Raw genomic sequence first — 144179 nt, 5'->3', positions numbered from 1 at the left:
TATTGTGAATGTTTGTCTTTCCTTATGTGAAGGTTTGAAGTTCCTGGGTGGCTGGTAGCCAACCTAGTACAAGTTAGGTGTAGATGGAAGGACTGAATGCCTTTTTATTATCATTATTGCCTATTAATAAAAGTGTGATTCTTTTTGTTTGTATTGTATTTTAATGAGTGACACCCTAGTGGGTGTCAAAAGGGGGAATCCTAAATTTCCCTGACATTTCTTATTTTGGGTTCACACCCAGCGGGTGTGAAAAGGGGGATTGTGGGGATCTATTTTCTTACAACTAGATGTGATGCCTAGCTTAGAAAGAATACATTAATGATTAAACATAATAGGTTTGTGCTGTACTGATATAGATTGTTTAACATAACAAGCTGTGATTAATGTGAGGAACCGTTAGGGGGTAGGCTGAGACAGACTTGTGACTCACACACACACTGCCTCTTTGTTAAACCGCTCAAGGACATGTGTTCTGCTACAATGAAGAAGAACAAACTATGCCTGAGGTTGCTGACTCGAGACAAGTTGTAAAGATAACAACTAATGCCCGGCAACAGTGAAGCGCCAAGGGGCTGGGACCAGCCTGTGCGCCATCGATAGGTTGGGTAAGTTTAAACCACACCCAGCCTCTACTCTGAAAGGCCCAGCAGGGAGCGGAAACTATCTCTGTCAGAGTATTTAAAGAAGAACTTATAACAATGGCTCAGTTCTCTGTCTGCCCTGCATGGTGTTTCTGTGGGCCCGTATATACGAACATCATATTTACCATTCAAGTGTTTGCATTAATTAAAATACTAGTCTATTTTAGAAGACGTGTATTGACCTCTTTTTGTTCCTATACCAGATTTGAATTGACGCAACTTAACACAAACTAACGTGGAATTGTCTTGGAATTAGCTGTTTTTGTAAAAATCCCAAAATATAAGTCTCTGATGTCTTGCCTGATGTATTCATTGTAAATAATAATACATACGAACGTTACAATCAGCCACCTAAAGCTAGGTTTACCAGCAAACGTCAGCTCATGACTGGAGTTGGCTAGCTAGTTAGCCTGGTGCCTGCTAACTTGCTATGCGCCAAGCCTTGCGTTTGTAAATGGTTAGCAAACGTGAAACATCAGCAACTGTAAATCACTTTACTAGCTAGCTACAGTGCCTTCGGAAAGTATTCAGACCCCTTGACTTTTCCCACATTTTATTAGGTTACAGCCTTATTCTAAAATTGATTAAATTGTTTTTTTCCTCATCAATCTACACACAATACCCCATAATGACAAAGCAATTTATAAAAGTTTATTTTGTTGAACTATCACATTTACGTAATTATTCAGACCCTTTACTCAGTACTTTGTTGAAGCACCGTTGGCAGCGATTACAGCCTCGAGTCTTCTTGGGTATGACGCTACAAGCTTGGCACACCTGTATTTGGGGAGTTTCTCCCATTCTTCTCTGCAGATCCGCTCAAGCTCTGTCAGGTTGGATGGGGAGTGTTGCTGCACAGCTATTTTCAGGTCTCTCCAGAGATGTTCGATCGGATTCAAGTCTGGGCTCTGGCTGAGACTTGTCCTGAAGCCACACCTGCGTTGTCTTGGCTGTGTGCTAAGGGTCGTTGTCCTGTTGGAAGGTCAACCTTCGCCCCCAGTCTGAGGTCTTGAGCGCTCTGGAGCAGGTTTTCATAAAGGATCTCTCTGTACTTTGCTCCGTTCATCTTTCCCTGGATCCTGACTAGTCTCCCAGTCCCTGCTGCTGAAAAACATCCCACAGTATGATGCTGCCACCACCATGCTTCACCATAGGGATGGTGCCAGGTTTCCTACAGACGTGAAGCTTGGCATTCAGGTTTCAGCAGACCAGAGAATCTTGTTTCTTATGGTCTGAGAGTCTTTAGGTGCTTTTTGGCAAATTCCAAGCGGGCTGTCATGTGCCTTTTACTGAGGAGTGGTTTCCGTCTGGCCACTCTACCATAAAGGCCTGATTGGTGGAGTGTTGCAGAGATGGTTGTCCTTCTGGAAGGTTCTCCCATCTCCACAGAAGAACTCTAGAGCTCTGTCAGAGTGACCATCGGGTTCTTGGTCACCTCCCTGACAAAGGCCCTTCTCCCCCGATTGCTCAGTTTGGCCGGGCGGCCAGCTCTAGGAAGTCTTGGTGGTTTCAAACTTCTTCCATTTAAGAATGATGGAGGCCACTGTGTTCTTGGGGACATTCAATGCTGCAGAAAGGTTTTGGTAACCTTTCCCAGATCTGTGCCTCGGCACAATCCTGTATCGGGGCTCTACGGACAATTCCTTCAACCTCATGGCTTGGTTTTTGCTCTGACATGCACTGTCAACTGTGGGGCCTTATATAGACAGGTGTGTGCCTTTCCAAATCATGTCCAATCAATTGAATGTAACACAGGTGGATTCCCAATCAAGTTGTAGAAACATCTCAAGGATGATCAATGGAAACAGGATGCGCCTGAGCTCAATTTCAAGTCTAATGGCAAAGGGTCTGAATACTTATGTAAATAAAGTATTTCTGTTTTAATTTTTTATACATTTGCAAAAATTTCTAAGAACCTGTTTTCACTTTGTCATTATGGGGTATAGTGTGTAGATTGCTGAGGATTTTTTAAAATGTTTTATCCATTTAGAATAAGGCTGTAATGTAACAAAATGTGGAAGCAGTCAAGGGGTCTGAAAGCTTTCTGAAGGTACTGTATGTAACATAATTGACGAGGGTTGACTTGGTTATGATTATGACAGTGGATGCATTTCAATCTCAAGAAATGATAGACATGACCAGTGATGTAAAGTACGTAAGTGAAAATGCTTGAAAGTACTACTTAAGTAGTTTTTTTTTCGGTATCTGTACTTTAATTTACTATTTATATTTTTGAGAACTTTATACTTTTACTTCACTACATTCCTAAAGAAGATTATGTACTTTTTACTCAAAAAATTTTCCCTGACACCCAAAAGTACTCAAAGGGTCTAATTCACACACGTATCAAGAGAACATCCCTGGTCAACCCTACTGCCTCTGATCTGGCGAACTCACTAAACACATTCTTCGTTTGTAAATTATGTTGGAGGGTTGGAGCGTGCCCTGGCTATCTGTAAAATAAAATAAAAACAGGAAAATGGTGCCGTCTGGTTTGCTTACTATAAGGAATTTGAAATGACTTATACTTTTACTTTTGATACTTAAGTATATTTGAGCAATTACATTTACTTTTGATAATAAGTATATTTAAAACTAAATACTTTTAGACTTTTACTCAAGTAGGATTTGACTGGGTGACTCACTTTTACTTGAGTAATTTTCTATTAAGGGGTCTTTACTTTTACTCAAGTATGACAATTGGGTACTTTTTCCACCACTGGGCATGACGCAAGATAGGATTCCAAACAGTAAATAGCAATTCTTTGCTATCTGGTGAGCTAGTTAGCTAAGTTTACTAACAGTAAGGAGAAACAATAATACAACAATTTACTGTTGTAAATCTCTAAAACTGATAAGCTGGTTTTACTAGAAAAATATTTGCCTAAGCATGCGTGATAGACATGACTGTACCTAGGTACATTTGTACGGTCTGGTTATGCCATATTTCTTTCTGTTAGGCTAGATATCGTTCTAAATGTAATCTCTGCCTGTGGACATTCAATTAGCGTACCAGTCACGACTTCCTCCAAAGCTCCCTCCTATCCTTGTTCAGGTAGGCTTTGGCGTTTCGTCATCACTGGCCTTTTAGCCTGTCACGCCCTGGCTCTGGGGACTCTTTAATGTTGAGCCAGGGTGTGTAGTGTCTATGTTGTAGTTTCTATGTTTTTGTTCTAGTTCGTGTTTTCTATGTTGGCCAGGGTGGTTCCCAATCAGAGGCAGCTGATTCTCGTTGTCTCTGATTGGGAACCATACTTAGGCAGCCTGTTGGCACTAGTTAATTGTGGGATCTTGTTCTGTATAGGTTTGTGTTGGTGAACCTGTAGACTTCACGTATCGTTTGTTGTTTTGTTATTGTATAAAGTACTCATTAAAAGATGTACGCATATCACGCTGCGCCTTGGTCCGCTTCTTATGACGATCGTGACAGAAGATCCCACCAAAGAAGGACCAAGCAGCGTGTTCAGGAGCAAACGCCGGGTAAGGAACTGGAGAAGTTGGCGATGTCCCAGGTGGGCGAATGGTGGTCTTGGGAAGACATGTTCGCGGGCAGAGGGCCATGGGCAAAAGTTAAGGCCCTGGCGAGAGAGGAGGTTCGGCGCCAACCGTGCCGTCGTCGGACAGGCGAGAGGCAACCCCAATACATTTTTTGGGGGGGGCACACGGCATGGACGACGGGGCTGCTGGAGGCAGCTACAGGGCGAATTTGTGGACTAGGAGAGGAGGCCACCAGGTTACGGGGGCCATTGGTCATGAGGGGGAAGGAGAGTGTAGAGGCACGGCGAGAGGTACTGGGGTGTGTTACCAGTCCGGTCCGGCCCGTTCCTGATCCCCGCACAAGGCCAGTGGTGTGTGTTCCCAGTACGGTCCGGCCTGTTCCTGTCCCTCGCACCAAGCCTGTGGTGCGCGTCGCCAGCCCGGTCCGGCCTGTTCCTGCTCCCCAGACCAAGCCAGTGGTGCGCGTCGTCAGCCCGGTCCGGCCCGTTCCTGCTCCCCGCACCAAGCCAGTGGTGCGCGTCGCCAGCCCGGTCCGGCCTGTTCCTGCTCCCCGCACCAAGCCAGTGGTGCGCGTCGCCAGCCCGGTCCGGCCTGTTCCTGCTCCCCGCACCAAGCCTGTGGTGCGCGTCGCCAGCCCGGTCCGGCCTGTTCCTGCTCCCCGCACCAAGCCAGTGGTGCGCGTCGCCAGCCCGGTCCGGCCTGTTCCTGCTCCCCGCACCAAGCCTGTGGTGCGCGTCGCCAGCCCGGTCCGGCCTGTTCCTGCTCCCCGCACCAAGACAGTGGTGCGCGTCGCCAGTCCAGTCCGGCCTGTTCCTGCTCCCCGCACCAAGCCTGTGGTGTGCGTCGCCAGCCCGGTCCGGCCCGTTCCTGCTCCCCGCACCAAGCCAGTGGTGCGCATCGCCAGCCCGGTCCGGCCTGTTCCTGCTCCCCAGACCAAGCCAGTGGTGCGCGTCGTCAGCCCGGTCCGGCCCGTTCCTGCTCCCCGCACCAAGCCAGTGGTGCGTGTCGTCAGCCCGGTCTGGCCCGTTCCTGCTCCCCGCACCAATCCAGTGGTGCGCGTCGTCAGCCCGGTCCGGCCCGTTCCTGCTCCCCGCACCAAGCCAGTGGTGCGTGTCGTCAGCCCGGTCTGGCCCGTTCCTGCTCCCCGCACCAATCCAGGGGTGCGCGTCGTCAGCCCGGTCCGGCCCGTTCCTGCTCCCCGCACCAAGCCAGTGGTGCGCGTCGTCAGCCCGGTCCAGCCCGTTCCTGCTCCCCGCACCAATCCAGTGGTGCGCGTCGTCAGCCCGGTCCGGCCCGTTCCTGCTCCCCGCACCAAGCCAGTGGTGCGCGTCGTCAGTCCGGCACAGCCCAGCTGCTCCACACCGGAGCCTGAGCAATCCGCTCCACCGGTGTCCAGTCCAGCTCCGGCCAGCGGGACCAGACCAGGGGCGCTACAGGGGGGTAGCGAGAGAGTGGTGGTCACGCCCGGAGCCGGATCCGCCTCCGAGGCGGAATGCCCACCCGTCCCTCCCCTGTTGTGTTTGGTTGGCGCGGTCGCAGTCCGCGCCTTTGGGGGGGGGGGGGGTACTGTCACGCCCTGGCTCTGGGGACTCTTTAATGTTGAGCCAGGGTGTGTAGTGTCTATGTTGTAGTTTCTATGTTTTTGTTCTAGTTCGTGTTTTCTATGTTGGCCAGGGTGGTTCCCAATCAGAGGCAGCTGATTCTCGTTGTCTCTGATTGGGAACCATTCTTAGGCAGCCTGTTGGCACTAGTTAATTGTGGGATCTTGTTCTGTATAGGTTTGTGTTGGTGAACCTGTAGACTTCACGTATCGTTTGTTGTTTTGTTATTGTATAAAGTACTCATTAAAAGATGTACGCATATCACGCTGCGCCTTGGTCCGCTTCTTATGACGATCGTGACATAGCCACTGGCCTTCATCTCATCATTCCATTGGTTTTGTCTTGTTTATTACACACACCTGGTTCACATCCCCTCATCAGTACCTGTATAAGTATTCCCTCTGCCCCCCTTGTCTTTGTGTGTGATTGTTTATTGTGGAGGTTACTATAGCTCGGTGGAGCTATATTGTCTTTTTGTATCGCTGGGATATTCACCCATGTGCCTTGTTTTCTCCAGTGCGCCGTAATACCGCACTAGAGTGTTTTACGCATTGCTGCGTACCGCTGTCTTACCAAATAAACCATTTATTCTGTGATTTACCCTCCTGCGCCTGACTCCGTCCAAATCACCCGCCACAGAATCACACACCCAACAGCATGGAGTCAGCAGGAGACAGGAATATGCCTGGAGTCGTGGAGCGTGTCCGGGAGCATTCCAACATGCTAGCCAGCTTGGGCGAAGTGATGGATCGGGTTCTCCAGGTCGTCCAACACCTGGAGAGGAGAGGACCCGGCCCTTCGAGACCAGCTGAGCGACCAATCCAGCCACCCACACCCCAGCACCCAGAGGGATTCACCTATCCCGACCGAGGGAGTATGACGGGACAGCTGCTCGCTGCCAGGGATTCCTCCTGCAGCTGGACCTCTATTTTTCTACCATCAACCCGGCTCCATCGGAGCGGGAGAAGGTATCCGCCCTCGTCTCATGCCTCTCAGAGAAAGCCCTGGAGTGGGCCAACGCGGTCTGGTGTGAAGGAGGAGACGCGTTGGACAACTACGGGGAGTTCGCTCGCCTCTTCCGGGCAGTCTTCGATCACCCTCCCGAAGGAAGAGAGGCGGGCGAGCGGCTGGTCCATGCAGGAGGACCGTGCAGGACTTTGCCCTGGAGTTTAGAACTCTAGCGGCTGGGTCCGGGTGGAACGAGCGGGCCCTCATCGACCGCTTCCGGTGCAGCCTGCGAGAGGACGTCCGAAGGGAGCTAGCCTGCCGGGATACCACGTTGACTTTCAACCAGCTGGTGGACATGGCCATCCGGTTGGACAACCTGCTGGCTTCAAGAGGACGTCCTGGAAGGGGCCTACCCGTTTCACCCCCCTTCAACCCAGATTACGTTCTGATGGAGCTGGGTGGTGCAGCGATCCGGGAGAACGAAGAACGACAGCTCCAGTGTCACTCTTGTGGCAAGAGAGGACATTCTGCTGCACGCTGTCGTCAGAGTTCTTCTGGGTCTGGAGGCGACAGGCAGGGCACTCTCGCGTCACCCCAGGTAGCGCAAAACCACACTCGTTCAGAGCCCTCTGCTGCGCACTTCACCATACACGTCACCTTCCCTGATTACACGGTAATTCCCCAGTGTAAGGCACTGGTCGATTCAGGCGCAGCTGGGAACTTCCTGGACAGGTCTTTAGCTAATAGTCTATGTATCACATTGGTTCCCCTACCCATTCCATTGCCCATCAAAGCACTTGACAGTCGACCATTAGGGTCAGGTTATGTTAGGGTGGTTACAGCACCAGTCACGATGATTATGCAGGAGACCCATAGGGAGCAAATCACCTTTTTTATTATTGAGTCCCCTGATTTCCCTGTTGTGTTGGGTCTTCCCTGGCTCGCACTACACGACCCCATCTTTTCATGGTCGCAGAGGGTTCTCATGGGGTGGTCGCGAGAGTGTCAGGGTAGGTGTCTAGCGGTTTCCGCTTGTCCAGACACTACCTCCACCGTGCGCATTCCCCCCGAATACCTCGACTTGGCGCACGTGTTTTCCAAAACGCAGGCGACCAAATTACCACCCCATTGGGCGGGGGATTGCGCGATAAACCTCCGGTTAGACGCTGTGCCTCTCAGGAGTCATGTGTATCCCCTCCACTTCGCCCGCCTCCTCAAGTTTATTTTTTGTGAAGAAGAAAGACGGAGGTCTACACCCTTACATTGATTACCGGGCACTTAATCAAACTACCATTCAACTACCAACCCTCTACCCCTCATCTCCTCTGTTATCGAATCAATGCATGGGGCGCGCTTCTTCACAAAATTAGATCTCCGGAGTGCGTACAAGCTGGTGCATGTCCGGGAAGGGGACGAGTGGAAGACAGCATTCAGCACAACCACGGGGCATTTCGAATACCTGGTGATGCCGTACGGGTTGATGAATGCTCCATCAGTCTTCCAGTCCTTTGTGAACGAGGTGTTTCGGGACATGCTTGGTCGCGGTGTGGTGGTCTACATTGATGACATTCTGGTGTATTCCGCTACGCGCGCCGAGCATGTGTCCCTGGTTCGCAGAGTGCTGGGCCGACTGTTGGAGCATGACCTGTATGCCAAGGCAGAAAAGTGTCTGTTCTTCCAACAGTCCGTCTCCTTCCTTGGATACCACATCACCACCTCAGGTGTGGAGATAGAGGGAGACTGCATTTCAGCCGTGCGTATTTGGCCGACTCCAACCACGGTAAAGGAGGTGCAGCGCTTTATTGGATTTGCCAATTACTATCTGAGGTTTATCCGGGGCTTTGGCAAGGTCATAGCTCCCATCACCTCTCTGTTGAAGGGTGGGCCGTCCCGGCTCCGATGGTCTACTGAGAGTGACAGGGCTTTCAGTAACCTGAGGGCTCTGTTCACCTCAGCCCCGGTTCTGGCCCATCCCGATCCATCATTACCGTTCGTAGTGGAGGTGGATGCGTCCGAGGTAGGGATAGGTGCTGTCCTATCCCAACGCTCGGGCACGCCACCCAAGCTCCGCCCCTGTGCCTTCTTCTCTAAGAAGCTCAGCCCGGCGGAGCAGAAGTACGGCGTTGGTGATCGGGAGCTGCTGGCTGTTGTCAGAGCCCTGACCGCGTGGAGGCACTGGCTCGAGGGGGCGAAACACCCTTTCCTCGTCTGTCCTGACCACCGTAACCTGGAGTACATCCGGGCAGCGAGGAGGCTGAACCCTCGCCAGGCCAGGTGGGCCTTGTTCTTCACCCGGTTTGATTTCACGTGTTCATACATACCAGGTACTAAGAACGTGAAGGCAGACGCGCTGTCACGTCTGTACGACACAGAGAAGAGGCCCATAGACTACACCCCCATACTCCCGGCCTCCTGCATTGTGGCGCCGGTAGTGTGGACGCAGACATAGAACGGGCGTTACGCACAGAGCCATCTCCACCTCAGTGCCCAGCTGGGCTGCGGTACATGCCGTCTCTTGTCCGTGACCGTCTTATCTATTGGGCACACACGTCTCCCTCCTCTGGTCACCCAGGTATCGGCCGTACAGCGGGCTGCCTGACCGGGAAGTACTGGTGGCCTACCTTGGCTAAGGACGTGAGGGTGTATGTCTCCTCCTGCTCAGTGTGCGCCCAGATTAAGGCACCTAGGCACCTCCCAGTGGGTAAATTACATCCCTTACCAGTTCCACAACGGCCATGGTCCCACTTGTCAATTGACTTCCTCACTGATCTTTGTCACGAGAATTTTGTTAACCCAATGGTTGAAGTCAAACACTTCTTAAATCTTTGAATAACTCCCAGAGGTGTAAATCTCTAGTTTAAATAAATTAAACAAAGACCCAATTCTGCAATGGTCAGCCTTTATTCATTGAGAGCGCCCTGCAACAAAATGGTCATACAATCTTTTTATACACACATGTCAGAGGAAAAATCCAACCCCGCTTTATTCGGGCTGTATTTTTCCACTGTACACATCTTGTAAACTCACACCTGGGTTTAGCTCATGTTGTTATTCTCTGCTCTCCTGACCATCAGGTCACACACATACACACACACACACACACACACACACACACACACACACACACACACACACACACACACACACACACACACACACACACACACACACACACACACACACACACATACACACATACATACATACATACATACATACATACATACATACATACATACATACATACATACATACACATACACCCACCCACCCACCCACACACACACATATACACACACACATGTTCTTATCATAGCCTACTCCTTGCTCGGGCAGGCTGCATTTTTTCTCTATCGCTGTTCTCACAATATCCTGCAAGCCTTTTTCACTCCCCTTCCCTGTGTGGGAACCGGTCTCCTGTTATTGGTTTCAATCGTTTTGCACTTCTGCTTGCCTAATTACAAGACACAAATACTCTGTTGCTGGGCAAATATGCATCCTATATAAACACATTTGATTAACTCTCTAAGTTCTAGTCTACTAATAGTCATACATTATTAGTTTAACTGAGGGTGTGACATTTTAGTTATATCTTACTCACACATTTCTTTATCAATCCACCCTTTGACTAAATTTCACACACACATTTAAAATACATTCTTATAAAATGAAACACACAACAAGGCATACAACTTGTTTTGCATATAAAATGAATCACTCGTATGAATCACACAATAAGAATACAATTTGTCTTTCATGCTACAAAATTTTACTTCCAACCATAACTCACTCTCCTTGTTAGGATTTTCACTATAACTTTCATTGAAAAGATAGTATACTAAACATAAAGAATTGTCTCATTCAATTCAGGTTAATCAGGATTGAAATCGTCTGCATCCTCCATCAGAGCGGGAGGATATAAGTCATCGTTCCATCGGTCTGAGTAGGGGATGGGCCCATATCTCACCATCTGCTGGGCTACTGCATTCTCCAACGCCTTGCTCACCAACCCTCTGACACAGGGAATAAGACAACATCCACAAAGAACAAGCATACCCATACAAGCTATAGCTGCACCCAGAATAGTTGCAACAATAGTTTTCCATTTACCAAACATTTCATCAACCCATCCAGTCAATTATGTATTCACCCCCCAGTTCTCAGCCCATTCTTCACTCAATGCAGTGAGACCTGCCAGTGCTCTAGTTACTGTACCATCTGGGGCTGTATTGTTGGGGATAAACATACAACAATGACCTCCCACCATCTTGCAAACCTCGCCCTTCTCTGCTTAAAGCATATCGAGAGCCAACCTATTCTGCCAGGTCATGAGTGAGGTGGCGGATAGTTGGTCTGAATTTCCCTTTACTTCATCCCTTGTTGATTGTAATAGATGTATTTAATCCAGTCAACATTTTTATTAATTGTAACCCACCAGAAAAACATTGTTGTAAACCCTTCTCCAATTTGATCTGCGATTCGCATTACTTTGGTGTCTATAACATTGATAATCTCCGGGGGTCATGGTGAATTGGGGTGGCTTAACGTTCTCTTTTTTAAGAGGGATATTTTAATATCAGAACAATTAGGTGAGGTTTGGTTTGATCCCAAATCTATCACACAAGAGAACATGGTCTGAGGCATAGGTGCAGTTAAAAGGGTTGACCTACCTGTTGAACAGGCATAACAATTAGTTTGACCCAACGCCCTAGCTGTGTAGTTCATCCACTTTACCCAGAAGTTCTCATTTGAAATTCCTTCTACTTCTCCTTGGTTCATTTCCTGCATGAGGAAATCTTCTACCCTTGGTGGTTTAGTGCTATTTAGGATTCCTTCTGAGGGCCTTCCAAAGGGTGTTAGACTAGTTTTGATACCTCTGGTGATAACATTGGATCTACCTGCTGTTCTGTCTCAGGGGTGGAAGATTCATTTCTCTCCTGAAAAATGAGCCTCACACATGTATCTGCCCCGACATCATCAACACAGACCCAATAGTTCCTTGCTATGTCATCTTGCATAATTGACTTTACCGTTATCACCAGTTCCGTTTTACATTCATCATGGGTTTGTTTAATTCCCCATCGGTGTGCTGCGTCCATCCCATTCTCATAGTAGTATGAGTATCTCTCATCTTTTTAAGTGGGAGAACTTGCACAATTGGTGGCTGGACCACAGTAATTATTTGCTAGGATAATAATTTCTTGTCAATGATTTAAATGTAATACAATGGCAATCCGGGTTATATGTAAAAATCCTACACATGAACTGCTGACATTATTACGCATATTAATTAATAATGATGGAAAATAGGATATGCATAATTTTTTAAAAATAGTTAGATATATATATATATATATATATATATATATACACAGTGGGGGAAAAAAGTATTTAGTCAGTCACCAATTGTGCATGTTCTCCCACTTAAAGAGATGAGAGAGGCCTGTAATTTTCATCATAGGTACACGTCAACTATGACAGACAAATTGAGAAAAAAAAATCCAGAAAATCACATTGTAGGATTTTTAATGAATTTATTTGCAAATTATGGTGGAAAATAAGTATTTGGTCACCTACAAACAAGCAAGATTTCTGGCTCTCACAGACCTGTAACTTCTTCTTTAAGAGGCTCCTATGTCCTCCACTCGTTACCTGTATTAATGGCACCTGTTTGAACTTGTTATCAGTATAGAAGACACCTGTCCACAACCTCAAACAGTCACACTCCAAACTCCACTATGGCCAAGACCAAAGAGCAGTCAAAGGACACCAGAAACAAAATTGTAGATCTGCACCAGGCTGGGAAGACTGAATCTGCAATAGGTAAGCAGCTTGGTTTGAAGAAATCATCTGTGGGAGCAATTATTAGGAAATGGAAGACATACAAGACCACTGATAATCTCCCTCGATCTGGGGCTCCACGCAAGATCTCACCCCCTGGGGTCAAAATGATCACAAGAACGGTGAGCAAAAATCCCAGAACCACACGGGGGGACCTAGTGAATGACCTGCAGAGAGCTGGGACCAAAGTAACAAAGCTTACCATCAGTAACACACTACGCCGCCAGGGACTCAAATCCTGCAGTGCCAGACGTGTCCCCCTGCTTAAGCCAGTACATGTCCAGGCCCGTCTGAAGTTTGCTAGAGTGCATTTGGATGATCCAGAAGAGGATTGGGAGAATGTCATATGGTCAGATGAAACCAAAATAGAACTTTTTGGTAAAAACTCAACTCGTCGTGTTTGGAGGACAAAGAATGCTGAGTTGCATCCAAAGAACACCATACCTACTGTGAAGCATGGGGGTGGAAACATCATGCTTTGGGGCTGTTTTTCTGCAAAGGGACCAGGACAACTGATCCGTGTAAAGGAAATAATTAATGTATCGTGATATTTTGAGTGAAAACCTCCTTCCATCAGCAAGGGCATTGAAGATGAAACGTGGCTGGGTCTTTCAGCATGACAATGATCCCAAACACACCGCCCGGGCAACGAAGGAGTGGCTTCGTAAGAAGCATTTCAAGGTCCTGGAGTGGCCTAGCTAGTCTCCAGATCTCAACCCCATAGAAAATCTTTGGAGGGAGTTGAAAGTCTGTGTTGCCCAGCGACAGCCCCAAAACATCACTGCTCTAGAGGAGATCTGCATGGAGGAATGGGCCAAAATACCAGCAACAGTGTGTGAAAACCTTGTGAAGACTTACAGAAAACATTTGACCTGTGTCATTGCCAACAAAGGGTATATAACAAAGTATTGAGAAACTTTTGTTATTGACCAAATACTTATTTTCCACCATAATTTGCAAATAAATTCATTAAAAATCCTACAATGTGATTTTCTGGATATTTTTTCTCATTTTGTCTGTCATAGTTGACGTGTACCTATGATGAAAATTACAGGCCTCTCTCATCTTAAGTGGGAGAACTTGCACAATTGGTGGCTGACTAAATACTTTTTTCCCCCACTGTATATATATTTCCGCATATCAAAACGGTGACTTTAATAAAATTTATAATTTATCCTTATGGCAGACATTATCTCGTAGGATTGCCCCTTTCTTTTTCCACATGTTCAATTCTTTATCCTGTCTTCTTTACGGTATGAAAATGTATGCACTCACTAACTGTAAGTCGCTCCGGATAAGAGCGTCTGCTAAATGCAATCAAGAATATAGGAAATGTCTGTTTCCCCATATATTGTTCCTGTCACCCTTCTTAATGTCATATTTCACTAATTTGCCAATATAATCCCTTACTTCGTGTAAGTAAGCAGTGATATTTTGTTCCCAGGCATCTCAAAAAAAAAAAAAATGTGATACGTTGTCTCCTACTGTCCCTGAACATATACTGTAGGGGATTTCCCTCAATCCTGGAAAAATTTAAAAAAACTCCCCCTCAGAACACATCGGATAACTCCACGTTTCATTAAATTCACTAAACCTATAAATAACAAATGTCATGATTTAACTGGATTTGAACCCAAATGCAGACAACTACACCAAGCCAGAGAAGGTTTAACAGGTTTATTTACAATGTTCAATTAGTCCAGGTTTCCAATAATAGGGGAAGAGCAAGTCCAGGTTACAGGGAGGGTAACAGATCCAGGTCAGGGCAGGTGTGGTACCGTAATGTCCTAGTGTCCGTGGTGAGTCCAAAAGGGAGGTCCGGTAGTGGAAAGCAGGATGGTGGTGGCAGGAGTGAAGCGGAGGCAGGAGTCAGGTTCCAATAATCTGTGGCACAGGAGAAAAGTAAATAGAACAGGCCAAAAACACATAGAGCGAAAACAAACAGGTTGAGTCGACAGCGAGACTAACATGGTCGTCTTGACTATGATCTGACGATGAGTGGCAAGTTTGACCGGGTCTTAAAGGCTGAGGTGATTATGGTGAATGAGCAGCAGCTGGAACCCTGACTCCCGCACACCAGACTTCACTCCTGCAATCAAGGACAGACAGAGGGGAGGGGGAGAGCAGAGAGAGCTACCTAGCAGCAGTAGGCCTAACAGTACCCCCTCCGTCTACGGACGCCACCTGGCGGCCGACAGGGTTTATCAGGATGTAACCTATGAAACTCACGGACCAGAGCAGGGTCCACAATGAAGCTCCTGGGCACCCAGGAACGTTCCTCAGGACCATAACCCTCCCAATCCACCAGGTACTGGAAACCACGACCCCGGCGGCGAACATCCAGAAGTCGCCGGACAGTGTAGACCGGACCCCCACCCACGATCCTGGGCGGAGGAGGGGGACGAGAGGGCGGGCACAGAGGGCTAACCGACACAGGCTTAATCTGGGAAACATGAAAGGTGGAATGAACCCGTAGGGAGGCAGGAAGCTGTAGCTTAACCGCGCAGGGGTTAACAATAGACAGTATCTTGAACGGTCCTATAAAACGAGGCGCCATCTTCTTAGACTCCACTTTCAATGGAAGGTCACGTGACTTAAGCCATACCTCTTGACCAGGAGAGTAACCGGGAGCCTGGGACCGGTGACGGTTGGCTTGCCTCTGCATGTACGCCGAAGCTCGGGACAGAGCTACCCTGGCCTTCCTCCAGACCTTGAAGCAGCGGCGCATGTGGGACTGCACCGAGGGTACCGCCAGTTCCCTCTCTTGAGAAGGGAACAGGGGAGGTTGATAACCCAGAGCACACAGAAAGGGAGACAAACCAGAGGAAGCGTTAGTCAAGGTGTTATGAGCATATTCCACCCAGGGGAGCATGGAGCTCCATGACCCAGGGTTAGACCCTGTGACACAGCGGAGAGCGGTCTCCATCTCCTGGTTCGCTCTCTCGGCTTGCCCGTTGGTCTGGGGGTGATATCCAGAGGACAGGCTGGATGTGATGCCCAAAGCTTTACAGAAAGCTTTCCATACCTGGGAGACAAACTGGGGACCCCTGTCAGAGACAATATCCGTGGGTAGACCATGAGAGCGGAACACATGTTCAACCAAAATATCAGCCGTCTCTCTGGCAGTGGGCAGTTTAGGTAGGGCCAAAAAATTAGCGAACTTAGAAAAACGATCAATCACAGTAAGAATGACAGTCTTTCCAGACGAGGGGGGAAGTCCAGTGACAAAATCCATAGCAATGTGCGACCAGGGCCGGCTGGGTATAGGTAGAGGTCGTAGATGACCAGCGCTGGCCTGGGTGGAGTTCTTACTTCGTGCACATACCGTACAAGCAGCAATGAAGGCTCGAGTGTCCGCCTCCATCGTGGGCCACCAGAACTTCCGTCGCACAAAGTCAAGGGTCCGCGAAACTCCAGGGTGTCAGGTAAGGGGAGACGAGTGAGCCCACTGAAGTACCTGGGAGCGAGCAGACTCAGGGACAAACAACCGGTTAGGAGGACCCCTCCCAGGGTCAGCTTGATGATGTTGAGCCTGTCTAACAATCCCTTCGATGTCACATGTGATGGCCGCAATACTGCAGGTAGGAGGCAAGATGGGTTCAGGGTTACTACCAGTATCAACAGCCGAATGAACACGAGACAGGGCGTCAGGCTTGACGTTGCGTGACCCAGGACGGTAAGACAGAGACAAATTGAATCTCCCAAAAAATAGTGCCCACCTGGCTTGACGGGGGTTGAGCTGCTTCGCTGACTGGATGTAAGCCAGATTCTTATGATCTGTCCAAACGATGAAGGGTTGTTCCGCCCCCTCCAACCAATGTCGTCACTCCTCGAGAGCCAGCTTAACGGCAAGCAGTTCACGATTGCCAACATCATAATTCCTCTCTGCCTGAGAAAGTTTCCTTGAAAGAAAAGCACAGGGATGCAGTTTGTTATCTTCAGGAGAACGTTGTGACAACACCGCACCTACCCCAGTGTCGGATGCATCCACCTCCACGACAAACTGGCGGTCGGGGTCCGGCTGCATCAGAATGGGAGCCGAGGCGAAGCGATGTTTCAGTTCTTCGAACGCTGATTCGGCCCCTTCATTCCAAGCGAACGGTCGTGAGATGGAGGTGAGAGCGGTGAGTGGCGCCGCAATGCGGCTGTAGTCCTTGATGAACCTCCTGTAGAAGTTCGCAAACCCCAGGAATCGTTGAAGTTGTTTGCGGGTGGAGGGGGCTGGCCAGTCCGTGACAGCAGAGATCTTAGCTGGGTCCATCCGCAACTCCCCCTGAGCTATGATGTAACCCAAAAAAGAGGTCTCAGACACATGAAATTCACATTTCTCCATCTTCACAAACAGTTTGTTCTCCAACAACCTTTGCAACACCTGGCGCACATGCAGTTCATGTTCCTGGGAGGACTCTGAGAAAATCAAGATATCATCCAGATAGACAAAAACAAACCGATTCAACATGTCCCGAAGGACATCATTGACTAGTGCCTGAAAAACAGCAGGGGCATTGGACAACCCAAAAGGCATAACTAGATACTCAAAATGTCCCAAGGGTGTGTTGAAGGCAGTCTTCCATTCATCACCTTTACGAATGCGCACCAGGTGATACGCATTTCGTAGATCCAGTTTGGTAAAGATAGTTGCACCATGAAGGAGGGGAAAAGCAGAATTAATTAATGGCAGAGAATATTTGTTCTTAATGGTGATGTTAAGTCCACGGAAATCAATACAGGGTCTGAGGGTCTTATCCTTCTTAGCAACAAAAAAGAATCCCACTCCTACAGGTGACGAGGAAGGACGAATAATACCTGCCGCAAAGGAGTCCCGAATGTAGTTCTCCATAGCCTCCGTCTCCGGGCGGGAGAGATTGTACAGGCGACTGCTGGGGAGCGGGGCTCCTGGCTGGAGGTCAATGGCGCAGTCGTAAGGCCGGTGAGGAGGAAGAGAAGTAGCTCTGTGTTTGCAGAAAACGGATGCCAGGTCATGATACACATCAGGGACAGCAGAAAGATCCATGGACTCCAGTGGAGGTTGAGGCACAGTGCTGGCAGGGGTCTGAGCAGAACACAAACAATTCACATGACAAAATGTGCTCCATGAAACAATTCTACCTGTCACCCAATCAATGTGTGGATTGTGTCTTATGAGCCAGGGGAGACCAAGGACCAGGGGGGTCTGTGGGCAGTCGATTATATGGAATTGAATGTTCTCCTGATGATTACCAGACACTCTGAGACAAACAGGAACAGTCTGATGAGTAATACGGGTCAACAATTGTCCATTTAGACCCTTAGCCTGCAGCGGACAGTCCATAGGAACAGTCTCCAAATCCATTTGTTGAGCCCACTCTCTATCCAAAAAGCTTTCATCGGCACCAGAGTCAACCAGCGCACTAACAGAGAAATTCTGGGACTGCCACTGGAGGGATGCCTGGAGCAGAATGCGGGGAGAAGAGGAAGAATCCGCTGCTCGGCTCACCAAAACTTCTCCCAATAATGATGAGCCGGCCCTTTTCCCGGACAAACTGGGCAGGAAGGAACGAAATGACCAGCTTCTCCACAATACAGGCAGACCCGAGCCTGAATACGATGTGCACGCTCCTCTGAGGACAACCGTACACGACCCACCTCCATGGCGTCGGGTTCAGTGCTCCTCGTATCGACTCGGGAAGACACGGCTTTCTCCGTAGGGAAGATGCGGGGAGGAGTTTGTTGACGACAGACAGGTTGCTTGGAACTAACACTCCTCTCCCGGCGGCGCTCCCGAATCCGATTATCCAACCTGATGGTGAGTGAAATAAGATTATCCAGCGTAGGCGATTCATCATATGACACCAATTCATATTTTAAAGTCTCAGACAAAGCATTGATGAACACTCCTTGTAATGCCTCGTCATTCCAACCACTCACTGCCGCTAAAGTCCGAAACTCCACTGCCATCTCCGCCACACTGCGAGCCCCCTGCCGAAGAGAAAACAACCGTTTCGCAGCCTCCTTGCCCCGTACGGGGTGGTCAAAAACCTTCCTCATCTCAGTGGTGAAGGCAACGTAAGCGTTGCAAATGTCCGACTGACTCTCCCAGACCGCGGATCCCCAGGCACGAGCGGAACCGCTAGTAGAGTTGATAAGGTAGGCAATACGGGCTCTTTCTGAGGCGTAGGTGAGGGGCTGTTGTTCAAACACTAACGAGCATTGAGTCAAAAAATCCCCACAGGTTCCCATGTTCCCGTCATAGCGCTCTGGAGCAGGAACAAAAGGCTCTCTGATCTGGGCTGAAGGGGTAGGAAAAACAGGTGGAGCAGGAAAAGGAGCAGTTTGTATGCCATGCCCGAGGGGTGCATTATTAACTTGGGTAGTAAGGGCAGACACTTGATTGGTGAGTAATTGAACCTGATTAAGCAGCACCTGACTGTTCTCAGCAATAGTCTTAAACAGGGTATCATGTTGGCCAAGTAAAATGCCCTGATTGGCTATGGCAGTCCGAATTTGAGTGCACTCTGGGGTGGTATCCGAGCTACTGTCTGCTGGGTTCATGTTGGTCAGATCATACTGTCATGATTTAACTGGATTTGAACCCAAATGCAGACAACTACACCAAGCCAGAGAAGGTTTAACAGGTTTATTTACAATGTTCAATTAGTCCAGGTTTCCAATAATAGGGGAAGAGCAAGTCCAGGTTACAGGGAGGGTAACAGATCCAGGTCAGGGCAGGTGTGGTACCGTAATGTCCTAGTGTCCGTGGTGAGTCCAAAAGGGAGGTCCGGTAGTGGAAAGCAGGATGGTGGTGGCAGGAGTGAAGCGGAGGCAGGAGTCAGGTTCCAATAATCTGTGGCACAGGAGAAAAGTAAATAGAACAGGCCAAAAACACATAGAGCGAAAACAGCGCGACTAACATGGTCGTCTTGACTATGATCTGACGATGAGTGGCAAGTTTGACCGGGTCTTAAAGGCTGAGGTGATTATGGTGAATGAGCTGCAGCTGGAACCCTGACTCCCGCACACCAGACTTCACTCCTGCAATCAAGGACAGACAGAGGGGAGGGGGAGAGCAGAGAGAGAGCTACCTAGCAGCAGTAGGCCTAACAACAAACCCATAACCACTTTCCGGTAATCTACTGATTTAAACCTGTTGCATTAATTTATTAAAATATAAACCTTCGAAAAATATTTACTACGCCATCAGCCTAATAGTAAAAACGATCTCCCATTATTCAACGTGAACTGTCTGCATAACTCACTGTTGTATAAACAAACTATTCAGACATCCGCTTCACATTACCCTCTGCTTCGTTTACTAAATCCTGGCATTAGTAAATTCTATCCACACACCACCAAAAACGAATACAACTTGCATACACATAACTAGAAAGCATGAATTTAATACCATTCTTGCTTAAACAATGCAATTCAACATTTCTCATCACCCAATTTCTATTACTTTTTTTAACACAGGAAATCCTCTACGATCTCTACCCTCATCTAAATGTACCACGGGAATTGAATTGGCTCTCCAATTCAATTTCCGACGATACCTATCCGTGGATGTGCTGTGCTGATCTCCATTCTCAATGTTGACCCAATCAGTGATCCTCTTACCCTTGGATACCCACTGGCCCATGTCTTTCCAGTCCTCTGCTGGCTCCTTTGCTAGGGACACATGTGGGTTCCATTTCTCTCTTAACAGTCTCTGACTTTGGGGCCCTAGTTCCACTTCCACTGCTGCGTGGGTGTTGTCATAGTGAAACCATTTTAGTGCTACAGTTCTTTCTGTGGTTTTAGATAGTGCTTCCTCATAGATTGAATCTGGACCTGGGTGTTGGTTATACCAGAGAGTACAGTGTAGGTCTTTGGGGGACATTTTAGTGGGGCCTGGTACCACATCATCAGCAAGTTCCATTAAGGTTTGGGGAATATCAGTTATTCCCCCCCTTAACAAGTCTTGACTATACCAATAACATGGTTCCCCTTCCCCACAGACCACCATATTGTCTCTGACTATGTGTGCTTTCATTCCCCTCTCAGTGGGAGTGACGGCCACATTCAATTTAGTCATTACATCACGTCCTAATAAATTTACCGGACACAGCTTAGATATCAGGACGGGTACGGTTGCCTCTCCTCCTGATTGGTCATGTTTTAGGTTTATTGGGGCTGATAACCTTTCAACAAATTGATGACCAGAGGCGGATCGCACTATGATTTTCTCCCCATCAATCCTCACTCCCTCTGGTTGGTCTGTTGCACAGATTGCTGTCCTGCAAGCCCCTGTATCGCATAGGAATTTTATTTTCTTACCCATTACTGTCAATGTCAAATAAGGTTTCTGTTCCTGTTGAAGTGCTAGGTCAATAGTAGCCAATTCAAACACCTCACAACTTGGATCAATGGGCTCCTCAGTCTCCTCCTCACTAGAATCTACTCCCCCTCCCTCTAGGGCTAGTCACGCCTCATCTTCCTCTTCTTCATTGTCAAAGCCGGGGGGTGGGCATCTGTAAGGCTTCTCTCCCTTTCCTCCCCGGTTATCCTTCTTGCCCTTTCCTTTATGTCTGCAGTGGAGAGGGTTATGGCCTGTCTTGCCACAGTGTTTACACGGGGCCTCACATTCTCTGGCGAAGTGCCCTCCCTTGTTATAGTTATAGCACTTATTCCCCCCCCCCCTTTCTAAGCAGGCTACAAGTAACACCGAACACTTGCTGTATTTTACCATCATATATTGAATTCATGTCCATATTATCAATATCCAATTTATTTATAGACATTACTCTAGCAAACCCTTAGGCAACGTAATAAATAAATGACTACCACGCAAACGTTTCAAACCATCGCTTATACATTCCCAAACCAGATACTCTGTAGTATCCGTTCCAGCAACACATACCAGCAGATAATTTACACTCATAAAGACAGATTTATTCACTCTATGTGATTAAAATGACAAATAAATCCCACTACTATCACAATGGTCTGTCGTCTTACCATCTGATACAAAATGACGTTCCTTAATGGAAACCCTACATTGGCTTTGTACAATATTATAACTTATGTCTTTAACCACATTACTTCTGGTCAGTTTATTCAGAAAACCCATATTAATTATGTCTCACCCATGACGTATGTCTACGTTTGGGTGAGCAAGTTAATATATAGTTATTATTCCAATTATTATTTTATGAAATCTCTAGCCTCTCATTCAACACAAATCCACATTCATTAAATATACTCATTTACATTTACATCATTTAGCAAACGCTGTTATCCAGAGCGACTTACAAATTGGTGCATTCAACTTATGATAGCAAGTGGGACAACCACTTTTTCTTCTTCTTTTTTTTTATGGGGAGGGGGGGTAGAAGGATTACTTTATACTATTCCAGGTATTCCTTAAAGAGGTAGGGTTTCAAGTATCTCCGGTAGGTGGTGAGTGACTCCGCTGTCCTGGCGTCGTGAGGGAGCTTGTTCCACCATTGGGGTGCCAGAGCAGCAAATAGCTTTGACTGGGCTGAGCGGGAACTGTGCTTCTGTAGAGGTAGGGGAGCTAGCAGGCCAGAGGTGGATGAACGTAGTGCCCTCGTTTGGGTGTAGGGTCTGATCAGAGCCTGAAGGTAAGGAGGTGCCGTTCCCCTCACAGCTCCGTAGGCAAGCACCATGGTCTTGTAGTAGATGCGAGCCTCAACTGGAACCCAGTGGAGTGTGCGGAGGTGCGGGGTGACATGAGAGAACTTGGGAAGGTCGAACACTAGACGGACTGCGGTGTTCTAGATAAGTTGTAGGGGTTTAATGGCACAGGCAGGGAGCCCAGCCAACAGCTAGTTGCAGTAATCCAGACGGGAGATGACAAGTGCCTGGATTAGGACCTGTGCAGCTTTCTGTGTAAGGTAGGGTCGTACTCTGCGAATGTTGTAGAGCATGAACCTGCAGGATCGGGTCACCGTTTTGATGTTAGCAGAGAACGACAGGATGTTGTCCAGGGTCACGCCAAGGCCCTTTGCACTCTGGGAGGAGGACACAATGGAGTTGTCAACCGTAATGGTGAGATCATGGAGCGGGCAGTCCTTCCCAGGGAGGAAGAGCAGCTCCGTCTTGCCGAGGTTCAGCTTAAGGTGGTGATCCGACATCCACACTGATATGTCTGCCAGACATGCAGAGATGCGATTCGCCACCTAGTTATCAGAAGGGGGAAAGGAGAAAATGAATTGTGTGTCGTCTGCGTAGCAATGATAGGAGAGACCATGTGAGGATATGACAGAGCCAAGTGACTTGGTGTATAGAGAGAATAGGAGAGGGCCTAGAACTGAGCCCTGGGGGACACCCGTGGTGAGAGCACGTGGTGCGGAGACAGATTCTCGCCACACCACCTGGTAGGAGCAACCTGTCAGGTAGGACGCAATCCAAGAGTGAGCAGCGCCGGAGATGCCCAACTCGGAGAGGGTGGAGAGGAGGATCTGATGGTTCACAGTATCAAAGGCAGCGGATAGGTCTAGAAGGATAAGAGCAGAGGAGAGAGAGTTAGCTATAGCAGTGTGGAGAGCCTCCGTGACACAGAGAAGAGCAGTCTCAGTTGAATGACCAGTCTTGAAACCTGACTGGTTTGGATTAAGAAGGTCATACTGAGAGAGATAGCAGGAGAGTTGGCTAGAGACGGCACGCTCAAGAGTTTTGGAGAGAAAAGAAAGAAGGGATACTGGTCTGTAGTTGTTGACATCGGAGGGATCGAGTGTAGGTTTTTTGAGGAGGGGTGCAACTCTCGCTCTCTTGAAGACGGAAGGGACATGGCCAGCAGTCAAGGATGAGTTGATGAGCGAGGTGAGGTAAGGGAGAAGGTCTCTGGAAATGGTCTGGAGAAGAGAGGAGGGGATAGGGTCAAGCGGGCAGGTTGGTGGGCGGCCGGCCGTCACAAGTCGCAAGATTTCATCTGGAGAGAGAGGGGAGAAAGAAGTCAAAGCATAGGGTAGGGCAGTGTGAGCAGGACCAGCGGTGTCATTTGACTTAATAAATGAGGATCGGATGTCGTCAACCTTCTTTTCAAAATGGTTGACGAAGTCATCCACAGAGAGGGAGGAGGGAGGGGGAGGAGGAGGAGGATTCAGCGGGGAGGAGAAGATGGCAAAGAGCTTCTTATGGTTAGAGGCAGAGGCTTGAAATTTAGAGTGGTAGAAAGTGGCTTTAGCAGCGGAAACAGAGGAAGAGAATGTAGAGAGGAGGGAGTGAAAAGATGACAGGTCCGCAGGGAGTCTAGTTTTCCTCCATTTCCACTCGGCTGCCCGGAGCCCTCTTCTGTGAGCTCACAATGAGTCGTCAAGCCACGGAGCAGGAGGGGAGGACCGAGCCGGCCGGGAGGATAGGGGACATAGAGAGTCAAAAGATGCAGAAAGGGAGGAGAGGAGGGTTGAGGAGGCAGAATCAGGAGATCGGAGGGAGAAGGATTTAGCAGAGGGAAGAGATGATAGGATGGAAGAGGAGAGAGTAGCGGGAGAGAGAGAGTGAAGGTTGCGACGGCACATTACCATCTGAGTAGGGGCAGAGTGAGTAGTGTTGGAGGAGAGCGAGAGAGAAAAGGATACAAAGTAGTGGTCGGAGACTTGGAGGGGAGTTGCAGTGAGATTAGTAGAAGAACAGCATCTAGTAAAGATGAGGTCAAGCGTATTGCCTGCCTTGTGAGTAGGGGGGGACGGTGAGAGGGTGAGGTCAAAAGAGGAAAGGAGTGGAAAGAAAGAGGCAGAGAGAAATGAGTCAAAGGCAGACGTAGGGAGGTTAAAGTCACCCAGAACTGTGAGGGGTGAGCCATCCTCAGGAAAGGAACTTATCAAGGCGTCAAGCTCATTGATGAACTCTTCAAGGGAACCTGGAGGGCGATAAATGACAAGGATGTTAAGCTTGAATGGGCTAGTGACTGTGACAGCATGGAATTCAAATGAGGAGATAGACAGATGGGCCAGGAGAAAAAGAGAGAATGTCCACTTTGGAGAGATGAGGAATCCTGTGCCACCGCCGCGCCGACCAGATGCTCTCGGGGTATGCGAGAACACATGGTTAGATGAGGAAAGAGCAGTAGGAGTAGCAGTGTTTTCTGTGGTAATCCATGTTTCCGTCAGCGCCAAGAAGTCGAGGGACTGGAGGGTAGCATAGGCTGAGATGAACTCTGCCTTGTTGGCCACAGAACGGCAGTTCCAGAGGCTGCCAGAGACCTGGAATTCCAGCACTTCTGCTTGCCTAATTACAAGACACAAATACTCTGTTGCTGGGAAAATATGCATCTTATATAAACACATTTGATTAACTCTCTAAGTTCTAGTCTACTAATAGTCATATATTATTAGTTTAACTGAGGGTGTGACATTTTAGTCATATCTTACTCACACATTTCTTTATCATCTTCCCCTCTCTCAGGGTAACACCACCATCCTGGTTGTTGTGGACCGCTTTTCTAAAGCCTGCCGCCTCCTTCCTCTGCCTGGTCTCCCCATGGCCCTGCAAACTGCGGAAGCCCTGTTTACTCACGTCTTCTGGCACTACAGGTTGCCAGAGGACATAGTGTCTGACCGGGGTCCCCATTTTACATCCAGGGTCTGGAAGGCGTTCATGGAACGTCTGGGGGTCTCGGTCAGCCTGACTTCTGGGTTTCACCCCGAGTCTAATGGGCAGGTGGAATGGGTGAATCAGGATGTGGCCGGGGGAGTGGTCGGTGTTCTTGCCATGGGCCGAATATGCCCAGAACTCTCTCCGCCACTCCTCCACTAACCTATCTCAAATTATCAGCCAGTCCTGGCACCGTGGCATCAGAGCCAGACCGAAGCTCCTGCGGTGGATGACTGGTTTCGGCGAGCGGAGGAGACGTGGAACGCTGCCCACGTCCACCTCCAGTGCGCCGTGCATCGCCAGAAGGCCAACGCTGACCGCCACCGCAGTGAGGTCCCAGTCTTTGTACCGGATGATCGGAATCTGCCCCTCCGCCTGCCCTGCCAGAAGCTGAGCCTGTGGTTTGTGGGGCCGTTCAAAGTCCTGAGGAGAGTAAACAAGGTTACGTGTAGGTTACTACTCCCTCCTGATTACCGTATTAACCCCTCGTTTCACGTGTCTCTCCTCAGGCCGGTGGTGGCTGGTCCGCTCCAGGAGTCTGAGGTGCGGGAGGTCCCTCTGCCCCGGCGTACTCCGTCCATTCCATCCTGGATTTGAGGCGTCGGGTGGGGGGCCTTCAGTACCTCGTGGAGTGGGAGGGGTATGGTCCGGAGGAGCGGTGCTGGGTCCCGGTGATTGATGTCCTCGATCCCTCCCTGTTGCGGGATTTCCACCTTCGCCATCCGGCTCGTCCTGCTCCGCGTCCTGCTGGCCGTCCCCGAGGCCGGTGTCGGCGCGCTGCTGGAGCTGCGCGTCAAGGGGGGGGGGGGGGGGGGGGGGGGGTACTGTCACGATTTCCTCCCAAGCTGCCTCCTCTCCTTGTTCGGGCAGGCTTCGGCGTTCGTCGTCACCGGCCTTCTAGCCACTGCCGCTCCTCATCTCATCATTCCATTGGTTTTGTCTTGTTTATTACACACACCTGGTTCATATCCCCTCATCAGTACCTGTATAAGTATTCCCTCTGCCCCCCTTGTCTTTGTGTGTGATTGTTTATTGTGGAGGTTACTATAGCTCGGTGGAGCTATATTGTATTTCTGTATCGCTGGGATATTCACCCATGTGCCTTGTTTTCTCCAGTGCGCCGTAATACCGCACTGGAGTGTTTTACGCATTGCTGCGTACCACTGTCTTACCGAATAAACAATTTCTTCTGTGATTTACCCTCCTGCGCCTGACTCTGTCCAAATCACCCGCCACACTACTCTAATGTTGATGTTATGCTGGCACAGTTCAACTGTAGTTCAAACTGTACAATAGAGTATAATTCATTATCTTCTTCGTCTTACAGACAATAATGTGTGGTGACTAGGCAAATAATTCCTTTGCCTACGTGTGTCATTGGAGCAGAACTGTATCCTGTTAACTGTATCCCTCTCGATGGATTGGACATTTTGCTGGATGTCAAGCAGTAGATGACTCGAGGAGCTGAATGGCAGATTGATCAAGACAACACCCCTCCCATCATTTGCTGATCAACAGATGTCTGCACTTTACACCTCAGACACTCGCACATAACGCAGCAGCTGCTGCTAAGTCACACAGCTGTACAAGTATTCCCTGAACTTTAATTCACTGATCATACTGTATGTTTCTTTGTGAATGGCAATTTCATCATGACCACCATTCTCATCATCTGCCGATAAACAATTATCTGCCCTTTACTACACCTGAGACACACTGAAATGAAAAAACTGTGACAAAACGTTGACAAATAAACATTATTTGGATATATCTAAATGTCTAACATCTATTTGATGCTACAGACCCCTGTGCAGGTTATATAAATATATTCTGTGAATCCATAAAGGCAGACAAATTTAGAAAATTGATAGAAAATATCCATATTTATTTTATGGTGGTTCTACATGGTCTTATGTTGAGCCACACTGTGCTTTATCCGGCTTCAGTACACTGGCAATGGTGTTTGGCATGGTGGGCTTGGGAAGCTGAGACTCTTTGTGCTTGTCCTGTCTGTGGTGTAAGAACAGCTGGATAAGACTGTAGGAAGTGGTGAATGCAGGGCCCGTAGACCTTCTTAACCACCAACTGTTTGGACCTCTTGTAGAAGATTTGCTGGCACTGTACGTCTCCTAGAAAGACATGGTTGTGGTGTTGACATTTTACACACAGTTGGGGAAGGGACATAGAGCAACACACTTTTGTTGGTAAGGCTGTCAACCGAATGGGACCTAAGTGTTTAGAGACAAGCTAGTGTATTGTTTAGGGACAATGAGAGATATTGGGAGCTGCTTTTGAGAGGAAAGATCAGTCAACAAAGTGAATGGGCTGGGGGGCTGCAAAAGGTGTCTATGATACTGGATCGCCTGACACCAACGATCATACCACGCTCAAAGTTGCTTAGGTCACTCGTTTTGCCCATTCTAACGTTCAATCGAACAGTAACTGAATGCCTCAATGCCTGTCTGCCTGCCGCTGCCATTTTCGCGAATGGGGTCCCATTATTCCAACTGTTACACCGAGAAGATTGAACGACTGCTAGTTTTTATGTAAAGTGCCGTTTTGGTCCTCATGCTAGTTAGCAGTAGCCACAGCAGCCATTATGGAATGGCACGTCGCGTTTAACAACAAAGGAGCTGATTGGCTGACACCTCCATTCTAAAAATGGCTGCTATGGCTTCTGCTACCTAGGATGAGGACGAAAATGACAGTTTTCCAGAAAAACTAGCAGTCGTTCAATCTTCTCGGTGTAACAGTTGGGATAATGGGACAATTCGGAGTACAACAAATTTCTCATTCCTGGAATTCCGAGACACAGCTCGTGCCGGTTCCGCTGTGTCTTTATCTACACAGGAAGCCTGTCTGACCCTAGTGCAGCAGTAAGCAAGCGGGTCGGATCTGCTGGCTAAGTCCAGCTAGGCTAGCAAACTAGCTAATGATAGGTTACCTCTAATCGAGAATATTCGGTTTTGTTGTGAAGGAAAGAAATCTATAGTATCGCATCACTTCTCAACTGACGTCGAAATGGATTCCCCATCAGTTCAGCCTAAAAAACCTTTTGATAATCTTTGAAAGCCTCAAGCCACTGGCAGCATCAGGGTCAATCTCCGGTAGGTAGAACAGGGAAAGATAACTCCTTTTTGTGTTTGTAATTAGCACAGCCAGGCAGTAAACAAATGGTGTTGCCATGACTGAGTATAGCAACACCAAACACACACACACACACACAAGCTAGCCCTGCTGGGCAGCCTGCATGTGCTCTCTCTCTCCCTGGATTTGTTTTAAATAACAGCTGCTCGCCAAAACTGGTCTGTGTGACATGTCAGACTTGCCTCAGCAATGAGGCTATGAAACCATAGAAAATGCGCAGACATTTAGAAACAAAGCATCCACATCTCAAAAAAGAGATGACCAACCAACTAAAAAATGCTGCACAATAATTTCACAGATAACGAGAGTTTACGGAAGGCTTCATACTTACTCTCTCATAACATTTCCATGTGCCAGGCGCCTTTCACTATAGTTGAAAAGCTGGTCATTCCCTCAATCTTGGATGCTTGCCGAGAGGTTTTAGGCCCAACTGCTCATACAAAGATCAGTGAAATCCCACTTTCCAATGACACTGTTGCGCGTAGAATCCAGGGTATGTCAGATGATATTGAATCACATGCAGGTTTTAGGCTGAGCCCGCACATCAAATTGGTTTCCAATCCAATTAGATTAGTCTTGTTTTGCACGCTTTGTACAAAATAATAAAATGCAGTACGACAGGATCTTTCTAAACGTAGCTCTTTATTAGCTAGTTATAACTGCCATGTTCACGTGTCTCCGGCCATGATCAACTGAAAATGACCTCACGACCTGGTTGATCTTAACCAATCATGGCGCAGTATGATACGACGGTAGAATGCAACCAATTACAATTCAGGATGTTGACACATATGGGGGATTTATTATTTTTATAATTGATGGGATGACTAACTTAGAAAGAATGCATTCTAGACTGGGCTGATGTGGGTTGTGTCACCTGGCAAGCTGTGATTGATGTGAAGAGCTGTGTTAGGGGGTAAAATGAGATAAGGATTTGTGTCTCCAAATACTAGACAATACTGGTTCTTTGTGATCTGTGAACCTTCCTTGGACGTAGGAATGGTGTCTAGGGGAGCTGGCTCTTCTCACTATGACAGGTTGTTATGATAAACGTATGCCTGGAAACAGGGATGCGCTAAGAGGCGGGGGACTAGCCTGTGCGCCAACGGATTGGCTGAGTAAATCTAAACCACGCTCAAGCGTCTACTCTGATTGGCCAGCAGAGAGGTGGGAACTCTCTCTCTGTCAGAGTATTTGAGGAAGAACCTAAAACAATGGATTAGTTCTCTGAATGCCCTGCGAGGTATTTCAAGGAGCCCGTATATACGAAACATCATATTTACCATTGAAGGTTTTTGCATTAATTAAAATAACTAGTATATCTTAGAAGTCGTGTTGACCTCTTTTGTTCCTAATGCCAGATTTGAATTGACGCAACTTTGACACACATATGAATATTACATCCTCCTTTTAAAAAATAAAATAAAAATGTTCTACATATTTTTAAGCGTTTCTTTTGAATACATGCTCTGTAGTTTGAACTCGAGGTAAGTAACCATTTATACTGCATACTGCACCAACTGCATCAACATAACAGACTCTGAAACAATAATTCAGCATACTGTTTCTTTTAGAACGAACATTTCTCAGCAACTCAGCTTTTCACTGTAGCAATGACATCTCAACATTTCAAACAAATACAATACCAAAGCATTTCAAGTTAACTTTTCAATAACAAGTTTACAGTCTGGAACTCTTTTAGGGCAGCGATCCGCCTACACCCTTTGACATTTCACAGGTCTAGGACAGCTCTAGGCTTGGCCTCTCTTCCTGACCTTGTGTGATATGAAGCTGAGCATGCTTCTGTGTCAGTCAACAGTTATTGTGGTGTTGCAGGTAAGTATGGTTTATGTTGTGTTGTGTGTATGTTTAGTCCATCACATTCTCTTTCAGGGAAACAGTTCATCTCGTCAGTGTGTTGTTCTTTTGTGTTCAGTAGGTGACGACGATTGCGGCGGTACACCGCTCCTTCTGCGGTGCGGACCTGATATGAACGGTCAGTGTCAACTGGCTGGATGACGACTGCTGGCTTCCCGTAGCCATGCTCCTGGATTCTAACTGACTCTCCGTCGTTCAGTGGTGGCAGTGGTCTAGCTGACCTGTCGTAGGATCGCTTTTGGTGTTGTTGTTTCTGTGCACGTTTTGCATGCATTTCCTTGTAGCTGACGACCTCAGGTTGCAGCTGCTGGTTGGTGCTGGGAAGGATTGAGCGAAGTCTGCGGCTCATCAACAGCTGGGCTGACGATTTGAAGTTGTTAACTGGAGTGTTGCGGTACTCAAGGAGTCTGAGGTAGGGTTTTGCTTTGCTTTGCTTTGTCCATGAGTGAATTAGCAATCGGCACAGATATTTCAGCAAGGCCATTACTTTGAGGGTAATGTTGGCTTGTGGTGATGTGTGTGAACTCCCATGCTTTTGTGAAGGATTTAAACTCCTTTGATTTGTAACAAGGGGCCATTGTCAGATATTAAAGTCTCTACAATGCCATGCCTGGCAAAGGCTGCTTTCAGCTTGTGGATCACAGCTGCAGATGTGGTGCTGTGAAGCTTGTCAAGTTCGAAGTATCTGCTGTAGCAGTCCACTGTTATGATGTGGTCTTCTTTGTTTGTTCCAGGTGAACATATCGGTTGCCACGACCTGCCAGGGTCGTTCTGGGCTACAGTGAGGTAACATAGGCTCTTTGGTGTTTAAGGGGCATCGTTTAAGACAGGTGGGGCATTTACCAACAATGTCCTCTATTTGTTTGCACATTCCGGGCCAAAACAAAATGTCCCGTGCTCTCTGTTTTCACATTTTCATGCCCATGTGTCCAGCATGGATCTTTGTCAAAATCTCTTCTCTGAGACTGGTAGGACTGATGATTTTCTCTTGTTTGAAAATGATTCCATTGATCTGTGATAGTTCATCATGATGGTTCCAGAACTCTGAGATGCTCGGAGAGCATTTTCTCCTCTCCTCAGGCCATCCATCCTGTATGACTTTCCTCAGCTGTGTGTTGTGTGTCCTTCAGTTTTGTGTCACTAACTGGTAAGTTGCTGTACACAGTGTGTGCCTGCATGTCCATGCCTTCACTGAGGCTGCTGTCCTTGTAGGTAAGAAACTTCCTGGAGAGTGTGTCTGCGACAGGGATGTCTTTGCCTAGACTGTGAGTGATTGTGAAGTCATATTTTTGTAGTTGAAGGATCATTCTCTGTAGCCTTGGTGGGGTTGCAGCTAGCGGTTTCCTCATTATTGACTCGAGGGGCTTGTGGTCAGATTCCAAAATGACTTGTCGTCCATAGACGTACTGATGGAAACACTTACATCCGAACAGAATGGCGTACAGCTCCTTTTCGATTTGAGCGCAGTTGATTTCACAGTCTGTGAGAGATTTGGAAGCGTAGCCGATGGGCTTTCCTTCTTGCAGTAGCACTGCACCTAGTCCATACTTCGACGCGTCCACTTGGAGTCTGAGCTCTTTGTTGGGGTCGTAGTAGGCAAGGATTGGTCCTGGTTCTCTCTTGATCAAGTCTTTCACTTACTGGAAAGCAATGTCGTGTTGCTTGTCCCAGAGGAACTCACTGGACTGCTTTAGCAGCTGACGCAAGGGTGCATTAGCATTGGAGAGGCTGGGTGCGAACTTGGCTAAGTAGTTGACCATGCCAAGCACTGTTTCCAGCTCTGCATGGTTCTTTGGTGGCTCCATTTCCTTTATGGCTGAGATCTTCTGTGGATCTGGCTTGATTCCATTCGCTGTGAGAAGATGTCCGAAGTAGCTGACCTCTCGTGCAGAGGTTTCGACTATAGAAAAGGATGTCGTCCACAATTTCACAACTCCGTCGAGGCCTTCGTACACCTCGTCGATCTTTCGCTGAAAGTCGTATTGGGCTGAGATAATCCCAAAAGGCAGGCGACGAAACCTGTAGCGTCCAAACAGTGTGTTGAACATTGTGAGCTTAGATGACTCTTCTGTGAGCTTGATAGCCCAGTAGCCTGATCTGGCGTCCATGACACTGAAGTAGCGTGCTCCCGCTAGCTTGTGTGTGATTCCATCTAGCGTCGGTAAGGGGTAATGGGGGTGTTTGATAGCCTTGTTCAAATCTCTTGGGTCGAGACATAGTCTGAGCTTGCCTGTGCGTGGTTTCTCCACCACCACTAACGTGTTTACCCAATCTGTCGGTTCCGTAACCTTGGTGACGATGTCAGATTGCTCCATGCTCTACAACTCTTTCTTCAGATGGGCGCGGAGAGCAAGGGGAATCTTTCTCGGTGGGTAGACCACAGGGGTTGTGTCTGGGTCAAGGTGAATGGTACATTCTCCTGGGAATAGTACTATTCCTGTAAAAACATCAGCAAACTGCTCCATGACATTCTCTGTCTCTACTGGTGCTGTCACTGATAAAACTAGCTTGATGAGGTCCATGTCTAAACATGCTTTAAGACCTAGCACTGAGGGTGCTCGAGTGTCAACAATGTAAAAGTCCAACATCATGTCACTTTCCTTGTATTTGCATTTGAAAGTGCTCCCGAGTGGCGCAGTGGTCTAAGGCACTGCATCGCAGTGCTAGCTGTGCCACTAGAGATCCTGGTTAGAATCCAGGCTCTGTCGTAGCCGGCCGCGACCAGGAGACCTATGGGGCGGCGCACAATTGGCCCAGGGTAGGGGAGGGAATGGCCGGCAGGGATGTAGCTCAGTTCGTAGAGCATGGTGTTTGCAACGCCAGGGTTGTCGGTTCGTTTGCCACGGGGGGCCAGTATGAATTATTATTTTTTGAAGAAAAAAATAATGTATGCACTCACTAACTGTAAGTCGCTCTGGATAAGAGTGTCTGCTAAATGACTAAAATGTAATGTGCTTTTTACTGGGAGCTGTTCACCACCATAACCAGTCAGTCTGCGGGTGGTGGGCTGTAGCTCACACTCAGATGTCAAGCTGCGGTACTTATTCAGAGGAATAATGTTTACTTGTACACCAGTGTCTAGTTTGAACTTTAGCTCTGTGCCTTGTTTTCCTATCTCTATGTCAGCAAAGGCTTGCCCTGTCTCTGATATCTGACTTTTCTGTGTCACTGAATCAATAAACAGTTCATCAGCATTTTACTTTTTGATTGACATTTCATCTTCACTCACTGTGTGTACTGTTTTCCCACGGTAAGCTCTGCACACTTTTGCAAAGTGATTCCATTTTCCACATTTAGTACACTGTTTGCCTTTAGCTGGGCAATTTCCCTTTTTGCCATGCACTTTGTATCCACAATATCCACATGTTTTGGGGCGTTTTGAGACTGTGTCGCTCTGTTTTGGAGTTCTCTCTCTCCGTTCTGAAGCGCGCTCTCTGGGCACTCAACATTCAAGTTTCTCTCTCACTCGCGGTGAGTGTATTCCAAATACAATACGGTCCCTGACCATCTCATCCTTGTTTGCATAATCACAGTCTTTCACAAGCAGACGCAGCTCAGTCACAAACTGTTCAAACGATTCGCTAGCTCCCTGTACTTTCTCATGGAATTTGTACCTAGCGAAAATCGTATTGGTCTTTGGCACAACATATGCTTCAAAATGATCGGTTGTATGTTTTCAGTACATTTGATTCAGCCTCGGTAAGTGTCCATGTGTTGTAAATGTCTCTCCCTTTTTCACCGATCGACAGGAGCAGGTAACTGCACTTTTCCTCTTCTCCTCTTTCCTTCAGAGGACCTGTGAACATTAGCTCCACATGCTGTTTGAACTTACGCCATGCATCAGGTAAGTTTGTAGACCCCCAATCCATTTGAGGTGAAGGAACTCCAGCAAAATCCATCTTTTAGTCCTTTTACTCTGACACCATGTCTTGTTTTGCACGCTTTGTACAAAATAATAAAATGCAGTATGACAGGATCTTTCTAAACGTGGCTCTTTATTAGCTAGTTATAACTGCCATGTTCACGTGTCTCCGGCCATGATTAACTGAAAATGACTTGGGTGGTCTTATCCAATGATAGCGCAGTATGATAAGACGGTAGAATGCAACCAATTACAATTCAGTATGTTGACACGTATGAATATTACAGATGAGACAACTGACATTTCAAATGCCAGCTTGTATTTATTACCAACATATGTGAATTTCTTTGTTGCAAAGAGTTGCCTCAGAATACAACTGCAGGTGAAATATTCCATGTTCTGAACTAGTACATAACTGTCATGGGCCTCTCACTCCACCGGGTTACCACCTTAATTTTCTTCCACTCTGCTCACCACTCTCTCTACTCAGCCTAACTAGCTCCACCTGTCCCTGCTCTGCTCTGCTCTAATTACTCTGCCAGCTGCGCTGCATTACCCACTACCTCTCCCAGTATTTAAGGCCCTGTCTTTCAGCTCTCCGGTGTCAGATCGTCTGCAAAGCTCACACCCGGAACCTGTTTGCTCGCGCTTCTGGCTCACCCTGGTTTTGTGACCCCGGACCTGCCTGTTTTTTGGATACTCTTCTGCCTCAGGAGATCCAGACCTGCTTCTGCCATTACGACTCCTGACTACTCTTCAATCCCGGTAACTCTGACCAGCCTTCTGCCTTGCTACTACGTATTTTGGATTTCCCTTGAACTGTACTGCTGCCTGGTTTCATTCCGCCCTGTTGTGTCTGTGTCTCCCCCCCCCAGGACTTCTGGACCACCCACCACCGGCTTCATAGGACGCATCGCTGCCACTGGGGGGGGCACAGACCCAGCGCATTGGACGGGATCCCTGTTACCCCTGGAGCCTTCATTCACTCCCTACTTCCCTTTTCCCTTAAGTTTAATAAACTTTCTGGTGTGACGCAATTGTGGTCCTCTGGTCGTCTGTCTGAACCGTGACAGTACGATCTGACCATTATGGACTCAGCGCACACTTTCCCCGACATGGAAACCGATGAGCATGAGCAGCAGTTCCAGCAGCAGCAACAACAACTCGCCATGATCATTCAACTCCTCACCAACCTTACCCCAGCCAGTCTGCCCACCAGCCCAGCCCCCGAGTTACCTGCCCCGGTCATTGCAGCCGCTGCTCCGGAACCCAAGATTGGAAACCCCGAGCGGTTCAACGGCGATTCAACCCAGGTCCGGCCATTCCTGACTAGCTGCCGACTTCAGTTCTCCTTGCAGCCAAGGACCTTCGCCACGGAGGGGGCTAAAGTTGGGTATGCCATCACTCACCTGACGGGCCGAGCTCGACTCTGGGGAACAGCAGAGTTCGAACGTCAAACCCCCGCATGTGCAACCTTCGACCTGTTTGCTGAGGAGATGCTGAAGGTGTTTGACCTGGATTCACCCACCGCAGAGGCGTCTCGTGAACTGTTCAGTATTCGACAAGGCAGACGTACAGTCGCAGACCATTCCATCGACTTCCGAACCCTGGCTAGACGAAGTTCTTGGAACACACCATCGTTGGTGGACGCGTTCTTCCATAGTTTGGCTGACTATATCAAGGACGAGTTGGTCTCCCATGAACTGCCTTCCACTCTTGATGAAGCCATCGCACTGACTGTCAGGATCGACAGAAGGATACAGACCCGTCGTCGTGAGAGGGGGCGCCAAGGTCCACCTACTACCGGCATTCGGAGAGATCCGACTGGGCTCCTGTCATCTACTGCCACTCACCCAGGTCAGCTTGATCAGTCTGAGCCTATGGAGATTGGGCGAGCCTCCCTCACTCCTGCAGAGCGCCAGCGCCGCTTCACCTCAAACCTCTGCCTCTATTGTGGAGGTGATGGACATCGTGTGGTAACCTGCCCTTTAAAGGGCCGAAGCTCACCGGGCATAGGGGGAGTCCGGTTGAGTTCAATGACCATCCAGTCCTCCGACCGCAAACCCCTGCTGCAAGTTCACCTCCGCCTCTCTGACTCAACTCACACCCTGGCTGCTCTGGTGGATTCTGGCGCCGAAGCCAACATAATGGACATCAAGCTGGCACGCCAACTGGGACTGGAGAACCTCCGTTTGACACCTCCTATTCCTGCCCGGGCACTGGACGGACACTTACTCGGATCGGTCACTCATGTCACGGCCCCGGTCTCGATGGGTCTGTCCGGAAACCATCAAGAAACTATCCAGTTTCACCTGCTCCCCTCTCCAGGCCAACCCCTCATCCTGGGTTACCCATGGCTCCGCCGGCACAACCCTCAGCTCGACTGGGTGACCGGGGTGATCAGGGAGTGGGGAGAGGACTGCCACCGAACCTGCCTGCTTGCTGCCGCACTACCCCCTCGGCCAGTACCTACTAACTCCGCTCCTGACCTCTCCAATGTCCCAGAATGCTACCATGGTCTCAGAGAGGTGTTTAACAAAGCAAGAGCCACATCTCTGCCCCCTCACCGACCGTACGACTGTGCCATCGACCTCCTCCCTGGAACAGCTCCTCCAAGGGGTCGTCTTTATTCGTTGTCTGCTCCTGAAAGAAAGTCCATGGAGGACTACATCAATGGCTCTCTGTCCGCAGGATTAATCCGTTCATCTTCATCTCCTGCTGGTGCTGGCTTCTTCTTTGTGGGGAAGAAGGACGGATCTCTTCGCCCCTGCATCGACTACAGGGGACTCAACGACATCACAGTGAAAAACCGTTACCCTCTGCCTCTGCTCACCTCTGCTTTTGAGTTGCTCCAGGGAGCCACTGTTTTTACCAAGTTGGATCTCAGAAACGCTTACCACCTAGTGCGGATCCGGGAGGGAGATGAATGGAAAACCGCATTCAATACACCAACAGGCCACTACGAGTATCTGGTTATGCCTTTTGGCCTCACCAATGCTCCTGCTGTGTTCCAGGCTCTAGTGAATGATGTACTGCGGGACATGTTAAACAAGTTTGTCTTCGTTTACCTGGATGACATCTTAATCTACTCCAGAAACCTGTCTGAACACACCCGCCATGTCCAGCAAGTCCTTCATCGTCTTCTGGAGAATTCCCTCTACGCCAAGGCAGAGAAATGTGAGTTTCACGTCAAGACAGTGGCCTTCCTGGGGTACATAGTGGCAGAGGGAAGTATCCAAATGGATCCTGCCAAAGTATCAGCAGTCACTTCATGGCCAGTTCCGGAGAACAGAAAGAAGCTGCAACAGTTTCTGGGGTTTGCTAACTTCTATAGGAAGTTTATCCGGAACTACAGTACCGTTGCTGCCCCTCTCACTGCTCTAACCAGCACCAAGCAACCCTTCACCTGGACCCCAGCAGCCGACAAAGCCTTCAGTACCCTCAAGGTGAGGTTCACCTCCGCTCCCATCCTCCAGATGCCTGATGTGGACCGGCAATTCATTGTGGAGGTGGACGCCTCGGATGTGGGAGTTGGTGCTGTGATTTCTCAGTGGGCTGCGGAGGATAGGAAGCTCCATCCCTGTGCCTTTTTCTCACGTCGGTTGTCCCCCTCTGAGTGCAATTACGACATAGGGAACCGTGAGCTGCTGGCTGTGAAGCTTGCCTTGGAGGAGTGGCGTCACTGGCTGGAGGGGTCCACCATTCCATTTCTCGTTTGGACCGATCATAAGAACTTGGAGTACATCCGCACGGCCAAACGGTTGAACTCCAGGCAGTCCCGCTGGGCCCTGTTCTTCACCAGGTTTAATTTCACTCTGTCATACCGGCCTGGATCACGCAACACCAAGCCAGACGCCCTCTCCCGTCAATTCCAGAAGGATGACACCCCCTCCAAGGACCCTGTGTCGATTCTGCCAAGTCCCTGCATCGTTGCAGCTCTGACCTGGGCTGTTGAGGAACAGGTGCTGGAGGCTCTCCGTAACCAGCCAGGTCCCAGCACTTGCCCAGCTGACCGCCTTTTTGTCCCCGAAGACCTGAGGTCCCAGGTCGTTCAGTGGGGACATGACTCCCGCCTAGCTTGTCACCCTGGCTCCACCCGCACTTACAACCTGCTCGCCCAGAGGTTCTGGTGGCCCTCTCTGAGGAAGGATGTACGGGAATTCGTCCAAGCCTGCCCCATCTGCAACCAACACAAGTCGTCCTGCCAGCCCCCAGCCGGATTGCTGCAGCCCCTGCCTGTGCCCAGACGTCCCTGGTCTCACATCGCCCTTGACTTTGTCACGGGGCTGCCCCCTTCAAGTGGCATGACCGTCATTCTCACCATCGTTGACCGTTTCAGCAAGATGGCACACTTCATTCCCCTCCCCAAGCTCCCAACCGCCAAGGAGACCGCCCAGGTGGTCCTGGAACACGTCTTCCGGATCCACGGACTGCCAAAGGATGTAGTTTCTGACCGTGGTCCACAATTCTCCTCCGCTTTTTGGAAGGAGTTCTGTCACCTGCTGGGAGCCACAGTCAGTCTGACTTCCGGATTCCATCCCCAATCCAATGGGCAGTCAGAGCGGGCTAATCAGGAGCTCGAGAAGGCACTGCGATGCATGACTTCACGCAACCCCCACTCCTGGTCGCAGCAATTGACATGGGTGGAGTACGCACACAATTCTCTGACCTGCTCTGCCATCGGTATGTCCCCTTTCCAATGTGTTTATGGATACCAGCCTCCTCTATTTGCCAGCCAGGAGGAGGAGGTTACTTGCCCATCTGCACTTGCTTTTGCCCGTCGATGTCGCCGCACCTGGTCACAAGCCCGAGCCACACTCCTCAGATCCGTTGCCAGCTACACTACCGGGGCCAACCGTCGGAGAATTCCTGCTCCCACCTACCATGTTGGTCAAAGGGTGTGGTTGTCATCGAAGAACCTGCCACTCAGGGTGGAGTCGCAGAAGCTGGCACCTCGGTTCATTGGCCCATTCCCTATCATAAGAGTGATTAGCCCAACTGCTGTCCGGCTCCAACTGCCTAATTCCCTGAGGGTGCACCCCACTTTCCATGTGTCTAAGATTAAGCCCATCCATGAGAGTCCGCTGGTCCCTGCTGCGCCTGGTCCTCCTCCTCCACGGCTCGTCGATGGTGGTCTGGTTTACACCGTCCGCCGCCTGCTTCGGTCCAGACGGAGGGGTAGGGGTCTCCAGTACCTCATTGACTGGGAGGGCTATGGACCTGAGGAAAGGACCTGGGTGCCAGCTAGTCGGATTGTGGATAGGACTCTCATCACCGCTTTCCACCAACGGCATCCTGATCAACCTGCAATCCGTAGGGGCCGCCCCAGAGGGGTCCCTAACCGTCCGGCCCGCTCGGCTTCCTGTCCTGTGCCTGATCCTGTCTCGGGACCTGTCCCATCTCCCGACCACGGCCCTCCGGCTTCCTCCGAGGATGAGGACGTTCACTCGGACCGTTCGGAGGAGTTCTAGCCCTCCTCCGGCTCCCCTCCTCCCGCCCGGCGTGGTGTTGCTCTTGGGACTTCTGGGGCCGTCCCTTGGGGGGGGGGTTCTGTCATGGGCCTCTCACTCCACCGGGTTACCACCTTAATTTTCTTCCACTCTGCTCACCACTCTCTCTACTCAGCCTAACTAGCTCCACCTGTCCCTGCTCTGCTCTGCTCTAATTACTCTGCCAGCTGCGCTGCATTACCCACTACCTCTCCCAGTATTTAAGGCCCTGTCTTTCAGCTCTCCGGTGTCAGATCGTCTGCAAAGCTCACACCCGGAACCTGTTTGCTCGCGCTTCTGGCTCACCCTGGTTTTGTGACCCCGGACCTGCCTGTTTTTTGGATACTCTTCTGCCTCAGGAGATCCAGACCTGCTTCTGCCATTACGACTCCTGACTACTCTTCAATCCCGGTAACTCTGACCAGCCTTCTGCCTTGCTACTACGTATTTTGGATTTCCCTTGAACTGTACTGCTGCCTGGTTTCATTCCGCCCTGTTGTGTCTGTGTCTCCCCCCCCCAGGACTTCTGGACCACCCACCACCGGCTTCATAGGACGCATCGCTGCCACTGGGGGGGGCACAGACCCAGCGCATTGGACGGGATCCCTGTTACCCCTGGAGCCTTCATTCACTCCCTACTTCCCTTTTCCCTTAAGTTTAATAAACTTTCTGGTGTGACGCAATTGTGGTCCTCTGGTCGTCTGTCTGAACCGTGACACATAACTGGACATCTATTATGATGGGCATTTCTTTTATCGGACCATAAATAAGATTATAGATTCATGCAGTGCTCTTATTATAATGCATATCTTTTCACAGTTGTCTGCGAATCCACAACCTTCTGGCTACTTTGCCATGTAATGCGTCTAAAACTGCATATCTAAGGCTCTGGTCTGTCCTAGGAGTGAGGGTAAACAGTAGGCATGTTCTCTGCTATTCACTTTATGTTTTAATTATTATTTTGGGTATAGGGGAGAGTCACTTGTTTTTTTCCCCCAAGAGTTCAAGGAGGGCCGGGTAAAATATATATTTTACTGGAGGGAGAGCCATCCATTTTCATTTCAGAGAAATCTGATTTTCTCCAGGTACCCCTCATTATAAATAACGTAAATTGACTTGGGTGGTCTTAACCAATGATAGCGCAGTATGATAAGACGGTAGAATGCAACCAATTACAATTCAGTATGTTGACACATATGAATATTACAGATGAGACAACTGACATTTCAAATGCCAGCTTCTTGTATATATTACCAACATATGTGCATTTCTTTGTTGCAAAGAGTTGCCTCAGAATACAACTGCAGGTTGTCACGATCGTCTTCCAAAGGAGCAGACCAATACGCAGCGTGTTGAGCGAACATGATAGACTTTATTAATTAAAGTGCCAAAACCAAAACAATAGACGATTCGTAAAGTCCACAGTACAAATGACTGACAAGGAACAAAAACCCACAACACCCAAAGGAAAACATACAGATTAAATATGGCTCCCAATCAGAGACAACCAGCCCACAGCTGACACTCGTTGCCCCTGATTGGGAGTCATTATCTCAAACATAGAAATGAACCCAACAGAAATACCAACATAGAAATACACCCAATGAATAAACACACCCTGGCTCAATATACAGAGTCCCGGAGCCAGAGCGTGACAGTACCCCCCCCTAAAGGCGCGGACTGCGACCGCGCCTCAATAAGGGCCAAACAAGGGAGGGCTGGGTGGGCATACCTCCTCGGCGGTGGCTCTGGCTCCGGCCTTGATCCCCACCTCCTTTCCAACCCCCCAAAGTACCCCTGGTCCTGTCTAGCCCCGTTGGCCGGAGCCGGACTGACGACACGCGCCCCTGGCTTGGTGCGTGGAGGACGAACAGGCCTTACCAGGCTGACGACGCACACCGTAGGCCTGGCGCGTGGAGCAGGGACAGGCCGGACCGGGCTGACGAAGCGCACCCCTGACTTGGTGCGGAGAGCAGGAACGGGCCGGACAGGGCTGACGACGCACACCACTGGCTTGGTGCGGGAAGCTTGGATGGGCCGGACTGGGCTGGCGACGCGCACCACAGACTTGGTGCGGAGAGCAGGAACGGGCCGGACAGGGCTGACGAAACGCACCACAGACTTGGTGCGGGGAGCAGGAACGGGCTGGACCAGGCTGACGACTCGCACCCTTGGCTTGGTGCGAGTAGCAGGAACAGGCCGGGCTGGGCTGGCGACGCACACCGTAGGTTTTGTGCGTGGAGCAGGAACAGGCCGGGCTGGGCTGGCGACGCACACCGTAGGTTTTGTGCGTGGAGCAGGAACAGGCCGGGCTGGGCTGGCGACACACACCGTAGGCTTTGTGCGTTGAGCAGGAACAGGCCGGGCTGGGCTGGCGACGCACACCGTAGGTTTTGTGCGTGGAGCAGGAACAGGCCGGGCTGGGCTGGCGACGCACACCGTAGGCTTTGTGCGTTGAGCAGGAACAGGCCGGGCTGGGCTGGCGACGCACACCGTAGGTTTTGTGCGTGGAGCAGGAACAGGCCGGGCTGGGCTGGCGACGCACACCGTAGGTTTTGTGCGTGGAGCAGGAACAGGCCGGGCTGGGCTGGCGACGCACACCGTAGGCTTTGTGCGTTGAGCAGGAACAGGCCGGGCTGGGCTGGCGACGCACACCGTAGGTTTTGTGCGTGGAGCAGGAACAGGCCGGGCTGGGCTGGCGACGCACACCGTAGGCTTTGTGCGTTGAGCAGGAACAGGCCGGGCTGGGCTGGCGACGCACACCGTAGGTTTTGTGCGTGGAGCAGGAACAGGCCGGGCTGGGCTGGCGACGCACACCGTAGGTTTTGTGCGTGGAGCAGGAACAGGCCGGGCTGGGCTGGCGACGCACACCGTAGGCTTAGTGCGAGGAGCAGGAACCGGCCGGGCAGGGCTGGCGACGCACACCGTAGGCTTAGTGCGAGGAACAGGAACCGGCCGGGCAGGGCTGGCGACGCACACCGTAGGTTTGGTGCGAGAGGTAGGAACAGGCCGGGCTGGGCTGGCGACGCACACCGTAGACCTGGTACGTGGAGCAGGAACAGGCCGGTCCGTACTGGGAACACACACCACTGGCCTTAACCGGGGATCAGGAACGGGCCGGACCGGACTGGTAACACACCTCTGTCTCTCACGCCGTGCCTCCACTACTTCCCTCCCTCTACTCGCCAATGGCTCCCGTAATCCGGTAGCCTTCTCTCCACGTCTCCCTGTGGCAGCCTCCTGCTGCCCAGCCGCCCAAGCCATGTGCCCCCCCCAAAAAACTTTTTGGGGTTGCCTCTCGTCCTTCCGACGATGGCCCTGCTGACGCCGTTGCTCCTCTCTCAGTCGCCTCTCCACTGTTTTACTCCATGGCCGGCGATCCATCCCATCCAGGATCTCCTCCCAAGTCCAAGACCCTTTACCATCCAAAATCTCCTCCCATGTCCAGACCCTTGGCTCCTGGACACGCTGCTTGGTCCTGGTACGGTGGGTTTTTCTGTCACGATCGTCTTCCAAAGGAGCAGACCAATACGCAGCGTGTTGAGCGAACATGATAGACTTTATTAATTAAAGTGCCAAAACCAAAACAATAGACGATTCGTAAAGTCCACAGTAACAAATGACTGACAAGGAACAAAAACCCACAACACCCAAAGGAAAACATACAGATTAAATATGGCTCCCAATCAGAGACAACCAGCCCACAGCTGACACTCGTTGCCCCTGATTGGGAGTCATTATCTCAAACATAGAAATGAACCCAACAGAAATACCAACATAGAAATACACCCAATGAATAAACACACCCTGGCTCAATATACAGAGTCCCGGAGCCAGAGCGTGACACAGGTGAAATATTCCGTGTTCTGAACTAGTACATAACTGGACATCTATTATGATGGGCCCTTTGTATCCGGTCGACGAGACTGCTGCTCAACCTATCCATGCAGGGACGTGCAAGTGACAAAGCTGGGCATCTGGAGAGACCGAGTGGATAGAGGTATTATCGATATGTTCCCCCTATTGTAAACTCTGGCTGACATGGGTGATGTAGACATGGATCACATAAGTAAATTGATGGGGTCACATCTGAGCAAAACTCTGCTCACATTCGAGGATTACTTCCCCTCACAATCTGATCACACCCGGGAGAGCAGTGGATGCGTAATCCGTTCACCAGCACTGAAGAGACTCACAGTTTGTCACCGGTTCTTGATGATAAACAATTGGAGCTGTCCTGTGACCAAGGCCTGCGCATTCGTTTTAATGAGATGTGCCTGTCCACATTCTGGCTGTTCAGCTGCGGAGAATACCCGCAACTTTGCGAGATGGCAGTGAAGATCTTAATCCTCTTTCATTCTACCTACTTATGAGACCAGCTTCTCCTCTCTTGCTGCAACAAAATCAAAATATTGCAACAGACTGGCTGTTGAAAACACCTTGACACCTCTGTGGTGTCCCTTGGACAAAAAAGTTTGAGAAAGGCTGGCCTATAATATAGGTTATAGGCCTAGGCTATACGAAGAGCATGCTCGGAGAAGCACAGGGCAACGTTAGATTTCTAAGAAAATGTACTTCCTTCTGGAGTTTTTGTGCTTCTGGGATGGTGTATATAAAACTAGGCTACACTGCATTACACACTGCAATGGATAGGTGTTCCCAATCATGAGCCCCTGCCTGCCCTGCTTTTGCTGATGTAAACCCTTTTGTGTTACAGGACGGGGTTGCAGTTCCGACGTGACCCACTTGGTGTCATCCTCTGAGTCTGGACTAATCATTATCTTATTGGTGTCACCTGTGTCTACCTGTTCACCTGTGTATTTATGCCCTCACTTCCCTGTGTTCCCTTGCTCTGTTTTCTCTGCTAGTTCTCGATGCCAAACAGTACTAATTAGTGTCTGATCGCGAGACATATGTGCAGGTACTTGAGAAGTGTTCTCCATGTTTCATTGTTGTTTTCAGTCATAGTTAGTATTTCGTATGTTTGCTGTCAGCCTGTTTTTGGAGACCAATTTGCTCCTCCTTTATTTTTCCGTGACAAGTCCATTATTTTGTATCCTGGTTTTTGGACCACCAGTAAAGATCCTTGTTTCACCATCTCTGCCTACTGTCTATCCTGCACCGCACCTGGGTCAAACCTCACACCAACCCTTACACTTTTGTGCCTAACCAATGACTGTGCTGTGTATGGTGGCACTTCAGCAGGCAAGTTAATTTGTCCCAGAAATGCAAAATCTGTGCGCGCGGACTAGGCCTACTGATGTCCTGTTCAGCTTGAGAGGGAGAGCATGAAGATGAAAAGGAGGACCGGAGGTAACCTTGCCATTGCTATAATTAATTTTAATAAAACACTATGTTTCGTTGCCCAAAATGAAGCTATTTATCAGAGTTATTGACCTCACAATAAGCCATATTCAAGTAATTTACATACATTACTATGAAGTGGCAGCCGTGGAGATGGACAGCGCATGGGTGCTGAAAGTAGGCTAATTCGAGAAGACCTAATTCATTTAAACAGTCTTCATTTTAATTTGACTTTAGGCTACTAACAACAAGAGGGCTTTGTGTTGGAGCCTATGTCTTCCTATTCAATAAATAAGAGGTAGGTATACCTGTTTGACAGATGAAATTATGGTCTACTATCCATAGATTTTGTCAGCCAATTCCTTCAGTCACCGCTCCTTAAATATCTCAGTGTCAGTGAAGAGCTTGGTGTGTTAAGTTCAAATCAGGGCTCGAATTGGAATTGAGGGGGTATGTGGGGGTATTGTGGCTTTTGTTAAAGAAAATGGCTAAAGCCCTTGTTAATTTAAGATTAAATAAATAAATGGACCTGATTATATAAAGCGTTCTATAACGATGCTTTAGTCTGCAATGCTAGAAGCAAGCTGTAAAATGCCGGGGAAAGACGTGACTGATGCATATGGGGTATATTTGGTTGTATCTATGACATTCAGAGGCAACGCTACAACCTTATATAGCCGACGAACAGGAGAGGAAAATATTAACTTTGCTTGAGAAGTAATTATTCTGTCACTATCAATTGACGTTCGACATTTCCACAGGCTATTAAACAACATACTAACTCTAAATGAGTCAGGAGCAAGCGAGGTAGCCTAAGAAGTAACAAAAATGAATTATTTAGGCTATATTATTATTTCAAGGCTATAGCCTGCCATTTAAAAAATATATTGTGAGGCGCTACAGGCTGGCAGGAGTGCTCAGCATTTCAACAATACATCAGCAACAGCACTTAAACAACATGCCTACACATTTAGCATTTAGGCTGTATAAAATGTAATACAAAATTGTTTTTACTTAGAATTAAATAATAATGAACCAAAAAAAACCTTACTAGGCTATACAATCATTCTACAGTACCTTTGAATTCAGTTTCAGAAACACAAGTTTGGCCAGTCTTTGATTTGAGGATCATGTAGTGAGCTATGCATGCCTAGTTTGTTAATTTAGCCTAGCAGATGCGATTATATTCCCATGCCCTAATCACAGTCAACACAAATCTATTTTGTAACAACAATATAATGGAATAAAATATAATAAATTAGAAAATGATAGTTTCCCAAATGAAAAAAAGTGCATACCTGATGATGTGTTGCTACTGTGTTAAACAATGAATGGCTTTTCTCGAAATCATTGATGATCAGATACTTCAGTTGTAACTGCTTCAGTTGTTCTCAATATTTACAGTTGATAGACAACTTTAGCACTGTTCCAAACTTAGACTATCCTCTTTTTTAACAATAGCCTGTATAGAAATCAAAACGTCTCCGGTACTGCAGCATGCACTCATTTATTAGTATGCTCAGTTGTGGTATTAAAAAAGATTATGCTTGTCTCCAGTCATGTAAAATGACGTAGAATTGCATGAAATAAGTTTATAAAAAGCATTTTTTTTATCGGACCATAAATAAGATTATAGATTCATGCAGTGCTCTTATTATAATGCATATCTTTTCACAGTTGTCTGCGAATCCACAACCTTCTGGCTACTTTGCCATGTAATGCGTCTAAAACTGCATATCTAAGGCTCTGGTCTGTCCTAGGAGTGAGGGTAAACAGTAGGCATGTTCTCTGCTATCCACTTTATGATTTAATTATTATTTTGGGTATAGGGGAGAGTCACTTGTTTTTTTTCCCCAAGAGTTCAAGGAGGGCCGGGTAAAATATATATTTTACTGAAGGGAGAGCCATCCATTTTCATTTCAGAGAATTCCCATTTTCTCCAGGTACCACTCATTATAAATAACGTAAATGCCCTTTCCATTGAAAAAAATGGTCAGTTCCGGTCTGCTTAATGTGGTGGCTCTCCCATAGGTACCAATGCATTCGCAGCTGGGTCTGGTCTGCTTAGTTCATTGACTGTATATGAATCACAAAAATTGAGGGAGTGGGATGTCTCGCTTCCTTTTCCGTCTCTGGTCGAGCCATCATGAGAAATATGAAACATAATTTTACGCACGCGCATCGATACACCAGCACGTCCACACACAAGGCAGCGGGAGGTGAGTCGGAGTTGGGGTAAGAAGTCTAGCTTCTAAACTAAGCAGGAAGTGGATAAAATACCTGTACTGTTTATAAATATGTGAAAATTCCCTTGTTTAGCTGAGAAGAGTGTTTTTGTTAGCGAGCTGTCTTCTAAAACTGAAAGACACGTTGGTTAGGACTTGACAGGCAATGTTAGCTAGCAACAAGCTATTCTGTCACTTGGCATGGTAAAGGTTGTAACGGAAAGGTTTAGCCTCCATGTCTCTGGTTTAGCTAGCAATGCTAGTCAGCTAATAATGGGGATGACTGAATATATTGCAAGTTTAATGGTATTGTCAATAAAGATTACTATGCCCATTCAAAACGTTGGTATAAGATACATTTTGGCACGCCATTGTAGACAACATTTAACTAAAGACGTGAGCTGACTTTACAGTAAAAAAAATGAATGATGGTTAAAGCCATGTGACAACAAAGTACAGTAACGTTTTTGCGAATGTGACATAGGTAGGAAGGTACGTCGCGAGGTCACTTACCCCAATTTTTGTTATGAAGGTTTTTCATTTGGTACACACATCCTATCAACTGTACTTTTTATTTGGAACCTTTTGGGTGTACTGGTCGCTAAACCATTGAACAATCAGAGGCTGTGTGTGGGGGTTTGGTCAGGGGTAACGAGGTATGCGCTTTCATTAATTGAGTGCAACATTTTCCATTCTGTTGTAACCTCATTTTTGTAACTAAACCAGTTATTGCCTCATATTGCAATAATGACTCAGAAATGACTCTTGAAGTAAACTATTTTTTGCTGGCTGACTCCAGGTTCTAACCCATCGATCACAGCGTCATTGCGTTTTGGTACACTAGAAGTACATTCATTTCCAATGGAAGGCTTCGTTTGCCTTGCAACATTGCGTTGCAGAGGCAGTTGCAGTGAGTTCTGTGTTGTGCATTGACTGGTTGGTTGTTTAGCAACAAAACCTAGGTATGCGCAACTATGGGGCAAAACAGACAGGGTTGGCTTAGATTGTTGACAACAAAATGGATTTAATTGTCATTTTTTTGGTCAACAATCTACACAAAATACTCTAATGTGAAAGCTGAAGAAAAATTCTAACATTTATAAAAAATGAATGAAATATAAAACACTCTTGATTAGATAAGTATTCACCCCTTGAGACAATGCATGTTAGAAACACCTTTGGCAGTGAATACAGCTGTGAGTCTTTTGGGTCAGTCTCTAAGAGCTTTGCACACCTGGATTGTACAATGTATGCCCATTATTATTTTTACAATTCTTCAAGCTCTGTCAATGTGGTTGTTGGATCATTGCTATAAAGCCATTTTCAAGTCTTGCCATAGATTTTCAAGCAGATTTAAGTCAAAACTGTAAGTAGGCCATTTAGGAACATTCAATGTAGTCTTGGTAAGCAACTCCAGTGTAAATTTGGCCTTGTGTTTTAGATTATTGTCCTGCTGCAAGGTGAATTAGTCTCCCAGTGGAAAGCAGACTGAACCAGGTTTTCCTCTAGGATTTTGCCTGTGCTTAGCTGTATTCTGTTTATTTTTATCCTAAAAAAAACTCCCTAGTACTTGCTGATGACAAGGAGAACCATAACATGATGCAGCCACCACCATGCTTGTAAATATGAAGAGTGGTACTCAGTGATGTGTTGGATTTGGATTCAGGACAAAAAGTTCATTTTTTGCCATTCCTTTGTCTTTGTATTGACTGGGTGTGTCGATACACCATCCAAAGCCTAATTAATAATTTCACCATGTTTAAAGGTATATTCAGCGTCTGCTTTTTCTACCAATCGGTGCCCTTCTTTGCGAGGTATTGAACAACTTCCCTGGTCTTTTTGGTTGAATCTGTGCTTGAAATTCACTACTTGATTGAGGGACCTTACAGATAACTGTATGTGTGAGGTAGAAAGATGGGGTAGTCATTCAAAAATCATGTTAACCACTATTATTGAACACAGAATGAGTCCATGCAACTTATTATGTGATTTGATAAGCACATTTTTACTCATTAACTTATTTAGGCTTGCAATAAAAAAGGGGTTGAATACTTATTGACTTGAGACATTTCAGCTTTTCATTTTTTATCAAACAAAATTCTACTGACATTATGGGGTATTGTGTGTAGATCAGGCTGTAACACATCAAAATGTGGAAAAAGTAAAGGGGTGTGAATACTTTCTGAAGGCACTGTAATTAGACTTGATATGACGGAAAAACATAGGTTTTATCGTCACGTGGTAAGCCTAACCATTCAAAGAAGATCAGTGACTTACAGTTGAAGTCGGACATTTACATACACCTTAGCCAAATACATTTAAACTAAGTTTTTCACAATTCCTGACATTTAATCCTAGTAAGAATTCCCTGTCTTAGGTCTGTTAGATCACCACTTTATTTTAAGAATGTTAAATGTCAGAATAATAGTAGAGAGAATTATTTATTTCAGCTTTTATGTCTTTCATCACATTCCCAGTGGGTCAGAAGTTTACATACACTGAATTAGTATTTGGTAGCATTGCCTTTAAATTGTTTAACTTGGGTCAAATGTTTCGGGTAGCCTTCCACAAGCTTCCCACAATAAGTTGGGTGAATTTTGGCCCATTCCTCCTGACAGAGCTGGTGTAACTGAGTCAGGTTTGTAGGCCTCCTTGCTTGCACACGCTTTTTCAGTTCTGCCCACAAATTTTCTATAGGATTGAGGTCAGGGCTTTGTGATGGCCACTCCAATACCTTGACTTTGTTGTCCTTAAGCCATTTTGCCACAGCTTTGAAAGTATGCTTGGGGTCATTGTCCATTTGGAAGACCCATTTGCGACCAAGCTTTAACTTCCTGACTGATGTCTTGAGATGTTGCTTCAATATATCCACATCATTTTCCTTCCTCATGATGCCATCTATTTTGTGAAGTGCACCAGTCCCTCCTGCAGCAAAGCACCACCACAGCATGATGCTGCCACCCCCGTGCTTCACGGTTGGGATGGTGTTCTTCGGCTTGCAAGGCACCCCCTTTTTCCTCCAAACATAACGGTGGTCATTATGGACAAACGGTTATATTTTTGTTTCATCAGACCATAGGACATTTCTCCAAAAAGTACGATCTTTGTCCCCATGTGCAGTTGCAAACCGTAGTCTGGCTTTTTTATGGCGGTTTTGGAGCAGTGGCTTCTTCATTGCTGAGCGGCCTTTCAGGTTATGTCGATAAAGGACTCGTTTTACTGTGGATATAGATACTTTTGTACCTGTTTCCTCCAGCATCTTCACAAGGTCCTTTGCTGCTGTTCTGGGATTGATTTGCACTTTTCGCACCAAAGTACGTTCATCTCTAGGAGGCAGAATGCGTCTCCTTCCTGAGCGGTATGACGGCTGCGTGGTCCCATGGTGTTTATACTTGCGTACTATTGTTTGTACAGATGAACGTGGTACCTTCAGGCATTTGGAAATTGCTCCCAAGGATGAACCAGACTTGTGGAGGTCTACAATTATTATTCTGAGGTCTTGGCTGATTTCTTTTGATTTTCACATGATGTCAAGCAAAGAGGCACTGAGTTTGAAGATAGGCCTTGACATACATCCACAGGTACACCTCCAATTGACTCAAATTATGTCAATTAGCCTATCAGAAGCTTCTAAAGCTATGACATTAATTTCTGGAATTTTCCAAGCTGTTTAAAGGCACAGTTAACTTAGTGTATGTAAACTTCTGACCAACTGGAATTGTGATACAGTGAATTATAAGTGAAATAATCTGTCTATAAACAATTGTTGGAAAAATTACTTGTGTCATGCACAAAGTAGATGGCCTAACTGACTTCCCAAAACTATAGTTTGTTAACAAGAAATGTGTGGAGTGGTTGAAAAATGAGTTTTAATGACTCCAACCTAAGTGTATGTAAACTTCCGACTTCAACTGTAAAGTGAACACAGCTATTTAGGATCTAATTGATTTGTTTGCTTAGGATAAAATCGTCAACAGAGTTAAGCAAAACTATGAAGGCCTGCCTACCTAAAAGGCAGTTGACCTAAAGGTGATAATTATTCACCCACCGACCCTGTTCCTCTCACCTACCCACCCCAGCCACTAGCACATACTGTCATATTTGATTCACAATCCAGCTGAGAAAGTCTAGCCTATTTCATCTGAGGGCCGGAGAGGCGTTGGAAACCGAATATGTTTGATTTAGAGAAATACGATGTGCCTGTATGTTTAGGAGCTGGAAAATCTCAGCCGCTAATCCAAGAACACCCTGGGATGCTGTTGGACCATATCTCCACTCTGCGGTCGTGATCTCAGAGCTATGGTTTGTTTTCTCTGGCTCCACTGGAGGAAATCAAGCAGCCCCATTGTGAAATGATCAGTCATGACTGGGCGTTGTGTAACAATATCAATGCACCACCGACACGGCTGAGTGGAGCACTCGACATAGGCTACTTTATTGTGTATTGCTTTCATCATACAGAAGGAAAGGCGAGAGTCGAGAACACCTCCCTCCCGCGTTCTTATCAAGACTTCTTGTCACTTTGTTTATTTTCCTTTGCGCTTTCCTTCAGGAATGAATTGGCTCAGTACTTTATCCGTCAAGGTAAACAAATCTCCCTTTAAGTCTCCAAAGGGCTAGAGAAACTATAAAAAAAAGTTATTTATATCACAAGAATTTCCTATGGATATTATGCACAATTTTCTAAACACTTATGTTATTTACTTGAGAGCAGAATTGTTACTGCTGCTCTACTCAGCAGGCATCAAATAAGCAGTGTTACTTTGGCTTAACTCTTTGGATAGCCTACTCTTTGTACAACAGTCTTATTGATTTAAAGTTTAAACCCCATTAAGCTCTGTGCAGTCTCATTTGGTGCATCTAATTATACACTGAACCACATACTATTTGGTGCAAATGTTCCCTCTAAGCTGCGCGCAGCTCCCTGGGACTGCCGTGCAGAAGAAATATCAGCCTGCGCAGAGAAGCACTAGATTGAAGTTCACTCATCATTCTAGAGTTTTCCCTGTTAGTTAACACTATCAATGTTTCCCTTTACTGTGGGAATTGTGATCGAATCAACACTATATTAGCCACTTTCAATGCAACATATCTAAACAAAATGACCTATGCAAGAGATTTTGTTGTAGGCAGAAAGCATCTTAGTAGGATTCTATTGCATTGACAGGCAGGACTCTGGCCCTTACTCTACACAGACTGGTGCGTCATAACCAATAAGAGCTGCAGTAGGCCTATATGCAAATAGACCATTGCCATATATGGATCTGTGCCATTCACTTTGAACTGGACTGTTTTTACAGAATGAGCGGTCGTGAGTAGAAGCGCTTGTTTTGAGCTCAAAGCAATAGCTACATGTAGCGACGTGTGTACATTTGTTCATATCCTTTGCTATACTGAACAAAAATATAAACTCAACATGCAACAATTTCAAAGATTATACTGAGTTACAGTTCATATAAGGAAATCAGTCAATTGAAATAAATTAATTAGGCCCTAATCAATGGATTTCACATGACTGGGAATACAGATATGCATCTGTTGGTCACAGATGCAGTGGGGAAAAAAAGTATTTAGTCAGCCACCAATTGTGCAAGTTCTCCCACTTAAAAAGATGAGAGAGGCCTGTAATTTTCATCATAGGTACACGTCATCTATGACAGACAAATTGAGAAAAATAAATCCAGAAAATCACATTGTAGGATTTTTAATGAATTTATTTGCAAATTATGGTGGAAAATAAGTATTTGGTCACCTACAAACAAGCAAGATTTCTGGCTCTCACAGACCTGTAACTTCTTCTTTAAGAGGCTCCTCTGTCCTCCACTCATTACCTGTATTAATGGCACCTGTTTGAACTTGTTATCAGTATAAAAAACACCTGTCCACAACCTCAAACAGTCACACTCCAAACTCCACTATGGCCAAGACCAAAGAGCTGTCAAAGGACACCAGAAACAAAATTGTAGACCTGCACCAGGCTGGGAAGACTGAATCTGCAATAGGTAAGCAGCTTGGTTTGAAGAAATCAACTGTGGGAGCAATTATTAGGAAATGGAAGACATACAAGACCACTGATAATCTCCCTCGATCTGGGGCTCCATGCAAGATCTCACCCCGTGGGGTCAAAATGATCACAAGAACGGTGAGCAAAAATCCCAGAACCACACGGGGGGACCTAGTGAATGACCTGCAGAGAGCTGGGACCAAAGTAACAAAGCCTACCATCAGTAACACACTACGCCGCCAGGGACTCAAATCCTGCAGTGACAGACGTGTCCCCCTGCTTAAGCCAGTACATGTCCAGGCCCGTCTGAAGTTTGCTAGAGTGCATTTGGATGATCCAGAAGAGGATTGGGAGAATGTCATATGGTCAGATGAAACCAAAATAGAACTTGTTGGTAAAAACTCAACTCGTCGTTTTTGGAGGACAAAGAATGCTGAGTTGCATCCAAAGAACACCATACCTACTGTGAAGCATGGGGGTGGAAACATCATGCTTTGGGGCTGTTTTTCTGCAAAGGGACCAGGACGACTGATCCGTGTAAAGGAAAGAATGAATGGGGCCGTGTATCATGAGATTTTGAGTGAAAACCTCCTTCCATCAGCAAGGGCATTGAAGATGAAACGTGGCTGGGTCTTTCAGCATGACAATGATCCCAAACACACCGCCCGGGCAACGAAGGAGTGTCTTCGTAAGAAGCATTTCAAGGTCCTGGAGTGGCCTAGCCAGTCTCCAGATCTCAACCCCATAGAAAATCTTTGGAGGGAGTTGAAAGTCTGTGTTGCCCAGCGACAGCCCCAAAACATCACTGCTCTAGAGGAGATCTGCATGGAGGAATGGGCCAAAATACCAGCAACAGTGTGTGAAAACCTTGTGAAGACTTACAGAAAACGTTTGACCTGTGTCATTGCCAACAAAGGGTATATAACAAAGTATTGAGAAACTTTTGTTATTGACCAAATACTTATTTTCCACCATAATTTGCAAATAAATTCATTACAAATCCTACAATGTGATTTTCTGGATATTTTTTTCTCATTTTGTCTGTCATAGTTGACGTGTACCTATGATGAAAATTACAGGCCTCTCTCATCTTTTTAAGTTGGAGAACTTGCACAATTGGTGGCTGACTAAATACTTTTTTTCCCCACTGTACCTTTAAAAAAAGTAGGGGCGTGGATCAGAAAACCAGTCAGTATCTGGTGTGACCACCATTTGCGTCATGCAGTGCGACAGAGTTGATCAGGCTGTTGATTGTGGCCTGTGGAATGTTGTCCGATTCCTCTTCAATGGCTGTGCGAAGTTGCTGGATATTGGCGAGAACTGGAACACGCTGCCGAACACATTGATCCAGAGCATCCCAAACATGCTCCATGGGTGACATGTCTGGTGAGTATTCAGGCCATGGAAGAACTGGGACATTTTCAGCTTCCAGGAATTGTGTACAGATCCTTGCGACATGGGGCTGTGCATTATCATGCTGAAACATGATGTGATGGGACAACAATGGGCCTCAGGATCTCATCAAGGTATCTCTGTGCATTCAAATTGCCATTGATAAACTGCAATTGTGTTCATTGTCCATAGCTTATGCCTGCCCATACCATAACCCCACAGCCACCATGGGGCACTCTGTTCACAACGTTGACATCAGCAAACCGCTCACCCACATGAAGCCATACACGTGGTCTGCGGTTGTGAGGCCGGTTGGACGTACTGCCAAATGCTCTAAAATGATGTTGGTGTGATGGGTGATTTGAAGGAGTCAGGCGCAAGAGGGTAAATCACAGAATAGGATTTATTCCGGAATACAGAGTTGACACATTTCTGCGTAAAACAGTCCAGTGTGCAAAACAGGCGCACTGTAACCAACAAGACACAAGGGGAAAATAACCTGGCGATACAAAATACAAGGACCTCAACCGAGCTTCACTATCCTCACAATAAACAATCACACACAAAGACAAGGGGGCAGAGGGATATGAACCAGGTGTGTGTAATGAACAAGACAAAACCAATGAAATGAGGAGCGGCATTGGCTAGAAGGCCGGTGACGACGAACGCCGAAGCCTGCCCGAACAAGGAGAGTCGGGACAGTTGGAGGCAGCTTATGGTAGAGAAATGAACATTCAATTCTCTGGCAACAGCTCAGGTGGGAATTGCAATTGCACGCTCCCTCAAAACATGAGACATCTGTGGTATTGTGTTGTGTGACAAAACAGCACATTTTAGAGTGGCCTTTTATTGTCCCCAGCACAAGGTGCACCTAGGGCTGTTGCGGTGACCGTATTACCGCGCCACACCGGCGGTAACAAGAAGGCAGTCAAATTCCAAATGACAGTTTAGTCACGGTAATTAGGCTTCTCCAAGCTCTGATGCTGCTGATGGTCATTAGTAGCCTACCAAACTTGCTAACTGCCTGGTATTCAGCTAACTGGCTGGTACTCAGAAACCAAGCATTTTTTTTGCTACCTTTTTGAATCATAGTTGCACACCTCATAAGGTTTGTATCACTAAAGTGGCCAAATAACTTCTTTAAAATTAAGCACATTAATGTGATGAGGTGATTTTGAAGGAGTCAGGCGCAGGAGGGTAAATCACAGAAAAACAGGATTTATTCTGAATCACAGAGCTACTCAGTAATGCGTAAAAACACTCCAGTGCGCAAAACAGGCGCACTGGAAAATACAAGGCACATTGGGAATATGACTCGGGGTGAAAACCAGGGGTCAGGCTGACCGAGAACCCCAGACGTTCCATGAACGCCTTCCAGACCCTGGATGTGAACTGGGGACCCCGGTCAGACACTATGTCCTCTGGCACCCCGTAGTGCCGGAATACGTGTGTAAACAGGGCCTCAGCAGTCTGCAGGGCCATGGGGAGACCAGGCAGAGGAAGGAGGCAGCAGGCTTTGGAAAAGCGGTCCACAACAACCAGGATGGTGGCGTTACCCTGAGAGAGGGGAAGATCAGTAAGGAAGTCAATACACAAGTGGGACCATGGCCGTTGTGGAACTGGTAACGGCTGTAACTTACCCGCTGGGAGGTGCATAGGTGCCTTACTCTGGGCGCACACCGAGCAGGAGGAGACATACACCCTTACGTCCTTAGCCAAGGTAGGCCACCAGTACTTTCCGGTCAGGCAGCGCACTGTACGACCGATACCTGGGTGACCAGAGGAGGGGGACGTGTGTGCCAAATAAATCAGACGGTCACGGACAAGAGAAGGCACGTACTGCAGCCCAGCTGGACACTGAGGTGGAGATGGCTCTGTGCGTAACGCCCGCTCTATGTCCGCGTCCATCGCCCATACTACCGGCGCCACAATGCAGGAGGCCAGGAGTATGGGGGTGTTGTCTATGGGCCTCTCCTCTGGATCGTACAGCCGTGACAGTGCGTCTGCCTTCACGTTCTTTGTACCCGGGATGTAAGATAGTGTAAAATTAAACCTGGTGAAGAATAGGGCCCACCTGGCCTGGCGAGGGTTCAGCCTCCTCGCTGCCCGGATGTACTCCAGGTTACGGTAGTCCGTCCAGACGAGGAAAGGGTGTTTCGCCCCCTCTCTCTCTCCATCTCCACACCTGAGGTGGTAATGCGGTATCCGAGGAAGGAGACGGACTGTTGGAAAAACAGACACTTTTCTGCCTTGCCATAAAGGTCATGTCCAATAGTCGGGCCAGCACTTTGCGAACCAGGGACACATGCTCAGCGCATGTAGCGGAATACACCAGAATATCATCGATGTAGACCACTACACCGTGACCAAGCATGTCCCGAAACACCTCGTTCACAAAGGACTGGAAAACTGATGCAGCATTCATCAAACCATAGGGCATCACCAGGTATTCCCCGTGGTTGTGCTGAATGCTGTCTTCCACTCGTCCCCCTCTCGGACACACACCAGGTTTTACGCACTCCAGAGATCTAATTTTGTGAAGAAGCGCGCACCATGCATTGACTCGATCACAGATGGAATGAGGGGTAGAGGATAACTATAACGTATTGTCCCCTTGTTCAGTGCTCGGAAATCAATGCAAGGGCGCAGACCGCCATCTTTCTTCTTCACAAAAAAGAAACTCAAGGAGGCCGGCGAAGTGGAGAGACGTATGAACCCCTGGCGCAGGGAATCAGAGACGTATGTCTCCATAGCCTCTGTTTAAGCCTGCGACAGGGGATACACATGACTCCTGGGAGGCACAGCGTCTACCCGGAGGTTTATCGCGCAATCCCCCGGCCAATGAGGTGGTAATTTGGTCACCTGCATTTTGGAAAACGTGTGCGCCAAATCGAGGTATTCGGGGGGAATGAGCACGGTGGAGGTAGTGTCTGGACTTTCCACCGTGGTTGCACCAACGGAAACACCTAGACACCTACCCTGACACTCTCGCGACCACCCCGTGAGAACCCTCTGCGGCCATGAAAAGGTGGGGTTGTGTAGTGCTAACCAGGGAAGACCTAACTCAACAGGTAAATCAGGAGACTCAATAATATAAAAAAAGTGACTTGCTCTCGATGAATCTCGTGCTTAACCATAGTGACTGGTGCTGTAACCTCCCTAACAAACCCGGACCCTAATGGTCGACTGTTAAGTGCTCTGATGGGGAGTGGAATGAATAGGGGAACCAATGTAATGCCTAGACTAAAGTTCCCAGCTGTGCCTGAAACAACCAGTGCCTTACACTGGGGAACTACCGTGTAATCAGGAAAGTGGATGTGTAGGGTACAGTGCGCAGCAGAGGGCTCTGAACGTGTGTGGGTGTTCGATACCTGGGGTGACGCGAGAGTGCCCTGCCTGCCGCCTCCAGACCCAAAAGAACGCAGACGACAGCGTTCAGCAGAATGTCCTCCCATGCCACAAGAGTGACACTGGCGCTGTCGTCCTTCGCTCTCCCGGATCGCCGCTCCATCATCTCGTGATCCGGGTTGGGAGAGGTAGAACGGGCAGGCCCCTTCCAGGACGTCCTCTAGAAGCCAGCAGGTTGTCCAACCGGATGACCATGTCCACCAGTTTATCGAAAGACAACGTGGTGTCCCGGCAGGCTAGCTCCCTTCGGACGTCCTCTCGTAGGTGGCACCGGAAGTGGTCGATGAGGGCCCGCTCATTCCACCCGGACCCAGCTGCTAGAGTACGAAACTCCAGGGCGAAGTCCTGCATGGTCCTCGTCCCCTGCCTCAGGTGGACCATCCGCTCGCCTGCCTCTCTACCCTTGGGCGGGATATCGAAGACGGCCCGAAAGAGGCGAGCAAACTCCTCGTAGTCGTCCAACGCGGCTCCTTCTTCACTCCAGACCGTGTTGGCCCACTCCAGGACTTTCCCAGAGAGGCAGGAGATGAGGGCAGACACCTTCTCCCGCTCCGATGGAGCTGGGCTGATGGTCGAGAAGTATAAATCCATTTGTAGGAGGAATCCCTGGCAGAGGGCAGCTGTCCCGTCAAAATCCTGTGGTTGAGATATGTGAATCCCTCTGGGTGCTGGGATGTCAGTGGCGGGATCCGGTGGTTCAGCTGGTCCCGAAAGATCGGATCCTCTCCTCTCCAGGCGTTGGATAACCTGGAGAACCCGATCCATCGCTTCTCCCAAGCTGGTTAGCATAGTCGAATGCTCCCGGACCCGTGCCATTACTCCAGGCAGGTGCTCCTCTCCTGCTGACTCCATGTTCGGGTGTGTGATTCTGTGATGAGGTGATTTTGAAGGAGTCAGGCGCAGGAGGGTAAATCACAGAATAACAGGATTTATTCTGAATCACAGAGTTACGCAGTAATGTGTAAAAACACAACAGGCGCACTGGAAAATACAAGGCACTCAAGGAATATTCCCGGCGATACAAAATACACGGAGCTCCACCGAGCTTCTCTCTCCTCAACAATAAACAATCACACACAAAGACAAGGGGGCAAAGGGAACACTTTTATACAGGTACTGATGAGGGGATATGAACCAGGTGTGTGTAATAAACAAGACAAAACTAATGGAATGATGAGGAGCGGCAGTGGCTAGAAGGCCGGCGACGACGAACGCCGAAGCCTGCCTGAACAAGGAGAGGATGCAGCCTCGGAGGAAGTCGTGACAATTAATCAGTTTTACAAGGGTTGTAGAGCCTAACTGGGGAAGATAATTTTCACCATAAAAATGCACCTTTATAATAAAAGCATTACATGCATAATCGCATTTGTGGTCATGCATACATGCATAACTTTTGATAATGGTATTTTCCCGCTAATGGAACATTTGCGCTTATAGCCGCTATGAACTGCTCTCGGACTCGCATATTGCTGTTCACTGGACCTTATGATCACAGCTGATGCCTGCTGGACTGTTCCTTTACACTGTACCCTGTCCTGTTTATCTGTTTAGCCTCAGCCCAAACTTTCATCGCCATTACCAGTTGTTGTCTTAGCTCTCTCTAATAACACCTGTGATTGCTTTATGCCTCTCTCCCATGTCAATATGCCTTTCCTATTGCTGTTCCAGTTAGTTGTTATTATACAATTTCAATATAGAACCCCAAGTCATTCTCAAACTGCCTCAAATAGCTCCTTTGTTCCACCCCCCATACACGCCGAGACCGGCTCAATCGGTGCCTCCAGTGATGCTATCTCTTTCATTGTTACCCAACGCTTAGGTTTACCTCCACTGTACTCATATCCTTCCATATCCTTGCCTGTACATAATGCCCTGAATCTATTCTACAACGCCCGGAAATCTGCCCCCTTTATTCTCTGTACCCAACGCACTAGAAGACCAGTACTTAAAACCTTTAGCCGTATCCTTATTCTAGTCCTCCTCTGTTCCTCTGGTGATGTAGAGGCTAACCCAGGCCCTGCAGCCCCCAGTATCACTCCTACTCCCCAAGAGCTATCATTTGTTGACTTCTGTAACCAAAAAGCCTTGGTTTTCTGCACGTTAACATCAGAAGCCTCCTTCCTAAGTTTGAGTTATTCACTGCGTTAGCACACTCCGCCAACCCTGATGTTCTAGCAGTGTCTGAATCCTGGCTTAGGAAGGCCACCAAAAATTCAGGAATTTCCATCCCCAACTACAAAATTTTCCGTCTAGATAGAACTGCCAAAGGGGGTGGAGTTGCAATCTACTGTAGTGATAGCCTGCAGAGCTCTATCATACTCTCCAGGTCTGTGCCCAAACAGTTTGAGCTCCTACTTCTAAAAATCCACCTTTCCAGAAATAAGTCTCTCACTGTTGCTGCTTGCTACAGACGCCCCTCAGCCCCCAGCTGTGCCCTGGACACCATATGTGAATTGATTGCCCCCCATCTATCCTCAGAGTTCGTACTGCTTGGTGACCTAAACTGGGATATGCTTAACACCCCGGACATCCTACAATCCAAACTAGATTCCCTCAATCTCACACAAATTATCAAGGAACCTACCAGGTACAACCCTAAATCCGTAAACATGGGCACCCTCATAGATATCATCCTGACTAACTTACCCTCTAAATACACCTCCGCTGTCTTCAACCAGGATCTCAGCGATTACTGCCTTATTGCCTGCGTCCGTAACAGGTCTGCGGTCAAACCCCTCATCACTGTCAAACGCTCCCTAAAACACTTTAGCGAGCAGGCCTTCCTAATTGACCTGGCCCAGGTATCCTCGATGGATATCGATCTCATTTCGTCAGTAGAGGATGCTTGGTTGTTCTTTAAAAGTGCTTTCCTCTCAATCTTAAATAAGCATGCCCCATTCAAAAAATTCAGAACTAAGAACAGATATAGCCCCTGGTTCACCTCAGACTTCACTTCCCTTGACCAGCACAAAGACATCCTGTGGCGTACTGCATTAGCATCGAATAGCCCCAGCGATACGCAACTTTTCAGGGAAGTTAGGAACCAATATACACAAGCAGTTAGGAAAGCGAAGGCTAGCTTTTTCAAACAGAAATTTGCATCCTGTAGCACTAACTCCAAAAGGTTTTGGGACACTGTAAAGTCCATGGAGAATAAGAGCACCTCCTCCCAGCTGCCCACTGCGCTGAGACCAGGAAACACTATCACCACCGATAACTCAACAAGCATTTTGCTACGGCTGGCCATGCTTTCCACCTGGCTACCACTACCCCGGCCACCAGCTCTGCACCCTCCGCTGCAACTTGCCCATGCCCCCCCCCCCCGCTTCTCCTTCACACAAATTCAGACAGCTGATGATCTGCTGAAAGAGCTGCAAAATCTGTACCCCTACAAATCATCTGGGCTACACAGTCTGGACCCTTTCTTTCTAAAAAATAGTAGCCGAAATTGACGCAATCCCTATTGCTAGCCTGTTCAACCTCTCTTTCGTAACGTCTGAGATCCCCAGAGATTGGAAAGCTGCCGCGGTCATCCCCCTCTTCAAAGGGGGTGACACTCTAAATCCAAACTGTTACAGACCTATATCCATCCTGCCCTGCCTTTCGAAAGTATTTGAAAGCCAAGTTAACAAACAGCTCACCGACCATTTCGAATCCCACCGTACCTTCTCCGCTATGCAATCCGGTTTCCGAGCTGGTCATGGGTGCATCTCAGCCACGCTCAAGGTCCTAAACGATATTATAACCGCGATCGATAATAGACAGTACTGTGCAGCCGTCTTCATCGACCTGGCCAAGGCTTTCGACTCTGTCAACCACCACATTCTTATTGGCAGACTAAATAGCCTTGGTTTCTCAAATGACTGCCTCGCCTGGTTCACCAACTACTTCTCAGATAGAGTTCAATGTGTCAAATCGGAGGGCCTGTTGTCTGGACCTATGGCAGTCTCTATGGGGGTGCCACAGGGTTCAATTCTTGGGCCAACTCTTTTCTCTGTGTATATCAATGATGTCGCTCTTGCTGCCAGTGACTCTCAGATCCACCTCTACGCAGACGACACCATTTTGTATACATCATTGGACACTGTGTTAACAAACCTCCAAACGAGCTTCAATGCCATACAACACTCCTTCCGTAGCCTCCAACTGCTCTTAAACACTAGTAAAACTAAATGCATGCTCTTCAATCGAACGCTGCTGGCACCCGCCCACCCGACTAGAATCACTACTCTCGACGGGTCTGACCTAGAGTATGTGGACTACAACTACAAATACCTAGGTGTCTGGTTAGACTGTAAACTCTCCTTCCAGACTCACATTAAGCATCTCCAATCCAAAGTTAAATCTAGAATCTGCTTCCTATTTCGCAACAAAGCCTCCTTCACTCATGCTGCCAAACATGCCCTCGTAAAAAGGACTATCCTACCGATCCTTGACTTCGGCGATGTCATTTACAAAATAGCCTCCAACACTGTACTCAGCTAATTGGATGTAGTCTATCACAGTGCCATCCGTTTTGTCACCAAAGCCCCATATACTACCCACCACTGTGAACTGTACGCTCTTGTTGGCTGGTCCTCACTACATATTCGTCGCCAAACCCACTGGCTCCAGGCCATCTATAAATCACTGCTAGGCAAATCTCCGCCTTATCTTAGCTCATTGGTCACCATAGCAACACCCACCCGTAGTATGCGCTCCAGCAGGTATATCTCACTGGTCATCCCCAAAGCCAACACCTCCTTTGGCCGCCATTCCTTCCAGTTCTCTGCTGCCAATGACTGGAACGAATTGCAAAAATCTCTGAAGCTGGAGACTCTTATCTCTCTCACTAACTTTAAGCATCAGTTGTCAGAGCACCTTACCGATCACTGCACCTGTACACAGCCCTTCTGAAATTAGCCCATTCAACTACCTCATCCCCATATTGTTATTTATTTTTCTCATTTGCACCCCAGTATCTCTATTTGCACATCATCTCTTGCACATCTATCATTCCAGTGTTAATACTAATTGTAATTATTTTGCACTATGGCCTATTTATTGCCTTACATCCATAACTTGCTACATTTGCACACACTGTATATATATTTTCTGTGGTATTTTTGACTTTTTGTTTTGTTTTACCCCATATGTAACTCTGTGTTGTTGTTTTTATCGCACTGCTTTGCTTTATCTTGGCAAGGTCGCAGTTGTAAATGAGAACTTGTTCTCAACTGGCTTACCTGGTTAAATAAAGCAAAGCCACTCCTTTGTTGCCTTGGCCGTGTGTTTTGGGTCATTGTCATGCTGGAATACCCATCCACGACTCATTTTCAATGCCCTGGCTGAGGGAAGGAGGTTCTCACCCAAGATTTGACGGTACATGGCCCCGTCCATTGTCCCTTTTCTGCTAAGGGGACAGGACAACTTCACCGCATCAAAGGGACAATGGACGGGGCCATGTACCGTCAAATCTTGGGTGAGAACCTCCTTCCCTCAGCCAGGGCATTGAAAATGAGTCGTGGATGGGTATTCCAGCATGACAATGACCCAAAACACACGGCACAGAGTTACATATGGGGTAAAACAAAAAGTCAAAAATACCACAGAAAATATATATACAGTGTGTGCAAACGGCCAAGGCAACAAAGGAGTGGCTCAAGAAGAGGCACATTAAGGTCCTGGAGTGGCCTAGCCAGTCTCCAGACCTTAATCCCATAGAAAATCTGTGGAGGGAGCTGAAGGTTCGAGTTGCCAAACGTCAGCCTCGAAACCTTAATGACTTGGAGAATATCTGCAAAGAAGATTGGGACAAAATCCCTCCTGAGATGTGTGCAAACCTGGTGGCCAACTACAAGAAACGTCTGACCTCTGTGATTGCCAACAAGGGTTTTGCCACCAAGTACTAAGTTATGTTTTGCCGAGGGGTCAAATACTTATTTCCCTCATTAAAATGCTAATCAATTTATAACAATTTTGACATGCGTTTTTCTGGATGTTTTTGTTGTTATTCTGTCTCTCACTGTTCAAATAAACCTACCATTAAAATTATAGACTGATCATGTCTTTGTCAGTGGGCAAACGTACAAAATCAGCAGGGGATCAAATACTTTTTTCCCTCACTGTATGCTTTTCTGTTCTTCTGAAATGTACTTTAGTTTCTTCATATCAAGTTTCTTTAGACCTGTCTAAAATAAATAATGGATTTATTGTGAAGGTGTAGGCTATATGGATTTATTAGACTTGTGTAGATGTTCCAAAGGTCTGCATCAGTGGCTTGTAGGCTATATGTGGAAGTTTGTTTTTATGTTAGTTAACGGTCAATTACCGTGAGACCGGCAGTTATTTGCTTGACAATCACCGGCTGACGGAATTTCGTGACTGCCACAGCCCTAGGTGCACCTGTGTAATGATCATGCGGTTTAATCAGCGACTTTATATGCCACACCTGTCAGGTGGCTAAACTAAACAGCACCGGAGAAGATGGCTGCCGTTTTACAGCCCTCTAACCAATTGTACTATTATGTGTGTTTTTCCACGTTATTTGTAATTTATTTTGTACATAATGTTTCTGCCATCGTCTCTTATAACCAAAAAGAGCTTCTGGATATCAGGACAGCGATTACTCACCTCGTATTGGACGAAGATTTTTTCTTCAACGAGGCGGCCGCGAAGGATATCATACAGACACCCAACAAGGCCCAAATCCCCGTCATTCGCATGAGGAAGAGACTGAGATATTGTGGACGTAGGTCGGGGTGCCTTGTAAGGATCCGACGGCTAGCGAGTAAACTGCCGCTCCCATCAATCCTATTAGCCAATCTTCAATCATTGGAGAACAAATTGGATGACCTAAGATTACGGTTATCCTACCAACGGGACATTAAAAACTGTAATATCTTATGTTTCACCGAGTCGTGGCTGAACGACGACATGGATAACATACAGCTAGCGGGCTATACGCTACATCGGCAGGATAGAACGGCTGACTCCGGTAAGACAAGGGGTGGTGGTCTGTGTATATTTGTAAACAACAGCTGGTGCACAAAATCAAATACTAAGGAAGTGTCGAGGTTTTGCTCGCCTGAGGTAGAGTATCTTATGATAAGCTGTAGACCACACTATTTACCAAGAGAGTTTTCATCTATATTTTTCATAGCTGTCTATTTACCACCACAAACCAATGCTGGCATTAAGATTGCACTGAATGAGTTGTATAAGGCCATAAATCAACAGGAAAACGCTCATCCAGATGCAGCGCTCCTAGTGGCCGGGGACTTTAATGCAGGGAAACTTAAATCCGTTCTACCTAATTTCTACCAGCATGTTAAATGTGCAACCAGAGGAAAAAAAAACTCTGGACCACCTTTACTCCACACACAGAGACGCATACAAAGCTCTCCCTCGCCCTCCATTTGGCAAATCTGACCATAACTCTATCCTCCTGATTCCTGCTTATAAGCAAAAACTAAAGCAGGAAGCACCAGTGACTCGGTTAATAAAAAAGTGGTCAGATGACGCAGATGCTAAGCTACAGGACTGTTTTGCTAGCACAGACTGGAACATGTTCCGGGATTCTTCAGACAGCATTGAGGAGTACACCACATCAGTCACTGGCTTCATCAATAAGTGCATCGATGATGTCGTCCCCATAGTGACCGTACGTACATACCCCAACCAGAAGCCATGGATTACAGAAACATCCGCACTGAGCTAAAGGGTAGAGCTGCCGCTTTCAAGGAGCGGGACTCTAACCCGGATGCTTATAAGAAATCCTGCTATGCCCTTCGACGAACCATCAAACAGGCAAAGAGTCAATACAGGACTAAGATTGAATCGTACTACACTGGCTCTGACGCTCGTCGGATGTGGCAGGGCTTGAAAACTATTACAGACTACAAAGGGAAGCACAGCCACGAGCTGCCCAGTGACACAAGCCTACCAGACGAGCTAAACCACTACTATGCTCGCTTCGAGGCAAGCAACACTGAAGCATGCATGAGAGCACCAGCTGTTCCGGATGACTATGTGATCACGCTCTCCGTAGCCGATGTGAGTAAGACTTTTAAGCAGGTCAACATTCACAAGGCCGCAGGGCCAGACGGATTACCAGGACGTGTACTCCAAGCATGTGCTGACCAACTGGCAAGTGTCTTCACTGACATTTTCAACATGTCCCTGACTGAGTCTGTAATACCAACATGTTTCAAGCAGACCACCATAGTCCCTGTGCCCAAGGACTCTAAGATAACCTGCCTAAATGACTACCGACCCGTAGCACTGATGTATGTAGCCATGAAGTGCTTTGAAAGGCTGGTCATGGCTCACATCAACAGCATTATCCCAGAAACCCTAGACCCACTCCAATTTGCATACCGCCCCAACAGATCCACAGATGATGCAATCTCTATTGCACTCCACACTGCCCTTTCCCACCTGGACAAGAGGAACACCTACGTGAGAATGCTATTCATTGACTACAGCTCAGCATTCAACACCATAGTGCCCTCTAAGCTCATCACTAAGCTAAGGATCCTGGGACTAAACACCTCCCTCTGCAACTGGATCCTGGACTTCCTGACGGGCCGCCCCCAGGTGGTAAGGGTAGGTAACAACACATCTGCCACACTGATCCTCAACACGGGGGCCCCTCAGGGGTGCGTGCTCAGTCCCCTCCTGTACTCCCTGTTCACCCATGACTGCATGGCCATGCACGACTCCAACATCATCATTAAGTTTGCCGACGACACAACAGTGGTAGGCCTGATCACCGACAACGATGAGACAGCCTATAGGGAGGAGGTCAGAGACCTGGCCGTGTGGTGCTAGGACAACAACCTCTCCCTCAACGTGACCAAGACAAAGGAGATGATTGTGGACTACAGGAAAAAAAAGAGGACTGAGCACGCCCCCCCATAACTCATCGACGCGGCTGTAGTGGAACAGGTTGAGAGCTTCAAGTTCCTTGGTGTCCACATCACCAACGAACTATCATGGTCCAAACACACCAAGACAGTCGTGAAGAGGGCACGACAAAGCCTATTCCCCCTCAGGAGACTGAAAAGATTTGGCATGGGTCCTCAGATCCTAAAAAATCTATACACCATCGAGAGCATCCTGACTGGTTGCATCACCGCCTGGTATGGCAACTGCTTGGCCTCCGACCGCAAGGCACTACAGAGGGTAGTGCGTACGGCCCAGTACATCACTGGGGCCAAGCTTCCTGCCATCCAGGACCTCTATACCAGGCGGTGTCAGAGGAAGGCCCTCAAAATTGTCAAAGACTCCAGCCACCCTAGTCATAGACTGTTCTCTCTGCTACCGCACGGCAAGCGGTACCGGAGTGCCAAGTCTAGGTCCAAAAGACTTCTCAACAGCTTCTACCCCCAAGCCATAAGACTCCTGAACAGCTAATCATGGCTACCCGGACTATTTGCACTGCCCCCCCCCACCCCATCCTTTTACGCTGCTGCTACTCTGTTAATTATTTATGCATAGTCACTTTAACTCTACCCACATGTACATATTACTTCAACTACCTCAACTAGCCGGTGCCCCCGCACATTGACTCTGCACCGGTACCCCCCTGTATATATAGCCTCCCTACTGTTATTTTATTTTACTTCTGCTCTTTTTTTCTCAACACTTTTTTTGTTGTTTTATTTTTACTTTTTTTGTTAAAAAGAAATGCACTGTTGGTTAAGGGCTGTAAGTTAGCATTTCACTGTAATGTCTGCACCTGTTGTATTCGGTGCATGTGGCCAATAAAATTTGATTTGATTTGATTTATTATCTTGGCAAAGAAGAAATGCTCACTAACAGGGATGTAAACACATTTGTGTACACAACTTTAGAGAAATAAGCTTTTAGTGCGTATGGAACATTTCTGGGATCTTTTATTACAGCTCATGAAACATGGGACCAACACTTGACATGTTGCGTTTATATTTGTGTTCAGTGTAGTTAGTGAGTTATTAGCCCAGTTATAGATAATTTGTAGTCAGTAATGGGGCAGTGATTGCTTCCTACAAGTGCACAAAACGTGTGCATTTCTAGACATCTTTGAAAAGCGAGTCAGGTAAAGAGCTTTTTTCTGTCTTAAAGGGGCACTGTTGTATTTTGAGACACGCTTGAATAAGCTAAGTAGCCAATAGGCAGAGGGCTGCATAATTTATTTGATTCTCTGTAATAGTGGTATGGGAATAATTATGCATTTTATTTTGTAAAGTGGTTTCTTGCATCAAACAACACACAACATTTTCAGTCACCTCCTTGTCTGAAGGACAAGTGGGTAAACAGGTTAATGTCAAGCCCTGCATGTTTTTTTCAAAAGGCTCATGGAATGTAGGCCTACATTGAACACCACACATTGGCTGCTACTGTAGGCTGAATGATAGAACAGCTATTTCCATGTTCAAATGTTATGGGATGCATATTCTCCATTGTTTTTGATAGTAGGCCTACATTATGATCATATAGCCACAGTAGCCTACTTGACCACTGTTAAAACTAACTTAAAGCAGGTACAGCCTCAGTGTTTACAGTAAATGCGTGCCGGAAGTTGCACAGAATTTTCACAACGTTCAATTTTGTGCTCAGCAGACCTGAAATTTGCTCAGTGACGAAAACGATTTGAGGGAACATTGTTTAGTGCCCTTACTACTTTCACCTCCCAGTCTCACTCAGTTTATGCCTCCCCTTTCAGTTTCCATTGTGATGCTCAGTCTGTCAGTATGGTGTTAGTGTCCAGCGTGGCCTAAAAGCACCCATTGTTAATCTCAGACCAATCATGAAACAAATTATAGGCTAGGTGGTCTTTATGAACATCATGAATGTACTGTACTGAAATATCATCATCTGGATTACGTTTGCTATTAGGCTGTTCATGCCAATATGAATGCAAAGACGTAGATTCTCTGAGACCATATTCAAAATGTCTGTAACACGTGCTACAGTCTGCAAATGGGGACCATTTCCCAAAGATTAGATTTGAAGTCACAATAACCTTTTTTTATTTCCACCTGGAATAGTAATAGCCTATCAAATTAAACCTACAGCTAGTGTATCATGTTATTCATAGCACATGATTTCCCAGGAATTTGAAAGCCTCTGTGTTTGGAGTGAGATTTCATGATCATTGTTCAGATTTTCTCCACGCCCCAGTCTGAGACTCTTGGGACCAACTTGCGTCCAACTCTGGCTATTACAAAGAGACACCTGGTCAAAGCTTCACATTTACGATTAATGTCTTGTGAGAAAAGTGACTGACATGTTGTACTTCCAATGAAACCTGAGATGCTCTCCGCTCAGTGGACTAACAATGACACATCTTTCTTAGTACCTAAGCAGTTATGCTGGCTGGGTCCACAAAGTTTTGGTTTTTACATTTGCCTACACAACACAAGTTGTTAAGTGGATATGCACTGAATAACATCCATGGGGTCATCCACACTGATGTTTGTATAGAGTTTAAACATTGGCAGGGTCAGTGGTATGCAACAGTTGCTGTAACACTGACCATACCTTGAACCATACAAATGCAAATATACTGAACAAAAATATAAACGCAACAATTTCAAAGATTTTACTGAGTTACAGTTCATATAAGGCAATCAGTCAATTGAAATAAACGCATTAGGCCCTAATCTATGGATTTCACATGACTTGGCAGGGGTGCAGCCATGGGTGAGCCTTGGAGGGTATAAGCCCACCCACTGGGGAGCCAGGCCGAGCCAATTAGAATGACTTCTTCCCCACAAAAGGGTTTTATTAAGGTTGTGAGGTCGGTTGGACGTACTGCCAAATTCTCTAAAATGACGTTGGAGGCGGCTTATGGTAGAGAAATGAACATTCAATTATCTGGCAACAGCTCTGGTGGACATTCCTGCAGTCAGCATGCCTATTGCACGCTCCCTCAAAACATGAGGCATCTGTGGCATTGTGTTGTGTGACAAAAATGCACATTTTAAAGTGGCCTTTTATTGTCCCCAGCACCATGTGCATCTGTGTAATGATCATGCTGTTTAATCAGCTTCTTGATATGTCACACCTGTCTGGTGGATGGATTATCTTGGCAAAGGAGAAATGCTCACTAACAGGGATGTAAACAAATTTGTGCACAACATTTTAGAGAAATAAGGTTTTTGTGCTTATTGAACATTTCTGGGATTTTTTATTTCAGCTCATGAAACATGGGACCAACATGTTGCGTTTATATTTTTGTTCAGTGTAGATCATGATTTGAGATATTAGGGTACATAGTGTCCAATACTGGTGTGTGTGATGGCCAGAAGATAACTTGATCGTGAACCATGACTGTGACTAGTACATAAACCACGTAGGTCTATTCAAAAAGGACCTCAACTGGGGACTTTGGATTTTTTTTTTTGTGTGTTTTTTTCCTCACCTTTTTATACCAAAGACTCTCAGCTTTCTATTCAGACTGATGCCAAGTACATAACTAGCTTTCGTATTTGTCTACCAGAGTGCTTACATATTTAATTTGAATAATTAAAACACAATAGTAGATGATAAAAGTCTATTTTGCAGTAAGTGCTACTAGCTCTGACCTCTAGGCTACATTCCAACATGCCAAGGGGGTGTGTTTGGGACTCAGGCCTAGGATGTATGAAAGGTGTGGGAGAAGGCAAAAGTTGGATGATGGATGCTAGTTTCTGTGTGTCAAAATGTGTGCTATCAATAGGATACCCACCACACCCCTCCACTCAATAGCCTTTGCTTGCCTCCCTGAGGTATTTGTGCAGAGGAGGCTGGTCTCGGTACAGCGAGAAAATGAAATGCCTTTCACAATGTTCCTAACATTGTCTGTTGTCACGGGATTGTTATGTTGAGCCTCTCAAGTTTCCACTCTGATGCTGCATTTGTAACCATGTGGGAGGTGGGAATTTACCAGTTGTGAAGTTGTAAATACCATTTGGATGCATTAATGTGATTTGAACTTGTTGAGAAACGCTAATTCGATAAAGGGCCTCGTTGCCAAAATCCCGTAGTATCCCTTTAACCAAATAGCTACCGAGTCTGCATTGCCTCTTTTTGCACTAACTTTTTTTTCTCATCACATATGCTGCTGCTACTGTTTATTATCTGTCACTCCACTCCTAGTTATACAGTATACACATCTACCTCAATTACCTGCACATCGTGTATAAAGTAAAAAATCTGCGGCAACCATTATTTAAAATACTGCTATCATGCTTGTAAACGAATTATAGAGTTAAAAAAACACAATAATAGATTGCTTTTCATAAATAATGTTTTGTTGTTGCATTTAACTGCTGAAAATGCTGTTATAGTGGCCATTTCCTTAGTTGGTGATGTCAGAGTTGACCATGTGGGGGAAGTGGGTGCTCAGGATAATAGACAAGTTTCCCGCTAGTAATTACCAGTTGCAGGGCTGATCAAGTGGATTTTTCCCAGTTGTATGAGGTAAATTCCCACTTCCCACTTGGTTATTAACGCACCATGACACTGCCTCCTTCAGTGCCAGATGCAAAGTTGTGACTGTCATAAAGAGGGCGTGTCTGTAGCGCGGTACATCTCCCAATTCATCAGCTTGCAAAAGGGTACTACCTGTTTGCTGAAATGAGTGCAAGAGGGAAGTTCGCAACATTGCTCGAGCACTCTCACGAGGTGCTGAAACCCCCTATTCTCAACCACCGTGAATGGGCGCATATCCGCGGCTATAAATCAAAGATGTAAAAAATATAAACAGAGCTTACCTATCGCTCTTGTAATTTATTTGGCCTGGTCAGAATCAGCTGCCAAGGTAAGTTTGAATGCAGAGGAGAGACGATGTTGTGTTGTTTCTTTGAGTTTCCGTCTTGCTCCGGTATACTGGGGTGATGTCGGGGTAAATCTGTCAATATTTTTGAGGTGTTGGCAGCTGCATAGGCTATTCTCATTGAGCGTGACGACGTACTGAAAATGTTTTATCCACAACTCTCTGTCCTTCACCGTTATAATCTACTGGGAAGCCTAAATGTTCCCAAACTAGAGATTTAAACAATTCTGGTTTATCGACACCACCACTCGCCATCCAACAGAACAAGTTCCCGGCTGCGCCTCACAAAAGGACAGTTTGAAATGCGCCAATTAAGATTTGAATTTTGATTACAACGTGGGCATAGTCTCTAGTTGTTTTAACGGAATAGCTTGACATTTGTTTTATTTTTCAGCTTGAATTTACTCAAGAGGCATAGGCCTCCAACGCAGCGTAGGCATAGCCTAGAGGCCTAGTTATTTTGTATTTCTATATCTTGTTTTTGTATGTATTCATTCGGGTTCACAGTGCGGACCGAACCAAAGTCCCTGTACCGACTGGTTCGGTACGAATACGTGTACACTTACACCCCTAGAAACCACGTTTGGCTCTGGTCCATGAATTCCATTCCAGCCATAACAATGAGCCCGTCCTCCTATAGCTCTTCCCACCAGCCTCCACTGGTATCGAGGCAGCAGAGGCCAGAACGATGACTGAATTTTCCTCTTTAGACAGTGGGGTCCGTTGACAATAAGGAAGCACATGAAAGCCTCCATATCTGCATGCCACCACGGGATGTCCTCAATCATCCCTTTATATATCCCTCTGCATCCCAAGACAGGTGCTGCTTAACTTGCAGACAGAGCTGGACAGACAGAGCCGGCGGACTGATTCCTCTGAGGGTAGATGGACAGAGATGGACGTACAGTATATTCACCAGGAGCAGCTGTTGCTGTGTGTGTGATGCTGGAAACACTCCAGTTACTGTGTGCACAGAACTGGCGAAGCCCGGGATCCTACCGGGCCCCAGCTCTCTGTGAAGTCTGGACAGAGAGATACGTCTGCACGTTGAATGGTTCAACTGAGACGACCCCCAAGCGCTAGTGCTATTTCAAGGGAAACAACTTTTCAACAGAGACGAAGCAATCAACACTGACCACTGCCAGATCCCCATAGGGATAAACCAATAGGCCAGCTGGGCTTATAGCAAAAACCTATCTAGATCCAGGGTCCTTCTTAAACCAGGCGGTGCCCAAGACACTTTGGAGAGGGCTTTGACTAATCAGGGGACTGGTGAGTTTGTCCATGATGCGCCTGTTTACTTACTTGCAAATGTGTAATGATATTTGTTGTCTGATCCAGGATTAATAATGTTACCACCATTTGACATTAACTGTTTTTGTAGCTTCTGAGGGATCGTTGGACTGGGTGAGCATCTTGATCATAGAGAATGATAGAGGCCTATAGTGGCCAAAAGGCTGTATTAGCATGGGCAACGCTTTATCTATTAATGCACAAGTTGACTGCACTGCAGGTATTTATTTAAAAAGTACAAATATCAACATTTATAAAAAAATATAAAATAATAATATTGTATTGAAAACCATACTGTGGGTATTTCAAAATACCCCGGGATACGATAAATACGGTATACCGCCCAACCCTAGAATGTCCTTTAAAAAAGTCACCAGAAATGATCTTCTCACAGTATCTCTGCCACTGCTGCAAAAAAAACGAGTGGAAACACTGTTAACACTAACAGGAAGCAGGAGAATCTGCTGTAGTAAGGAGTTTTGCTGATGGTTTCAAAACTCAGTCCAAGTGAGCTCGAAGTGTTTAAAGTGATTTAAAGGTATACATTTCATATTTTTTGATTTTTTTTTTTAATGTCTATCAGGCAATTGGTTAGAATACATTTAAATATGTTCTATAGATTAGGCTATATTTATAGTCTTAGTTTTATGTTCAGGTTTTTGCCCAGTTACAGAAGTTTTGGTCATTTTAGCCAGCGTTGGTTTGGATGATGCTGTTGCTCACCACATCGTCAACTATTTCCGCAAGCAAATATGTACTCTGTTTTCCTTTTTAAATATTGAAACTGACCAAGGGAGTGTAGTTGGCTGTGTTTCAGAAAGAGCAGAGAAAGAATGCTGTTTACATTTCAAACTATCTACTGAGCATTCAGCTACTGTCTGGTGGCAACGGTAAAAAAGCTCATCCTCCACAATCCAAAGGGGCTCTCACACCTCTTTTTATAGGACTGACCACAGTACTCCATGGATAAATGCTATTTCCAGAGTGCTATTGGGACAGAGGAAAACCCCAGTCTTTGAAGTGGGGTCTAGTTTTAGCTCTTTGTGGCTTTTGCTCTGCGTTTCTTCTTTCTTCAAGACTGTCATGTGACTCCCTGTGAGCACATATTTACCCAATGACAAACAATCATGCATGCACACTAATACTCCCTCTCTCTCACACACACAGGCCCACACACACAGCTTTGTTTTCGTGAAATTTCAGGACTTTTTCAGGAGTAAACATGTTTGACCATTAAAAATCCTATTTTAGCTAACCTTAACCCCAACACCCAAAATCTAACCCCTAAGCGTAAAATAGCATTTGAACAAATTCAGGTTCTTGTTTTCCTACCTTATCAGGACATTCGGGTGAATTGTTAGGACATTGGGGTCCTGATAAGGTAGGAAAACAAGTACACACACACACGTTATGTTCTTCTATCATCGTGGCGACCTAAAATGTATTTCCATTCAAAATCCTATTTTCCCCAACCTTAACCTATAACCCAAACCCTTAACCTAACTCCTAACCCTAACCACTTACCCTAACCCTAATTTTAACCCCCCCACCCCCAACCCCCCACACACACAGGCTCACATAGGGCTTGTCACCCATTGCTACAGGCATTTCTTCAGCACTAAGTCTCATATAAGCTGATGTGGGAATGCTTGTTGTTTGACCTAGTGGCTAAGTGTTTAGATTGAATTACTGCACACTTTGTTCAAAAGATGTATAATCCAGTACCTTAGCTGACTTTATGTGGAATTGTTTGAAATTTAAGTGGATTGATAGTTCTGTTTTTCCTAAAGGAGATACGAAGCTTACTATACCTCTGGACTACAATAAAGCCTGATAGCAATTGTTTCAGCATCTCAAAAGCAGTAATAGGTTATAACAAAACCACATTCTCCATGACTATGACATTGTCTTAATGAAATAGAAATGGGTACCTCTATAAAAATTCATTCCTGCCACATCTCTATTATACAGATGTCCAGATATCCTCCCCGATATTGGCTGCTCTCATCTCTTCATCTAGCCTAAATGAAGCAATTTGCTCTGTCAGGGTATCGTTTCCCAATATCCTTTGAGGATGAGGGAATGAGTGACTCATTACATTTGTTGTGTGTGGGCACCTTCACTGTAGGGCTGGGCGATATGGCCAAAATATCCATAGAATTAGAGGACCACCCTTCTGCAACGGCAGGATAGTGGGTTCGATTCCCAGGACCACCCATACGTAAAATGTATGCACATATGACATTTTTTTATAATGTATGCACTCACTAACTGTAAGTCGCTCTGAATAAGAGCGTCTGCTAAATGACTAAAATGTAAATGTAAAAATGTAAGTTGCTTTGGATTAAAGCGTCTTCTATTGGCATTTATTATTAACATTATTATTATTATTATTATTATTATTATATATTAAAAGGTCAGCCATTTTGGTAATGGAGTTGGTAAGCCAGTTGTCAGCCAGTGCTGTGATATTGTGTTACAGTGAATTATAAGTGAAATAATCTGTCTGTAAACAATTGTTGGAAAAATTACTTGTGTCATGCACAAAGTAGATGTCCTAACTGACTTACCAAAATTATAGTTTGTTAACAAGAAATTTGTGGAGTGGTTGAAAAACGAGTTTTAATGACTCCAACCTAAGTGTATGTAAACTTCCGACTTCAACTGTATATACAGTGCCTTCAAGTTACTCACACGCCTTGAATTTTTCCACATTGTTGTGTTACAGCCTGAATTTAAAATTGATTAAATATTCGATTGTGTCACTGATCTACACACAATACCCCATAATGTCAAAGTGGAATTATTTTTTTAGAAATGTTTACAAATTAATTAAAAATTCTCTGTACCCCACACATACAATTAGCACCTTTCAAGCACAGATTCAACCACAAAGACCAGGAAGGTTTTCAAATGGTTTGCAAAGAAAGGCACCTATTGGTAAAAAAAAAAAAAGCTGACATTGAGTATCCTTTTCAGCATGGTGCAGTTATTAATAACACTTTGGATGGTGTATCAATAAGCCCAGTCACTACAAAGATACAGGTGCCCTTTCTAACTCGGGTGCCGGAGAGGAAGGAAACCGCTCAGGGATTTCACCATGAGGCCAATTGTGACTTTAAAACAGTTACAGAGTTGAATGGCTGTGATAGGAGAAAACACCTGAAGATGGACCAACAACATCCTAGCTATCCACAATACTAACATAAATGATAGTGAAAAGAAGGAAGCCTGTAAATAATTAAAATATTCAAAAACATGCATTGTGTTTGCAACAAGGCAATTAAGTAATACTGCAAAAAATGTGGCAAAGAAATTAACTTTTTGTCCTGAATTCAAAGCGTTATGTTTGGGGCTAATGCAACACAACACATCACTGAGTACTTCATATTTTCAAGCATAGTGGTGGCTGCATCATGTAATGGGTATCCTTGTAAGGACTGGGGAGTTTTTCAGGATAAAAAACCGAATGGAGCTAAGCACAGGCACAATCCTTTAGGAAAACCTGGTTCAGTCTGCTTTCAACCAGACAATGGGAGATGAATTCACCTTTCAGCAGGGCAATAACCTAAAACACAGGGGCAAATCTACGTTGGAGTTGCTTAACAAGAAGACAGTGTTCCTGAGTGGCCAAGTTACAGTTTTGACTTAAATCTGCTTGAAAATCTATGGCAAGACATGAAAATGGTTGTCTAGCAATGATCAACAACCAATTTGGCAGAGCTTGAAGAATAAAATAAATAAAAAATGGCCAAATATTGTATAATCCAGGTGTGCAAAGCGCTTAGTCTTACCCAGAAAGACTCACAGCTGTAATCACTTCCAAAGGTGATTCTAATACAGTGGGGAAAAAAAGTATTTAGTCAGCCACCAATTGTGCAAGATCTCCCACTTAAAAAGATGAGAGAGGCCTGTAATTTTCATCATAGGTACACGTCAACTATGACAGACAAAATGAGAAAGAAAATCCAGAAAATCACATTGTAGGATTTTTTATGAATTTATTTGCAAATTATGGTGGAAAATAAGTATTTGGTCAATAACAAAAGTTTCTCAATACTTTGTTATATACCCTTTGTTGGCAATGACACAGGTCAAACGTTTTCTGTAAGTCTTCACAAGGTTTTCACACACTGTTGCTGGTATTTTGGCCCATTCCTCCATGCAGATCTCCTCTAGAGCAGTGATGTTTTGGGGCTGTCGCTGGGCAACACAGACTTTCAACTGCCTCCAAAGATTTTCTATGGGGTTGAGATCTGGAGACTGGCTAGGCCACTCCAGGACCTTGAAATGCTTCTTACGAAGCCACTCCTTCGTTGCCCGGGCGGTGTGTTTGGGATCATTGTCATGCTGAAAGACCCAGCCACGTTTCATCTTCAATGCCCTTGCTGATGGAAGGAGGTTTTCACTCAAAATCTCACGATACATGGCCCCATTAATTCTTTCCTTTACACGGATCAGTCGTCCTGGTCCCTTTGCAGAAAAACAGCCCCAAAGCATGATGTTTCCACCCCCATGCTTCACAGTAGGTATGGTGTTCTTTGGATGCAACTGAGCATTCTTTGTCCTCCAAACACGACAAGTTGAGTTTTTACCAAAAAGTTATTTTGGTTTCATCTGACCATATGACATTCTCCCAATCCTCTTCTGGATCATCCAAACGCACTCTAGCAAACTTCAGACGGGCCTGGACATGTACTGGCTTAAGCAGGGGGACACGTCTTGCACTGCAGGATTTGAGTCCCTGGCGGCGTAGTGTGTTACTGATGGTAGGGTTTGTTACTTTGGTCCCAGCTCTCTGCAGGTCATTCACTAGGTTCCCCCGTGTGGTTTGGGGTTTTTTGCTCACCGTTCTTGTGATCATTTTGACCCCACAGGGTGAGATCTTGCATGGAGCCCCAGATCGAGGGAGATTATCAGTGGTCTTGTATGTCTTCCATTTCCTAATAATTGCTCCCACAGTTGATTTCTTCAAACCAAGCTGCTTACCTATTGCAGATTCAGTCTTCCCAGCCTGGTGCAGGTCTACAATTTTGTTCCTGGTGTCCTTTGACAGCTCTTTGGTCTTGGCCATAGTGGAGTTTGGAGTGTGACTGTTTGAGGTTGTGGACAGGTGTCTTTTTATACTGATAACAAGTTCAAACAGGTGCCATTAATACAGGTAACGAGTGGAGGACAGAGGAGCCTCTTAAAGAAGAAGTTACAGGTCTGTGAGAGCCAGAAATCTTGCTTGTTTGTAGGTGACCAAATACTTATTTTCCACCATAATTTGCAAATAAATTCATTAAAAATCCTACAATGTGATTTTCTAGATTTTTTTTCCTCAATCTGTCTGTCATAGTTGACGTGTACCTATGTTGAAAATTACAGGCCTCTCTCATCTTTTTAAGTGGGAGAACTTGCACAATTGGTGGCTGACTAAATACTTTTTTTCCCCACTGTATGTATTGAATCATGAGTGTGAATAATTATGTAAATTAGGTTAATGTATTTCATTTTCAATAAATGTGCAAACATTTCTAAAAACGTGTTATCATTTTGTCATTATGGGGTATTGTGTGTGTAGGATGGGGTATTGGCCCCGTGTAGCTCAGTTGGTAGAGCATGGCGTTTGCAACGCCAGGGTTGTGGGTTCGATTCCCACGGGGGGCCAGTATGAAAAAATGTATGCACTCACTAACTGTAAGTCGCTCTGGATAAGAGCGTCTGCTAAATGACTAAAATGTAAAATGTAATGTAAAATGTGTGTTAATGGGTGAGGTAAAAAATCGATTTAATCAATTTTTAATTCCGGCTGCAACACAACCAAATGTGGAATAAGTCAAGGGTTATGAATACTTTCTGAAGGCACTGTATACATCTTTCTAAAAACAAAAAATAAATCTGGATGTAAAAAAAAAATCTGTGTGAACTTAAATGTTTCAACTTAAACGACAAATACCAGATGTAAAGTATGTGGAAAATATAATAGACCTATATATTTTTTAATAAAATCATCTCTAAGAACTAACAATCAACAAAATAAAATGTAATGTGTAGAATTGCAGGAAATTAGCTTTGAACAGCAACATTTTGTCACGGCCAACATTTTTAGGTTGGCCACGCCCCCGACATGGCCACCACCTAAGCCCCATTTTGATCCAGAAAAAACCCTGTACTAGTCTAGCATTTGGTTTGGTAAAGCGGGAGTTAATTTAAACCTCGCTGTGTGCCTATCCGACCTGTGCAACATATTGCAGTTTTTTTTGCAATCGCCACCGTGCCATGCATATGAACGTGACGAGACTGACAGCTTCTCTGATCCAAGCAAATTCATTTCAGGATCATTATATAATAGATATATACAAAGAACAGGGTTGGCACAATGTGCTTGAGGTGCTTAAAATTAAAGTACCTGAATACCTTAAAAATCTGACATTTTCTCAAGTTGGTACTTGAAAAGTACTTGAATTAAAATGAGAGGAGAACAGAAAATGATCAAATATGTTAATATGAAAAATATCAGAAAAATGTATTGGCCTTGCAAATTAATTTCAGGCAGACTAATGAGTTTTATTTCCTCACATGTTTCGCACGCTGGTTGCCAGGCAAGCTCGCTCATTCCACCCACACTGCCACTCTGCCAGGCAGGTACAGAACTGACTGATTAGGTGCCGCCAAACGTCACATCGATAGCTAAAATGGCTGGCAAATGTAGATTCAGTCCTGCTTGGCAAGATATTGATGTTTATGAATGGTTTTGCCAGACCCATCCAGGGATGTAGTGGAGGGTTAGCACATGTTAACGCTCTTTACTCACCATTTTATTTGTGAAATAATGTTTACTCGCTTTTTTAGTTTGTTAGTTATCGTTTACCCACTTATTATTGCGTTCCCAGCGTTGATCAACGGTCAGACGGCTTCTTGATCTGAGTTCTAATCGCGCCTACCTCTGCGAACGAGTGGAATCATGAATGATTCATGTATGCTCGTTATGTTCACCTGCTCCCTTGTATTTGCCTTGTTAGCAGCGCATTCATTCACCAATCTGTCCAATGGGAAACTCCGCCCACGACATAGGCAGAGAGTTGAAACAAACTACCTCAGCCCAGACCTACAGTGGCAAGTGGCAGAGAGACGACGCTGACAGTGGGATTTTTTTTAACATCCCTTGACTCCTGCCGTGTCAACAGACATCCCCCAAACAAAAACCCACTGACTCTCGGAAAATGAGTGTACAACTGGTAAATAGTCGCTGATATTTCAGTCAGATGTCAAGCTGGCTAGGTAGCTCAAGTGTTCTGGCTGTTAGCCAGGTAGCTAGCTCTAACTAGTTGGCTAGAAGGATTAAGTTATAAGCTAACGTTGAACGGAGCCTGACCTAAGCAGGAGCAGTTGACTGAAATTAAGCTAGCTATAATCAAAAGATGGGCTACTATAAGTTCTCATAACAAAATGCATTTTTTTACAGTGAGTAGTGAGACACAGTGGTGAGTCAGGCTGCAATGAAGGAGGCAAAGGAGATACACAGAGAGAGGAAGCATAAAAGCAAGCAGGGAGAGAGGTTAGTAGTACAGTGGTTTCCAAACTTAGGGCCATTATGTGTTGGGACAGCCGGTGGGACCTACAATTTTGTGAAATATAAAGACCATTTAAATTGAAAGACAATTTAATATTATTATCATGTACACTGAACAAAAATAGAAACACAACAATTTCAAAACATTTACTGAGATACAGTTCATATAAAGAAATCAGTCAACATCATCAGTACTGACTTACCACTCATGTACAGTGCATTCTGAAATTATTCAGACCCCTTCACTTTTTCCACATTTTGTTACGTTACAGCCTTATTCTGAAATGGATTAAATTTATGTTTTTCCTCTCCAATCTACACACAATACCCCGTAATGACAAATTGTTCCTAATTTATAAAGAAACTACTACTGAAATATCTTATTTATCTAAGTATTCAGACCCTTTACTCAGTACTTTGTTGAAGCACCTTTGGCAGCAATTACAGCCTCCAGTCTTTGGTGTGACGCTACAAGCTTGGCACACCTGTATTTTGGGAGTTTCTCCCATTCTTCTCTGCAGATCCTCTCAAGCTCTGTCAGGTTCAATGGGGAGCGTCGTTGCACAGCTATTTTCAGGTCTCTCCAGAGATGTTCGATTGAGTTCAAGTCCGGGCTCTCACTGGGCCACTCAAGGACATTCAGAGACTTGTCCCGAAGCCACTCCTGCGTTGTCTTGGCTGTGTGCTTAGCGTCGTTGTCCTGTTGGAAGGTGAAACTTCGCCCCAGTCTGAGGTCCTGAGCGCTCTGGAGAGGGTTTTCTTCAAGGATCTCTCTGTACTTTGCTCCGTTCAGCTTTCCCTCGATCCTGACTAGTCCCCCAGTCCCTGCCGCTGAAAAACATTCCCACAGCATGATGCTTCCACCACTATGCTTCACCGTAGGGATGGTGCCAGGTTTCCTCCAGACGTGACGCTTGGCATTCAGGCCAAAGAGTTCAATGTTGGTTTCATCAGATTCTCATGGTCTGAGAGTCCTTTAGGTGCCTTTTGGCAAACTCCAAGCTGGTTGTCATGTGCCTTTTTTACTGAGGAGTGACTGGCCACTCTGGCCACTCTACCATAAAGGCCTGATTTGGTGGAGTGTTGCAGAGATGGTTGTCCTTCTGGAAGGTTCTCCCATCTCCACAGAGGAACTCTGGAGCTCTGGCAGAGTGACCATCGGGTTCTTGGTCACCTCTCTGACCAAGGCCCTTCTCCCCTGATTGCTCAGTTTGGCCGGGCGGCCAGCTCTAGGAAGGGTCTTGGTGGTTCCAAACTTCTTCCATTTAAGAATGATGGAGGCCACTTTGTTCTTGGGGACCTTCAATGCCCCAGATCTGTGACTCGACATAATATTGTCTCGGAGCTCTACGGACAGTTCCTTCGACCTCATGGCTTGGTTTTTGCTCTGACATGCCTTTCCAAATCATGTCCAATAAATTTAATTTACTACAGGTGGACTCCAATCAAGTTGTAGAAACATCTCAAGGATGATCAATGGAAACAGGATGCACCTGAGCTCAATTTGGATTCTCATATCAAAGGGTCTGAATACTTATGTAAATAAGGTATTTCTTCGCTTTGTCATTATGGGGTATTGTGTGTAGATTGGGGATTTTTTAAAAATGTATTCCATTTTAGAATAAGGCTGTAACATAACAAAATGTGGAAAAAGGGAAGGGTTCTGAACACTTTCCGAATGCACTGTATGTAGTAAATATGTAGTGAAACACGTGTTATTGAGTAGAACTTGTAAGGTAGTGATGAATAGTAAGTTTGTTTTTTCCCCCCTCATTAGGTTGTGGCGATATACTGCCATCTGGTGGCAACTAGAAACAATTGCATAATAGGAACTATTACAAATTTATGGTCCTTCAAAATAAATATTAGTTCTTGAAAGTCCTTGAATTTGATTTGCCACAGTCTGTACAAACCCTGAAAGAAATGTCAATAGTACTAATAGTACTTTCAAGTACTAATATTTATCTTGAAGGACCATAAATTTGTAATAGTTCCTATTATGCAATTCTTTCAAAACGAAAGTGCACATAGTTTGCGGTCATTTTAGCTGCTTGATGTTTTTTAATTTTTTATTGAAGTGCTTGTCTCTCGTCATTGAACCTCTGCTAGCTAGCTACATGCCAATGATTTGTTTAGCATAGCAATGTGGAATGAACAGCCGGGCCAAAACATGTGAATATAATTATTAGCAACGTCAGAACCTCAGAACTAACTGGCTTTTGCCTGGACTATATCGTCTGGTGGAAGGATTAAATAAAATATAATTTACTCATTAAAATAACCCTTCATTAATATATTTTTGAAATATGCTGGAAACCGTTTTATAAAAGCAATAAGGCCCTCGAACCCAGGAATTATCGTGTGATAACTTGGCTTCGCTTCAGGCCTAAGAACAGCCCTTAGTCTGTAGTTATCACACAATAATACCCGGGTTCTCATGCCTTATTGCTTAAATACGCCAACTTTCTATACAGATAATGCAGTCAATCCACAGCCATAAATTGGCTGAAATCAGTTGATGATAGGAGTTGTAAATGCAACAAGTACTGATATTGTATCATGTAACACTCACAGCTTTCCAAGAAAACAAACATAAACATTTATGGTCTGTTTACATATATTTTAGGGGCGATTTATACAGCAAATTGGTTTAAAACCTGTGTGACTATCTTTTAGGTTGACAATAATTCTGTGGTCCTCTGTAGCTCAGCTGGTAGAGCACGGCGCTTGTAACGCCAAGGTAGTGGGTTCGATCCCCGGGACCACCCATACACAAAAATGTATGCACGCACGACTGTAAGTCGCTTTGGATAAAAGCGTCTGCTAAATGGCATATTATTTATTATTATTATTATTATTACACAATTTCTGATGGATCACATGCCTTTTATTTTCCTGCTTAAGTAAACCTATGGTTCTACTGCCACTCATTCCAATTCATCTTGTTTGGATTTCTCCCTGACCACAGTGGCTGCCATTTTCAGACCATTCCGGAACTTTGAGAGTTCATGACATAGCCCCTCTAGTAATTTAATAGGATCTTTGAAAAATATCATATACATTTTTCAAATTTTTGACAGTATTTGATGTTTCTGAATAATAACACTTCTAAATATGCTTTATGGTTAGTACATTAACCTAGGTTGGCAACAAATTATTTCTAAGTGGTTATAATGGGCTTTCTCCATTCTGATTGCTTTATACTGTTCAATTCATGCATTCACTTCCAGAAATGTCATACATTTCTTCATTTCCTGTACTAATAATTTATTTTGTCTTTAGTATTTCTCTTTTTTCGTGATATAAATAATCGTACTTTTGCCACTAGAGGGGGTCTCTACTCCCAAAGTTGTTGACTTGTTGTGCTTGCAAGTTACCTAGCAGTTCTCAGCTGTTAGCAGTTTCTTGCTGGTGATAAAAACAAATGATTTCAATACTTTTTTTGAGTCATTACTGAATGATTTAATGTAACAAATCCAACATTTAAAATACTGTTAGAGAAGGTACAGTAAAAATCCACACTGGTGGGTGGATAAATACCGATAGGCCTATGTAGTAATTAAGCAATAATGCCTGAGAATCTGGGAATTATCATGTGACAAGGTGAAGCCAAGGGTCGGTTGTTGCCTCTTCTTAGGTAGAGAATGGGACGTCCGACTCACATCGTTGCCAGCTAAAATGGCAGTCCAGCACTGGAATTCTGAGTGTTTACGGTTTCCATGGTGAATTATTAGTTTCATTTTCATTCTTGGGATAGCTAGCCTACTGGCACAGGAGAGATCGCATTTGTAAAATGATACATTGTTGCACAGGTCGTAGAGGCTGACAGGTAGGTTTATACAACCCCCCGACTGTTGCAAACCAAATAGTAGCATGGACAAATAATGTGTAGTTGTTTATGAATTTCCTGCCTGGGCTGCGGGACAGTGGAATTATGACATTAACAAGTCATGGTATTTTACGGGAGTTAACTCCCGCATATCAACCAATCAGCATCAAGGATCCAAACATCCCCGTTTTATAAAATACAAAATACGGCCCAGCCCTACGCCACCGTTTGTCATTGTTCAGGACAGAATTGCTATTCAGCTCAAGGTCCAGTTGATTGTATGTCATGGCATCTCTACATGTATGACAGCCATTCCATTCCAGTGTCTGTTGAATTCCAACACAGGCACACCTCATTCTACTGAATTAGGTACTGATTAGGTGATCACCTGAACCAAATCTTATTTAACGTGGAAAAGTATAAAAAAACACTGCTGTGGTCATCACTATCCTCTTGCAATAGGACCAGCTGGATGGCAAAAACAGTACTAATAGTACCTCAAAAGTAACATTAATCAAAAAATAACTATTGACTATGCCAAAAGAGTTGAAAAGGAAAGTTTTGAGTGAGGAAAAGAAGGGTTCAATTCTGGCTTTACTGGCAGAGGGATACAGTGAGCGTCAGGTTGCTTCCATCCTTAACATTTCAATGACGGGCGGTACATAAGAACAAGTTCAAGCAGCAGACATTGGGGACAACAAAGCTACAGACCGGCAGAGGGCGAAAACGACTCTCTACTGACCGAGATGACCGCCAACTCATTCGAATGTCACTCAACAACCGAAGGATGACATCCAGTGACCTACAAAAAGAATGGCAAACGGCAGCTGGGGTGAAGTGCACAGCGAGGACGGTTCGAAACAGGATCCTAGGGGCAGGGCTGAAGTCGTGCAAAGCTAGAAAAAAGCTTCATCGATGAGAAGCAAAGAAGAGCCAGGCTGAGGTTTGCAAAAGACCATAAGGTTTGGACCGTAGAGGACTGGAGTAAGGTAATCTTCTCTGATGAGTCCAATTTTCAGCTTTGCCCAACACCTGGTCGTCTAATGGTTAGACGGAGACCTGGAGAGGCCTACAAGCCACAGTGTCTCGCACCCACTGTGAAATTTGGGGGAGGATCGGTGATGATCTGGGGATGCTTCAACAAGGCTGGAATCGGGCAGATTTGTCTTTGCGAAGGACGCATGAATCAAGCCATGTACAAGGTTGTCCTGGAAGAAAACGTAATTCCTTTTGCTCTGACATTGTTCCCCAACTCTGAGGATATTTTTTTCCAGCAGGACAATGCGCCATGCCACACAGCCAGGTAAATCAAGGTGTGGATGGAGGACCACCAGATCAAGACCCTGTCATGGCCAGCCCAATCTCCAGACCTGAACCCCATTGAAAACTTCTGGAATGTGATCAAGAGGAAGATGGATGGTCACAAGCCATCAAACAAAGCAGAGCTGCTTGAATTTTTGCGCCAGGAGTGGCATAAAGTCACCCAACATCAATGTGAAAGACTGGTGGAGAGCATGCCAAGACGCATGAAAGCTGTGACCTTCTACCCCAACCCCCCCCCAAAAAATAAATAAATAATAATAATACAAAAAATACAAAAATATAAACAAAAAGACAAAAAAAATACGAAAAATAAATAATAATTGTAAAGTGGTTATCCCACTGGCTATAAGGTGTAATATATTTGTAAGTCGCTCTGGATAAGAGTGTCTGCTAAATGACGTAAATGTAAATGTAATTGGTTATTCCACCAAATATTGATTTCTGAACTCTTCCTAAGTTAAAACATTAGTATTGTGTTTATAAATGAACATGAACTTATTTTCTTTGCATTATTCGAGGTCTGACAACGCTGCATCTTTTTTGTTATTTTGACCAGTTGTAATTTTCTGCAAATAAATGCTCTAAATTACAATATTTTTATTTGGAATTTGGGTGAAATGTTGTCAGTAGTTTATAGAATAAAACAAACATGTTATTTTTACCCAAACACATACCTATAAATAGTAAAACCAGAGAAACTGATAATTTTGCAGTGGTCTCTTAATTTTTTCCAGAGCTGTAGTTGGCGCCAGACATCTGAAGATTGGTGGACTGGTTCCCTGCATTAATCTATTGATGATGAGGTCATAAAAATGATATCTTGTAAGGCTGAGGTATTTCCTAATACAGGGTCACATTATCCTGTATTATTCTGGTGGGATAGTTATCACCACACGTTATGGCTGTGTTGCTACTGTGACGCTGGAGGTGAAGATTTTCCTCACACAAGATTAGCTACACGACTCCATCACTTTGGCCTTGTTCTATTACAAGGAAATAAGTGTGTTATCTGTTTCTTTTGTGAAATTCCAGTTAGCGGTATAATGTTTATACAGTAGTTGATTGTGTTTTGTGTTCAGTTCATAAGCTATAGGCCTATTCAATTGCGTCTAAAAATGTGTCTGTGTGCCTGTCTGAAGCCTCTGACTCAGTGGCGAGTCGTCACTGACTCCAGTCACATGGCTACTTGTCAGCGGGCTGCAAGAGGAAACCTAATCCTGAGGAGGAAGGCTGCATTTATCAGTCTGTGACAGCTAGTGTGAGAGGGAGGATCTGGGGGAACAATAAACTAGACTTAGGAGCCCACCACGGCGAGTAAAGCCACACAGAAAGCCTCTCTAATTGCAGCTTGCTTTCTGTCTTTCTTTTTGTCTATCAATCTTTTCTTTTTCTTTCCTTCACTTTGTGCGGTTCCTGGTCTCCCCTCACAGCGGCGTTCAGCCTTGCACTACAATGTCAGGGGTGGCTCCTCTGCAGGAGGCACACAAAGGTACAGTACAAGGTTTTTGAAGTTGTCTCTCTCTAGTCTCAGTGGTGACTTGTTGGAAGTTTTGATACCTAACCTGTCCTGTTTGGCTGTTTTCATGTTACTTTTAACCATTTACTTCGATTTGGTTCTTTTGGTTTTTGTCTGCTTCATTCGATGTGAGTTTTTGTTATTTCGGTTTTATACCGTACAGCAAGGTTCATTTGTTTAGAGTTGCGTTGTGCTCTACTCTGATAAGTAATTAAATGAATTGAGAGTAAAGTTGCCCCGAGTGGACCTGCAGAGGTTTAGGTCTCCGGTGACACTCACTCCAGAAAAATTATCCTAATTTCCTATACTATTCCAGTATGCACTGTTTGTGCTCTTCTACGTAAGTGGCTCCAACAAACACTCCGCCACAGTCGTATAATGCCTGAAATAGACTCTTTATTAACTTGTTTTGAGCAACACACATGGTTTGCTAAATGGCATATTGAGTTCATGATAAATGCATTTGCTTCCCTCAAAGATAGTTCATTGTTCGCTTTATTGGAGGTTTGGGCATTTCTTTTCACTTTCTTAAACCTCTCCCCTGTCTAGCTCATTCATAGTCAGTAAGTGGAGTCAATTGGAACCGTTGGTACCTAGGCTACGTTTGAGGTTTTTCCTCTGTAGTCTGTTTGTCCCTTTAGTGCAGGGGTGTCAAACATAAGGCCCATGGGCCGGAAAGATTATATGACAAACAGTAGCATGCAATCTGAATGACCTAAAATGATGAATCCCATATTGGTCTTTCACAGTCTGGCCAACCCAAGCTGTACTTTGCAAGTAGGCTAATAGTAGGCCTACTATTAAAACAGATAAATGAGGCTGTCAACTGAGTCAGAAATTCACAGGTTTCAGATATATTTTTATAAGGTTTTTGCTCTCAGTCACACTTTCTTAATAGAAAAACAACAAAATTGGATGTTCTAAGACCACAGCAATGCTTAAACCACATCAGGAGACCACTTTTGAGGTTTGGGAAAAATCTAGAAATGTATTTTTTTTTTAATGGTGTAGTTGCCCTTTAATTCAACTGTGCAGGCACCTAGCACTGGTTTGGTTAGCTGTGTTTCTGTAGCGCACATGAGATGGAGTTTGCAAAACAAATGGCCACTGGTTTGACGCAAATAATCATGATGATATTCTGCCAGGTAGGCATAGGCTACTTTGTAGCTAGTTAACATTTAATTGAAGTAAAGAGGTTTTTGGGAAAGCCTGTCCATCTACCAGAAGACAGTTAGGCCTATCATTTGCACCGCTATATTTTTCCTGTTCCTTAATTGTTTGAAACCAGGATGTTTTACTTCATATTATGAGGCATGTCTTACCTTGTTTCAAAGTAGCCTATAGCCAAAATCCCACCTTTAGAAACGTGGAGGCAATTATTTTGTAAAGACTTCCTCATATGCACTCTCCTGTTCTGTTGGTTTTCAAGTCAACTTTGTTTCATTGTCTAGCAGCCAAATGCATTATCCTAGTCATATTTGCGACCTATGATAGTTTTTGCATCTTTAGATCACCCCTCTTTCTAAATTTCTAAAGGATATTTTCATCTCTTTCCATGAAACCGCTCACATGTGCGGTGGTGTGCAATTTAGAATGGTGTTCTTCCACAAATTACATTTCTGCGCTTAAAATGTGAATAAATAATATTTTATCAACGTTTTAAGCTAAATATTCAGATATTTTCCATCAGCCTTATTAATTGATATGGCGTATACCCCCACTACACTACTTTGATACTCATCGTGGGGATTAAGAAGTGAGTATACGCAATGCCTACAACAACAAAGAAGTGGGTATACGGCGTATACCTGCGTATATCCTCCACTACACTACTGCCCGCCAGGCAAAATGAGTATGGACAGCCCTGCTTTAGTGTATTCGATAAGGTTCCTCTCGTGTATATAAATTGTTCAGTGTTGATTATGGTGACTAATAGGAATAGGCTACAGCACTGATGAATATCTGAGGGAACATGACATTTGTTTGTAGTTGTCCACATTCTCCTGTGTCTTGGAGCCTCACAATCATTAGAAATTGGAGTTGATTAACTCTATTCTATATTATGCATTGAGGCTTCACAGATGAACACAACATGTCTTTTGAGTTCGATTGGTGCTGTCCTAAAAGTTTTATCCAAGGGACACCTCACACTTGAGCAGAAGTGCTATTACTATGCTGATGTAACGTGTAATGAGCCTATAGCCTACATATTCTAGGCTAACCCTGCAAAACCACATCTAAAAACAAGTTGTTTTCAAGAAAGATAAACCCTGTCTCTAAAACAGGAGTCGCATACGCTAATATAGCCTAAGCATAGACTAAGTAAAATCTTAAGTATACTTTGTGTCAACGATGAGGTTTCTACATGATCATTTAGTGTCTATTTGTGGAATGGCATTTTCATTGGCAGTTTGATTTCTTATTGAACTGCTTTTCCTGAAATGATGCCTTTTGATTGAAGTATGCCAGTATATAATCTGTGGTCTATACTTGTATGCCACACAATTTTAAGGCCTAAAATTGTCTCTCCAACTGCAACACAACATGTTTTTACTACCACACTTGAATTGAGGCTTCCAAGAGTTATTGGCTTGTCATGTAGATTGAGCCTATAACAGCTTCTTATAGGCTTGAGTGATACTGGCTGTATAGACTCACTTTACATGTTATTACCGGTAAATCATTTGCAGATATCAATACTACTACAATAACCACTCTAAACTGATTAGCTGCTAGGCTTTGCTATGAATGTACTCTTAACCTATAGCTTACTGCATATTTCGTGACCCAAGTTCTTTATAATTTCACAGAGCTGTCATGCTATGCAAACCGTACAGGCCTAGGAGGCAAAATGCTAATGTAAAAAATTGGGTTTTGACTGCAGTTATTTATAAAGTGGGGAGCTTTCCCTAGGGGGGCATTATTTGACTCTATTGCAGACTGTTTTCGGAGCAGGTACTTATTGTTCTGTCGAGATTTAAGTGGACACAGCACAGATGATATTTGATTCCCATGTATGAGACATTGGAAGTTTACTGGTATGAGTGGGAAGTTGGGAATCTAATAGGCCTACTCAGGGCTCTGAAGTGCGACCTTTTTACTTGCATATGTGCCTAAATATTTGCGAGCACCAGTGCGCCTAGAAAAATGTATTACCTCAAATATTTTTAATTGTGCTCCTACATTTCTTTGTGTATGCCTTCAATTTAGGCGCAAATGTGCTCCATATAAAAAAGGTCAGCATAGAGCCCTGCTACTGCTTGATGAAAGTAAGCAATTAAGTTGTTTCATGGAACTCTGCCACTGGTGTCATAAAGTTGTAAATACCTTCTCAAGTCTCTTGTCAGATTCAAACTACCCAGGTAACTAACATTGATTTGATAGAGTATTAGAAATCAATATTTTACAGTCTATTTTAATCATTTCTTGTAATTTTACAGCACTGATCCATATTTTGCTTTGTGAAAGCAGGTAGATGTCTTGCGATAGCATTAGAATGGAATCTCAGACATTGATGAGGAGTTAGTTATGTCACCATAAGGTTTATTGAGTCACCTGGTACATCAGAATTGTGGAAACTCCGGTGACTTGACTAAACATAGATTAGAGAAGCGGAAGACTTTGCAGAGCTTTATTCCCCAGTCCTCTTCCGCTCTGCAAGGGAAATAGTGCGGAAGGCCACAAAGGAGGCCACATGGCTAGATTACCTAACTTCAAGCAGGAAATGCTCACTCATGTAGAGGGTCTCCTCATCCACCTGTATTGCCACTTCATAGACTAGTGATAGTGCGAGCTAGCATGCTAGCTGTTCCGGTAGACTTCCAGTCATTGCGTTAACCCTAGTTAGCATTGGCTCCAGGGTGGGAAATGTAATGGCCAAATGTTACTAGCCACTCAAATCTTTTACCAGACACATTTCTTAAAAAAAAAACATGCACATGTTTTGTAATGTTAAAACAACATATTAGTGTGTTTTTCCAGCAGGCAAGGCCGCCATCTTTCTCTCTATTGTTTGAACCAGATATTGAGCCTATGCTGTACCCCACCCTGCTTTTACCACTGTAGCGTTGAGATTCTCTCTTCCAGAGATGACACACACACTCAGATATGTATGTATGTTGTTTTTTTTTTTTTTTTTACATGTGGGCTTTGGATAAAAATAAATAAATAAAATGCTCCCAAATGCTCTGTGTGACCACCCGCCAATGTCTACAAGCCAATGCCTAAATCTACCAGCATTTGGCTGGTGTTAATTTCCCACCCTGATTGACTCGCAGAACTACTTCCTTCATACTGGACGCAGAAACATAACATTTTTATCCATAATTGCCAGAATCTTGCACTATTACTTTAACATATATTTATTCAGGTTATGTTAATGCGGTAGCAGTTAAGCCTGGGACAGAGGTTATGTTATCTACAATCTTAGGAGGATAAATGTCCCTTATTCAATTCTCTGGAAGGCTGATTGATTGCAGGCTGAAAATATCACATCCCTGAAGAAGTTATGACATGCCTGGATAAATCCACTGGGCAATTTGGCTCCACATTGAATTCATTTCATTGTGATTGCTGTCATTTCAGTTTTTTGGCTTTGTATTATTTATATGATTACTGTGTTCATGTTGTTATCATAATGGTTGTTATTACAGTCTTGCCCTGGGGTGCATAAGCCGTTTCCCATGGTTGTGTGGTCAGGAACCCAATGTACTGTAATTGTAACTTTATCCCACTGTTGATCGCTCCCCTTTCCTCAGTCAGCAGGGGTCTAGTTTTACTGAGAAAGTCATATTTAAGCACATCAAAGTTGTTTTTTTGGTTCTTATTGTGCAGTTTGACACAGTATGACACAGTCATCATTTTCTCATGTCTCCTAATTACAACTGTCTGTTGTGTGTGACGTGTCATTGAGAGAAGATGTCTCAATGCAATTGGTTTGTTGATCATTTAAGATCTCTGGTACATGGAATTAGTCATATTTCTGGTCCTGTATCAAGTGTCTTAGAGTAGTCAGACAGGTCCCCCCCCGTTCATGTAAACTTATTAATTGTGATCTAAAAGGCAAAACTGATCCTAGGTCAGCTCTCCTACTCTGAGACGCTTGATGCATGCGGCCCCTGATGTCACTCCCTTTCCTTGTCCCTCTTGAAGTCCACTTATGATTGGGAGAATTAACATTTTTGAACAAAGTGTTCTCTCTCCAGCCCACAACCTCCAAACAACAGCACACGTCATGGTCTAATCTCTCTGTAGTTGATTGTACCAAGTTAAGAGCCAGGCTACCTCTTAAGGACCTCTCTTGCAAACAAGGTCATTGATATGATTATGCCCTGGCTTCAGCTAAGCATTTTGTAACTTTGATAATGATTGCCAGGAAAACTAGGCTGCCTATGACGGGACAGACAGTGTTTCTAACGGTGACACTAGAATGGCCGAAAGTGAACAGGCACCCAATTTCCAATATAGTGCAGTGCACTACTTTTGACCAGAGCTCTATGGGTCTTGGTCAAAAGTAGTGCACTATAAATGGAATAGGGTTCCATTTGGGATGCACAGGTCTCCTCTGCTCTAGCTGTATGAATAAAACGGCATCTTTCGTTCAACAAAGACACATAGAGTCAATGTTTGACTCACGCCAAGTTCTCTGTAAGCTGAAACCATTGACCACCTGGAATATCAAAGGGATTGAAAAGGGTAAAGCTTTCTGTTGATGTTCTCTTCAACAGGAATACATTAGGAAACCTTAATCAGAGTAGGTCATACAGCATGCACCACCACCTGATTCCTCGCAATCAGTTAGTTTAACGTTGGCTACCAATTATCTTGAAATGGGTACAAAAACTCATCAGAAATGCATATTATGCAGTACAATGATCATACCAGACTTTGATGTTACACCTCTTGGTGCTGCACCACCACCAGCCCTGTCTGTCCTTGCTTCCTGTCTGCCTCTACTGTGCCCAATGGCTCCTGACCTGCATTAATGGGTCTTCCTACAGGGGGAGGGTGAGTGGCTCCAGCCACGTGCCATCACTTATCACAGCCTCCTCTCCACAGTAGCAGGCCCTTATCTGGCCCTTATCAGACTGTGGTTGTAATGACCTTGAGGGTGGTGAGGAAGTACAGTAGGACTGGAGTCCTCCCCGACAGGGACACAGTAACAGACATGCATGAATAATCATGGTTAGGGGCCCTGTGCCTTATGTCAGCACAAGCTCAGACTACCTCAGCCTTTAGGCAGGAATCAGAGATGAATTATCATCTTCCTATCCTAACCAAACAAGGAAGCCGTAATGACCTTTGCGTTTTGCGAGAGTAGTTTTATTGTGCTGTGTAAAAACAAGATGACTCTTGTTGAGTTTAGCACTGACTTTGCTGATCTTTATTGAGGAAAAATGTACTTACTATGACTGATATGTGGTTGTCTCACCTAGCTATCTTCAGACGAATGCACTAACTGAAAGTCGCTCTGGATAAGAGCGTCTGCTAAATGACAATAACATTATAATTTTTTAAAAGGTTTGTTTTAAGATGCACTTAAATATTTCTGTCTTTCCCAGGTTATGCTGCCCAAAAGTTGTCTGAGTCCGCGTGAGAAAGAGAAGGGCTAAAGCCACACCGCTCCCTAAACCTGTTAGCTCTCCAGACAGCTCCAGCACCCATTCCACAGAGGAGAGGAGCCATGAGCAACCCCAATGAACCCAGAAATATCACAGACGCCTTGGCGTCAGTCATCCACATCGTAAGTCCATTCATTCACACTGAGATACAGTTCAGTAAGTCAGCCCAATCAGGTCATCCTAACTAACGTTTGCGACACAATACAAACAAACAACAAACAAACAAACACAGACAACAAGAGACGTGTGATTGACAATCATTCACATCAGTAAGAAATTGCATGTCAACATACATTGATATATTATTGCTCTTGACTTATATTAATATGTTAGTTTATGTTAATCTAATATTCTCATAAAACTGCAGTGGTTCTCTGCCAGAAAGGAGTTCATCTGATCTCTGATTGCCAAACGGCCTTGTTTCTTTGTACACGTGACACACATTCTCTCTATGCTCGAGTTCTGCTTTGTCAGCCTCTCCAGTTCACTGTATTTTGGCATGGGAGTGTATTTTGGATTGTGCCGTTCCTCTCAGAGCAGGGTATGTACAAATCCATGCCCTCACTGGGATTGAATCCACAGACTCCAGACAGATTTAGGGATATTTTTATTAATTCTGACTTCTGAATTGAAACGTGAAGCGTAATTCAAACCATTTCCCTTGGGCCCCATTTGAGAAGGGCCTTGGCTTGGGGAATCAAGAATGTTGAAGGTTACACAAGCCAAGCAATTTCCTTCCACTTTTCTTAAGCCAGTGTCTATTTAGAAATGATTGTCTGTACTAGGACCAAAATATCTTGTTGTATTTCCAGGCCTTTCCAGTGCCCCGTTTGTTATGTGGGGCAGAATGGGCACTCCAACTAAACATATTGGCATCAGTACTGTTAGAAGCCCAGTGCTAAAGCATCTCTGTGGTTCAGCCTCAGAGCAGAGGCAAGCTGGCCTTGTCTAAGGTCAATGGTTAAAACGACATTCCAGCCTGGGGGCCTCTCAAAATAACATAATCTTAAGAGGATGAGTAAGTTACTTTGGGTAGCGTTGAGAGAGGCTGTGAAGGTCATTCAGAAAAAATAAAAAAAAGTTTTTGGCCAATCAATGAGGAACAAATACACATCCTCTTTATGGTTTCTTCAAATGATTAATTGAGATTGGATACAGAGTTTATAGCAGACCTTTAACCTTCTTTACACAATAAACAAAAATGAAATTAGCATTGTCTATGGTTGAGCATCCATTTGTGACCCTCACAAACATACTCCCACGACCCTCTTAAGCATGCATGCATGCATGCACACATACAGTAGACTCAAACGCATGCACCACCACACACAGTGCGAAAGCGGTAGATACTAAACTTAAGGAAATGCCTGCTTTCCCTGAGCTATGCATTTCTTTCAGTGCTCAGTCAGCTGCTTCCTATCCCATGTTACACAATCATGTGGCTGTGGCACTAGACAACCCCCAGGACTGGCCTCTTGGTAGGTGGACTCTCCAAGACATAAACAACTAAGAGTGAAAGGACTTATGCTCATGTCCAGAATACCTCCCTGTGTTAGAATGTAGCGGTAGTTCTGTAGTTGAAATGTAATGTCACTGCTACACGTGTCTGAGTTGTAGAGTGCAGAGGTGCAATGCAAAACATGTACATATAGTATGTTGTATGTACTGTAATGTGATGTGATATGGACGGTTATCCCAGTGGTGGTAATTGCTAATTATGGCCTACAGATTTAGCTACCATATGTCTGGTTAGAGTGACGTGTCTGCTGTTTTGTGACATTACACCAACCTTATTTAACCTTGGCAAATCTGGGTTCTCCAAACCTTTTCCTGTCCAAGGACAGACGGCTTGCTGATGGACGGCTTGAGGGCTGAGATTTGAATACAGTCTGCTGGTAATCAGATTCAGCCCATTACAGTCAGTTCAATCTAACTCGGTCAGACTGCTGGCAGCCATGAGGCGTCTTTATAATCTCTTACGGATAATTCAGACGGTTGTCAATACATACCCAAGTTGCTATCCAATTGATGTGTTTACAACTTCATGGCTGCAGATGTCATTTTCTTGTGCATTCGCACAACGCTGATTAGTAAAATTGACAAAAGACATGTCTGTTTGCTACTTGACTGGAGCTGAAGCTGTCATTGGTAATTTTCCTCGCTTCCTTGCTCTTCTAAGTTAATAATTCACCTTTCAAACGATGAGTGTACATGCTTGTATGCAAGGGGAAAGAGAGTGTGTCTATGTGTCAGTGTACCATGTGTCTCAGTGTGTGTGTGTTTTAAGGATAGTTGAGATAATCCTATTTGGATTTTGGAAGGGTCGGTCAACATTGTGAAACTGGGGTGATGTCCTCTTCCTGCCGCTAGGCACTGCCCTTTGTCATGTGACTGGGGGCAATCGAAAGAGACAGTAGACAGAGGTTGAAAAGGTGCTTACTGTGTGCGGTAGTTCTTTTTACTTATCAAGCAGAAACTGCAAATACAGTCGCTAGAGATAATGCTGCGTGAGAAATGAGATTGGACTTTGATGGAGTTTTTGTACACAGCAGCAAAGGTGAGTTATGAGTTTGAACACAGGGTAACATACAGGACTAGCCAGTTCAACATAATATAAGTCACATGGGCATTGATGCCCTTTAGAAGCGCCTCTCTCCATGTGTGTGGACATGAAGAGACTTATCATTTCCTGTTCTATGTCTACATACCACGTGCAGTATATTGGTTTAAAACCCTGAACAATTTGAACCTACAGATGCCTTCATGCACAAATATAGTAAATACACCTGACTTGATGTTTTTGTAGTAAAAGTTTACACAATGGGGTTTGAAACTGAATACATTTCTCCTTCCTTTTTTCCCTGACAACATTTGTGGTAATGTGTGCAACAAGTGAAACATTCCAAAGGCATCTGTGATGGTCTTGTTATTTTGTCAACAGCCCATTGACTGTTTGTGTGAGTATGTGAATGGAGGAAGACATTTCTTCTCATTGTTATCTTAATGCATCAGTGATTACTGATAGTTACCCCTCGACTGCCAACAGATGGAGCACGCTAGATATCTCAACAGGGGAATATGGTCAGTCAGTGTTCCTTGTAAAACTCCTGGCTCTGGCAGCCATTAGCTATGTGTGAATAGTGTTGCACAGCTAGAAGTGGCAAGGTATGCGTCCTTAATGGCGCCCTATTCCCTATATAGTGCACTACTATGCAGGGAATAGGGTGCTATTTGGGACACAGCCATGGTGTGAGAGGATTTATGCAATCAGCTACTGACCCCATTACAGAATAACTTTAGAGGAAGGTGTCTGGCATGACAAATTGCCAGCCTCTTTTGTTTGTTTGTCCCTCATAAAAGGATTAGAATTAAGAGTCCCCCGCACCCCAACCCCCTTCCTCCTCTTTAAGTCACAGTATGACAGTATCCAATGTCACTGGCTGTCATCACGCAAGCTCATGCAAGGGATATCACATTAATAATAATAGTTGTAATTTATATAGCACTTTTTATTACATGAAGAATCTCAAATACGCTTAATTTTTTTTAGAAAGAATTAAGTTAATTGATAGTTCATGGGCTGCATGGACAAAGATCTTCCACGGAGGCGGGCACAAGTCCGGATGATATCCAACTCGCACTAGGACTATCTCCGCTCCACTATCACTTAATCAGTGTGGGAAAGAAAGCTTTAGCATTTGTGGGCTACCCCTCAATAACATTTGATGCATGGCCACCCTCTGTTTTGTCAAGCTTACTTCCTGTCATTTCTCTGTGAACGTCAAGAACTAAGAATCAAGGTCAGTGGCTGAATATTATTAGGCGGACAATTGGGTTAATCAGACCTCAAAAGTGAAGGGAAGCGATTTTGAGGTACATGTTGGCCTGTTTCCTGGTGGTACCAATGGGGAGAAAGAGACCGTGGTCATATTTACACACAAGGCATTACCTTCAAAGACCTCTCCAACAAATGGGCATGACATATCCTCGTCTGGCCTGCTGCAGCAGGAATGCAGTGACTCAACAGACAGTATTACAAGATCACTTACTACTCTACATCCGCCACTGTATACCTGCCCTTCTGCCCTGAGTGTTGCTGACTGTGTGGGATTTCAGCCACCTCTCAGCTCCTCTAATCCTCTCTACAGACTCTGTGTAAGTGACTAGCTGAGTACTCATTACACTCACTTTACATGTAACAAACCTAGTGTACGTTAAACAGACAGTAGGGGTTATATTGCATTACTGAGATTAATATTTCAGTTTGCCTAATCTAATTTTATCCTCTGGTTTACTTTATAGGAGTACTGTAATTAGAAAGCTTCCTCTGCATCTCTTTTCACTTTCCACACGGCAGATTTGATTTATCTTCTTGTGTGTGATGGATGTTCATTTTGATAAAAGTTTTGTCTACCTACCTGGTTCCTAAGAAGGTCCTGAGCAGGCTGCCCCAAATCACCAGTACGACCAGAGTAAAGCTATGACAACTACTGGTCTGTGAGTGTTCATGGTACCTACAGAATCGTATCACCAACCTCTGTTTGTTACTCACTTCAGGGCATTGTGGAGGTCACTCTGCGATCAAAGTGTTCTACAAAGCCTCCACTTCCCCCTGTCCCCCGGCTAAGCTATGATAAGACCAAGGCAGAGCACACTGCATGTTCACATCTCCTCAGCTCATCTCCTATCTGAGCACTCGGTACCTTCAAATGCAATGACTCATGAGATACAGTTCTTGCTGGGTGCAGACCCAGAGGCCAATGCACTTGACGATTTGAAGCCTTCCAAGGCCACACAACCATTGTGTGCCATTGTCCTCTAACAATCCATGCGGTCTGAACATATCCAATGTTTAACCCCAGAACATTAGCACTTAGTAATTAGTTATTAGTTACACCACAACGCCTCCACCAAGTACCATTTCAGGACATTCAGGTGTTCTATCCAATCTATTTGTGGACAAATGTAAATATGTGACTGCAAGTCGTGGAAAAGCCTCATTGCTTATTCAATGACCTACAGTTGAAGTCGGAAGTTTACATACACCTTAGCCAAATACATTTAAACTCAGTTTTTCACAATTCCTGACATTTAATCCTAGTAAACATTCCCTGTCTTAGGTCAGTTAGGATCACCACTTTATTTTAAGAATGTGAAATGTCAGAATAATAGTAGAGAGAATTATTTATTTCAGCTTGTATTTCTTTCAACACATTCCCATTGGGTCAGAAGTTTACATACACTGAATTAGTATTTGGTAGCATTGCCTTTAAATTGTTTAACTTGGGTCAAACGTTTCGGGTAGCCTTCCACAAGCTTCCCACAATAAGTTGGGTGAATTTTGGCCCATTCCTCCTGACAGAGCTGGTGTAACTGAGTCAGGTTTGTAGGCCTCCTTGCTCGCACACGCCTTTTCAGTTCTGCCCACAAATGTTCTATAGGATTGAGGTCAGGGATTTGTGATGGCCACTCCAATACCTTGACTTTGTTGTCCTTAAGCAATTTTGCCACAACTTTGGAAGTATGCTTGGGGTCATTGTCCATTTGGAAGACCCATTTGCGACCAAGCTTTTAACTTCCTGACTGATGTCTTGAGATGTTGCTTCAATATATCCACATCATTTTCCTTCCTCATGAAGCCATCGATTTTGTGAAGTGCACCAGTCCCTCCTGCAGCAAAGCACCCCCACAGCATGATGCTGCCACCCCCGTGCTTCACGGTTGGGATGGTGTTCTTCGGCTTGCAAGCATTCCCCTTTTTCCTCAAAATATAACGATGGTCATTATGGCCAAACAGTTCTATTTTTGTTTTTATCAGACCAGAGGACATTTATCCAAAAAGTACGATCTTTGTCCCCATGTGCAGTTGCAAACCGTAGTCTGGCTTTTTTATGGTGGTTTTGGAGCAGTGGCTTCTTCCTTGCTGAGCGGCCTTTCAGGTTATGTCGATATAGGACTCGTTTTACTGTGGATATAGATACTTTTGTACCTGTTTCCTCCAGCATCTTCACACGGTCCTTTGCTGTTGTTCTGGGATTTATTTTCACTTTTCTCACCAAAGTACGTTCATCTCTAGGAGACCGAACGCGTCTCTTTCCTGAGCGATATGACGGCTGCGTGTTTATACTTGTGTACTATTGTTTGTACAGATAAACGTGTACCTTCAGGCATTTGGAAATTGCTCCCAAGGATGATCCAGACTTGTGGAGGTCTAAAATATATTTTCTGAGGTCTTGGCTGATTTCTTTTGATTTTCCCATGATGTCAAGCAAAGAGGCACTGAGTTTGAAGGTAGGCCTTGAAATACATCCACAGGTACACCTCCAATTGACTAAAATGATGTCAATTAGCCTATCAGGAGCTTCTAAAGCCATTCAAGCTGTTTAAAGGCACAGTCAACTTAGTGTATGTAAACTTCTGACCCACTGGAATTGTGATACAGTGAATTATAAGTGAAATACTCTGTCTGTAAACAATTGTTGGGAAAATAACTTGTGTCATGCACAAAGTAGATCTCCTAACCGACTGGCCAAAACTATAGTTTGTTAAAAATAAATTTGTGGAGTGGTTGAAAATCGAGATTTAATGAATCCAACCTAAGTGTACAGTGGGGAGAACAAGTATTTGATACACTGCCGATTTTGCAGGTTTTCCTACTTACAAAGCATGTAGAGGTCTGTAATTTTTATCATAGGTACACTTCAACTGTGAGAGACGGATTCTAAAACAAAAATCCAGAAAATCACATTGTATGATTTTTAAGTAATTAATTTGCATTTTATTGCATGACATAAGTATTTGATACATCAGAAAAGCAGAACTTAATATTTGGTACAGAAACCTTTGTTTGCAATTACAGAGATCATACGTTTCCTGTAGGTCTTGACCAGGTTTGCACACACTGCAGCAGGGATTTTGAGCCACTCCTCCATACAGACCTTCTCCAGATCCTTCAGGTTTCGGGGCTGTCGCTGGGCAATACGGACTTTCAGCTCCCTCCAAATATTTTCTATTGGGTTCAGGTCTGGAGACTGGCTAGGCCACTCCAGGACCTTGAGATGCTTCTTACGGAGCCACTCCTTAGTTGCCCTGGCTGTGTGTTTCGGGTCGTTGTCATGCTGGAAGACCCAGCCACGACCCATCTTCAATGCTCTTACTGAGGGAAGGAGGTTGTTGGCCAAGATCTCGCGATACATGGCCCCATCCATCCTCCCGTTAATACGGTGCAGTCGTCCTGTCCCCTTTGCAGAAAAGCATCCCCAAAGAATGATGTTTCCACCTCCATGCTTCACGGTTGGGATGGTGTTCTTGGGGTTGTACTCATCCTTCTTCTTCCTCCAAACACGGCGAGTGGAGTTTAGACCAGAAAGCTCTATTTTTGTCTCATCAGACCACATGACCTTCTCCCATTCCTCCTCTGGATCATCCAGATGGTCATTGGCAAACTTCAGACGGGCCTGGACATGCGCTGGCTTGAGCAGGGGGACCTTGCGTGTGCTGCAGGATTTTAATCCATGACGGCGTAGTGTGTTACTAATGGTTTTCTTTGAGACTGTGGTCCCAGCTCTCTTCAGGTCATTGACCAGGTCCTGCCGTGTAGTTCTGGGCTGATCCCTCACCTTCCTCATGATCATTGATGCCCCACGAGGTGAGATCTTGCATGGAGCCCCAGACAGAGGGTGATTGACCGTCATCTTGAACTTCTTCCATTTTCTAATAATTGCGCCAACAGTTGTTGCCTTCTCACCAAGCTGCTTGCCTATTGTCCTGTAGCCCATCCCAGCCTTGTGCAGGTCTACAATTTTATCCCTGATGTCCTTACACAGCTCTCTGGTCTTGGCCATTGTGGAGAGGTTGGAGTCTGTTTGATTGGGTGTGTGGACAGGTGTCTTTTATACAGGTAATGAGTTCAAACAAGTGCAGTTAATACAGGTAATGAGTGGAGAACAGGAGGGCTTCTTAAAGAAAAACTAACAGGTCTGTGAGAGACGGAATTCTTACTGGTTTGTAGGTGATCAAATACTTATGTCATGCAATAAAATGCAAATTAATACAATGTGATTTTCTGGATTTTTGTTTTAGATTCCGTCTCTCACAGTTGAAGTGTACCTATGATAAAAATTACAGACCTCTACATGCTTTGTAAGTAGGAAAACCTGCAAAATCGGCAGTGTATCAAATACTTGTTCTCCCCACTGTATATATATATATCTCATTGGAATAAACCTTGAAATTAAATCTATATAACACAATTTAATTTGAACCTCTCCTCCACTGACATATTTTAAAATATGTAGCAATATATAAAAACATGGATGATGAATAAAATAAATATGCTGAACTGGTTGGACCTTTCAGTCGGTATTCATCCCTAACGCCACAAAGTGCTCTGTTGGGTTATGACCCCTAACCCCTGACCCCTTCCGATGACATGATGTGCCCCCTATAATGGGTCTCCATTTCCTGCTGTGTGTCATCATGAGACCGCTTGTTTATTGTCATGAAAACGTTGAATCACTCATGGCATCCAATTGAACTCTGTCCAAGTGAATTTTGACCCCTACCTTTTTGAGAAAAACATGTATTACTTGTTAGACAAAATCTCTTTCTCTGAGCAATTGTATTATACTGAACAAAAATATAAACGCAACATGCATCAATTTGAAAGATTTTACGGAGTTACAGTTCATATAAGGAAATCAGTCAATTGAAATAAATTCATTAGGCCCTAATCTATGGATTTCACATGACTGGGAATACAGATATGCATCTGTTGGTCACAGATACCTTAAAAAAAAATGGGCCTCACAAGGGGCCTCAGGATCTCGTCACGGTATCTCGGTACATTCAAATTTCCATTAATAAAATGCAATTGTGTTCGTTGTCCATAGCTTATACAGTGAGGGGAAAAAAGTATTTGATCCCCTGCTGATTTTGTACGTTTGCCCACTGACGAAGAAATGATCAGTCTATAATATTAATGGTAGGTTTATTTGAACAGTGAGTGACAGAATAACAACAAAAAAATCCAGAAAAACGCATGTCAAAAATGTTATAAATTGATTATCATTTTAATGAGGGAAATAAGTATTTGACCCCCTCTCAATCAGAAAAATGTCTGGCTCCCAGGTGTCTTTTTATACAGGTAACGAGCTGAGATTAGGAGCACACTCTTAAAGGGAGTGCTCCTAATCTCAGCTTGTTACCTGTATAAAAGACACCTTTCCACAGAAGCAATCAATCAATCAGATTCCAAACTCTCCACCATGGCCAAGACCAAAGAGCTCTCCAAGGATGTCAGAGACAAGATTGTAGACCTACACAAGGCTGGAATGGGCTACAAGACCATCGCCAAGCAGCTTGGTGAGAAGGTGACAACAGTTGGTGTGATTATTCGCAAATGGAAGAAACACAAAAGAACTGTCAATCTCCCTCGGCCTGGGGCTCCATGCAAGATCTCACCTCGTGGAGTTGCAATGATCATGAGAACGGTGAGGAATCAGCCCAGAACTACACGGGAGGATCTTTAAATGATCTCAAGGCAGCTGGGACCATAGTCACCAAGAAAACAATTGGTAACACACTATGCCGTGAAGGACTGAAATCCTGCAGCGCCCGCAAGGTCCCCCTGCTCAAGAAAGCACATATACATGCCCGTCTGAAGTTTGCCAATGAACATCTGAATGATTCAGAGGAGAACTGGGTGAAAGTGTTGTGGTCAGATGAGACCAAAATGGAGCTCTTCGGCATCAACTCAACTCGCCGTGTTTGGAGGAGGAGGAATGCTGCCTATGACCCCAAGAACACCATCCCCACCGTCAAACATGGAGGTGGAAACATTATGCTTTGGGGGTGTTTTTCTGCTAAGGGGACAGGACAACTTCACCGCATCAAAGGGACAATGGACGGGGCCATGTACCGTCAAATCTTGGGTGAGAACCTCCTTCCCTCTGCCAGGGCATTGAAAATGAGTCGTGGATGGGTATTCCAGCATGACAATGACCCAAAACACACGGCCAAGGCAACAAAGGAGTGGCTCAAGAAGAAGCACAGTAAGGTCCTGGAGTGGCCTAGCCAGTTTCCAGACCTTAATCCCATAGAAAATCTGTGGAGGGAGCTGAAGGTTCGAGTTGCCAAACGTCAGCCTCGAAACCTTAATGACTTGGAGAAGATCTGCAAAGAGGAGTGGGACAAAATCCCTCCTGAGATGTGTGCAAACCTGGTGGCCAACTACAAGAAACGTCTGACCTCTGTGATTGCCAACAAGGGTTTTTGCCACCAAGTACTAAGTCATGTTTTGCAGAGGGGTCAAATACTTATTTCCCTCATTAAAATGCAAATCAATGTATAACATTTTTGACATGCGTTTTTCTGGATTGTTTTGTTGTTTTTCTGTCTCTCACTGTTCAAATAAACCTACCATTAAAATTATAGACTGATCATTTCTTTGTCAGTGGGCAAACGTACAAAACAGTATAGTGTACAAAACATTATGAACACCTGCTCTTTCCATGACATAGACTGACCAGTTGAATCCAGGTGAACGCTAATATCCCTTATTAATGTTAAAAACACTTCAATCGGTGTAGATGAAGGGGAGGAGACAGGTTAAAGAAGGATTTTTAAGCCTTGTGACAATTGAGACATGGATTGTGTATGTGTGCCATTCAGAGAGTGAATGGGCAAGACAAAATATTTAAGTGCCTTTGAACGGGGTATGGTAGTAGGTGCCAGGCGGACCAGTTTGTGTCAAGAACTGCAACGCTGCTGGGTTTTTCACGCTCAACAGTTTCCCGTGTGTTTCAAGAATGGTCCACCACCCAAAGGACATCCAGCCCCATCCCACTCCAAGGCCTCTGACAGAGATTTAGGGTCTAAAGTACCTTGGTCAATATTGACACGTACCAAAGTTAAAATGAGGGAGATGAATGCAAGGTATTGTTTGATGACTATTCAAACACAGCTTGCCCTTTCAGGTGCGGTTGGTTTGTCCTCAAAGCGAGAATGAATGCAGAGTCTTGTTTATTCTAACACAGCGCAATCATAAGAGATAGGTTATTGCCAGGCTGGGAGATACGAGTACGATTAGCACTCTCTGCTCATTCCTGTGTTTTATAGAGGTGTTGAGATTCAGAGCGCCACAGTGTCGCCATAGACGAGGGCATTGCCACTTGCTTCAAACACCACTCCTGACTCCCAACACTCATACCTCAAGTCACCCTATTGAAACATGAGTCTGGTAAGTCCCTTAAATCACTGATGGAAGAGAAGGAGAGCATATTGTTTCTTTCTATTGCTGGTTCTTTTGCTGTAAGGGTTTGTTATTGCACACGTTTTTGGTTGTGGGAAATAGTTTCACCTCGCTGGCAATCCCTTACACATCTTCTCCAGCTGTAGAGACTGTGAACTGCTGTGCATAGTAATAGGCTAAAAGCTGTCTTCACTGCTCCTGGAGTTCCTAGTGAGTGGGGATATGTTTTTCAGGTAGACTTGGCTGTCATTTTCTAACTGAACTTTCATGCTTTATTGAAAAATAGTATGTGGTTAAGATTGGCAGCACTACTCTTGAAGTGCCCATCGACTGGCATTCAGGTATTGATTGTATTGGAAAGGACTACAGACTATCACGATTTTAGATTGTAGCTTACAGGTCCAAAGACTGGAGACTGTCACAGAAAGCAACTCTCAAATGACTGGAAGCGTTTTTTTAACGGAGGTCACTGAGGTAAGGGTGAGGCCCATGCAGCCTACCTGAGCAGCTTCGTGTGGAGCTGTCTGACTCTCAACCTTTTGAAGGTTGAACAGAAGTTTCACGTTAGGTCAGTATTGATTATTTGTGGCACATATAGACATATATAGACACTGTCAGAGATTCATCAGCAAGGTTCTGTGTTTTATGCCTGTGTGTGGTATGTGTGGATTTGTAGGTCACACCATAACTCCATGACATGGTAGCCAGTGCAGTGAAGATAAGAGTTTTGTGCCTTGTGAAAATGTTTTCTTACTGTTGTTCCGTTTTCTAAATTTCTTCCCTATATTTTACACATGCAGCCCCATTGCTAAAAAAGAAAAAAAAAGTACAATTTTAAGGTAGAAAATCCACCATTATCAAGCTAAGAGTTATCCATACATTTTTATTGGTGTAATTTGGTGTAAGATGGAGGAGTATGAAAAAGCCCATTGTCCTCCAGTTCTACAGACTGATGGGGAGTGTGTGGTGGAATAATCATATCTCATCAGCCAATATTCTTTCCTTGGTCCCCCTCGAGTGCAGGGGAGAATTTAATCTACCGATGACGTGTTAAATGGCCTGAGAAAGGGTTTGGAGGGGCGTCAAATGAGGCATGGTGCCGTGACTATTTGGCCAGTGTCACAGGAGGGGAGCGCGCTCAGTGAGGAGCCGCACGATCTGTACTGTAGCCACAGCAAAATCTACTTTGCCTTAGGGCTGGACAGAGGAGACGAGGATCCCCCACTTTGTTGGGATCAAGTTCACCTGTGGATCCACCTCTGCAGCCATCCTTATCACAACACGCCTCCGGCAGAGGAGGTCTGCAGCCCGATCTAGCACCCTGCTGCAGGGGAAAACAGATCACTTACCTCAAGGTTTCCCAGCCCTCTCCTCAGGGACCACCAGATGTTTCACATATTTGTTATAGCCCTGAACTGGCACACATGATTCAATTAGTCAAGGGTTTGATTATTATACTGAACAAAAATATAAACGCAACCATGTTTCATGAGCTGAAATAAAAGATCCCAAAAAATGTCCATACGCACAAAAAGCTTATTTCTCTCAAATGTTCTGCACAAATTTGTTAACATCCCTGTTAGTGAGCATTTCTCATTTGCCAAGATAATCCATCCACCTGACAGGTGTGGCATATCAAGAAGCTGATTAAACAGCATGATCATTACACAGGTGCACCTTGTTCTGGGGACAATAAAAGGCCCCTCTAAAATGTGCAGTTTTGTCACACAACACAATGCCACAGATGCCTCATGTTTTGAGGGAGCGTGCAATAGGCATGCTGACTGCAGGAATGTCCACCAGAGCTGTTTTGGAGAATTTGGCAGTACGTCCAGCCAGCCTCACAACCGCAGACCATTTGTAACCACGCCAGCCCAGGACCTCCACATCCGGCTTCTTCACCTGCAGGATCATCTGAGACCAGCCACACGGACAGCTGATGAAACTGTGGGTTTGCACAACCTAATAATTTCTGCACAAACTGTCAGAAACCGTCCCAGGGAAGCTCATCTGCGTGCTTGTCGTCCTAACCAGGGTCTTGACCTAACTGCAGTTTGGCGTTGTAACCGACATCAGTGGGCAAATGCTCACCTTTGATAGCCACTGGCACGCTGGAGAAGTGTGCTCTTCACGGATGAATCCCGGTTTCAACTGTACCGGGCAGATGGCAGACAGCGTGTATGGCGTTGTGTGGGTGAGCGGTTTGCTGATGTCAACGTTGTGAACCGAGTGCCCCATGGTGGCGGTGGGGTTATGGTATGGGCAGGCATAAGCTACGGACAACACAATTGTATTTTATCGATGGCAATTTGAATGCACAGAGATACCGTGACGAGATCCTGAGGCCCATTGTCGTGCCATTCATACGTCGCCATCACCTCATGTTTCAGCATGATAATGCATGGCCCCATGTCGCAAGGATCTGCACACAATCCCAGGAAGCTGGAAATGTCCCAGTTCTTCCATGGCCTGCATACATGTCACCCATTGAGCATGTTTGGGATTGACGTGTACGACAGCGTGTTCTAGTTCCCGCCATTATCCAGCAACTTCACACAGCCATTGAAGAGGTCCTCTGTAGCTCAATTGGTAGAGCATGGCGCTTGTAACGCCAGGGTAGTGGGTTCAATCCCCGGGACCACCCATACGTAAAAATGTATGCGTATATGACTGTAAGTCGCTTTGGATAAAAGCGTCTGCTAAATGGCATATTATTATATTATTATTATTATTATTAAGAGGAGTGGGACAACATTCCACAGGCCACAATCAACAGCCTGATCAACTCTATGCGAAGGAGATGTGTCGCACTGCATGAGGCAATGGTCACACCAGATACTAACTGGTTTTCTGATCCACGCCCCTATTTGTTTTTTAAAGGTATCTGTGACTAACAAATGCATATCTATATTCCCAGTTGTGAAATCCATAGATTAGGGCCCAATTAATTTATTTTAATTGACTGATTTCCTTATATGAACTGTAACTCAGTAAAATCCTTGAAATTGTTGCATGTTGCGTTTTTATATTTTTGTTCATTGTAGTGTATCATTCGAGTCAGGACTTACCTCCCCGGGATGTCCACAGGAATGCCATCACACCACTCATCACTCACGACCATCCATAGCACCACCCTGTCCAAGTCATTGATCAGAGCTTGTGATTACTGTTTAATTTGAGGCTGTTGTAGTGTTCAGAGACCAAGCACAAGCCCTTGTCTTTTCAGTGGATTTCTTCTGTGGGATGACTAGCACTTCCTTTAGTCTCAGTTTGGTGTGAGCTGCATGGATTTGACATGGGGAATAGGGATGAACGAAGTAGGCGAACAACCTCTATAGAGCAAATCTGAATAAATGGATTGCCTAAAATGGACAATGGCCCTGTCCAGGAAAAAGGACCTTGGCAATTCATGTTGATCTGAAAGAATTGGATAAGTATTAGCAATATAGTAGTAGCTTTAACAGAACCTTTAGTAGACTTGATTACATTTTCACCATACTGATTACGTCTATCCAAACCGTTCAGATTTAAAGTGGGTCTAGGGGTTGTTTCTGAATGGGGCCTACAACATCATGGTTCTTTCTCAATTAGTATTTTCTTGATTCCTTGCGTCCTTCTCAAAACCCATTGGAGATTTGAGGGGAGGGGAGGGATCTTCTCCAATACAGTTAAAAGGAGGCGAGGAATCACAGAAAGATGAATTGAGAAGTGAGCCAATATCATATCCCCTTTCCTTGTTTTCCATGACTGATCTGAATTGACCCTCTCCTCCCTCTCTTCCTCTCTCAGCCAGAGGCGCTGTCAGCCTCGTCCATGCGAGGAGCGGTTGAGGAGGATGAAAGGGACCTGAACAAATCCCTGGGGGTCCAGTTCTTTCAGCAGATCCTCAGCTCCGCCCCCAGGGTCCCCGACGAGCAGCACCGCACCTACAACGAGGAGGACTTTGAATGTAAGCACACGGACACGCACACACACACACACACACACTTGTTCACACAACATGCACACATGCGTAGGTGGTTCACATACTTTTGCAGAAATTGTGGAGCGGATTACCTTTATTTTTGGGAATCGTAAATATAAACCGTTGATTTACTAATCAAATAAGTCTCTCTCTGAAAACCACACAAAATGGTTGATCTGCTAACCATTTTCCTCCGGCAGACCACCGTCACTCCTCGCACCACATCCACCACCCCCTGTCCAAGCTTCCCTCTGAAGGGAGGAGGAAGAAGAGTGGCAAGAAGAAAAAAAAGGAAAAAGAGAGCAAGGACAGTTCCGGCCCAACCAGCAACACCACCATTGAGGAAGGAGAGGATGAGGAAGATGAGGAGGAAGAGGGTGGAGAGAGCCACACCCATCTCTCTGAGACAGATTGTGACACCGTCAAAGAAGATGTGCATGTAATGACACATCTTTCATGTTTTCAAATGCGCTTGAACATTCCCTTCAGTTGTCTGTCAGTTGTTGTTTTTTTATAACATGAATCAAAGGTGGCTTAGCGTAAGGCAGGGTTTCCCAAACTCGGTCTTGGGGCCCCCCCCTGGTTGCACGTTTAGTTTTTTGCCCTAGCACTACACAGCTAATTCAATTAACCAACTCATCATCAAGCTTTGATTATTTGAATCAGCTGTGTAGTGCTAGGGCAAAAACCAAAACGTGCACACAGGTGGGGCCCCAGGACTCAGTTTGGGAAACCCTTGCGTAAGGCAATATGCATATCTTACACCACTGATACTGGGTCTGCGTCCCAAATGACACCCTATTCCCTATTTAGTGCACTACTTTTGACCAGGGCCCTGGTAAAAAAAATTAGTGCACTATATAGGGAATATGGTGACATTTGGGACACTGACATGTTTTTTTGCAGTGTGGCTGTGGTTCAACAGATCGAATCCCCCTGTCAGCATTATCATTTTTTCCTCTATGAATATTTAATAACAAGCTTAATCATTTATTTAACTGGTTTGGGGTTACACTGTTATAACACTGACAACTATTGTGTTCTGCCACACAACATGACCGGTTTTGACCTGTGATGGTGTGATATGCATACAACATTAGTTGTCCAAGCCGTCACCCCCAAGCTTTTCTCATATGAAGCTTTCTTTAATTCTAGAAATGTAAAAGAAATGCTGAAGAGTGTGATTTCTCACGAGAGATATGGTGTTTTGCGGGTACTATTTAATGAAGCTGCCAGTTGAGGACCTGTGAGGTGCCTGTTTCTCAAACTAGACACTCTAATATATTTGTCCCCTTGCTCAGTTGTGCACCGGGGCCTCCCACTCCTCTTTCTATTCTGGTTAGAGCCAGTTTGCGCTGTTCTGTAAAGGGAGTAGTACACAGTGTTTCTTGGCAATTTCTCGCATGGAATAGCCTTAATTTCTCAGAACAAGAATATACTGATGAGTTTCAGAAGAAAGTTATTTGTTTCTGGCCATTTTGAGCCTGTAATCGAACCCACAATTGCTGATGCTCCAGATACTCAACTAGTCCCAAGAAGGCCAGTTTTATTGCTTCTTTAATCAGCACAACAGTTTTCAGCTGTGCTAACATAATTGCAAAAGGGTTTTCTAATGATCAATTAGCCTTTTAAAATGATAAACTTGGATTAGCAAACACAACGTGCCATTGGAACACAGCACTGATGGTTGCTGATAATGGGCCTCTGTACGCCTATGTAGAATTTAGGGAATTAGTTGTACCAAATACAATGCTTTTAGTTTTAGATATGTTCAGGACTAGTTTATTACTAGCCACCCCATCCAAAACTGACTGCAGCTCTTTGTTTAGGGTTGCAATGATTTCACTAGCTGTGGTTGCTGACGGGTATAATGTTGACTCCTCAGAGTACATAGACACACAGGCTTTGTTTAACGGTAGTGGTAGATCATTAGTAAGAATAGAGAACAGTAAAGGGCCAAGAGCCGCCTTGCAAAATACCACACTTTATGTGTAACATTAGAGAAGATTCCATTAAAGAAAACAGTCGGTGTTATGTTAGATAGATAGCTCTCAACCCATGATATGGCAGAGGATGTAAAGCCATAACACATACATTTTTCCAGATGATGGTCAATAATCTCAAAGGCTGCACTGAAGTCTAACAATAAAGATCCCACAATCTTATTATCAATTTATCATCAGTCCTTTGTGTCAGTGCAGTACATGTTGAGTGCCCTTCTCTATAAGCATGCTGAAAGTCTGTTGTTAATTTGTTCACAGAGAAATAGTATTGTACCTGGGCAAACAACCTTTTTCTAAAGGTTTGCTAAGAGCCGGCAGCAAGCTGATTGGTCGGCTGTTAGAACCATTAAAGGGCGCTTTACCATTCTTTGGTAACGGAATGACTTTAGGTTCCCTCCAGGTCTGAGGACAAACACTTTTCTCCAGGCTCAGATGAAAGATATGACAAACAGGACTGGCATTATAGTCCGCTACCATCCGCAGTAGCTTTCCATCTAAGTTGTCAATACCAGATGGTTTTTCATTATTGATTGACAACGATAATTTTTCCACCTCTCCAACACTAACTTTACAGAATTCAAAATTACAATGCTTTTCTTTCATTATTAGGTATTTTATGCATGAATATGATAGCTCGCAGTTTGTTGGCATTTAATGCCTGAGTTTGCCCACTTTGCCAATGAAATTGTCATAGGCAGGAAACACTCAAAACTTTACAAAAACAATAAACCCAGCTGTCTCGTTCAGCGTTCAGCATGCGTCGCTCCCTGATGACGACAGCATTTTGTACATTTTGTGAAAATCCCCCAAATCATGGTCTTTTTTTGTCTGGGTTTTGTGAGGAATCACTCTGAATGATTCATTTTCTACATTGTTTGTTTTTACCTTTACCATAAACCCTATTGCAGTTATTTTCAATACTATGTTCAATATACAGAACACTCATGTTCATGTCATGTGTGCCCTCTATCTCCCTCCATAGTTCTTTCTGTCAGATGAAGATTGCCTGGCCACACCTACCACAGACAGCCTCCACCCTGCCCGAGGGATGGAGGTTGTGCCTCAGTCTGGCGTGGGCACCGAACCTGAAGATGCCACCTCCACCGAGTGAGTACACCTCTCTGAATACACCCATATTTTTATTTCATTATTACCGTAATGATGTGATCGGGTGAGATAATTTTTGGCACTTGAAGTGTCACCCTGCTTTGCGTCACAACAACACAACAAGGACTCTTTTGTAGCACTTAGCCTGATACTGCTTGCTCTGAGGCTTTCTCAGTCACTGATTGGATGAGAGAGGTGGTGCGTATGTGTGGTGTGTGTGTGTGTGTGTGTGTGTGTGTGTGTGTGTGTGTGTGTGTGGTCTCACCCGGGCCGGTCGGGACACACTGTACGTTACCATGTCCCAGGCATTCAGGCACTCTGCAGGGTTCTGATCTAATAGGACCGATTCATCCCCTTGCAACAACACAGAGCCATATTTCACCTGTCTGACTGTCTCCATAGAGAACAGAACACGGACCCTTCCTACTAACACACCTCTCCGTCCCTCCACCAGTGGCATTTAGTCTCAGGACACATTAGTGATGTGTCTTGTCTGGGTTTGGGATATAGCCTTGTGGGCTACCTTTTTTTCTCCTTTCTCCAGTCTGCTGTAATTTCGCTCTGTGTGGACTTCCTCCTACTAGTACTACTAAAACAGCAATACTATATATTGGAAGGTAGAGGTTTCCAAATAAGTGGATTATTCTGACCGCAGAGGGAACTTCTGAATATAGTTGGGGAAAGTAATGTCCAAAATTTTCTGAAACAACCATAAACTGATTTGGAGACAGTTTGACATCTTTAGGTGAGTGTTTGTCGGTTCTGGGACTGCTGGATTGATTAATTCTTAGTGGGCATCTTCACTCATTTTTAGGATGATTTAGTGCAACTGATTTTTTCTTCTCCTGTGAAATTGGCTTTCTGTATGTTTTATACTGGGTTTGTTCCAAGGAATGTTGAGGGAGACTAACAAACCATTCTCCTTTTTTATCTGTGAATTTTGTCATTTATTGGCCCCTAAATTAAAAAGTAGTTTGGTTGTTTAGCTCACTCCAGAGCCCTATACTACGAATCAGGGTTGAGGAGTTAGCGAGTTAACTTTGGTCAACTATGAGTTCAACTTGGGATAACCGGTACCACGAAAGTGGCGTACCTTTTAGCCAGGTAAATTTCTATGGCAGCATATCCTTCAGAACTAACCTGCTCCGGGGCAGGCTAATTCAGGGCTAACTCCATTTTATCCTGAATGAAGTGTCTGAGCCACGAGTTGAGGACCAATGAAAACCGATTCTCTCCCTCTCGCAAATTTTGTGTCATCATACCCTTCATTTGAGGAAGACTACTGATTTAAATATTTTATTAATCAAATGTATTTTTGTGTGTTAAAAAATACCTATCATATTAGGCGTCCACATTTAGTAATGCTTTCTGAACTGTAAAGTTTTTCGCGCAATTGAATTTTGACATTTGCGAGCGGGCTAACTGACAGCCGCAACCAACCATAGACATACAGTATAATCCATAGATGGCAGTTCCCATTCAAGTCAATGACACTGACAAAGGCTTAGGCCAAAGCGTTTGTCTATATACCTACCATGAATGAAATAAATACTAAAAAGAAACCTTATCTCCTTTTTGAGTGCGGACCAGCTACACAATTTTGGAAGCCATTGCTAGTGTATCTATGAGTTTAATAGTCAAATTGCCAGGGTTCGAGGTTCCAAAACCCTAATGGGTTATGTCTATGGTCAAAATGCAACAAGCTATTCCACAGATATGAGTGGGAAAAAGGTGCTCTTGCATTGATAAGCACACGAAAGCACACCAAAGACTGAATTAATGATAAATCATAATTTAAAGACCTCACTTTTAAAGCCTATTTCACACCATAGCCTGCTGAATTTGCAAGATAACTTTTCTTGCATTTAGATTTTGGCACAAATGAAAATGTGGCACTGACTCGCCCATGGATTGATGTTTCAGCATTGTCTCAATGAAGAGTTCGGCATTACAAGCCTACTAGAGTTGGAGGGAGGCGGACTAGCAATATCCACCATCGTAGTACGGATGAAGCCTGACCTGGAATGTGAAGCTAACTGAAGCTGGCTAGCTTTATTAAAGCCTGAGTAGATCTAGCTTGCTTCTTATTATACCACTCAGGCTCACATCTAATATTTTGTTGACCTTAAAGTTCTTAACCCTGTTCTTTCTCTCTCTCCTCTCCCAGAAAGCCCTGTCTGACCTTGTCCAGCAGTGACCCGTCCGACCCCACCTCTCTGACCCGCGTAGCCAGCCGCAGCTACGACCTGCAGGAGCGCCGGCGCACGGGCAACATGACGGGCGCCGAGCAGGCCAAGTACCAGCGCATCCCCACGGATGAGAGCGAGGCGCAGACCCTGGCATCGGCCGACCTGGACGGCATTAAGAGTGAGTCTGGGGGAAGTATGGAAACATCACCTTAGACATTTCGGGCCGGTTTACAGATTAAGCTTAATCATGGACTAAAAAGCAAGATCAGTGAAGAATCTCCAATGAAAAGGCTTCTTAGTCCAGGATTAGGCTTAATCTGTGTCCGGGAAACAGCCCCTACATGTTCAGCCATTCATTTGTTGTCGACTGAACTGAAGCAATATTTTAGTGCTTACTTTATTGTATGTATCATTTAATTCAGTGCCAAGAAGACATGTGGGTTCTCTCTTTGTATAGACAGCATATTATGTTCAAACTTGTACTTGTACATTTACAGGCTGTTTTGTCCATTGGGAGATTTATTCAGAAGCCCAGTACTCTAAACTCTCCCTGACCTACTAATCTAAACTCTCCCAGACCTTGGAGTGCTGCAGTCATCTGCTCTGCCAGATTAACTTTTAAAGATGTATTAAAAAATTGGACTTCAATTGCTTAATGTCTTGCTCTTCGTGTGTGTGTGTATTTCTGTGTACGCCTGTGTGTGTGAGTGTGTGTTTGTGCGTGCAATTCAGCCTGTTTGATATCCCACATTATTATCCTTCCCGCTGAGCAATGTGATTAAAGTGGAAGAAGTCTTTGGCTCCACTGAAGGTCGGAATGCTCGGGGGGGGGGGTGCACAAGGATACATTAATGAGGGGCACTATGAGTCAGTGTGCCCCCCGCCGTTGCCCTGTGACGTCCCCAGCTCCAGGGGCACCAGAGTTGATTTACATCAGGGGATCGACCCCTCAGCGGACAGCGGCAGCTTATCAGAGTGTGGCGGACAGGAACAGAACAGGAGCGAAGTCCTCTAATTAAATTAGCCTGTTCCCGCTGTCAGCTGAGGCCCCTGGAACCAGGCCTGAGCCAACCTGGTGGCTAATTGAGAAAGCTGCCCTTCTGGTTCACAACCCCTGAGTCATTAGTGCCAATTCTAACAATGGGGAAGAGCTAAGTCGTCTGAAAGAACAACATGAGAGGGAAGCTGATGGATGCATGGAATTTATCTGATGTAGGTGATGTAGGTCCAGTGCCAACATGGGGCTACGTGACATAGAGGGTGTGGCCATTGTGAGGGTCCCTGACAGCATCAGAGCATAGAGATCCTATTAAATTACTAGTCATAAACCCTTAAAGTTCCAGAGTGGTCCGAAAATGGCACCCATTGTGGTCAGGGAGAAATCCAAACCAGACTTATTTGAATGAATGGCAGTAGAGGCATACAGTGGGGAGAACAAGTATTTGATACACTGCCGATTTTGCAGGTTTTCCTACTTACAAAACATGTAGAGGTCTGTAATTTTTATCATAGGTACACTTCAACTGTGAGAGACGGAATCTAAAACAAAAATCCAGAAAATCACATTGTATGATTTTTAAGTAATTAATTTGCATTTTATTGCATGAAATAAGTATTTGATCACCTACCAACCAGTAAGAATTCCGGCTCTCACAGATCTGTTAGTTTTTCTTTAAGAAGCCCTCCTGTTCTCCACTCATTACCTGTATTAACTGCACCTGTTTGAACTCGTTACCTGTATAAAAGACACCTGTCCACACACTCAATCAAACAGACTCCAACCTCTCCACAATGGCCAAGACCAGAGAGCTGTGTAAGGACATCAATAATAAAATTGTAGACCTGCACAAGGCTGGGATGGGCTACAGGACAATAGGCAAGCAGCTTGGTGAGAAGGCAACAACTGTTGGCACAATTATTAGAAAATGGAAGAAGTTCAAGATGACGGTAAATCACCCTCGGTCTGGGTATCCATGCAAGATCTCACCTTGTGGGGCATCTATGATCATGAGGAAGGTGAGGGATCAGCCCAGAACTACACGGCAGGACCTGGTCAATGACCTGAAAAGAGCTGGGACAACAGTCTCAAAGAAAACCATTAGTAACACACTACGCCGTCATGGATTAAAATCCTGCAGCACACGCAAGGTCCCCCTGCTCAAGCCAGCGCATGTCCAGGCCCGTCTGAAGTTTGCCAATGACCATCTGGATGATCCAGAGGAGGAATGGGAGAAGGTAATGTGGTCTGATGAGACAAAAATATAGCTTTTTGGTCTAAACTCCACTCGCCGTGTTTGGAGGAAGAAGAAGGATGAGTGCAACCCCAAGAACACCATCCCAACCGTGAAGCATGGAGGTGAAAACATAATTCTTTGGGGATGCTTTTCTGCAAAGGGGACAGGACGACTGCACCGTATTGAGGGGAGGATGGATGGGGCCATGTATCGCGAGATCTTGGCCAACAACCTCCTTCCCTCAGTAAGAGCATTGAAGATGGGTCGTGGCTGGGTCTTCCAGCATGACAACGACCCGAAATACACAGCCAGGGCAACTAAGGAGTGGCTCCGTAAGAAGCATCTCAAGGTCCTGGAGTGGCCTAGCCAGTCTCCAGACCTGAACCCAATAGAAAATCTTTGGAGGGAGCTGAAAGTCCATATTGCCCAGCGACAGCCCCGAAACCTGAAGGATCTGGAGAAGGTCTGTATGGAGGAGTGGGCCAAAATCCCTGCTGCAGTGTGTGCAAACCTGGTCAAGACCTACAGGAAACGTATGATCTCTGTAATTGTAAACAAAGGTTTCTGTACCAAATATTAAGTTCTGCTTTTCTGATGTATCAAATACTTATGTCATGCAATAAAATGCAAATTAATTACTTAAAAATCATACAATGTGATTTTCTGGATTTTTGTTTTAGATTTCGTCTCTCACAGTTGAAGTGTACCTATGATAAAAATTACAGACCTCTACATGCTTTGTAAGTAGGAAAACCTGCAAAATCGGCATTGTATCAAATACTTGTTCTCCCCACTGTAGGTGATGCATTTATTTTGGTATTTTAATTCCTCATTCTATTATCTTTTATTTTCTTCCCAGAATTGCAAAGCAGCCTGGGTAAGTGCCTCTGCGGCTGGCTGCTGCTCAATGATTGGAATTATTAGATCACTGTCTCCTTCCCCTTTTGTTCAACCCTCCGGTTGTTAGCACCTCCGCTAGCTAATGCGCTCGGACGGTTTCTACCCCAACCAGGTCAGGTGGTGGTCAAGGAATGGCAACTTTTTCAGCTTTTCTTCGAGCTCCAGTCCTGAACACGCAAGGACTGGATCTTGAGACGGTAGAGGTGACTGTTCCTCATGCCCATGCCAGCTTTATGCCAGCACCGCGCCCACCTCCAAGCTCCTCTCCTTCAAGAGTGTCATCCAGTCAGGCCCAGTCCCACTCTGGGGCTGCCCAGACACTCATGCAAGCACCTGGAGTCAGACACATCGTGGAGCCTCTATGGCGGACTAACGGTTCCAGTGGACATAGCCTTGAGGTCTGACAAGTTACAGCAACACCTTACAGCAAAACCTGGACAATGACCAAGAGGCTCAAATGACAGAAGATTATACTTCGTTGCTCTCCAGTTTCACTCGCTGAGTTTTCCAAAAAGGACCAACAGGACAACTCGTTCATTAGGAGAAATGCTGTCATTTTCCCACACCCCCAGAGTTGATGAAGGTGCTCAATGACCAGGGTGTTTCTCAAATAGGGAAAGAGCCCACTGACAAAGGTAAGATTCCTACCTCTAACAGGATCATCGCATCCGTTGCCCCTTCCCTCTGAGATGTATCCGAGAGTCTCTGTGCCATCCAGCCTCCTTGTCCAGGTTGTCCTTGGTTTGCGGCCAGTCTGGTAACCCAACCCCACAGCAAGGCCAGGTGAACAAAAGCAGCGGCCTGGCCTCTGTGAGTGTGCGACTCTGAGATTTGACCTGGTGGTGGGATGGTGGGGACGTCATCCCAGAGCCAAGAGCTCACCATTAGGAAGATCACTGTTTGGGAGAAAGCTACAACGCTGCAATGGATTGTTGACCACTGTTAGATGTTTAGGCAGTGTTTGGGATCACAATCACCACCACATTCATATTCAAAACAGTAGATAAGGGGGTGTCAATACATGATAGATCAATATATAGTGACAATCATGAACCTCTATTGCGATGCCTGTCCATAGATGGTGATGATTTTGCACTCACCTCTCCCCTCTCACACCTTTCACTCCTCAGGCCATCGTTTTGAGGATGTCCCTGGGGTACGGAGACACCTGGTCAGAAAGAGCACCAAGGGCCAAGTGGTGCATGTCGGCAAGGACCACCAGGAGACCAGCATACGCAGCCAAAAAAAGGACCGGACCCCACATGAGGTGAGTGTACGAAAAAACTAGCAGTAGTACCCACTCCTTTGCTTGTGTTGGGAAACAGTGTCACATAGTCCCTTGTTTTAGATGATATGATTGGGTTTTATTCATTAGAGGTTTTCATGGATTTCCTGATGTTTTTGGCAAGGATTAAGGTTTGAAAGTAGATGTTGCTGCTTGTTTTAAGAAATTCCATGCAGGACACATGTAGGTGAAGTTTCTCTTGGGAGACCAGTTTCTATGTTTTGCTCAGTTTAGACAAAGGTAAATATGGTTAATTGTTTTCTTGAAACTCCCCCCAATTGTTTTTATTACAACTGGGAAACAGGAAAATCCAGCAACATTCTCTGTCTGGGCGCAGCCCAACTACAGTATCTTTATGTGGATGGGAGAGGGGGCAGAACACAATTAAAAATGAATGAATTAGTTATTTCCTTTCACACACCCAAAAGAAAGGGGCAGCGAAGAGTTCAGGTAACAAGACACCCGGTGCTCCCTGAGAGAGGGAGCCATGATTTATTAACACACACACACAGGCCCCCAACAACAGGTTCTCTCAGGGTAGAGAGTGTGTACGAGCTACAGAGTGTGTGTGTGTGTGTGTGTGTGGAGAGATGTAAGGGTCGCCTGCTCTGTGTGCGGGTCTGTGTCAGTCGTCAGTGTGTTGAGCCCACCCTCTCGCTCCCTCCAGTCGTTACCGCCAGTGGTTCTGTACCGTTCTGCCTCCCGGCCAGACGGCATGGTCCTATTGGACTACGGCCATATGACCCGGCCCCAGAAGGTGAGGCGGCTTAGCCGGCCAAACACAGGTTCCAGGAGTGTGGGTTTGCACATGAGGGTAGGTACAGTATGGTTACTCGCTAATCATTAGTTATGTTGTTGGCTTGGCATTAAAACAGGTAGTGGTGGGTTGGGTATCACTAACTCACCATCATAGTTTCTCTTTAACCAGCCTGTTGTGACGTGATAAGGCTGTAATGGTGTGATACTGTATTTCTACTCATCAGAGTCTCTACTATTTCTACTGTATTTCTACTCATCACAGTTTGTGGATGTTCGGGAAGAACTTAATCTCAACGGAGTGTCTGTTGTGCTCATTCAAATGGTTTTGACTGAAATAATGTTGCATTTGCTAGTTGCTTAGGCTATTTGCTGTCCACTGCCTATATTTGTGAAGTGTATTGACAATGAGGATAATTTCATTGCATATGTTGGGTGTTCCTAATATAACCGAGTAACACTGTTGAGTGTGTTTCTGTTTGACGTCAACATGCACCGTATACCTGGGTTCAAATACTATTTAAAATCTTTAAAATACTTTGAGCGTTTGGTCTAGCCTGCCTGGAATGCCAGATGGACTGGGTTTGCAGTTTTGGGACTATTTTATTGGTCCATTAAGCCAGGCAAGCTCAATCAACCACAAATAAAGTATTTGAAATTATTTCAAATAGTATTTGAACCCAGGTCTGATGCAGCTTGCATGGTTTTCAGAAGTCAATAGGTTCAAGGCCCAGTGCCAATGACTTTCACACTTGACATTTTGAAGAGTGAAACTAGATAAACACTTACATATGTACATATAGTTATCTGGATGTGCTTTCCCTTCCTTATAATGTTGACTGTCTTTAAAGAAAGCATGATCCTGAGAAGAGCTAGCGTTAATTCTATAATAACATCTGGACAATATGGACAAAACAAATCAAAACAGATTGGTTAGTGCTATCCGGGATCCTTGGGACTTCCCTACCCTAAATCATATCCCCTACCCTACCCTACCCTTCCCTAACCTTAACCAGAACCCTTGCCTAACTTTAACCCTAACCTTAACCATTTTACATTTCAACTTCAACTGGGTAGGGCCATCCGAAGGATCCCAGATAGCAAGGACTGAAGCAGATCTAGCCACATTTAAGCATATTGAAAACAATTTCCCCTTATAGTTCAGCTATTCGGATCCTCACTGAATCTAATCAAATTTGCTCAATGATAACTTGGTTTGAAGTGTTTTGAAGGAGACGCTGGTTTGAACATTTCAGACTCCTGGATGTGCATGGGTATCTACACAGAACATGCTAATATCAGGGATATTGACTTGTATTGGTTTTTGGACAAACATGCTAAAAAGTTAGCAATTGGAGACAGTGGCCACTGGCCAGGTAAACAAAAGCATGGATTACTGTCTTACCTTGTACATAGACTGCTTACAGGGTAAGGAAACCAATATGCCATTTGGGTGAACTGTCACTTTAACGTCCATCTCTCCCTGTCAGGTGTTTGTGGAGCTGAACGAGCTGATCATGGATAAGAACCAGGAAATGCAGTGGCGGGAAACGGCCCGTTGGATCAAGTTTGAGGAGGACGTGGAAGAGGAGACGGATCGATGGGGTAAACCCCACGTGGCCTCGCTCTCCTTCCGCAGCCTGCTGGAGCTCCGCAAGACCATCTCCCACGGTAGGAGAGAAAGATAGGAGAGAGAGGAGAGAGAGGAGAGAAAGAGAGGAGAGAAAGAGAGGAGAGGGAGAGAGGAGAGGGAGAGAAAGAGAGGAGAGGGAGAGAAAGAGAGGAGAGGAGAGGGAGAGAAAGAGAGGAGAGGGAGATGGAGAGGAGAGGGAGATAAAGAGAGGAGGGAAAGAGAAGAGAGGAGGGAAAGAGAAGAGAGAAAGAGGGAGAGAAAAAGAGAGGGAGAGAAAGAGAGGAGAGTGAGGGAAGGAGTGAAAGAGAGGAGAGTGAGGGAAGGAGTGAGAAAGAGCGAGTGGGTGGGTGTCTGTGTGTGTGTGTGTGTGTGTACATCTGTGTGTGCCATCCCTGCCGTGACCCTAGTGTGCCGTGTCTCCTCTGCCACCCAGGGGCGGTGTTATTGGACCTGGACCAGAAGACTCTGCCTGGCATCGCCCACCAGGTGGTGGAGCAGATGATCATCTCAGACCAGATTAAGGCCGAGGACCGCGCAAACGTGCTCCGAGCCCTGCTTCTCAAACACAGGTACAGGACCACCACTACACCTAAAAATCGTCTAGGACAGCTTAGTGAAAAAGACACTCCCATTAATTGTGTGGACATTACTGTATTTATACTCTGGCTATTGTTTTTCAACAGGATACATAAAAAAAAATAGCTGGAGTTCATCTAACATTCTGATCTCATAGATGAAATGGCATTATTCAGAATGCCAATTCACACTGATGAACTTTCCATGTCTCTGCCTGTCCCCCTGGTCCCGCCTGCTTGCTTGGTAGGTCGCACCTCGCCCTCTCTCATGCTATGTATCTCCTGCTCAACCTCTGTGTGCCTTTCCCTCCCTCCCCCCGCAGTCACCCGAGTGACGAGAAGGAGCACAGCCACAACCCCTTCCCCAGGAACATCTCTGCGGCCAGCCTGGGCAGCCTGCTGCCCCACCACCACAGCTCCAACCACATCCAACAGCCAGAGCCCTCCGTCACAGACCCCCTCATGGGCTCGGCCTGCTCGGGGGAACAGGAGACACGCATTGACATGGAGAAGAACGACCTGCAGGTAGCTACAGCTCAGGGTTGATACTATGTGGTTTACTGTGGCGAATGTAGGTTGGATAACTTATTTGACTGACAGAGAGAGCAGGCAATAGCATGGTGGTGTAGAAATATTTATTTGGGTAGAATGTCTCTTCTAGCAGTATATGATTCAGTCCCTTTTTAATGGTTAAGGTCTCCCATTGGTCAGCTAGACAGAGACCTGCGTTAACTATATTCTGATTGGTGTTCTGCAACAGAAGGAGTCGACTCCAAATATTGGCATGCACAGATCCAAGTCCAAGCATGAGCTCAAGCTGCTGGAGAAGATTCCAGAGAACGCTGAGGCCACTGTTGTCCTTGTGGGTGAGTTGAATTGTGTTGAATTCTTTCAAGTAGGTACCATAAGGTACCCACTGTTAACCGAAAACGTATCAGTAAATACAGGCTGAAACAGGAGTGTAAAATATAGCAGTTTCCCAGCCTCTGACACTCTGTCCTCCCCGTTCCTCTTTCCAGGCAGTGTGGACTTCCTGGAGCAGCCCACCATGGCGTTTGTCCGGCTGCAGGAGGCGCAGGAGCTGGACTCTGTCCTGGAGGTCCCCGTGCCCGTCAGGTTCATCTTCGTCCTGCTGGGACCTCCCAGCACCAACATGGACTACCACCAGATCGGACGCTCCATCTCCACACTCATGTCTGACAAGGTCAGTGTGGGGCCAATTAGAGCAGACCAAGACAATGGATATAGTTCAATAGTAATTTCACTGTTTTCAGTTTCCATTCCGTTTCCATTCATGTTTTCATTTGATTTAACTGTTGTTACCTCTGAAACATCACACAGGATGATGAGTATAAATCCTAAATGTCGTGTGTTTCCCTCCCCTCCAGCACTTCCATGAGTCGGCCTACCTGGCGGACGACCGTCAGGACCTGCTCAACGCCATCAACAGCTTCCTGGACTGCAGCATCGTGCTGCCCCCCTCGGAGATGGGTGGTGAGGAGCTGCTGCACTCAGTCTCTCGCTTCCAGAAGGAGATGCTCCGCAAGAGGGAGGAGCAAGGAGCCCTGCTGGCCAAGGAGCCCAAAAGCCAGGAAGAGAAAGGTGGGGTAATTCCAACATTTTGTTCACAGAGAAATGATGTCCTAGCAACTTTCCCAGCTCCTCAGACCGTTACCTGGATGTTAATGTTTTAAAAGTTTCCTTTTTTTTTAATGCAAAAATGTTTCCAAAGAAACTTCATTTTTCTAGTGCCATATTTGAAATTGATGTCCATGTGACACGGTCTGTGTTCATGTCTTCCAGAGGCCCTTCTATCGCCCGGGAAGCTGGGAGACGACCCCCTGCAGCGTACGGGACGCCCCTTCGGCGGCCTGATCCGGGACGTGAAGCGCCGCTACCCAAAGTACGTGAGCGACTTCAAGGACGCGCTGAACGCCCAGTGCGCGGCGGCCGTCATCTTCATCTACTTCGCTGCCCTCTCCCCCGCCATCACCTTCGGAGGCCTCCTGGGTGAGTCCGAGAGGTTAAAGATGGCTAGCAAATTATGGCACATTAACAGAAATGTTGATGAACGTAAATTAATAAATTAAGGGAAAGAATGGGGAACAATGAACAGGATGGAAAACTAACCACACCACAAATCCACCCAATACCCATCTACCGCTATCAACACACAACCAGACACTTAGCATGTGTTTAAATCAGGCATTGGAGGTGTATTGAATGTTATTTACTAATGTTTTTAAATAACGTTCTTAGGTGGTTTTCTGAATGTTGTTTGTGCGGTTTCTTGACTGTGTGCCTTGTGGTAGGTGAGAAGACTGAGGGTCTGATCGGTGTGTCTGAGCTGATCGTGGCCACAGCGGTGCAGGGCATTCTCTTCTGCGTCTTGGGGGCCCAGCCGCTCCTGGTGGTGGGCTTTTCTGGACCCCTGCTCGTCTTTGAAGAGGCCTTCTACTCTGTGAGTTACCTCAAACTGGATTCAGAGATGACATTCTTGACTACTGCATAAGAATCCCTTTTGTATTTTCCTTCCATTTGATGGTGTGTATAACAGAATCATGTAACAAACCTTCCAGCAGTGTCATAACTTGTCACACCCTCTACTACTCTAGTTGCTTGTGTCCTAACCTCTCTCTTTCTCTTCTCCTCTCTTTTCTCTCTCTCTCTTCTCTCTCTAGTTCTGTAAGGGGAACGGGGTGGAATACCTGACGGGCCGGGTGTGGATCGGCTTCTGGCTCATCATCATCGTGGTGATGACGGTGGCCTTGGAGGGCAGTTTCCTGGTTCGCTTTGTCTCACGCTTCACCCAAGAGATCTTCTCCTTCCTCATCTCACTCATCTTCATCTTCGAGACCTTCTCCAAGATAGGCAAGGTACTGTAAACCTGGCGCTCAGTTGACTATAGTATTGAAACTGATAGAAACGATTTAGTGCCCTTCTATGTGCTAAAAGCACTTGACATTGTAGAAAGGGGATCAAATCTGACTCTAGATTGGACTGTGCTCACAACATGGGGTCGAAATAATACGTTGCATAATATGATGCAAAATGCATCCTACTGTGACACATTCTGTATTTTTTCAGTTCTATATCTTGAAAACTTGATTGTTGACATACAAAACATTTTGGGACTGTATCGACAGTGGACTAATGAAACAAATACCAAAAGATAGTTTTTGAGTGGTATTTTCTTTTAACAGGTACATATTTTGTGATTGAGTGGCCCTGATCCGAGAACAAAGTGAAAGGGACAGAAAGCCGACTATAATCCGGCTTTATGATTTCTGGAATGTTACTATTTTTAGACATTTGCCAACACAAGATTTAGAAGGGATTATTTGTGTATGAATTAATCTCCATTCCCAGAACGTGTTTGCGGGGACTTTAAAGGTATGATGTGGGTGGGGGGGGGGGGGTCAGTGAAGCGGTGCTTTAATGCAAACCTTTTTCTGTGTCGCCGGGCAGACTTTCGTGGATCACCCGCTGCAGCGCTGTTACCTTGACAACAGCACTGCGGAGAACACCACGATGGAGAATAGCCCCCTGGAGCTGTTGCTTGGCAACGGCACCATTTCGGTGGTGCCGGTGAAGGTCCGGAGGGAACCCAACACAGCACTGCTCTCCCTGGTGCTCATGTCTGGAACCTTCTTTATTGCATTCTACCTGCGCAAGTTCAAAAACAGTGCCTTCTTCCCTGGCAAGGTAAGATACACTTAATGAGGAGAAGGAGTGCAGTATCATTATCAGGATGTATGTCAATTAAATAGAAACTTAATAAGACTATACATAATTATTTGGAAGTTTATTGTAGAACCACAGAACTAGTGTCCCTTCATGGGCTGTGTTATGAATTGCCTACACGTAACTGTTTTTGTTGTTGTTCAGCTCCGTAGGATCATTGGAGATTTCGGGGTCCCCATAGCCATCCTCATCATGGTCCTAGTGGACTACAGTATAAGTGACACTTACACACAGGTGAGCAGTACTGCAATGAAAAGAACTCCAACATTCATTTGTTCATTGAATTGTCTCGATTAAGCTTAACTTCTGTCTTACTGAGAAATTATATAGAACCAGTTTCTTTGAAGACAAATTACGTAATGTCATTACCCTCTATAACACATGTCACTTTCTCCCTGACCTTGTGTAGAAACTGAGCGTGCCCAGTGGCTTCTCTGTGACCAGTCCTGAGAAGCGTGGCTGGGTGATCAACCCCCTGGGCATGGACACCCCGTTCCCCATCTGGATGATGTTCGGCAGCGTACTGCCCGCCCTGCTGGTCTTCATTCTCATCTTCATGGAGACACAGATCACCACGTGAGTCACACTGTCACACACACCTCCCTCCCATCACCCAGGGTCTTCTTTCCCCAGATATTAAAATGCATGGTGTGAATAGACGGTATAAACACAGTGCGGTGAGGACATGCATGGAAGACATTACAGTTGTTGTATTATATATCATAGTATATTTATCAGATGTCATGTTGATTGACTAATGTCGATTTATTCATGTCGACTCCTTCTCAACCATCTGCCCTTTATGGGTCCTCCCCTCCTTCTCTTCCTCTTTCCCCCTCACTCCCTCCCTCCCCAGGCTGATAGTGAGTAAGAAGGAGCGGATGCTGGTGAAGGGTTCTGGCTTCCACCTGGACCTGCTGGTGATCGTGGTGTTGGGCGGCACCTCGGCCCTGTTCGGCCTGCCCTGGATGGCTGCTGCCACCGTGCGCTCCGTCACACACGCCAACGCCCTCACCGTCATGAGCAAGGCGGTCGCCCCAGGTGACAAGCCCCGCATCCAGGAGGTCAAGGAGCAGCGGGTCACAGGGTTGCTGGTGGCCATCTTAGTAGGTGAGTGTCTGTTGACTAGATGTAGAATAGACTAGAATGGAAGATGTTTGGTGCTTCTCAAAAGTTTAACGTAGCTTCCTCCCATTGACTCCTCCCTTTCTTCTCTAGTGATCTGAAAACACAGGACAAAAACAAAATATACAAGCAAAATATCTGTGACTTTGCTTCTGGTGACTTGGCTTTTCCCTTTCTAGTTATTTCACATCAGACTATAATATAATAATAATAATAATAATAATATAATATGCCATTTAGCAGACGCTTTTATCCAAAGCGACTTACAGTCATGCGTGCATACATTTTTTTTTGTGTATGGGTGGTCCCGGGGATCGAACCCACTACCTTGGCGTTACAAGCGCCGTGCTCTACCAGCTGAGCTACAGGGGACCACAAGACTACTTGAAGAGGCAACTGTAGTAGAGTATTGAGATGCAATCGTGTTTTCAGTCATTTCTCTAAACTCTTCCTCCCTCGTCCTCTAGGCCTTTCCATCGTGATCGGAGACCTCTTGCGTCAGATCCCCATCGCTGTGCTGTTTGGCATCTTCCTCTATATGGGCGTGATGTCACTCAACGGCATCCAGTTCACAGAGCGCCTGATGCTACTGCTGATGCCCCCCAAGTACCACCCAGACCACACCTACGTCCGCAAGGTGACCATGGCACACAGTCACAGAGAGAAACATAGAGCAGTGGCTCTTGGTCCGTATGCATTATGATCTGAAAGGCAAAACTGATTCTAGTTCAGCACCTCTACTGTGAGACACTTGCTGGTTCCCAAAAACGTTTTGGCCCTGATCCACCTAATAGATAGTCTGCCTGATACCAAACTCAAAGTCCTCCTGACTTCAGAATCTGGAGAAGCTGATCGATGTTGTAGGCATGATGCGTTGATAATGAAGGGGGGTGTGCATTTTTACTTGTTGGTTCTCCTCTGTGTTTTTCTCACTCAAACACATACAGCCCCTGAGCATCACCCCTTTCCGTTACAGCTCAGTGGGTCAGCTGTCCTTCACTGTGTACCACGAGGGTCGCGTCAGCCATGCTACAGAAGAGAGCCTTTCCTGTATAATCCAGTATATAAACCCATAGAAGCTATTTCCCCCAATGGGATACCAGACTGTGTATACATACTGTATGTGTTATACCGTATCATATACATGATGTTATTGTCTCATTTCCTGTGTATTACAGTAATCCACTACATTAACCTATAGTCACTGTGTCCCCCAGGTGAAAACGCTGCGAATGCACCTGTACACGCTGATCCAGCTGGTGTGTCTGGCAGCGCTGTGGGCCGTGATGTCCACCGCGGCCTCGCTGGCCTTCCCCTTCGTTCTCATCCTCACCGTCCCAGTCAAGATGTTTCTGCTGTCGCGCATCTTCACCACCCGAGAGATGCAGTGTGTAAGTTAGCCCACACGGGGGCGCACTAGGCCCATTCACTAGCATTCACCCTATGGAGCCTGGTCAAAAGTAGTGCACTATATAGGGAATAGGCTGCCATTTGAGGCGCATCTACTGTCTAAACTCTGAGGACATTTGAGGAGAGGGCCTTATGGCACATTAGATTAAATGCATAGGGAGTTTTTACTTGAGGCTGTCTGTTCTGCTTGTTCTTCAGTGGGTTTAGTCGTGGCTTGGCGAAATTGACTTTCTATCCTGTACAAAGTGCTGATTGAAGAAATATTTACAATATATCTACTTAATTAAAATCAATCAATCAATCTTAATCAACAGTGTAGCTACTGCCTTGCTCTAACTGTCTGCTCTCTTCTCTCCCAGCTGGATTCTGATGACGCAGAGCCCATCTTTGATGAGAGAGAGGTCCATGACGAATACTCAGAGATGCACATGCCTGTGTGACCCACACCATCATATACCTACCTACCGCTGGATTCCTCCCTCAGTGGCCAAACCAACCTGCCAATCACTCTACCAACTAATGAGAAGCCTGTCCAAGGGATCCACCAGCAAAACCCTATATACCTAAATGATAGACCCTCAGACTATCATTGAGCTCTGTTGGTCCTGGCTTCCATTGGTTTAACCACACCTGACCAAAGGGTAAAGATGTCGCATGCAGGTTCCCTTTAATCTCATTCACTTGGACAGAGTTCAATTGGATGCCATGAGTGATTCAACGTTTTCATGACAATAAACAAGCGGTCTCATGATGACACACAGCAGGAAATGGAGACCCATTATAGGGGGCACATCATGTCATCGGAAGGGGTCAGGGGTTAGGGGTCATAACCCAACAGAGCACTTTGTGGCGTTAGGGATGAATACCGACTGAAAGGTCCAACCAGTTCAGCATATTTATTTTATTCATCATCCATGTTTTTATATATTGCTACATATTTTAAAATATGTCAGTGGAGGAGAGGTTCAAATTAAATTGTGTTATATAGATTTCTAATTTCAAGGTTTATTCCAATGAGATATATATATATACAGTGGGGAGAACAAGTATTTGATACACTGCCGATTTTGCAGGTTTTCCTACTTACAAAGCATGTAGAGGTCTGTAATTTTTATCATAGGTACACTTCAACTGTGAGAGACGGAATCTAAAACAAAAATCCAGAAAATCACATTGTATGATTTTTAAGTAATTAATTTGCATTTTATTGCATGAAATAAGTATTTGATCACCTACCAACCAGTAAGAATTCCGGCTCTCACAGACCTGTTAGTTTTTCTTTAAGAAGCCCTCCTGTTCTCCACTCATTACCTGTATTAACTGCACCTGTTTGAACTCGTTACCTGTATAAAAGACACCTGTCCACACACTCAATCAAACAGACTCCAACCTCCACAATGGCCAAGACCAGAGAGTTGTGTAAGGACATCAGGGATAAAATTGTAGACCTGCACAAGGCTGGGATGGGCTACAGGACAATAGGCAAGCAGCTTGGTGAGAAGGCAACAACTGTTGGCGCAATTATTAGAAAATGGAAGAAGTTCAAGATGACGGTCAATCACCCTCGGTCTGGGGCTCCATGCAATATCTCACCTCGTGGGGCATCAATGATCATGAGGAAGGTGAGGGATCAGCCCAGAACTACACGGCAGGACCTGGTCAATGACCTGAAGAGAGCTGGGACCACAGTCTCAAAGAAAACCATTAGTAACACACTACGCCATCATGGATTAAAATCCTGCAGCGCACGCAAGGTCCCCCTGCTCAAGCCAGCGCATGTCCAGGCCCGTCTGAAGTTTGCCAATGACCATCTGGATGATCCAGAGGAGGAATGGGAGAAGGTCATGTGGTCTGATGAGACAAAAATAGAGATTTTTGGTCTAAACTCCACTCGCCGTGTTTGGAGGAAGAAGAAGGATGAGTACAACCCCAAGAACACCATCCCAACCGTGAAGCATGGAGGTGGAAACATCATTCTTTGGGGATGCTTTTCTGCCAAAGGGACAGGACGACTGCACCGTATTGAGGGGAGGATGGATGGGGCCATGTATCGCGAGATCTTGGCCAACAACCTCCTTCCCTCAGTAAGAGCATTGAAGATGGGTCGTGGCTGGGTCTTCCAGCATGACAACGACCCGAAACACACAGCCAGGGCAACTAAGGAGTGGCTCCGTAAGAAGCATCTCAAGGTCCTGGAGTGGCCTAGCCAGTCTCCAGACCTGAACCCAATAGAAAATCTTTGGAGGGAGCTGAAAGTCCGTATTGCCCAGCGAAAGCCCCGAAACCTGAAGCATCTGGAGAAGGTCTGTATGGAGGAGTGGGCCAATATCCCTGCTGCAGTGTGTGCAAACCTGGTCAAGACCTACAGGAAACGTATGATCTCTGTAATTGCAAACAAAGGTTTCTGTACCAAATATTAAGTTCTGCTTTTCTGATGTATCAAATACTTATGTCATGCAATAAAATGCAAATTAATTACTTCAAAATCATACAATGTGATTTTCTGGATTTCTGTTTTAGATTCCGTCTCTCACAGTTGAAGTGTACCTATGATAAAAATTACAGACCTCTACATGCTTTGTAAGTAGGAAAACCTGCAAAATCGGCAGTGTATTAAATACTTGTTCTCTCCACTGTTTGTGTGTATATATATATATATATATATATATATATATATATATATATATATATATATATATATATATACATACACATACACATACAGGTGCAGCTCAATAAATTAGAATATTGTGGAAAAGTTAAGTAATTTCAATAATTCAATTGACAAAGTGAAACTCATATATATCGTGGATTAATTCCACAAAAAGTGAAATAGTTCAAGCCTGTAATCAAATCAAATCAAATTTTATTGGTCACATGCACCGAATACAACAGGTGCAGACATTACAGTGAAATGCTTACTTACAGCCCTTAACCAACAGTGCATTTATTTTAAACAAAAAAAAGTAAAAATAAAACAACAACAAAAAAAAGTGTTGAGAAAAAAAGAGCAGAAGTAAAATAAAGTGACAGTAGGGAGGCTATATATACAGGGGGGTACCGTTGCAGAGTCAATGTGCGGGGGCACCGGCTAGTTGAGGTAGTTGAGGTAATATGTACATGCGGGTAGAGTTAAAGTGACTATGCATAAATACTTAACAGAGTAGCAGCAGCATAAAAAGGATGGGGTGGGGGGGCAGTGCAAATAGTCCGGGTAGCCATGATTAGCTGTTCAGGAGTCTTATGGCTTGGGGGTAGAAGCTGTTGAGAAGTCTTTTGGACCTAGACTTGGCACTCCGGTACCGCTTGCCGTGCGGTAGCAGAGAGTACAGTCTATGACTAGGGTGGCTGGAGTCTTTGACAATTTTGAGGGCCTTCCTCTGATACCGCCTGGTATAGAGGTCCTGGATGGCAGGAAGCTTTACCCCAGTGATGTACTGGGCCGTACGCACTACCCTCTGTAGTGCCTTGCGGTCGGAGGCCAAGCAGTTGCCATACCAGGCGGTGATGCAACCAGTCAGGATGCTCTCGATGCTGCAGCTGTAGAATTTTTAGAGGATCTGAGGACCCATGCCAAATCTTTTCAGTCTCCTGAGGGGGAATAGGCTTTGTCGTGCCCTCTTCACGACTGTCTTGGTGTGTTTGGACCATGATAGTTTGTTGGTGATGTGGACACCAAGGAACTTGAAGCTCTCAACCTGTTCCACTACAGCCCCGTCGATGAGAATGGGGGCGCTCAGTCCTCTTTTTTTTCCTGTAGTCCACAATCATCTCCTTTGTCTTGGTCACGTTGAGGGAGAGGTTGTTGTCCTGGCACCACACGGCCAGATCTCTGACCTCCTCCCTATAGGCTGTCTCATCGTTGTCGGTGATCAGGCCTACCACTGTTGTGTCGTCGGCAAACTTAATGATGGGTTTTAATCTTGACGATTACGCCTTACAGCTCATGAAAACCCCAAAATCAGGATCTCAGAAAATTAGAATATGACATAAGACCAGTGAAAAAAGGAAATGTAATACAGACTTGTCGGCCTTCTGAAAAGTATGTTCTTGTACATGCAGTCAGTACTTGGTTGGGGCTCCTTTTGCATGAATCACTGCATCTATGCAGCGTGGCATGGAGTCGATCAGCCTGTGGCACTGCTGAGGTGTTATGCAAGCCCAGGTTGCTTCGATAGCGGCCTTCAGCTCGTCTGCATTGTTGGGTCTTGTGTCTCTCATCTTCCTCTTGACAATACCCCATAAATTCTCTATGGGGTTCAGATCAGGCGAGTTTGCTGGCCAATCAAGCACAGTAATCCCATGGTCATTGAACCAGGTATTTGTACCTTTGGCAGTGTGGGCAGGTGCCAAGTCCTGCTGGAAAATTAAATCAGCATCTCCATAAAGCTTGTCAGCAGAAGGAAGCATGAAGTGCTCTAACATTTCCTGGTAGATGGCTGAGTTGACTTTGGACGTGATGAAACACAGTGGACCAACACCAGAAGATGACATGGCTCCCCAAATCATCACCGACTGTGGAAACTTTACACTGGACTTCAAGCAACTTGGATTCTGTGCCTCTCCACTCTTCCTCCAGACTATGGGACCTTGATTGCCAAATGAAATGCAAAATGTACTTTCATCTTAAAAGAGGACTTTGGACCACTGAGCGACGGACCAGTTATTTTTCTCCTTAGCCCAGGTAAGACGCTTCTGACGTTGCATCTGGTTCAGGAGTGGCTTGACACGAGGAATGCGACAGTTGTAGCCCATTTCCTGGATACGTCTGTGGCTCTTGATGCACTGACTCCTGCCTCAGTCCACTCCTTGTGAAGCTCCCCCACATTTTTGAATGGCCTTTGCTTGACAATCCTCTCAAGGCTCCGGTTATCCCTGTTGCTTGTTCACCTTTTCCTACCACACTTCTTCCTTCCACTCGACTTTCCATGAATATGCTTGGATACAGCACTCTGTGAACAGCCAGCTTCTTTAGCAATTATCTTTTGAGGCTTTCCCTCCTTGTGGAGGGTGTTGACAGTTGTGCAGAAGACAGTCATCAAGTCAGCAGTCTTCCCCATGATTCTGAAGCCTACTGAACTGGACTGAGAGATCAGGAAACCTTTGCAGGTGTTTTGAGTTAGCTGATTAGAGTGTGACACCTAGAGTCTACAATATTGAACTTTTTCACAATATTCTAATTTTCTGAGATAATGATTTTGGGGTTTTCATGAGCTGTAAGGCGTAATCGTCAAGATTAAAACAAATACAGCCTTGAACTATTTCACTTTTTGGGTAATTAATCAACAATGATATATATGAGTTTCACTTTGTCAATTGAATTATAGAAATTACTTAACTTTTCCACAATATTCTAATTTATTAAGCTGCACCTGTATATATATGGTAGTTGTTTGGTACACAATTATGCATTTTTCAACCCTGAAAGGGTGCGCTGATTCACATTGAATGTGTGGAGAATTATATATGGGATACATTCCTTGAGTCAATATATTTAACATATTGAGCTTTTATTTGATTTTGTTCTCTTTTTATGTTTAGCTCACTAAGCGCCTTATGATGATAACTGTGCTGAGGAATGTTGTAGATGATGTTGCCTTATTTGTTTTAAACAGCTGTAATTTCAACAGCCACTCTAAGCTCTGAGCACTTTTTAAGACACCAAATCTGGAAATGTCTACAAATTTAGTTAGTTTTTTGTATATTTTCCTTAGGTGTCTTCATAGTCTATCAAATACTAAGCTGTGTAAAATAAATACATAGATGCCTTACATTTTTATCTCCATACCATTCCATTAGCTAGTACGGAAGGAGTCTGATTTTTATGTTTCCAAACAATTGCAAAGGGGATACAAACTGCTCCAACGTCAGACTGATATTAAGCTAATAAGGTAGTGGTAGTCCAGTGGTTTTACCAGTAGTCATTATAACACAGTACTTAACAGGTCAGCAGTGACAGCAGTCTGGTGGAGTCGTGATGAGATCAGGGAATCTATCGGTCTATGTGATTGTGTGGTTTATTGTTCTGGACAGAGAAAATGTGCTTTCATCCAGTCATCATCTGTGCTTATTCTGCCGCTGTGGTGGCTCAAGCTTAGCAGCAGAGGGGAACCAAATGTAACCAAAGTACACATGGTAGTTCCAAATGCTTTCAAAGTACTGTACTGAACTCTCCCCAATCATTTTTATATCAATTGACTGGAACTATTAATCAATATAGTACTTTCACATGTATTTGAGGTACTGAAGTGGGATCCCATCTCTCAAGTGCTACACATTCTAACACATTTCTGAAGTACTGTCTACACTAAATAGTTATATACAGGTATCTGCCAAAATAATGGAAACACTTGCTTCCACACGTGTGGTTCCTGAGTTAATTAAGCAGTTAACATCCCATCATGCTTAGCGTCATCAATAAAAATCCTAGGCAAGCCATTATTTTGACTACCATGGCTATGCCCCCATAGGATAGCAATGCCCCCATCCACAGGGCACGAGTGGTCGCTGAATGGTTTGATGAGCATTGAAACAATGTAAACTTTATGCCATGGCCATCTGTCACCAGATCTCAACCCAATTGAACGCTTATGAGAGATTCTGGAGCGGTGCCTGAGACAGTGTTTTCCACCACAATCAACAAAACACTAAATGATGGAATTTCTTGTGGAAGAATGGTGTCGCATCCCTCCAATAGAGTTCCAGACACTTGTAGAGTCTATGCCAAGGTGCATTAAAGCTGTTCTGGCTCGTGGTGGCCCAACGCCCATTAAGACACTTTATGTTGGTGTTTCCTTTGTGTTCACAATGAGGGTGATAATGGAAGATGCAGTATATGTCCTGGGGGGACACCTTTGAGCACTTTTGAGGAAAGGACTTATTTATTTGTTTCTTTTTCTGTGTGAGTGGTTTTATTTCTTGCCAGACCTCTGGTATGTAAATAGTTTTGAGTGTGGTCAGAACAATCGAATGTTGTTCAGTCATCTCTGTTTCTTGCCACCTGGTTAATGATGTTTCCAAGGTGGGCAAAGGGGTTCAGCAGGTCAAGAACATTCTCTTGCAACATTCCATTTCATCATACGTCTAAGATAATTTTATATTTCTAATAGTATTTTAGTAATTATATTATCAAGTGTCGGATAGAAGCAAATGCATTGTCTAAAATGCATAAATGATACTGTTGACCACATTTCTGTGTAGAGTAGACAATCACCTTAGTATTGCCCATGCCACGGGAATGGCTTGAAGCCTTTTTAAAGATGGTATTTTTGTAATGTGTATATATACAGTGAGAGAAAAAAGTATTTGATCCCTTCTGCTGATTTTGTACTTTTGCCCACTGACAAAGTCATGATCAGTCTATAATTTTAATGGTAGGTTTATTTGAACAGTGAGAGACAGAATAACAACAAAAACATCCAGAAAAACGCATGTCAAAAAGGTTGTAAATTGATTTGCATTTTAATGAGGGAAATAAGTATTTGACCCCCTCTCAAATACTTATTTCAAAATCAGCAGGGGATCAAATACTTTTTTCCCTCACTGTATATGATGTCTGGAGTTAGGCCTATGAATATTATTTTTAACCTGAAATGCAGTCATTGATTGTTAAGACTGTACCCAATTTCTCTGTCTTTTTCCTCTCTATGTTAAGCACTTCTGTTCACCTCAAACTAAGCTATACTCGGCCCCATCTTCCCATGGTCTATGTCATGTATTTGTGCCTGAATTGATCTACAGCTGCACATGGTTGTATACTGCATGTGATTGTGTGACATTTACATGTATCACCTAAATATGTCACCAGCATCATATCTGTTTCAGTTTGTCAATGAAGTTAAATTAGTTTTCACTTTTAGAATGCCCATGAATCAGAGCCCGTATTCGTAAAGAGTTTCAGAGCAGGAGTGATGATATCTGCCTGGCTACCAAAACTCCTTGCTCCAGCCAAACGCTACACCAAGCCCACAGACTTTAGTTTCTTCTCTGCATTGAGTCTGGATCTGAGTACCTCCCTGATTATTTCTGGAACGCAAACACATTCTAACCGTTCGGATTGGTCCCAGAAACCGATGGGTTGGGCCAGAGCCAAAACACACGTGGGTAAAGCGTCATTTTGAAAATTCATCATTGGCTTTGATATTCTGATTGGTTAGAGATGATCCAATCGCTGATTACTTTGTTTTGTACTACACCCCTCATTTTGACCTCAACACAAACGACTTCAACGATGGCAGTCTCAGACTGAAGTACGTAGCGAACATAGAACAGCGGAATAATTCAGTTTTAGTTGTCAGGCAATGATGATATAGGCTCAGATGTCCCTTTTAGATCCTAATGAATAAGATTATATGGACAGCGGGGACCTGATCCTAGCACTCCTACTCTGAGACTCTTTATTAATACAGGTCCTGATCCCTCACATTAATTGCAATAAGTGGCATTGTGTTGTCTTGAAGGGTGTTTAAAGAGTGTTGTGCAGATGTTTTAAAAGCTGTTGCAGTAATGCATGACCATAGGCAAAGTGGTGATAGCAAAATATGTTAGTTTGTTTGTGGAAAGGGGGATGGATGGAGGGAAGGTATTCTGTACATGATTGGCAGAGCCCACCATAAACATTACTATTTTGTAGTTCCATTTCAAAGGAAACACAAAGCATTCTGGGTGTTCATTGCTTATGTTCAGTGTACATAAATAGTTCAAATATTGATGATAAATAAAGTAACTTTTCTATTTAACATGACCTGTGCTGTAGTGTTCTTTTATTGAAGAATTCCACCAACATACAGTGCATTCGGAAAGTATTCAGACCTCTTGACTTTTCCCTCATCAATCTACACACAATACCCCATAATGACAAAGCAAAAACAGGTTTTTAGATTTTTTTGCAAATAAATACAAATAAACGGAAATATCACATTTACATAACTATTCAGACCCTTTACTCAGTACTTTTATTTATTTATATACAGTGGGGAGAACAAGTATTTGATACACTGCCGATTTTGCAGGTTTTTCTACTTACAAAGCATGTAGAGGTCTGTAATTTTTATCATAGGTACACTTCAACTGTGAGAGACGGAATCTAAAACAAAAATCCAGAAAATCACATTGTATGATTTTTAAGTAATTAATTTGCATTTTATTGCATGACATAAGTATTTGATACATCAGAAAAGCAGAACTTAATATTTGGTACAGAAACCATTTTTTGCAATTACAGAGATCATACGTTTCCTGTAGGTCTTTACCAGGTTTGCACACACTGCAGCAGGGATTTTGGCCCACTCCTCCATACAGACCTTCTCCAGATCCTTCAGGTTTCGGGGCTGTCGCTGGGCAATACGGACTTTCAGCTCCCTCCAAAGATTTTCTATTGGGTTCAGGTCTGGAGACTGGCTAGGCCACTCCAGGACCTTGAGATGCTTCTTACGGAGCCACTCCTTAGTTGCCCTGGCTGTGTGTTTCGGGTCGTTGTCATGCTGGAAGACCCAGCCACGACCCATCTTCAATGCTCTTACTGAGGGAAGGAGGTTGTTGGCCAAGATCTCGTGATACATGGCCCCATCCATCCTCCCCTCAATACGGTGCAGTCGTCCTGTCCCCTTTGCAGAAAAATATCCCCAAAGAATGATGTTTCCACCTCCATGCTTCACGGTTGGGATGGTGTTCTTGGGGTCGTACTCATCCTTCTTCTCCCTCCAAACACGGCGAGTGGAGTTTAGACCAAAAAGCCCTATTTTTATCTCATCAGAACACATGACGTTCTCCCATTCCTCCTCTGGATCATCCAGATGGTCATTGGCAAACTTCAGATGGGCCTGGACATGCGCTGGCTTGAGCAGGGGGACCTTGCGTGCGCTGCAGGATTTTAGTCCATGACGGCGTAGTGTGTTACTAATGGTTTTCTTTGAGACTGTGGTCCCAGCTCTCTTCAGGTCATTGACCAGGTCCTGCCATGTAGTTCTGGGCCTGTGTTACCTGTATTAATGGCACCTGTTTGTACTTGTTATCAGTATAAAAGACACCTGTCCACAACCTCAAACAGTCACACTCCAAACTCCACTATGGCCAAGACCAAAGAGCTGTCAAAGGACACCAGAAACAAAATTGTAGACCTGCACCAGGCTGGGAAGACTGAATCTGCAATAGGTAAGCAGCTTGGTTTGAAGAAATCAACTGTGGGAGCAATTATTAGGAAATGGAAGACATACAAGACCACTGATAATCTCCCTCGATCTGGGGCTCCACGCAAGATCTCACCCCTTGGGGTCAAAATGATCACAAGAACGGTGAGCAAAAATCCCAGAACCACACGGGGGGACCTAGTGAATGACCTGCAGAGAGCTGGGACCAAAGTAACAAAGCCTACCATCAGTAACACACTACGCCGCCAGGGACTCAAATCCTGCAGTGCCAGACGTGTCCCCCTGCTTAAGCCAGTACATGTCCAGGCCCGTCTGAAGTTTGCTAGAGTGCATTTGGATGATCCAGAAGAGGATTGGGAGAATGTCATATGGTCAGATGAAACCAAAATATAACTTTTTGGTAAAAACTCAACTCGTCGTGTTTGGAGAACAAAGAATGCTGAGTTGCATCCAAAGAACACCATACCTACTGTGAAGCATGGGGGTGGAAACATCATGCTTTGGGGCTGTTTTTCTGCAAAGGGACCAGGACGACTGATCCGTGTAAAGGAAAGAATGAATGGGGCCATGTATCGTGAGATTTTGAGTGAAAACCTCCTTCCATCAGCAAGGGCATTGAAGATGAAACGTGGCTGGGTCTTTCAGCATGACATTGATCCCAAACACACCGCCCGGGCAACGAAGGAGTGGCTTCGTAAGAAGCATTTCAAGGTCCTGGAGTGGCCTAGCCAGTCTCCAGATCTCAACCCCATAGAAAATCTTTGGAGGGATTTGAAAGTCCGTGTTGCCCAGCGACAGCCCCAAAACATCACTGCTCTAGAGGAGATCTGCATGGAGGAATGGGCCAAAATACCAGCAACAGTGTGTGAAAACCTTGTGAAGACTTACAGAAAACGTTTGACCTGTGTCATTGCCAACAAAGGGTATATAACAAAGTATTGAGAAACTTTTGTTATTGACCAAATACTTATTTTCCACCATAATTTGCAAATAAATTCATAAAAAATCCTACAATGTGATTTTCTGGATTTTGTCTGTCATAGTTGACGTGTACCTATGATGAAAATTACAGGCCTCTCTCATCTTTTTAAGTGGGAGAACTTGCACAATTGGTGGCTGACTAAATACTTTTTTCCCCCACTGTACATAACATTCTAGAACAAACACATACCATAGCCAACAGCAATGAGCTATTAGCTAGCTCAGCACTGGGATTAAAAACTAGTTTAGTTTCCTGTTTAGTCAAACAGTTACCGGAAGTTACGAATATAACTATGGTTCTATGAATACCTGCAAGACCGTCAGTACAGTGTAAAGTATGGATTATATCCCTTGCGCTCCACGCAGGTCGAGTAATAATAACAACAAAGTCACAGCAGTGACGTGACAGCGTGGGAGGACATGCCCCCACGGTTCATATAAAACTGTTCGTCAGACCACGCACTGTCTCAGAGAATCTTCTCACCAAAAGATTTGGACGGTCTTCCAGGTATTCGTAGAACCATAGTTACATTCCTAACTTCTGTTATACTTATACCTTTTAGACCGTCAGTACGGTTGAAAGTATGGATGCCTCATACCAACAAGGTCACGAGGAATAGTACTACTAACCTCTGATTAATAAACCAGTGCCACTGGAAAATTGGCAGAGCCCATGGTGTGGCAAAATGCGAGATTGACCTTGTAAAATCTTGAGGACGTGCAGGGTGACGACCAGGTAGCAGCTGAACATATCTCATTCAGGGGGACGCGTCACAGCGCAACCCAGGATGTGGCGACACTTCTGGTCGAGTGACATATCACACCTTCTGGGACAGGGAGCCCTACACCCTTGTAGGCCTGAGTGATGACGTCCACAACCCAGTGTGAAAGCTGGTCTGATTTCCTGTAGTGCTCCAAGGCTTGCATATAGCGTTTGAGGGAACGGACTGGACACAGGAGATTTGCTCGCTCCTCCTCTGCATTCTGGAAAGATAAACCTTTTATGTCAAGCTCCTCCATATGCTCGAAATAAGGTTTTGTCACTATTGACAGATCCCAGGATGTCACGCGGACTGCCATGGGAGCTGCAGCTGGTGGACACCTTGTAAGAATTGGCAGATGAGATAGTGGGCCCCTGCCAATTTTCCATAGATGCGTAAATGGTTAGCCTGAGGCATACACCTTGCAGCGTTGCTAAGATCAGGGGGGTCAGAGGGAAAGCATACAGTACGCCCTCTGGCCATGTGTGGGCTAAGGCATCCATGCCCAGGGGGCTCTTGGACTCTGCCAGAGAGAACCAGAGGGAGCAGTGGGATGTTTGATCTGAGGTGAACAAGTCCATATGTGCTGTTCCAAACCGCTGCCATATCATCTTCACTACTTGTGGGTGAAGTCTCCATTACCCCGGGGGTGGTTTCTGTTGCGACAAGAAGTCAGCCACCTCGTTCACCTTGCCTGGGAGATGAATGGCTCGTAGCGAGGCCAGATATGGTAGGGCCCATATCAAGAGTTGTTGGGCCACCTGTAGGGACTGTACAGACCTCGTTCCCCCTTGATGGTTAATGTGGAACACTGTCAATGTATTGTCTGATCATATCAGCAGAAAGTGATTCAGGGCTAGGTAAACTGTCTGAAGTTCAGGCACGTTGATGTGCTCTTTCCTCCAGCAGGGGTACCACTCTCCCCGTACAGACCTGTGTTGCCAAACTGCTCCCCAGCCTGTTAGTGAAGTGTCGGTCCTCACTACTTCCCACCTAGCTGGAATTTATCCGAGAAGGACACCTGTAGTCAGATAGGCTCTCTTCCTCCACGGCCACAGAGTAGCGTAGCATGGCCTTGTCACCTGTATTTTGGTCTTTGTGTCCCGCTTCATGTCCAAGCGGAGGTCGTTGAACCACACTTGTAGTGGCCTTAAAGACAGCAGGCCAAACGGTGTCACCGCAGAGCCCGCCGCGAGCATGCCCATCAGTTGTTGGAATGTTCATACATTCCCCAAAGCATTCAACTGGAATTGTTGCAGAAGAAGAATGCTGTCCACGCGCTGAGGTGTTATACATGCCCTCATAGAGCAGGAGTTCAAAGCCATGCCAATAAAGGTGACCTTTTGGCTTGGTGTGAAGTTGCTCTTTTTGTTCTTCACGGTAAGACTCAGTGTGGTGACGTGGTTCAGTGTCAGCGCTGTGCCCTCGGCCGCACACTCGTCGAGGTAAGGAAGGATCTTGATCCCCTGTAGGTGGAGGGAGCTCAGGGCTGCGCTCACGCATCTTGTGAAGATGCGAGGAGCCAGGGAGAGGCCGAAGGGTAATCCCGCAAACTGGTGTGCCTGGCCCTGGAAGGCGAACCGCAGGAAACGCCTGTGTTCCGGTAACACAGGAACGTGAAAGTAAGCGTCCTTTAAGTCCCCTGAGGCTACGGTGGGGGTTGGCGTCGGAACTGCAGCCTGTACCCTTGTGATAGGGTCATCACCACCCATGGGTCTGAGCAGTGGGATGCCCAGTAGGTCAGGTGCTGCTGGGTAAATCGGCAGACGGCCGACCCCCTCAACTAGGGTGGACATCAGTCTGCCTAGCTCTCTGGTCATGAATGCAAATGCTTGAAGAGATGCGTCATTCAGGTTGCAGAGGTCCAGGTCTGCGTGCTCCGGCTGAAGCATCCTGTTCTGTGCTAGCATGAGCACTGAGAGAGAGTTCCCAATGTGGGCCAGGTGGGCCGCTGTGTCGTAGGCCCGTGACAGTAGCTAATCTGTGGCCCTGCACTGAGGTCTGGCGCAGCGGGCTTCATCTGGGGAGAGCATCAGCTCTGCTATACATTCATCCACCTTAGACATATGGTCCAGCCCATGTTGTTTTACGTCATGCATGGCAGATAGCGTCCTACTATCCTTGCCGTGGTGGGCGAGAGCCCGCGGATCGGCCCAGCATCTCTGAAGCTCAGTAAGAAAAGCCGGTGAAGGTGGCACACTGAACGGTGCAGCTGCCGGGGCCTTCTTAAAGAACGGGTTAGCTGCAGGGGCTGTGGCCTGAGGGTCATCAAGCTCTAGCCTAGCTAAGGCCGCAGGCAGGACAACGCGTAGTGAGGTAGCGCTTTCTTCTGACTCAGTGTGATCAGAGCCTCAGAATGACTCCTCTAACCCATCTTTAGCTTTGAGACTGAATGGGTCCACAACACTGGTTGGCACCTACTTCACCATGTTGGGCGTGTCATCATCCTGGTCACTAAAGTGCCGGTTGGATGCCTGGGTGGAGAGCAGGTCATCATTACGGCTATCTGAGTCCTCGGTCCATGCTGGAGGGAGTGCTAGAGGGCCCTGACTCAGGGGGCTTGAAGGAACGCAAAAGTGTTTTAAGCTGCTCTATCTCAGAGGCTCTTAATTTGTACACTTTTTTACTGGGGGGTCGCCATTAGTTTCGTGGGCTTTCCCTCTTTTGGTGGCCCTGGGTGGGTCTTGGTGAACAACGCCGGACGCTGGTAGATTATCTGTGAAAACAAGGCCCTCAACTCTTGCTAGCCGCGCTTCACTCACCTTCACAGGCAGGATTGCGCAGTTAATGCAGGGGTCAGAAAGGGCCTCATGTAGGTGGCCAACACTTAGGCAGGCGGGGCACAGGTCATGACCATCTTCTACTTGTAGTTCAGCTCCACAAGAGGAGCAGCCATGAATGTTCAGCAACATGGTGTTGCGGTGTACTCTCAGCTCAGAATGTGATGAAAAAAGGATAAAATATACATATAAAATATTTGTTATGCGATATACTGATTAATCAAATTAACTAATATAATAGTAACCGGAAACTGTATACAGCAGCTACCACAATACACAGTAAGGGTAGAGAGCTATAATAATCTGGCGGGAGTTATACAGCACCTGCAAAATAATTTCAGGTGAACCTAGCTATGACCACAGGGCTGGAGCAGGAAAGATATAATGTTTAAACGTAGGTTTATTTATGCGAAACACGCACAAATGGTCATCGTTTGGTAAGCCAAGCTAACAACACACATTGGCGGCTAGGTGGAGTTGGTAAGCTAGCTGACGAGACACAGTGGCAGCTAGGTTGAGTTGGTAAACTAGCTAGCTAGCTAGCTTGTAGCGTGCTAGAAATACCAGGGGAGAGGGATGCCTAGGGGAGGCAACCAAATCTCACGTCTTATACCTGGCTAGTCTTCCAAGACGCTGTTATCTAAGGATGTGACCCTTTCGAGTTATAAATAGTCGAAGGATGACTAGTGCACAGCAGTGGAGGATATCTTTTCAAGGTTAGCACCGGAGTACGGTGGCCAACACACACACACTAGCTGGTGGGCTAAGTCACCACAAGACAAGGAAGCCCGATATCCTCAGATAAAAGGAATGGGTAGGGGAGAGCTGTCACACAGCCTTGGAGGGTGAATTTCGCACTCTGACCCACAGGTCACAGGCTGTTGGTGACAGACTGACAGTGCACACAACTCACACAGAGTTTAGCTTACCATACCGGAAGATGCAATCCGAAAAAATGGGAGCAGCGGAGCAGTCAGCTTGCACAATAAGGCTAAGCTAACTTTGCGGGAAGAAATAAGACACAGTGCGTGGTCTGACGTATGGTTTTATATGAACATCCCACGCTGTCACGTCACCGGCGTGACTTTGTTGTTATTATTACTCGAGGTAGTCACCTGGAATGCATTTTAATGAACAGGTGCGACTTCTTAAAAGTTAATTTGTGGAATGTATTTCCTTCTTAATGCGTTTGAGCCAATCAGTTGTGTTGTGACAAGGTAGTGGGGGTATACAGGAGATAGCCCTATTTGGTAAAATACCAAGTCCATATTATGGCAAGAACAGCTCAAATAAGCAAAGAGAAACAACAGTTCATCATTACTTTAAGACATGAAGGTCAGTCAATCTGGAACATTTCAAGAACTTTGAAAGTTTCTTCAAGTGCAGCCGCAAAAACCATCAAGCGCTATGATGAAACTGGCTCTCATGAGGACTGCCACAGGAATGGAAGACCCAGAGTTACCTCTGCTGCAGAGGATAAGTTCATTAGAGTTACCAGCCTCAGAAATTGCAGCCCAAATAAATGCTTCACAGAGTTCAAGTAACAGACACATCTCAACATCAACTGTTCAGAGGGGACTGTGTGAATCAGGCCTTCATC

General features: G+C 45.4%; 1 protein-coding gene and 1 long non-coding RNA gene across 3 annotated transcripts; both read left to right on the top strand.

Moving 5' to 3' along the window:
- The first annotated feature begins 33557 nt into the window (after positions 1–33557).
- LOC311144367 lies at positions 33558–44561 on the top strand. Its single transcript, XR_014614500.1, has 3 exons — positions 33558–33826; positions 33919–33971; positions 44196–44561. It is a non-coding gene; the product is annotated as an uncharacterized lncRNA (long non-coding RNA).
- Positions 44562–46965: 2404 nt separating this feature from the next.
- On the top strand, positions 46966–128998 carry LOC311101151 (anion exchange protein 2-like). Of its 2 annotated transcripts, XM_084142228.1 has the most exons (23): positions 46966–47017; positions 93674–93855; positions 108774–108933; positions 109149–109387; positions 111934–112058; positions 114226–114425; positions 118512–118648; positions 120913–121093; positions 121489–121624; positions 121954–122155; positions 122391–122496; positions 122650–122834; positions 123019–123232; positions 123434–123640; positions 123943–124091; positions 124312–124506; positions 125099–125335; positions 125519–125608; positions 125784–125950; positions 126231–126484; positions 126967–127136; positions 127717–127890; positions 128269–128998. In XM_084142228.1, exons 2-23 carry the CDS (start codon positions 93796–93798, stop codon positions 128347–128349), a joined length of 3669 nt encoding a protein of 1222 aa, XP_083998354.1. In that variant the 5' UTR covers positions 46966–47017; positions 93674–93795; the 3' UTR covers positions 128350–128998. The 2 variants fall into 2 exon arrangements, with proteins under 2 accessions (XP_083998354.1, XP_083998355.1); XM_084142229.1 differs by lacking the exons at positions 46966–47017; positions 93674–93855 and adding an exon at positions 96158–96290.
- Positions 128999–144179: the final 15181 nt, after the last annotated feature.

The sequence above is a fragment of the Coregonus lavaretus genome (assembly GCF_964263955.1).
Source record: "Coregonus lavaretus genome assembly, chromosome: 2".
NCBI classification, from domain to species: domain Eukaryota; kingdom Metazoa; phylum Chordata; class Actinopteri; order Salmoniformes; family Salmonidae; genus Coregonus; species Coregonus lavaretus.
Note: the sequence above shows the minus strand (reverse complement) of the source record. Positions and strands in the feature narration are given on the sequence as shown.

Coding starts and splice junctions, on each gene's coding strand:
- LOC311101151 (XM_084142228.1), top strand. CDS start 93,796: ATGAGCAACCCCAATGAACCCAGAAATATCACAGACGCCTTGGCGTCA. Junction 123,233..123,433: donor CAAAAGCCAGGAAGAGAAAG/GTGGGGTAATTC, acceptor CATGTCTTCCAG/AGGCCCTTCTATCGCCCGGG. Junction 125,609..125,783: donor TAAGTGACACTTACACACAG/GTGAGCAGTACT, acceptor GACCTTGTGTAG/AAACTGAGCGTGCCCAGTGG.